Below are 127,739 nucleotides of genomic sequence, written 5' to 3' on the forward strand. Positions count from 1 at the left end.
CTCCCTGATTCTAGAAGCTGATTTGCAGGTGTGCCTAATCACTGTATGTGGTGTAGCAGCCAGATTGAATAGGTCTGTCCATTAATCACTCTGCTCCTCCCACCTCAACAACCGGCTCTGTAACAGCACAGCTGGCTGCACACAGAACACCTCAACAACCTGCTCTGTAACAGCACAGCTGGCTGCACACAGAACACCCCAACAACCTGCTCTGTAACAGCACAGCTGGCTGCACACAGAACACCCCAACAACCTGCTCTGTAACACCACAGCTGGCTGCACACAGAACACACCAACAACCTGCTCTGTAACACCACAGCTGGCTGCACACAGAACACCACCAACAACCTGCTCTGTAACAGCAGAGGTGTTCCACAACACTGGCCTCAGACTAGTTTGTGGAGCTGGTATGTTGACCAGAACACTTCACATCCGTCCCTGTGAGAGGGTTGTGCTCCAGCCCTGAGATCAGCAGCATTGGACTTAGTGGCCTGTTTTCCCTCTTTCAGATCCGTTTCCCTTCGGGAGGCAGGGATGGCTGTGTGTGTGTGTCTGTCTGTCTGTGTGTGTTTTTGTATGAGCCCAAAACATGTTTTCATGCTCCACATCTGCAGCCCCTTGTTTATCAGGAGATCCGTCATTATTCTCTCACGCCACAGAGCAGGTCTGCTCTCTGAGCCCACCTCCCTGCCCTTCATTGAGTCAATATAAAAACATACTTATTGGACCAACAAAAGGGGTCAAAGGTAACAACATGTAATGTTTTTAAATGAGCAGAACAATCTGTGCTGCTAGTAACACTATGCTTAGCCTCGATTGGGGGACTGTTGAAAACAGAGGTGTCGTGCCCAGATTCGCTTCATATTATGTGGACTGGTGGTCTGTGCATGCACGATACTCCTGATTCAAAAGTACAAACAGGAGAATTCTGCAGATATACAGTTGGGAAGTTTTGGTCATTGGGCACTCAAGGATGTTTTAGTTAATGTGTTAGAGGATCAGTGTGGGTGACATATTTTGGCCAGGTCTAACTTAGTGGAACCCAGGGGTGGTGCCTCCTCTAGTTTGAGCCTGGGAGCACTCGACTGGCCTTGAGATTTTCTTTACCAGTCAGGTCTAATGTATTTTTTTCTGCTGTGCCCTGATGTCTCTCGTCTTGTAATGCTGCCAGCAATGGGACTTATTTATGTATTTTGCATGTTGAATTATATCTGCAGAAGTCCCCAGGCCGGCTGTGATGTGGCCAGATTTTTGTTTTTTTACCTTTCAGTGTTGTGTGTGTGTGTGTGTGTGTGTGTGTGTGTGTGTGTGTGTGTGTGTGTGTGTGTGTGAGAGAGAGAGAGAGAGAGAGAGAGAGAGAGAGAGAGAGAGAGAGAGAGAGAGAGAGAGAGAGAGAGAGAGAGAGAGAGAGAGAGAGAGAGAGAGAGAGAGAGAGACAGAGAGAGAGAGAGAGAGAGAGATTTGATTTGATTTGGATCTCTTTTAGTCCCCATTTGGACTAATCTTCCAAGAGTCCTTAAACATTAAAATACAATTTATAATACAAACACACTTTCACATATAACACACTATTACAAACATACATAATATACTAGCATAATGACCCAATAAATACTCAATCTAAAGAATATTGATTCTTCATCTACTATAGTCCCACAACATTTCTATATACTATATTTAAATTGTTTTAACATAATGTTTACATTTATATATTGAAAGGTTTCTAGTTTGCTCAGTTAATTTATTAAATTTCTTTATTGCTCTAAATCGAAATGTTCTTTTGCCTATTTCTCTTTTCTGTCTGGATAACGCATAGATGGTGGACAATCTATTCCTAGTATTTACAGAATGTCTGTCTCTTACCAACTGAATACCGTTGTGAATAGAACTTGTCCGTTTTAAATGATGTATATTATAAAATAAAATAAGCATGTTTTTTTCAATTATCTTGTCGATTGATGACCAACCAAGAACACCGCGCATGACTGCAACAGAAGGACCATATCTCCACCTTAAAACAATCCTTGCTGCTTTATTCTGTGCATTCTGCAGCCTCCTAACTTCACTTGATGATGCATTTCCCCAGACCACCGAACAGCAGTTCACCTGACTCTCAATTAATGCTTGTGTTATTTTCTGAATAATTTTTCCTGGTAAATATTTAGCTATCCTTCTGATTATGCATGCTGTTTTAATATATATACATTTTTTTTTTTTACATAGATTAGTTATTTGAGACGACCATGATAAGCAGTTGTCTAGCTGCACTCCCAATAGTTTGGTTTCTGCCACTTCTTCAATTTGTACTCCTCCCATTCTTAATTGTATCCCATGCTGTTTTGGCCTTTTCCGAGTTGAACAGACCAACATAACTTTGGTTTTCTTGGTGTTTAAAACAAGTTTGTTTTGGCAAACCCACTTCCTGATATTCTCCAAATCTCCTTGTAAAGCCTGCTGTACCTGTTGAACTGATTGTCTTGCTGCATAAATTGTAGTATCATCTGCAAATATAGTAGCTTGAGTTTCAACCAAGGCATAGGGAAGGTCGTTGGTATATATTAAGTAAAGAAGTGGCCCAAGGCAGTTGCCCTGCGGTATTCCACAGTTTAACACATTAGGGAAAGAAAATGAACCAAATGAACCAGAGAGAGAGAGGAAAGATGGCGCACCATGGCCCTTTCTCAGGCAAAGGCAGTTTATCCAATATCCAGTCATGTGCAATGTCACAGCAGGGGGGAATGGTTGTTGGGAACGCTGTAATCCTGGCATTTCCCTTTGGTGGCCCTGGGCAGAACCCAGCAATGCCTTATGTGCAGGCTTAGCCTCTCTCTGAACCGCAAGTAACAGTGAGTAGAGAGTGGGATTACCTCTACAGCCGAACGTGTGTGTGTGCGTGTGTGTGTGTGTGTGTGTGTGTGTAGGCACTCACACGCTTGCAAGTCCATGTGTCACACTCTTTACCCCTGAGAGATACAGAGTGAGGTAAAGCCAGTTCAGTACACATGGATCAAAATAGCTGCAGTTAAAAGAGATGGTATAATTATGATAATGCTGAATGCTGAATGTGGTTAATAGGTACTGTATATCAGTTTGTACCACAATAGGAAAACACATTATTTCATTGTTGTAATGGAAAATAAACCATTTTTGGTGTATCCTATCATCAGGTGACTACTTTAGGAGACAAAATATGTTACCTCATGTTTTTAAGTTTCAACTCTCCAATGGGTTAAAATGTGCCAGTTTTGTCCATCAGTTGCTAAGGAAGTGGAGCCTCGTTGTGCAGGAAACAGGGAGTGCAATTTCCTGTTATGCAGAAACGTTTTAAGGGACTTCTGTCCTCCAATCAGACTTCAGATGTATGGGCAGGAAATCATGTCCAAATAGCAGCAGTCTCTGGGATCCCACACATTCTGTTTTTAGCTGGATGTCTCTGAGCTGCCAGGATTCAATAAATACTTTATAATTGTAAGTTAGCTTACAGTCACACTAGTCTGGCTAACACATAACTCAAAGTCCTCCTGACTTCAGAGTCTGGAAAGAATATTTATACGTTGTCTGCATGATGAGTCGATAATGAAGGGATGTGCTTTTTTACTGATTGGTTCGGCTCTGTGTCTTTCTCACTCAATCACCCACATAGACAACCACACACAGCCCTCGATTGCTAACCACTTCCAATACAACTGTTGCATTTCAAAATCCAAATAATGTGAGGCCTTAACCTCCCAGGAAACCAGAAAACGTTTGAGAGGACCAATCAAAGCTCAGCACATTCACACACGGACAGTGTGGTGAAGAAGGCACGGCAGCAACTATTCAACCTCAGGATGCTGAAGAAATTCAGCCTGTCACCGAGGGCCCTCACAGTGTTCTACAGGAGCACCATCGAGAGCATACTGTCGGGCTGCATCACAACCTGGTACAGCAACTCCACTGCTGCAGACCGCAAGGCACTACAGAGGGTGGTACGCTCAGCCAAATGCACCATTGGATGCACACTGCCTGCCCTCCAGGACAAATACAATACCAGGTGTTGCAGGAAGGCCAAGAAGATCATCAGGGACCCCGTAGTAGGGATGAGCCATCCAAGCCATGGCCTGTTTTCCTTGTTTGCATCAATCAGATGCAGGCAGTATAGGGAAAAAAAATGTAAATCTGGCCAATAGATTATAGATTAGATTCTACTCCCAGACCATCAGGCTGCTGAATACACCACTAGTCAGCTACCTGCTGACTATCTCCCCAAGACTGGTGGAGAACTCTCAACAATCATTTTTATGATATCACATTGGTAATATCATAGCTAAACAGGGATTGTTTAAAACCCTGGATGGGAGACCAAAGTGGAGCTGCACATAGATAAATTCTCCAGTCGGAGGTGCTGTCCAATTGATTGTTTATTTTTATGATTGTGGATATAATGTTAAAGATTTGATGTTGTTTTAAAGGTACACATTCAACAATTTATACAAGGTTTGTCTATGTTAAAATTAGGTTACCATGATGAAATTTCACCCTCAAAACAACAGTTGCCATTAAAATCCAATGCATTTTCCACGTAGATTCCATGTCACAATACGTTGACAAATTACGTTGAAACAACGTTGATTCAACCAGTTTGTGACCAGTGGGTTCCTCCTCAGGAAACGCCAGGGAACTCCTCCTGCGCTCAGTTCCCAGTCTCCAGCATATGTTCAGTCGCGACTCTCACCACATATGCACGCGCCACCAATCGAGGACCGCTACAGCTGGAAAGTAACTTGACACAATAAAAATGACATAAAACTGAGGTTATTGTTTTTCCCTTTCTGGTCTTTGAATAGCTTTTCTTTCTGTTTCTCGGAATACGTGTGGTCTGGAATATAGCCTACGGGATGTTGCTTTCTCACAAGGATTAATGAACGATAAATGGTTTGGATGCTCGCGCGGATGGTTCCTGAAAATGGATACAGGTATGAGAGCATTTCGATTTGAACAAATGTAGCCTACTAATCAAATAGGCCCTAGGTCTTGACAACATTTGTTCATTTGTCTGAGTTGTTTTATCCCGATAAAAAAAGGACTGTAAGAATGTGTCCTACCCATAACAAAACGGGAACGGGACTCTGTGTGAAGGGAGGGGGACATACTTGTGCTGCCTACAATTTGTGGAAGTTGACAAGACCTGGGATCAAAATGCCACAGACTGGGATAGCCTATAGGCGTGGTTGGCTAGCCAAATAGAGGTCAAATTGTTGTTTAGATATAGAACTGGTAATGCAATTCCAATCTTATCATTTCAATCATTGAAATCCCAAGTGTGAAAAGAGTCACTAGGTCTTTAGTCTATATCTGAAACTGTGAACAACCACAGTGCAGTAGTTAGGCTTTCTATGATGTAGTGTTAAGGGAAATGACTGTTGGTGGTCTAAAAATATATCTAATATATAGGATAATCGATTTATCTAATATCGAAACACATGAGTGATTATGAATTTATAGACACCAGATATTCTTTTGATAATGCGCATTATAGATTTTTGACAAGTTTGTCAATGGCATTGTTCTGTTGTAATTATGGGGACAGTTTACAAGGACTAAGTAAGCCTGTATGATGCTTGTCACATTGCTGCTTTGTTGAGAATCTGATTGGTTCTTCAAGGTACAGCCAGGGGTGCTGTTTTCCTCAGGTTATGTTGAGGAGATCTTATCACAGGAGGCTGGTGGCACCTGAATTGGGGAGGATGGGCTCATGGTAATGGCTGGTGCGGAGTTGGTGGAATGGTTTCAAATACATCAAACACATGGTTTCCATGTGTTTCCATGATGCCATTCCATTTACGTCGTTCCAGCCATTATGAGCCGTCCTTCCCTCAGCTGCCTCCACTGGATCATATAAATGTAATATAATGTCCTTATGTAATGCCCTTCTGTGTCCTGTTTGACCATATATATATATCATATGACCATATGTTTTATTTTGTCTTTAGTTTTTTTGTCCCTTGAAACTCACAACTTCAAAGGAGCAAAAACAGTCTATGAGAGGGGCTTCTCTCCGGTGAATTGCAGAAAGTGACTTGGGGAAATCCTTGAGTAAATCCTTTAGTGTTAACTTGTGTCCCTCTGAGCAAAGTGTCCACTGCCAATACGCTTCCCAGGTGCCCTAGTCCAGCGGATAGGGGAAATAATCATGCATTTTATGATAAAATTATCAAACTTGGTACACTAATTCTAGATACCTTAAGGGGACAATCCGCAGTTGAAATGATAACGCAGGGTCCTCTCTGCCCCTGTTTCGGGTTAAAAGCTGAGGGATGGGGCTGGAAAAATATAACCACTCTCAAATTCATAGACTGAGCTATGGATGAAGGGCTGAACATCCATGCGATGAAAATGATAGTTTTAACTATGTTTGAGCCTATACAGTGCTTGTTTATATTTACTTTGTTTACAAACATTTGGAGTAAACCAAGCGTATATTTTGGGTTCTGATGGGGTACGACTGTTGAACTTAGCTTATGAGGCATTTATTAATTAATTTAGAAAACAAAAAATGGATGTAGCAACTGCAGATTGCCCCTTTAAGTAAGGAACATTTTAATGATTGGAAGCAGTCTGGGAAGCGAAATTTAAATTCGTAGGATAGCCGGAGGCAAAGTAATTAATATTCATAAGTTATTTTGGGTGATTGGTTGAGACAGTAAGAACCGAATGACTTGAGAAACCTACCTTCAGCTTAATTCATTGGGAAATAAATGAAAGCCTCACCAATCTATTTAAGTTTCACTGTTCGATCATTCATAAGAGGAGTCCACTAATCCTTATTTTTACATTTACACAAACTTTCTGTGGCTTGATGTTATCCCAAATGTATCAAAGAATACAAAATCCACAATTTATTGGATAGTAATGGCTACTGCCTGGCCAGTGAGCTAGCTAGCTACATTTAAGTCATTTAGGTATCCTAAATGTGGTGGTCAGTCGATAAACTAACTATGACTTGAACATATTTGTCTGAAAACAAACTAGCCAATTATTGTTTCCCATGGTGTTATCTTTAACTAGTTTACTATTGTAGCCTGTACTGTAGCCTGTGTGCCCATGAGCTCCCAAGTCTAGCTAGTGCTGTCGTTTGGTGTCCACGATAAGCTAACTATTAGCTAGCTGTAACAGTTCTCTTGTGGTGAAGGAGAGTCGGACCAAAATGCAGCGTGTAGATTTCGATCCATGTTTAATAAACAAACGTAAAACACGAATCAATTATAAACACTACAAAACAAAGAACGTAATGAACGTAATGAAAACCGAAACAGCCTATACTTGTGTAAACTAACACAGAGACAGGAACAAGGACACTAAGGACAATCACCCACCAAACACTCAAAGAATATGGCTGCCTAAATATGGTTCCCAATCAGAGACAACAATAAACACCTGCCTCTGATTGAGAACCACTTCAGACAGCCATAGACTTAACTAGAACACCCCACTAAGCTACAATCCCAATACATACACACCACATACAAAAACCCATGCCACACCCTGGCCTGACCAAATAAATGAAGATAAACACAAAATACTTCAACCAGGGCGTGACAGAACCCCCCCCTAAGGTGCGGACTCCCGGACGCACCTCAAAACAATAGGGAGGGTCCGGGTGGGCGTCTGTCCATGGTGGCGGCTCTGGCGTGGGACGTGGACCCCACTTCACCGTAGTCTTCCTCCACCTTGTCCGCTTCCGTGACCTCCTAGCCACGGCAACCCTACTTAATAACACGGGACAGAGGGGCAGCTCGGGACAGAGGGGCAGCTCGGGACAGAGGGGCAGCTCGGGACAAAGGGGCTCTTCAGACTCCGACAGCACAGGAGAGGAGGAAGGCTCTGGCAGATCCTGGCTGACTGGCGGATCTGGAAGAGTCTGGCAGACTGGCGGATCTGGAAGAGTCTGGCAGACTGGCGGATCTGGAAGAGTCTGGCAGACTGGCGGATCTAGAAGAGTCTGGCTGACTGGCGGATCCTGGCTGACTGGCAGATCTGGAAGAGTCTGGCTGACTGGCGGATCCTGGCTGACTGGCAGATCTGGAAGAGTCTGGCTGACTGTTGGATCTGGAAGAGTCTGGCTGACTGTCGGATCTGGAAGAGTCTGGCTGACTGGCGGATCTGGAAGAGTCTGGCTGACTGGCTGGAAGAGTCTGGAAGAGTCTGGCTGACTGGCGGATCTGGAAGAGTCTGGCAGACTGGCGGATCTAGAAGAGTCTGGCTGACTGGCGGATCCTGGCTGACTGGCAGATCTGGAAGAGTCTGGCTGACTGGCGGATCTGGAAGAGTCTGGCTGACTGGCGGATCTGGAAGAGTCTGGCTGACTGGCGGATCTGGAAGAGTCTGGCTGACTGGCGGATCTGGAAGAGTCTGGCAGACTGGCGGATCTGAAGAGTCTGGCAGACTGGCGGATCTGGAAGAGTCTGGCAGACTGGCGGATCTGGAAGAGTCTGGCAGACTGGCGGATCTGGAAGAGTCTGGCAGACTGGCGGATCTGGAAGAGTCTGGCAGACTGGCGGATCTGGAAGAGTCTGGATCTGGAAGAGTCTGGCAGACTGGTGGATCTAGAAGAGTCTGGCTGACTGGCGGATCCTGGCTGACTGGCAGATCTGGAAGAGTCTGGCTGACTGGCGGATCCTGGCTGACTGGCAGATCTGGAAGAGTCTGGCAGACTGGCGGATCTAGAAGAGTCTGGCTGACTGGCGGATCCTGGCTGACTGGCAGATCTGGCGGATCCTGGCTGACTGGCAGATCTGGAAGAGTCTGGCTGACTGTTGGATCTGGAAGAGTCTGGCTGACTGTCGGATCTGGAAGAGTCTGGCTGACTGGCGGATCTGGAAGAGTCTGGCTGACTGGCGGATCTGGAAGAGTCTGGCAGACTGGCGGATCTGGAAGAGTCTGGCAGACTGGTGGATCTGGAAGAGTCTGGCAGACTGGCGGATCTGGAAGAGTCTGGCAGACTGGCGGATCTGGAAGAGTCTGGCAGACTGGTGGATCTAGAAGAGTCTGGCTGACTGGCGGATCCTGGCTGACTGGCAGATCTGGAAGAGTCTGGCTGACTGGCGGATCCTGGCTGACTGGCAGATCTGGAAGAGTCTGGCTGACTGGCGGATCCTGGCTGACTGGCAGATCTGGAAGAGTCTGGCTGACTGTTGGATCTGGAAGAGTCTGGCTGACTGTCGGATCTGGAAGAGTCTGGCTGACTGGCGGATCTGGAAGAGTCTGGCTGACTGGCGGATCTGGAAGAGTCTGGCAGACTGGCGGATCTAGAAGAGTCTGGCTGACTGGCGGATCCTGGCTGACTGGCGGATCTGGAAGAGTCTGGCTGACTGGTGGATCTGGAAGAGTCTGGCTGACTGGCGGATCTGGAAGAGTCTGGCTGACTGGCGGATCTGGAAGAGTCTGGCTGACTGGCAGATCTGGAAGAGTCTGGCAGACTGGCGGATCTGGAAGAGTCTGGCTGACTGGCAGATCTGGAAGAGTCTGGCTGACTGGCAGATCTGGAAGAGTCTGGCTGACTGGCGGATCTGGAAGAGTCTGGCTGACTGGCGGATCTGGCAGACTGAGGCTCTGGCTCCATGCTGACTGGCGGCTCTGGCTGCTCCATGCTGACTGGCGGCTCTGGCTGCTCCATGCTGACTGCTCCATGCTGACTGGCGGCTCTGGCTGCTCCATGCTGACTGGCGGCTCTGGCTGCTCCATGCTGACTGGCGGCTCTGGCTGCCCATGCTGACTGGCGGCTCTGGCTGCTCCATGCTGACTGGCGGCTCTGGCTGCTCCATGCTGACTGGCGGCTCTGGCTGCTCCATGCTGGCGGCTCTGGCAGCTCCATGCAGCTGGCAGCTCTGGCATGGCAGCTCCTTGCAGACTGGCATCTCCGGCTGCTCTCCATGCAGAGACTGACAGCTCTGGCAGCTCCATGCAGACTGACAGCTCTGGCTGCTCCATGCAGACTGGCAAGCTCTGGCTGCTCCATGCAGACTGGCAAGCTCTGGCTGCTCCATGCAGACTGGCAAGCTCTGGCTGCTCCATGCAGACTGGCAGGCTCTGGCTGCTCCATGCAGACTGGCAAGCTCTGGCTGCTCCATGCAGACTGGCAAGCTCTGGCTGCTCCATGCAGACTGGCGAGCTCTGGCTGCCCCATGCAGACTGGCAAGCTCTGGCTGCTCCATGCAGACTGGCAAGCTCTGGCTGCTCCATGCAGACTGGCAGCTCTGGCTGCTCCATGCAGACTGGCAGCTCTGGCTGCGCTAAACAGGCAGGAGACTCCGGCAACGCTGTAGAGGCGGAAGGCTCTGGTAGCGCTGAACAGACGGGAGACTCCGACAGCGCAGGAGAGGAGGAAGGCTCTGGCAGCGCTGGAGAGGCGAGGCGCACTGTAGGCCTGATGCGTGGTGCTGGCACTGGTGGTACTGGACCGAGAACACGCACAGGAAGCCTGGTGCGGGGAGCTGCTACCGGAGGGCTGGGGTGTGGAGGTGGTACTGGATAGAACGGACCGTGCAGGCGCACTGGAGCTCTTGAGCACCGAGCCTGCCCAACCTTACCTGGTTGAATACGCTCGGTCGCCCTGCCAGTGTGGCGAGGTGGAATAGCCCGCACTGGGCTATGCAGGCGAACCGGAGACACCGAGCGCAAGGCTGGTGCCATGTAAGCTGGCCCAAGGAGACGCACTGGGGACCAGATGCGTAGAGCCGGCTTCATGGCATTTGGCTCGACGCTCAATCTAGCCCGGCCGATACGCGGAGCTGGAATATACCGCACCGGGCTATGCACCCGCACTGGGGACACCGTGCGCACCACTGCATAACACGGTGCCTGCCCGGTCTCTCTAGCCCCCTGGTAGCACAGGGAGTTTGCGCAGGTCTCCTACCTGGCGTAGCCCTACTCCCTGTGAGCCCCCAATACATTTTTGGGGCTGACTCTCCGGCTTCCTTGCCAACCGTGTTCCCTCATATCGCCGGCTCCTCTCTCCGGCTGCCTCTGGTTAGCTAGCTGCACTGTTTCATAAGAAAACAGCTGAGATAACTCAAACCTTGTAGCTAGCTAGCAAGCCCTCCTTTGCGACAATGTTATTGGCATGCGGGAATATTAGATATGTATTTTCATTTTAGGATAACTGTCCTTAAAGTTGTTGGTTACTACTGGTTTTAGATTCGAAGCAAGATAAAATGTCTGCAATGTCTTTTGTGTTTTGGTAAGGGCTCGGAGTGATGTCACACACCCAAGAAGGCTCACCCAATCACCGGGCAGATAATGACTTTGCCTCTGGCTATCCTACAAAAGCATATTTGCGTCTGGGAAGCCAGTGTGGGGTGGTTAAGATTTTTGTTTTGTCGAACATGCTCTATTTTGGTAGTCTCTGGTACATTCGAATACTAGATTGTATTTTCAACCAGCAACTATCAAGAAATACCACTGATCACATTTTTTCACACTTTCACAGTGTTAGTGTTATACAATTAAGCAATAAGGCCAGATGTGTGGTATATGGCCAATATACCATGGCTAATGGTCCTGCAACAGTCTTCTTCTGGATATTCAGTGGTCCTCACCCTGGCTTGTCCTTTGTTGGTCATCTTGGTTTTTGGTTAAGAGGGTTAAAAAAGTCCTTTAAAGCTCTAGTGCCCTCTACTGGCCATCCCACCGCTGCCGCCATATGAAGGGGATGAACAAGGAGGCAACGAAAGACAACTTGGTAGGGGTGAAAATATTAGCGGTTTTATTTTCCCAAACTTTAAGTTGTATACAAAGTAAGAGAATTCAAAAACCATAGTGCATAAAAACAGTACTTTAGGGTATGTAAAATATCAACGTAAAACTGTTCTAAATGTATAACTGCGGTCTACATCGCTGAACAGGCGCAACTCTCAGGGTTAACTGAAGCCATAAGGTTAGCACATAGAATATAAAGTGAATGGCCAGTTCCAAATTTCTCAGGCAGGTAGGCTACAAAGATACACGTAAATGATTAAGGATCTATTCCTTACATTTTTAGCATTAACATGATTTTAAGCATTAACATGATTAGTTGTAAATACAGTATATCAATTTTAAATAGAAAATTCTAGCATATTTTAAACTGGGGAAATCCGTTTTCCCTATGCTGGATGTAGGGGGAATCTCCCTGACGCACCCTTCCATGTCAGGATAATAGAATGTGCCAATTAGCAGCACGCCCTCTAACAAGCACACCTGGCCACCAAGCTGTAGACAAGGCACCAGAAAAGAGCTGAAATGGTAAAAAAAATGAAAACAGATTGTTAATAAAGTTGCAAATATAAATCAACGAGCATGCACTCAACTTAGAATTAATATACGCAAACATGCAACAATTCAATAAAGGTGTGTCTTTGATATTTTAAATTAAAAACATGTGTTGGGTCATTATTTCATTTGACATTAAATATTTAGTGCAAATTAATGTTACCATGCAAAGGATAGGGATATTTAGTTCCGCGGCTACATGTATCCAACAGTTTCCATGTGTTTGATGCAATTCTATTTGCTCCGTTCCAGACATTTATATGAGCCATCCTCCCCTCAGCAGCTTTCTGTGCCAATGCAGATTTAACCTATTATACTGGACCAATTTTCCAAAATGACCGCCAACCAGCTGCATTGGTTCTAATTGGACAGGATTCACATTGCCATATTGCCATAAATAACTGGTACATACAACCCAATGATATCTTTAAATGTTTTAAGTGGTGAGGAGAGCACAATAAAATAACCCAACTATGCCATATACTGTATATCTGTCCTTAAACTTTTTGCAAAAATATGGTAGAAATGTGCCCTCAAATTACTGTTCAGTAATTTGAATTGGCCATAACTTCAGTAGTAAATGATATATTAAGCCTAATGATGGCTTAAAATGTTCCAGGTAGTGTGGAAAACACAATCAAATGGATCATGTATGTTTTTGAATGTTTAAAAATGCTGTCTAAATCACAGATTGTTGTTGATATTTTGATCCCTCCATTGAGATGATAACATTTCAGCATGCTCATAATGATTTCAAAATATTGTATGATATCTGTGGATTAGAATGATAGCACGAACTAGAACAGTGCTTGCATAATAAGTAATCGTAGCCTAAGTATTACGTACTATACATCCTATTAAAAATGGTAGAGTTCTATTGGAATGGTTTCATGTCCATGGTTCAATTTTCAACATTCTAAGTACATGGAATTAAGTAAGGTTTCTTGTCACATTGCTTGAAATGGACAAAATACAGAATGTCATATTATTTATCATTGTAATCAGTAGACTTTAGGGAATCCCCATTTGAAGCCCCTCTGGAAACTTCTTTCTCAAGTTACGGATCCGGATTATGTTCTGCGCATATGTTATTTTATGCACAAACTTTTATACGTACAGTTTATCTTTATGGGGCATTGTGTGTATTGTGCGCTTTGAAATATAAAGTTAAAGTTGGAAGTTTACATACACTTAGGTTGGAGTCATTAAAACTCATTTTTCAACCACACCACACATTTCTTGTAAACAAACTATAGTTTTGGCAAGTCGGTTAGGACATCTACTTTGTACATGACACAATTCATTTTTCCAACAATTGTTTACAGACAGATTATTTCACTTATAATTCACTGTATCACAGATCCAGTGGGTCAGAAGTTAACATACACTAAGTCGACTGTGCCTTTAAACAGCTTGGAAAATTCCAGAAAATGATGTCATGGCTTTAGAAGCTTCTGATAGGCTAATTGACATAATTTGAGTCAATTGGAGGTGTACCTGCGGATGTATTTCAAGGCCTACCTTCAAACCTAGTGCCTCTTTGCTTGAAATCATGGGAAAATCAAAAGAAATCAGCCAAGACCTCAGATACAAAATTGTTGACCTTCACAAGTCTGGTTCATCCTTGGGAGCAATTTCCAAACGCCTGAAGGTACAATGTTCATCTGTACAAACAATAGTACGCAAGTATAAACACCATGGGACCACGCAGCCGTCATACCGCTCAGGAAGGAGATGCGTTCTGTCTCCTAGAGATGAACGTACTTTGGTGGAAAAGTGCAAATCAATCCCAGAATAACAGCAAAGGACCTTGTGAAGATGCTGGAGGAAACAGGTACAACAGTATCTATCTAGTATCTATAGAGTCCTATATCGACATAACCTGAAAGGCCGCTCAGCAAGGAAGAAGTCACTGCTCCAAAACCGCAATAAAAAGCCAGACTACGGTTTGCAACTGCACATGGGGACAAAGATCGTACTTTGGAGAAATGTTCTCTGGTCTGATGAAACAAAAATAGAACTGTTTGGCCATAATGAACATCGTTATGTTTGGAGGAACGTTATGTTTGGGTATGCTTGCAAGCCAAAGCACATCATCCCAACCGTGAATCAGGGGGGTGGCAGAATCATGTTGTGGGGGTGCTTTGCTGCAGGAGGGACTGATGCACTTCACAAAATAGATGGTGTCATGAGGAAGTGTAATTATGTGGATATATTGAAGCAACATCTCAAGACATCAGTCAGGAAGTTAAAGCTTGGTCGCAAATGGGTCTTCCAAATGGACAATGACCCCAAGCATACATCCAAAGTCCAAAATGGCTTAAGGACAACAAAGTCAAGGTATTGGAGTGGCCATCACAAAGCCCTGACATCAAACCTTCAGAAAATGTGTGGGCAGAACTGAAATAGCGTGTGCGAGCAAGGAGGCCTACAAACCTGACTCAGGTACACCAGCTCTGTGAGGAGGAATGTGCCAAAATTCACCCAACTTATTGTGGGAAGCTTGTAGAAGGCTACCTGAAACATTTGACCCAAGTTAAACAATTAAAGGCAATGCTACCAAATACTAATTGAGTGTATGTACACTTCTGACCCACTGGGAATGTGATGAAAGAAATAAAAACTGAAATAAATCATTCTCTCTACTATCATTCTGACATTTCACATTCTTAAAATTAAGTGGTGATCCTAACTGACCTAAGACAGGGAATTTTTACTAGGATTAAAGGAATTGTGAAAAACTGAGTTTAAATGTATTTGGCTAAGGTGTATGTAAACTTCCGACTTCAACTGTATATAGCATTCTTTTGGTGGCAAGAATTTTATATAATAATTTAAATTGACAAACTGTAATTGTTGAGTCAAGGGTATATTTTTGTACCGGTTCAAAACCATGTGCCATGGAATTGGTACATCAAAAACCTCCCATTTACTTTGCAACCTGTATGGCTCAGCTGTCAACATTGTTGTCCTCAGATGAAACTGGTATATTTTTCTATTTATGCCAGTACCTTTCAGCCAATTTGTATCTGTAATATATGGCAGGCAGATAAGTTCCTTACCTTCTCCCTTATCCACTTGCCTCCTCCATTTTTTGTGGTAGTGCTGCAATCAATTGGTTGTAAATTTAGATTGAGGAGATATTCCCATATATTTTTGCTAACTGCATATGTGACATAACTCCTCCATTTATATTCATAATATCATTAATACATATAATACCATTTAAAAAACAAAATCCATGAAGAATGTTTTTTTAAGAATCAATATATTTGAGTTTAACCATAACATTTGTTTTTTTGTGCAGACCGCTAACCTCACAATTTTTCTGCTCTGTAAGTTTTGAATAATCCATTATCTTGTTTGGATATATCTAGTAGTAGCTCATGATGATGTCTTTTGTTTTCTTTTCAGATTTTAAGAAGCCTCCTCTTGCTCCTAAACCAAAACTTGTGAGTCATCTTACCTTCAAGCTTCCTTCCCCCCTCATGTCCCGGCCCTGCTCCTTAGCCAGGGGCCCCAAACCTCCCATCGCCCCCAAACCCACAGTACGACATGACCCTGAGGAGCGCGACTCCTCCCCGCTCTGCAACAACGCCCAGGAGGGGTGCACCAACGGGGACCTGCTGTCCTCAGATGAGGACCTGGACCAGGAGAACGAGCCAGAGGACTGTCTGAGTGGAGGGAAGGGGCTAGAGGAGGAGGAGCCAGTGGAACCTCAGTATGACTCATACTCTCTCAGTTCAGGGGTCAACGATCCTGAGAATGGTTATGAAGAGCAGATGGAACCGGAGGAGGAGGAGGAGGAGATGATGCAGGAGAAAGAGGAGGACTGGAGGTTAACTGACAGTGTTCAGGCAGAGGAGGTGGATTCTCTGGACACACTGGGGGTCAGTGATGCTGGCTTCACAATTTATTCAGTGGACTCGGTGGAGGTAATCGACACGGACATCACTGATGAGATTGACACAGAGGGCTGCTATGCTGGCGAGGCGCTGGCCGACACAGATGGCTTCTCTATCACCAGCATTGAGGAGGAGGAGGCAGCATGCTACTTCCGTGAAACTTGGCCTGGGAAAGAAAAAAAGGAGAATGTGGAGGCAGAGCACCAAATAGAGGAAGAAGAAGCAGAAGAAGAAGCAGCTGATACCACAGCAGATACAGAAACAGAATCTCTCTCTGAGGAACACATAGATCTCCTCGTCAAAGACAATGTAGAGGAGGACCTTGTTACCCAAGAGCCTTCATCCTTCAAGGAGGAGGATGAAGGGGAAGTAGAGGAATCCTCACCTTACCCTGGTACTCCTACCAATGTCCTACAGGAGGACTTTGGATATGATGTCATTGGTCCCTCAGAGGAGAGAGCACAAAGGTATCAACCATATTCCATAATTGATGAAGAGCCCATGACTGTTCAGTACAGTATGGAAGAGGGTGAGCGCCAACACAGCAAACATAAAGCAAAACAACTTTTCAACACAGAGGAGGAAGCAGTTGACCCTAACCTGGAACCCTACTACATCTCAACTGAGGACATTGTGGATCCAGAGCAGAGCCCTGCAGAGGGCAAAGGTGACGGATCAGCAGAGAGTGAGAGCACACTGGAAGAATCTTCACTGGTCACAACAGAGACCACGGAGCCCAGTGAGTACGCAGCCATAGGTGATGATGACTCCCTGTGTGAGGACATGGGTCATATTGAGTGTGTCTCTTCTGAGGACTACGTCGAGATAGGAGATGATGATGATGACGATGATGACGACAGGGAGAACATGACAGGTTCATGTCAGAGAAGGATGCCTGTAGTCCAGAGGGTGGAGGCTTTCTTGGACCAGAGTAACAACCAGCCCCGTTTCAGGCTGGTGTCCATCTCTGTGCCAGCGGACACAGACACCTCCCAGGCCTCATCGTTCTCTGACAGCCAGCTGCGCTCCCCAGATGACTCTGATGTGTTCAGGGATGAGGAGGACCTTGAGGGCCACATCATTCCCTACCTGGATGAGACAACCGACATAGAAGGTAACCTTAGTGATGAGCATGTCTACGAAGAGGCAGGCCTGGACTCAGAGGGGGAGAATTTCCTGCCTTTTGACAGAAAATCCATTGTGACCAGGTCCCGGTCGTTGTCAGGGAAAGTGCCTGGTTACGTGCCTGATACGGTTCCTGAGGAGGCGGGCTCCGAGTTCCACCTTCAGAACTACTGCGAGGTGGAATTGGACCGGAGCGGACCCACGCTGAGCAGCAGTCCCATGTTAAACTCAACCTGGGCCAAGAGCTCATCCAAACAACATCGCTTTCTCCTGTACCCCCGCTCCTTCTCCATGGAGGGACGGGACCTGCCCCTGTGTGTGTACAGGGAGGGCCAGGGTTCCCCAGGGGAGAGGAGGGAGGACAGCCTCTCCCTGCCCTGTGTTATGGGCTCTTCTGGAAGCTTCACCCAGCAAAGTCCCCTGCCCTCCAGCGGCCTGTCCACCCCTACTTCAATGGTGGACATCCCTCCTCCCTTTGAGCTAGCATACATCACCAAGAAGCCCATCACCAAGAGCTCTCCATCCCTGTTCATCGAGGGGGACTCCCCAGACAGGCAGAAAAAGAAGAAGTCCTCCTTCAAGCGCTTCCTGATGCTGAAGTTCAGGAGGAAGACAGAGAGCAAGCTGCTGGTGGACGTCAATGTGTCCTCCTCCAGGTCCTCCCCTGAGTCCAGCCACCACGGCCCTGCCAGGGTCCTTGATTTAGAGAGGCGCAGCACAGGCAGCTCCCCGCAACTCAAGTCCCGGATGGTCAGTAAGCCCCAGCGGTCTCCGGACTCCCCCTCCACCTTCCTGTTCTATAAGGATGGGAAGAGAAAAGGGGGTTCCGTGGCCTTCCTCAACCGCAGTGTGGCACGGGTGGAGTCCTTTGAGGACCGCTCCCGCGCCCCCTACACCCCCCTCCCTCTGACCAAGCCCCGCTCCATCTCCTTTCCCAACACTGACATGTCAGACTACGAGAATATCCCTGCCCAGACCCTCAGCTCTGACTATGAGAACATCCAGATCCCTTCCCGGAGGCCTGTACGACCTGGGACCTTTGCAGAGTTCTTTGACCACACGAGTCGGGTGCTGTCCTCTGCCAATGACACTGATGGTTACGTGGATATGAGTAGCTTCCCTGGGTTTGAGAGAAAAGCTCAGTCGCCTGAGCAAGAGCCTGAAAGGTATGGGTAAATTTGAGTTAACTTATACATCTGCCTTAGATCTCAAGGTGTATAGTTTGCACTGGTAACACACTTGTAATATTCATGTAACATACAACACACTTGTAACATTCATTTTTTGAATGTGTGGTGGGTTATGTGTGTACTGTATGAGAGTGAACCACTGAAGTAGATAGATGCTCCCGGTTGTAATATTAGGGATCCCTGCCACCTCTTATACAGAGCACTAGTCTTTTTGATTACTGTGTCCCCGTTGTGTGTGTTTACTACTCCCTAGGGATGAGGGATTTAGAACTGTTCCTAAGGGAGGGTCCCTTGCTGCCTTGACCACACAGTGGTCAGTCACACACACACACACACACACACACACACACACACACACACACACCCTATCCCTATAATCATCATTAAGCATTATAGTCATCATATTGCACATGCCATAAAGGAGACCGTGGGGCCGCAGGACTGGTGGAGACTGCTTGGAAGTTGTGCTTACATGTTCAGTCACATACAGTAGGAATTAGTTCATCATTGAGGAATGCATATATCAATTCATTTTGGCAGGTCATAGTTTGCTTTGGATGGCTACCTAAGGTATTATACAGACCTCCCCGGATGATTAATTTTCAGAACATTTTGGACTCATCACTCTTCCTTCCAGGCAGGTAATCAGAAAGAAGATTGGGAGATGCAATCTCAGTATTCCGTTAGCTCTATGATGTGTTGCCCTCAGCAATGCAGTATAGTAGCCATGTTTACTATTCTGGAGGTGTATGGGAGTTAAACACAAGTGTGTTTTGATACACAGGTCTCTGGGAATCCTCTAAATTAGTGATGCTGTTGCATGTTGTTGCATCACAAGCATCCAAAAGATGTTCAGTTCACATTAACGCAGGGGTGTCAAACATACGATCTGGTCAAGGGGGTCCAATCCGGCCTGCAGGTGGTTTGAGTAAAAAAATCAATATACTTAAAAATGACTAAAACCAAATGGAAACTGTGTAGAAATTATAATGGACCTATATTCATACAGTTTCTTGACAGTGTCCAGCTGTCATATAGTTTCTTGACAGTGTCCAAAAATCAGTGCAGCCCTCTGTACCTCGTTGAAGACTGGATGCGGCCCCTGGTGCAAAATTTGTTTGACACCCCAGCATTAAGGTGACATATTGGTGCACTGCAAATTTTAGATTACAATTTTAATACCCACATTGTTCAATTGAACACTTTCTTAGTGTGTATAATATGACCCACCGAAATAGTGTTAAACTAACACTTTCAGTGTTGATAAACTAACACCCCAAGAGTGTTGAGTCCCTAACATCAAGGGTGTTGCAAATTCAGACTTAAATGAACACTTTCTTAGAGCTGATGCTGTTCATAGTGTTAGGGAATTAACACCTGTGGTCTTACAGTGACTTGTTTTGAGGTGTTGTTTTAACACTGTAGGACAGGGATCATCAACTAGATTCAGCCATTCAGCCAACTAGATTCTTTCTTGAGTGGATGGTCGGGGGGCCGGACCATAATGACAAATCATTTGTAGGCTGCAAATTGACTGCAAGAAGCCAAATATAATGTTTTGACTAAAACATAATCATTTCAAACCTTGCTTACATTTGTATACGGTCGCCTCTTGCCCCTTTATTATGCGTGGGAATACTTTGGAACAGATTTCTTATATTTCATTCACTTGGAGCTGATTTCCTGGTTTAAAAAAAAAGTTTTTTTATGTCCTTCAGAAAGTATTCAGGCCCCTTGACATTTTCCACAGTTTGTTACATTACAGCCTAATTCTAAAATGGATTAAGTTGTTTTTTTCCCTTCAGCAATCTACACACAATTCCCCATAATAACCAAGCGAAAACAGTAACTTTTTTATTTTAGCAAATGTATTAAATATAAAAAACAAAAACATCTTATTTACATAAGTATTCAGACCCTTTCCTATGAGACTCAAAATTGAGCTCAGGTGCATCCTGTTTCCATTGATCATCATTGAGATGTTACTGCAACTTGATTGGAGTCCACCTGTGATAAATTCAATTGATTGGACATGATTTGGAAAGGCACACACCTGTCTATATAAGATCCCACAGTTGACAGGTCATGTCAGAGCAAAAACAAAGCCATGAGGTCGAAGGAATTTTCCGTATAACTCAGAGAGGATTGTGTGGAGGCACAGATCTGTGGAAGGGCACCAAAACATTTCTGCAGCATTGAAGGTCCCCAACAACACAGTGGCCTCCATCATTCTTAAATTGAAGAAGTTTGGAACCACCAAGACTCTTCCTACAGCTGGTCGCCCAGCCAAACTGAGCAATCGGGGGAGAAGGACCTTGGTCAGGGAGGTGACCAAGAACCCGATGGTCACTCTGAGAAAGCTCCTTTGTGGAGATGGGAGAAACTTCTAGAAGGACAACCATCTCTGCAGGACTCCACCAATCAGTTCTTTATGGTAGACTGGCCAGACGGAAGCCACTCCTCAGTAAAAGGCACATGACAGCCAGCTTGGAGTTTGCCAAAAGGCACCTTAAGACTCTCAGACCATGAAAAACAATATACTCTGGTCTGATGAAACCAAGATTGAACTCTTTGGCCTGAATGCCAAGCATCACATCTGGAGGAAACCTGGCACAATCCCTACGGTGAAACATGGTGGTGGCAGCATCATGCTGTGGGGGATGTTTTTCAGCGGCAGGGACTGGGAGACTAGTCAGGATCGAGGCAAAGAAGAACAGAGCAGAGTAGAGAGAGATCCTTGATGAAATCCTGCTCCATTGCGCTCAGGACCTCAGACCGGGGCGAAGGTTCACCTTCCAACAAGAGAGCGATCCTAAGCACACAGCGAAGACAATGCAGGAGTGGCTTTGGGGCAAGTCTCTGAATGTCCTTGAGTGGCCCAGCAAGAGCCCGGACTTGAACGCAATCGAACAGCTCTGGAGAAACCTGAAAATAGCGGTGCAGCAATGCTCCCCATCCAACCTGACAGAGCTTGAGAGGATCTGCAGAGAAGAATGGGAGAAACTCCCCAAATACGGGTGTGCCAAGCTTGTAGTGTCATACCCAAGAAGACTCGATGCAGTAATCGCTGCCAAATGTGCTTCAACCAAGTACTGAGTAAAGGGTGTCAATACATAAATGTTTAAATTATGTAAATGTGATATTTCCATTTTTTTATTTGTAATACATTTCTATAAAATGTATAATTTATAAAATCCTGTTTTTGCTTTGTCATAATGGGATATTGGGTGAAGAGGGAAAATGAGGGATGAGGGAAAAAACTATTTCATCAATTTTAGAATAAGGCTCCAGTTGGGGAATCCTGCGGATTAAAGCATTATTTTCATATCTTTTTCCAAGGTTGCCTTTTGAGTGAATTTTAGAAGTAACAGTACCACCCATGACTGTGTTTGCTAGTGACAGAGACATGATTGTTAAAATACTTTGACAGCCTTATTTTACCTTAACACAGTGGTCTGAAACTCCCGGTTTGCAAGCCATAATATGATGGCTTGCAAATTGTATAGTTCCTATTGGAATCCAGCCAGTATTAGAATATCCAACAATTGAAACTTTTAATCACTGCAGTTAGAATGACTGCCAAGGTAGGGAAGAATGATAAATGAGACTACTTAAACCATCTAAAATGGTACAGCCATCTCAATAATGGGAAAATTGTATTTATCTTTGTATAGTAAAAGATCAATTACTCAATCAATGTGCATGCAGAAACATAGATATTAAAACAAGCTATTTCTAAAAAGCAACCTGCAATAAATCATACTGGGAAATATGATACTATGGCCCCTTCCCATGTCTTTTTCACTCTGAGAGAGCTAACGGAAATTGAACTCAACGCAGTCGAGTAGCACCTGGTTAACACTTCATTTATTCACCGCAGGTGGCGTCAATTTCAATCCCACTGGTGTTAACATCACTAGAATCAACACTCAGATATAACACTCACAACACTTGTTACCTCAACACAGAGATTTTAATACCATTTGTTGTGTGCTTTTAAGAAATTTCAAATGAAATTGTTTTCAAATAAAGGGTCAGAGATCCACTGCCTGTACCAAACACATAGGGTCACATGTTTTCTACTCTCTCATTTGAACTGATATGGTTTTAGACTGCACATATTGACTGTCTTTACTTTCCATAGCAGGCTTTTGGCTATTAATCAGTTTGTCATGGTCAGGGGAATTACACTGTATGTTGTAGCTGAAGGTTGGTGAGCAGTGGTCAGGGGATCTGCCCGTAGGTGTTGGTTAAAGACAATACAGACTCAAACTTGAATTGATGTTCGACAACTCACACATTTGTGAGGACTACAGACTATCTGGACACCACCCTGGGTCTGGGCACCACCCTCTACAACTGGATCCCAGACTTTTTGACGAGCAGTCCACAGGCAGTGAAGATTGGCATCAACTTCTCCTTCACACTGATTCTTAACACAGGGGCTCCCAGGGATGTGTCCTCAGCCCTCTGCTGTACTCCATGTTCACCCACGACTGTGTGACTTTGCATGACACCAACTCCGTCATCAAGTGTGCTGATGACACCACGGTTGTAGGCCTGATAATCAACAACAATGAGTCCGCTGGTAGGGAGGAGGTAAGTGAACTGGCATTGTGGTGCCAGGACAACAATCTCTCCCTCAATGTCAGCAAAACAAAGGAGTTGATGGTTGATTTCAGAAAGCAGAGGAGGGAACATGCCCCAATCCACATCAACAGGACTGCAGTAGAGCAGTTTTAAGTTTCTCGCCATCCAGCCCTATCGTTTCATTCTGAACAGAACCATAATTTGTTTTCGTTGCATTCCACTGTTCCGACCAGCAAAATAATGTTCTACACAGGTTTGAATTTTAAAAAAGCATTTTTTGTGGGACTAAAAAAATGCCTGGAACGTGAAAGTACATTAATAATCGGTTCCCATGCTTTAAAAAAAAAATCTGTTCCGAAACAGTACATAATATTTGCATTTTTGGTTCAGGTTCTGTTCCTCAAATAATGTGTTATTTTACAGTTTTCTGTTCTGTTCCCCGAGGACTTGACATGGACCAACAACACAACCACACTTGTCAAGAGGGTGCAACAGCATCTCTACTTCCTAAGGTGGCTGAATAATTCCTCTCCAAATACTACTGCTGCACCATTGAGAGCATCCTCCTGACCAGTTGCATCACGGCCTGGTACAGGAATTGCTCCGTCCATGACAGCAAGGGCCTCTAGCGGGTGGTGAAGACAGCCCAGTACATGGACCGTGCTCCCACCCATCCAGGACATCTACTCCAAACGGTGCCCAAGGAAAGCCCGCAGCTTCGTCAAGTACACCACACCCCAGCCACGAGCTGTTCACTCCCTTACCACTTGAACTGGGCTGACCACACATGTACTGTATTTCTTATTGTTGTTGCATTTATCGAGAAGGAACCAGCAAGTAAGCATTTCTTTGGACGGTGTAAACCATGTGTATCCCGTACATACCACTAATAAAACTTGAATTTGAAACTTGAGGTTGGTCAACAGTGGTCAGGGGCTCTGCCTGTAGGTGTTGGCTAGAGGTTGGTCAGCAGTGGTCAGGAGCCCTGCCCATAGGCTAGGTGTTGGCTACAGGAAGGCCTGGGTGTGGGGCCTGTGAGGTCATTGTCAGGTCATCCCTGGGGAGGAAGTGTCCTGCCTTTGAGCGTCCATTTCTCTGTTTACGGGAAATGCCGGAGAAGGGGTGGAGGACTTTAAAGGGCTTTACAGTACATACAGGTCTTGACTTGTTTGTGGTGTTGAACGCAGAAACAGTCAAGCACCGGTAACACCTCTTGTGATAGCATTAGTAGCACATCACTTAACATACTGAGGCACAATTATTTGTTACTCCAGCCTTCTTTACAGGTATCTTTACTAATTTTGCCACTAGAATAATTACTATCCAACAAACCAAGTCCTTCAGTATATTTGAGGTCACTGACCAGTGGATACTCACCCTTCCACTATCAGCAGGACAAACAAATAAGCTCTCAAAGAGCCTGGGGAAGAGGGGAAGTATAATTTGTTATCCCCTTTTGTAATTCGCCACTGTAGATTTGTTCTTTGGCTGTAATAAAACATTATAGCACAGAGGCTGCAGAGACCGGATGCTATTGCCATGGTTAAGGGACAAAGTTGTAACATGCAGAGATTAAGATGTGTTTTTGGTTGGAAATTATTTGGAAGCTGAAAACTGGGAACTGACTCAATTAGGTTCCTTTGTTCTGATTTAGTCGAGGACACCACTATTAACTGCATCCCATCCCATTGATGCTGGTCCATGGCCTGGGTATGGCTGTGTCGCTGGAGGCACTCTAGGTTTATTGGTGGTCTTTCCCCACACTAAAAAGACCTCTCATCTCTTCTCATAATATCACGTTGTTGCTCTCCATATGTCTGATGTTCCTCCATATGACCTGCTATTATTACAGCAGTCTTGCCCACTCACCCTCTGAATGGCACATATACACAATCCGTGTCTCAATTGTCTCAAGGCTTCAAAATACTTCTTTAACCTGTCTGATCCCTTCATCTACACTGATTGAAGTGGATTTAACAAGTGACATCAATAAGGGATCATAGCTTTCACCTGGATTCACCTGGTCAGTCTATGTAATGGAAATAGCAGGGAGTCCTTATGTTTTGTACACTCAGTGTAAATGTACTGTCAATGCTGTATAAAGATAATACTTCATGTTGTGGTCTGGAGATAAAGACATTCATGATGGAAATGCCATACTGTACATTGGAATGGGCAGATAGAATCTTGAAAAATGTCTCTAACAATGTCATTGTTCTCTTCCTGAACAAATAGTTTTTAATTTGTTTCCCTGAGAAACTTTGAGTTGTATTAGCCATTCATCATGGCAGAAGGCCTGACACCGTGACCTATGAGAGATCACTCTGGGGTTGATTAATCCTCCTTTCCATTGATCAGACGTGTTCCTCTTCATTTCCTATAAAGAAGCTTTACCAGCCCTCTCTGTGTTGGTTTGAAAATGGATCCTAGCTGAAGACAAGCTGTCTCACTCTGTCTCCCACCTTCATATTAATCTCAGGATGGTTTTTATGTTGTTTTTTATTTATTTTTTGCTAATGATCAGAGTTTGGGATTTTATGAATTCGATCCACTGCCCATCAGAGGAGTTACAGCTTCATAATGCCTCTCTGTAAATGTCCTTTGGTTTATTAATATATTTGGTGGGTTTATTGTCTCTCCTCTCTCTCCTCTCCTTCCTTCCTTCACTGGCTCACCCTCATCATTTGCCAGATTTCAGAAAACTGCACTGATAAAACTGTCACTGTATGGTGTGTGTGTTTGTTAACATACCTATTTTAATGTTTGAATGTGTATTTGTTGACATGTATGTGTGAACTACACTACAGTAGGATCTTAATTTGAGCCAGATTGCTACAGCAGGAAAATAATCCTGCAGCAACAGGAAATGTGGATTATTATGTGGATTATAACTGATGATACATTTTTCGTAAGAGAAAATCAAGTCTGAAATTTAGAGTGGAAATTACAGACTTCAGAAGCCTTTTTTTAACCTCAAATACACTACATGTTTTACATGTAGGAAAGTTCACCTGCAACAGGGTGATCAAATTAAGATCCTACATCTCTATACGGATGCTCTTATCTGGTCCTGTCCTCTCAGTGCCTATACAGAAGCCTACACCGTGTGCGCCATAGCTGTTGGTTCACCTGGCGGGTCAGAGGTTGAGGCTGGGGGCGGGACAGTGGAGGAGGAGGACCAAGAACAAACCTCTGAGGAGGAGGAGGGAGGAGCAGATAACACATATGACAGACGGGTAAATTTTCAAAACCAAGATATTGTTATTGTATTATGTTTGCTATTCCATAGAGATTTGTTACTGATAATGTTGTTCTTTACAGACCGACGGTCGATCCAGAGCCTTCTACATTGCCAAAGAGCTGGTGGACACTGAGAGATTGTGAGTGACCTGAGGATCACATATAACACTACTAATCAGCATCATTGTAACTCTTTTACTCTGTAACATTGTTGTGTCCTTTTCACCTTGTTGTTTCACCTTAACAACCTGTAAATTAACGCATTTTTACATTCATCTGCACATGTAAACCTGACAGTGCATCAATTCTCTCTCTGCAGACATGTGAAAGCCCTCAAGCTTCTCCAGGAGGTAGGTATGAAGACGTCTCTGAACCAGACATGTATTTCTAGATGGATTAGATTTCCTCTCACCTTCATGTAGCAAACTCTCTTCCAGGAAAGCTGTCTGTCATTGGGCATTTGGTGCCCCTATGAGTTGGTAGGAAAAAGATACAGGAGATGGATCAGAGAGGCAGACAACAAGGTTTATACAAATCTCCTCTGTTGCAATCCCAATGCTAGGCTATAAGCAAGGGGAAATAATGTCTAGATGCTTTTTACAGTGGAGATCAAGTTTATGAATTGCCTGGCTGGGCTGATGGGACAGGGGATGTGCAGTGATTTCTCAGATAGAACAGTAAACAGGCATTTCACCGTCATAGACGTGGGTTGTTGTGTATAGATAACAGTTGGAAACTTGGCTTGGGAGAGAGGGAAGGAAGGATGTATCTATAATACAATGTAATTGTATTTATTTTTGTGACTTGCAAACCTGCTGTAAAATGAATAAGAGTTCTGGACAAATTAGGAGAGGGTGTCGAGTCATTATTATTCCTTGTTTGCCATTATAGCCAATGGTGGTCATTGGTGAGAGTGGAGATGGGGCTCTATCTGAGGGCCAAGGTGGCTGAGAGGGCATCAGACACTTCCCTGAAGTATGTGTGGTGCATCCACTCATCTCACTTTTGTCTCTCTGTGAACCACTTTCCCCAAGTAGAGCCCCACCAACCACTGTACTTTAATTCAATTTTGAAGGTATTACAAACTAATGTGACTTTACTTTCATTAATCTGATTACTTTTATTTATCGAATCAACTATGTTTAATTGTTACCCGATTAAATTAATAATGTAACATTTAACTCATTAGGAATTTGGGGCACCATGAGATAAGTTGTTTAAAGAGTTACCATCTCCCGAATTAAACTCTAAAGGTCATTACCTATCACATCCATAAAGCAGTCAACGTATTAATGATAACCTCTTATCAGTCATAACCTTCTTGGATCTGCAAAAACCCCAGCCGTACTTATGAATTCAATACTACAGAAATTGGTTTAATTATTTATTTTATAGCTAACTAAATAATAACACAATAAACTTACACACTCAATACAAGAGAAAAAGGTACCTAGTGGACTGACATAATATGGTGGCTTTTTACAAAACGACATGGCGAGGGAGAGAGAGAGAAAAAGAAAGTGAGACACATCATTTATACATTTTAGAAACTATTCTCACAGTAATCATGTACTTTGCACAAGAACCGCCACCTCTTTAGAATTAGAAATCATGAACTTATTTGTGTGTATGCCTTCGCTCGCCGTTTATCACTGTCACAACCAGCCCTCCTCAGCAAGGTTGTTGGCCTTTCAGCGGCACGCTTGTATAGCTCTGATTGTCTGAAAGTGGTCTCCCCTTTCCCATCTTCTACTGTTGTTCACTCTGGAAGATGCTCCATGGAAGATAGGGTAGCCAGCTGTGTCGACAGTTCCCATTGGTGATGAGAGTAGTAGGATACAATGATTTGACAAGAGTAGTAGGATGGTAGGATGGCTAAACAGCCGTACCAGTGATTGTCTGGAAGGTGAGCTTCTCTCCGCTTCCGGGTGTTGATATTGAAGGTTCAAACCCCTCTGGACGTGAGCTGCAGCTCTATACACACCTTTCTGGTCTGGGAGGTGAGTTTATTTTCTTCACCTCGTGTTGAGGTTCAAAGTTCCAACCATTTCAAAAGTTTAACTACCACTTCACATTTCCTGGTCTACTGTTAATTTCTCCACCAATCCTTTTATGCACTCTGGCTGAAGGGGATGGCTCCGTCTGGCTGACACACTCTCTGACCACACTCAGGATGTGGCTACATGCTATTCAAAGATTTAGGAGACAAATTATCTTATGGCTCCTAAAATCACATTCCTATCGTAACAGAAGTATTTTCATAATTGTTCATATTTCCTATACAACGTTAAGTATGGAGACTTCATACATGTAGGGTATATAATTTAAGTTACAGTATTTCCTTTATAACCTTTTGAATAACATGACAAAATACATAACAATTTGACATTAGTTTTCTATAGATCATCTCTGACCATTCCCCACGTTCTTTTGTTAGAAATATTGTTTAGTGGGAAAAAGTCTGTTAACAAAGCACATTCCTTGGTGGATTTTGGAGGGAGATCTCTCTGGATCTCCTCTCCTTTAATTTATGACAGAGTGTGAGCTGTCAAACTGGCCCAGTTACCCCCCCCTCTTTTGTGGGTGAGAGAAGGACTGGTTACTGTCATCCATTGCCAAGCTGATCTGACCCATTTGAATCCTCACAGGACAGTCATGACACTGAACACAGTGTTTAAGTGGCAGTCTTTCTCCAATGTATTTACAATGACATAACCCACAGACTGTTGGTACATTAGGAGAGGAGTTGGAGCCTAAAAGCCCTAAAAAGGCACAACACCTCAAAGTACAAAGTACTTGCTTTATGTGTGTTCATCTATTAAATGTTTTCTCAGCCTACATGTTCACACATTCTATATATGTAATGTATACAATAACTATGTATTCATACTATGACTCTCCCATATCCATGAGATGTCCACCACCCTCATATGACATGTCTGCTAAAATGTTTTATCTGGTTCTTCAATGAAAGGATTAGACCCACCCGTTGTATAAAGTGATATGGTTGGTACAGTAATAGGTACACAAGCAGAAGCATGTTCAGATCTTGGCAGACATAACATTTTTTGTCTGTGGTGACGTCAAATCGTGTGAATCACTCAGACAAGATAGAATCATTGGGATGGCTTTGAATTATGTAACGGAGGGGTACCTACAGACTGGAGAACAGCACTGTCTGCATTAGCTGTGTAGAAGGGTTTTCAGCAGCAGAGAAGCCTATCCTATGTTGGGGGAGAGTAAGTGGTTCATTACACATTTCAGAGAGAAGGCAAGGGAAGGCAACCCTTCTGTGGTCAAAGTTCATCTCGGTTCACTTCTCGCTGCATTACATCACAAGGCCTTGTCTGTCACCTCTTTCCTGAGAAACCAGGCTTGGATTGGTATGGCGCTTTAAAAAGTGGGTCAGCTCTTGCCTTGGGACTGATTCAACATTCTAACGTGGTTAATGGAATGACACAGCAATTTTACACTGTATTATTTCTAAAATACTGGTTGAGAACAATTGTTGTGATCAATGAGACGTAATTGTAAGATGTAATGAAAATTCCATCACAGAATGTGGTAATGCCCCTCTACCAGTGATTGACAGGGTGCTGTACTATACTGTACATAGGGAAGCTGGTAAAGATACCGTAGAAATCCTACTTACTTCTCATGGCGTATGGAGATAATCTAATGTTCTGTGCTCTGTACATTATATGCTAACTGGCTACTTCATGCAGTCATTTATAGTCAGTCTAAAAATAGACATCATAACACAGACAGACAGAATGCTCACTGAATTGGAAGTTATCATTTTAGTTATGTGATTGGAGGAATCGTCCAGCCGTAGGACTCGAATTCGAATTCATACGTTGAATGTGAATGTGTATCATGTACATTTTATTAATAACCCATATGATGAAATCATCTTTGTCTCTGTGTCAGGACTTCAGGGAGGCGGTGGGGGCTGCAGTAGGGGATGAGGGGGATCCTGTGCTGGAGGAGGAGCGGCTGAGAGAGATCCTCAATGAGCTGCCCGATGTTTACACTCTGCACCGCAGAATCCTCACCGAGTTAGAGAATCGCATCCGACAGTGGTGAGACATTGACTGCACACCATACACACAAATCAAATCAAATTGTATTGCTCAAAATCAAATCAAATCAAATCAAATTTTATTTGTCACATACACATGGTTAGCAGATGTTAATGCGAGTGTAGCGAAATGCTTGTGCTTCTAGTTCCGACAATGCAGTAATAACGAGCAAGTAATCTAACTAACAATTCAAAAAAAAAAAAAAAAAACTACTGTCTTATACACAGTGTAAGGGGATAAAGAATATGTACATAAGGATATATGAATGAGTGATGGTACAGAGCAGCATAGGCAAGATACAGTAGATGATATCGAGTACAGTATATACATATGAGATAAGTATGTAAACCAAGTGGCATAGTTAAAGTGGCTAGTGATACATGTATTACATAAGGATGCAGTCGATGATATAGAGTACAGTATCAACGTATGCATATGAGATGAACAATGTAGGGTAAGTAACATTATATAAGGTAGCATTGTTTAAAGTGGCTAGTGATATATTTACATAATTTCCCATCAATTCCCATGATTAAAGTGGCTGGAGTAGAGTCAGTGTCATTGACAGTGTGTTGGCAGTAGCCACTCAATGTTAGTGGTGGCTGTTTAACAGTCTGATGGCCTTGAGATAGAAGCTGTTTTTCAGTCTCTCGGTCCCAGCTTTGATGCACCTGTACTGACCTCGCCTTCTGGATGGCAGCGGGTGAACAGGCAGTGGCTCGGGTGGTTGATGTCCTTGATGATCTTTATGGCCTTCCTGTAGCATCGGGTGGTGTAGGTGTCCTGGAGGGCAGGTAGTTTGCCCCGGTGATGCGTTGTGCAGACCTCACTACCCTCTGGAGAGCCTTACGGTTGAGGGCGGTGCAGTTGCCATACCAGGCGGTGATACAGCCCGCCAGGATGCTCTCGATTGTGCATCTGTAGAAGTTTGTGAGTGCTTTTGGTGACAAGCCGAATTTCTTCAGCCTCCTGAGGTTGAAGAGGCGCTGCTGCGCCTTCCTCACGATGCTGTCTGTGTGAGTGGACCAATTCAGTTTGTCTGTGATGTGTATGCCGAGGAACTTAAAACTTGCTACCCTCTCCACTACTGTTCCATCGATGTGGATGGGGGGTGTTCCCTCTGCTGTTTCCTGAAGTCCACAATCATCTCCTTAGTTTTGTTGACGTTGAGTGTGAGGTTATTTTCCTGACACCACACTCCGAGGGCCCTCACCTCCTCCCTGTAGGCCGTCTCGTCGTTGTTGGTAATCAAGCCTACCACTGTTGCTCACATACATGTGTTCAGCAGATGTTATTGCGGATGTAGCAAAATGCTTTGGCTTTTAGTTCCGACAGTGCAGCAATATCTTAGAAGTAATATCTAACAATTTTGCAACAAATACCTAATACACACAAATCTAAGTAAAGTAATGGAATTAAGAGGATTTAACCTGTCTAGGACTGGGGTTCCCGCAACAGCCAGTGAAAGTGCAGGGCGCCAAATAAAAAAATAAAAAATCTCATAATTAAAATTCCTCAAGTATACAAGTATCTTACACGATTTTAAAGATACAATTCTCATTAATCCAGCCAGTGTCTGATTTCAAAAAGGATTTACAGTGAAAGCACCACAAAAGAATATGTTAGGTCACCACCAAGCCACAGAAAAACACAGCCATTTTCCAGCCAAAGAGAGGAGTCACTAAAAGCAGAAATAGAGATAAAATGAATCACTAACCTTTGATGATCTTGATGTCATCAGATGACACTCATAGGACTTCATGTTACATAATACATGTATGTTTTGTTTGATAAAGTTCATATTTATATAAAAAAATCTGAGTTTACATTGGCGCGTTACGTTCAGTAGTTCTAAAACATGCGGTGATTTAGCTTAGTGTAACGCTTCTCATTGGTGGAAGGAGAGGAGGACCAAAATGCAGCGTGGTAAGTGTTCGTCATGTTTTAATTGAACAAACTGAACACTACACAAAATAATAACGAAGAGAAAACGAAACAGTTCTGCCAGGTGAACAGACACTAAACAGAAATTAAACACCCACAACCAAAATGGGGAAAACAGGCTACCTAAGTATGATTCTCAATCAGAGACAACGAACGACACCTGCCTCTGATTGAGAACCATACTAGGCCAAACACATAGAAATATAACAACCTAGAAAAAAGAACATAGGCTACCCACCCCAACTCACGCCCTGACCAACCTAACACAAAGACATAAAAAAGGAACTAAGGTCAGAACATGACACTTAGAGCCCCATCAAATTACAGAAAAACTCATAATAAACATTGATACGATAACAAGATACGACTATTATACATGGAACTTTAGATACATTTCTCCTTTATTTTTAACTTTACGGAGAAAGCAAACCATGCAATAATCTGAGTACAGCCTTTAGACAACAAAGCAGCCAAAAAGATACCCGCCATATTGGGTAGTGAACATTACTCAGAAATAGCATTTTAAATATTCACTTACCTTTGATGATCTTCATCAGAATGCACTCCCAGGAATCCCAGTTCCACCATAAATGTTTGATTTGTTCGATAATGTCCATCAGTTATGTCCAAATATCTTCTTTTGTTCGGGTATTTGGTAAACAAATCCAAAAGCGCATTCAGGTCGCGCCGAACGTCGGACGAAAAGTTCAAAATGTTCCGTTACAGCCCGTAGAAACATGCCAAACTAAGTATGGAATCAATCTTTAGGATGTTTTTAACATAAAACTTCATTAATGCTTCAACCGGACAATTCCTTTGTCTGTACAAATGAAGTGGAAAGTAGCTACCTTTCACGTGAGCGCGCCAGACCGAGGCTGTGGCACTCTGCCAGACCACTCACTCAATGCCTTCCTTTATAGTAGAATCCTCAAAATGGTTTCTAAATACTGTTGACATCTAGTGGAAGCCTTGGGAAGTGAAACATAACTAATATCCCACGGTCTCTTCAATAGGGGCTGAGTTCAAAAGCTACAAACCTCAGATTTCCCACTTCTGGGTTGGATTTTTTCTCAGGTTTTTGCCTGCCATATGAGTTCTGTTATACTCACAGACATCATTCAAACAGTTTTAGAAACTTCAGAGTGTTTTCTATCCGAATGTACTAATTATATGCATATTCTAGCTTTTACGGCTGAGTAGCAGGCAGCTTAATTTGGGCACGTTTTTCATCCAAGCTACCCAATACTGCCCCCTACCCCAAAGAAGTTAAACAAATATAAACAATATAATTATAGAGATAAACTCAAAATACCAACATGTGAGAAATACGATACTTTATTAATGTTTCAATGGAATCAACCAAAATAATTTATTGATTTAATTAAAAATCAATGTCCTCCAAATCAAGGTTTCACAATTAATGGCACACTTAAAGATGATTGGAAATAACATCTACCAAAATTAAAATACAAATTAATTTCCACTTATTTAAGTTTATCTAAGTCTTAAGGAACTATATTGAGCTATTACATCACTTCCTGTTTCACTAGGGTATAAAAATGAGGTAACACACACGCAATATCCCACTGTCATCCAACACCATGAAGAAAACAAAAGAACTGGCATTTCAAAAAAGACAGATGGTCGTAGACCTTCATAAATCTGGTAATGGCTACAAGAAGATCCACAACCGATTGAATATACCACAGAGCACTGTCAGTGCAAATATAAAAAAATGCAAAAGATATGAAACAGTTGAAAACCTCACGGGTAGAGGACGCAAATGCATTTTGTCCCCCAGGATAGGGAGGAGGATGGTGAGAGAAGCAACAAAATCGCCAAGAATCACTGTGAAAGAATTGCAGGCCTTGGTGGCGTCTTGGGGTCACCAGGTTTCAAAAAGCACCATCAGATGCCACCTCCACAACCACAGGCTCTTTGGAAGGGTTGCCAGAAGAAAGCTCTTTCTGACCACAAGACACAGACGCAAGTGCTTGGAGTTTGCCAAACGTAATTGAAAATATGACTGGAAGAAGGTGTTCTGGTCAGATGAGACCAAAATTAAAGGTTTTGGTCAGATACAGCATCGGCATGTTTGGTGTCGAAACTGAGATGCATACAAGGAGAGGCACCTCATACCCACGGTGAAATATGGAGGGTGGTCAGTGATGTTTTGGGGCTGTTTTAATTCCAGAGGTCCAGGGGCACTGGTTAAGATTGATGGCATAATGAATTCCACCAAGTATCAGGCAATTTTGGCTGACAATCTGGTTGCCTCTGCCAGAAGGCTGGGACTTGGCCGTAGGTGGACTTTCCAACAAGACAATGACCCGAAACATACGTCAAGATCCACACAGATGGTTGCACTCGGTACTAAATGAGGAGTGCCAATAATTATGAAACCTTGATTTTGGTTCAATTTTGTATGAAATAATTGTATGATTTTTGTTGGTTTCATTGAAACATTACAGTACAGCATTTCTCACATGTTGGTATTTTGTGTTTATCTCTATAATTATATATATATATTTTTTTTAAAGTATTGTTTGTGCATTGCCAGTCAGGGGTATCGGTAATTTTTGAGCCCACTGTATATGAAATGAGTAATGTAAGATATGTAAATATTATTAAAGTGACATTATTAAAGTGACTAGTGTTATATTTATTAAAGTAGTATGCTGGCTACTTTAGTCCACCTCCACTAGAGGAGCCTCAGCTGACATATACTCAACTCAAGGGCTGACAAATCAAATTTTGTATGTCACATCCGTAAACTAACAGTGAAATGCTTACTTATGGGCCTTCGCAACAATGCAGAGACAAAAATATAGAAAAATATTAGGAAGGAATAAATACACAATAAGTAACGATAACTTGGCTATATACACAGGATACCAGTACAGAGTCGATTTGCGTGGGTACAAGGTAATTGAGGTAGATATGTAAACTGTACATGTAGGTAGGGGTAAAGTGACTAGGCAACAGGATAGACAATAAACAGTAGCAGCAGCATATATGATGAGTCAAAAGAGTTATGGCAACGAGGGTCAATGCAGATAGTCCAGGTAACTATTTGGTTAACAATTTATTAACAATTTAGTAATGTGTCTGCTGCATACTGAGCCCAGTGTCTAGTGTGCACTCCATCATTTCACTCCCTGTTTTTTGTCTTCATCCCATTCTTTCTCTTCCTTCAGGGAGGAGAGCCAGAGGATTGCGGATGTCATCCTATCCAGGAAGTCAGAGTTTGTGGTCTTTACGACTTACATCGGTCACTACGACCGCAGCATGAGCCTGCTGGACGAAAGCTGCCGGACCTCGCCCGCCTTCTCAGCAATCGTCCGCCAATATGAGGTCAGATGTCAAAGTCAAGTCAAAACTGTTTATAGCAGATAGATTGTGTTGAATAAGATAATAGATGACAAGAGTGTGTTTCTCCAAGTCTGGCTGTATGTACAGTGGGGTTTGAAATGATTGACACCCTTGATAAAGATTAGCAATAATTAATGTATAAAATAAATAATTGAAACTCAAGATCATACCCCCAAGACATGCTAACCTCTCAACATCACCAATAACAAGGAAGGGTCGCATGTAGTGACCCTCTGTAACTTTCTCACTCATCATTATTCACTATTCAACCAGGATTATCCATAATCATGGTAGCATCCACATGAATGTAGAAGTGTTTTTATTTATATTTACAATAAAGGTGACTCCAAAATGACACAATACATTATTTACCATTTATTTTTGAGAAAAAAAAGTATTTTACTTGTTCAACAAATCTCTTTCTCTGAGCAATTGTGTTAGCATAAAATAATATAATTTCCTAATTTGTTGAGCATACAATATACACTACCATTCAAAAGTTTGGGGTCACTTAGAAATGTCCTTGTTTTTGAAAGAAAAGCACATTTTTCAGCCATTAAAATAACATCAAATTGATCAGAAATACAGTGTAGAAATGGTTAATGTTGTAAATGACTATTGTAGCTGGAAACGACGGATTTTTGTTGGAATATCTACATAGGCGTACAGAGGCCCATTATCAGCAACCATCACTCCTGTGTTTCAATGGCACGTTGTTAGCTAATCCAAGTTTATCATTTTAAAAGGCTAATTGATCATTAGAAAACCCTTTTGCAATTATGTTAGCACAGCTGAAAACTGTTGATCTGATTAAAGAAGCAATAAAACTGGTCTTCTTTAGACTAGTTGAGTATCTGGAGCATTAGCATTTGTGGGTTCGATTACAGGCTCAAAATGGCCAGAAACAAAGGACTTTCTACTGAAACTCGTCAGTCTATTCTTGTTCTGAGAAATGAAGGCTATCCACAAGAGAAATTGCCCATAAACGCTGTGTACTACTCCCTTCACAGAACATTACAAACTGGCCCTAACCAGAATAGAAAGAGGACTGGGAGGCCCGGTGCACAACTGAGCAAAAGGACAAGTATATTAATGTCTAGTTTGAGAAACAGACGCCTCACAAGTCCTCAACTGGCAGCTTCATTAAATAGTACCCGCAAAACACACAGTCTCAACGTCACCAGTGAAGAGGCGACTCTGGGATGCTGGCCTTCTAGGCAGAGTTCCTCTGTCCAGTGTCTGTGTTCTTTTGCCCATCTTAATCTTTCTTTTTATTGGCTAGTCTGAGATATGGCTTTTTCTTTGCAACTCTGCCTAGAAGGCCAGTTTTGATGCTCCAGATTAGTCTAAAGAAGGTCCGTTTTATTGCTTCTTTACTTAGAACAACAGTTATCAGCTGTGCTAACATAATTGCAAAAGGGTTTTCTAATGATCAATTAGCCTTTTAAAATGATAAACTTGGATTAGCTAACACAACGTGCCATTGGAACACAGGAGTGATGGTTGCTGATAATGGACCACTGTACGCCTATGTAGATATTCCATTAAAAATCAGCCCTTTCCAGCAACAATAGTCATTTACAACACTAACAATGTCTACGCTGTATTCCTAATAAATTTGATGTTATTTTAATGGACAAAAAATGTGCTTTTCTTTCAAAAACAAGGACATGTCTAAGTGACCCCAAACTTTTGAATGGTAGTGTAGCTCAGTATTTGAATTATTAAATTTTATACAGTCGTTATTGCTTTATCAAGGGTGTCAATCATTTCAGAACCAACTGTATGTATGCAGGCCCCGAAGCTACTGTGAATTATTTGTTAGCCAGTATTAGTTTTCCGTGCACAGTGTTAGATGAGTGTGAGAATGTCATGCCACTTTAACCACATCCTGTGGCAGAGGACTGTAGGCCAAAATGTTGTCTCAACACTGGATAGAATATCATTATTACTTTTAATCAGGTGTATGTTGATTAAATTATTTAATTTCCTTCTATTATTCTATGCACCCATACCCATGGTACAGCCGGCTATAATGAAAAACAACCCAGTCTTAGACATAGCCTAGTGTTTACATAATTTACTTGTTTCAGAAGAGCACACAATACAATAAAAGCCATATGTTTAGAGAAAGTTGATGACACCCACATAACTTGGGTGTCACGGTTTTCTTCCTGGGAAGGAGAGGCGGACCAAAACGCAGCGTGGTTATAGTTCATGGTTCTTTAATAAGAAAACTCAAACATGAACAAACTACAAAACAATAAACGAGAAAACCGTAACAGTCCTAACTGGTGCATAAAACACAAAGACAGGAAACAAAGATAACTAAAGCCAGGGCGTGACAGTACCCCCCACCCCCAAAGGTGCGGACTCCCGGCCGCACACCTAAACCCATAGGGGAGGGTTTGGGTGGGCGTCTGTCCACGGTGGCGGCTCTGGCGCGGGACGTGGACCCCACTCCACCATAGTCTTAGTCCGCTTTTTTAGCGTCCTTTGAGTGGCGACCCTCGCCGCAGACCTTGGCCTAGTAACCCTAACAAAGGGCCCACCTGGACTGAGGGGTGCCTCATTACTGAGGAAGCTCAGGACTAAGAGGTAGCTCAGGCAGGTTGACGGCTCTGGCAGATCCTGGCTGAATGGCGGCTCTGGCGGATCCTGGCTGAATGGCGGCTCTGGCGGATCCTGGCTGAATGGCGGCTCTGGCGGATCCTGGCTGAATGGCGGCTCTGGTGGATCCTGGCTGAATGGCGGCTCTGGCGGATCCTGGCTGAATGGCGGCTCTGGAAGATCCTGGCTGACTGGCGGCTCTGGCTGATCCTGGCTGACTGGTGGCTCTGGAAGATCCTGGTTGACTGGCGGCTCTGGAAGATCCTGGCTGACTGGCGGCTCTGGAAGATCCTGGCTGACTGGCAGCTCTGGAAGATCCTGGCTGACTGGCGGCTCTGGAAGATCCTGGATGACTGGCGGCTCCATGCTGACTGGCGACTCTGGCAGCTCCATGCTGACGGGAGACTCTGGCGGCTCATGACAGACGGGAGACTCTGGCGGCTCATGACAGACGGGAGACTCTGGCGGCTCATGACAGACGGGAGACTCTGGCGGCTCATGACAGACGGGAGAGTCTGGCGGCTCATGACAGACGGGAGACTCTGGCGGCTCATGACAGACGGGAGACTCTGGCGGCTCATGACAGACGGGAGACTCTGGCGGCTCATGACAGACGGGAGACTCTGGCGGCTCTGGACAGACGGGAGACTCTAGCGGCTCTGGACAGACGGGAGACTCTAGCGGCTCTGGACAGACGGGAGACTCTAGCAGCTCTGGACAGAGGAGCTCTGGCGCCTCTGGACTGAGGGGCGGAAGGCTCTGGCAGCGCTGGACAGGCGCACTGTAGGCCTGGTGCGTGGTGCTGGCACTGGTGGTACTGGGCCAAGGACACGCACCGGACCGTGCAGGCGCACTGGAGCTCTTGAGCACCGAGCCTGCCCAACCTTACCCGGTTGAATGCTCCCGGTCGCCCTGCCAGTGCGGCGAGGTGGAATAGCCCGCACTGGGCTGTGCAGGCGAACCGGGGACACCATGCGTAACGCTGGTGCCATGTACGCCGGCCCAAGGAGACGCACTGGAGACCAGATGCGTAGAGCCGGCTTCATGGCACCTGGCTCGATGCCCACTCTAGCCCGGCCGATACGAGGAGCTGGTATGTACCGCACCGGGCTATGCACCCACACTGGGGACACCGTACGCTCCACAGCATACCACGGTGCCTGCCCGGTCTCTCTCGCCCCCCGGTAAGCACAGGAAGTTGGCGCAGGTCTCCTACCTGGCTTCGCCATACTCCCTGTGTGCCCCCTCCAAGACATTTTTGGGGCTGAGTCTCGGGCTTCCATCCACGCCGCCGTGCTGCCTCCTCATACCAGCGCCTCTCCGCCTTCGCTGCTTCCAGCTCTTCTTTGGGGCGGCGATATTCTCCTGGCTGTGCCCAGGGTCCTTTACCGTCCAATTCGTCCTCCCATGTCCATTCCTCTTTGCTCTGCTCCTGCTGCCGCTTCTCCTGCTGCACCTTGGGGTGGCAACACTCCCCTGGCTTAGCCCAGGGTCCTCTCCCGTCGAGGATTTCCTCCCATGTCCAAGAGTCCTGTGTCTTTGGCCGCTGTTGCTGTTGCCTGTCACCACGCTGCTTGGGGCGGCAGGGTAGCCTAGTGGTTAGAGCGTTGGACTAGTAACCGAAAGGTTTCATGTTCAAATCCCCAAGCTGACAAGGTACAAATCTGTCGTTCTGCCCCTGAACAGGCAGTTAACCCACTGTTCCTAGGCCGTCATTGAAAATAAGAATTTGTTCTTAACTGACTTGCCTAGTTAAATAAAGGTAAAATTGAAATTAAATTGGTCCTGTTTTGGTGGGTGATTCTGTCACGGCTTTCTTCCTGGGAAGGAGAGGTGGACCAAAACGCAGCGTGGTTATAGTTCATGGTTCTTTAATAAGAAAACTCAAACATGAACAAACTACAAAACAATAAACGTGAAAAACGTAACAGTCCTAACTGGTGCATAAAACACAAAGATAGGAAACAAAGATAACTAAGGCCAGGGCGTGACATTGGGTTAAAAAGGACACATATCATTAAGTAATCTAGAAGTACAGAACTAAAGATAGATAAAATCGTGGAATACAGTATTATAGAACAAATATAAACATCTCATTTAAGACAGCTTTTCCCCATAAATCTAAAGAAGCATAAAAAACAACTAAATATGCCAAATGTAGGCATATTTTAAAGCTATCCACATTTGTGTAAAAGAGTTCCTTCTTAAATTGTTCTTATGGAGTGGCTATATCATAATGAGTATGAAATGATGTACTAGCACTTACAGTGCCTTCAGAAAGTATTCATCCCCCTTGACTTATTCCATATTTTGTTGTGTGACAGCCTGACAGCCTCGTACCTATCTACACATAATACCCCATAATGAGAAAGTGTAAACGTGTTTTTAGTCATTTTTGCAAATGTATTGAAATAAATACAGAAATATATCATTTACATACAGTGTCTTCAAAAGGTATTCACACCCCTTGACACAATGCCCCATAATGTCAAAGTGGAATTATGTTTTTAGATTTTTCTTTACATATTAATAAAAAATGAAAAGTGGAAATGTCAATAAGTGTCAATCCATGTTTACTCCTGAATTTATTTAGGCTTGCCATAACAAATACTTATTGACTCAAGACATTTCAGATTAATTAGTAAAAAATTCAAAAACATAATTCCACTTTGACATTATGGGGTTTTGTGTGTAGGCCAGTGACACAAAATCTAAATGTAATCAATTTAAATTCAGGCTGTAACACAACAAAATGTGGAAAAAGGCATTGTACCTTCGGTTGATGTTGGTGGTTGGAGTTTGGTGGCTGGGGTCCTTTTGGTAAAGTTGTTGTTGTTTTTTGTTGTTGTTGTTGGTGGTTGTTATTGATTTGGGTTGGTCAATTCCTGTGAGAAGAGATGAAATAAATAAAATAAAATGATCCGCCATGTTGGAGTCAACAGAAATCAGAAATCACATTATAAATATTCCCTTACCTTTGACGATCTTCATCAGAATGCACTTCCAGGAATCCTAGTTCCACAATAAATGCTGGATTTGTTCGATAATGTCCAGTATTTATGTCCAAGTAGCTACCTTTTTTCGCACATTTAGTACACAAATCCAAACGCTCGTGCAGGTCAATCTGAACGTCGGACGAAAACTTCAAAAAGTTATATTACAGGTCGAAGAAACTTGTCAAACTAAGTATATAATCAATCTTTAGGGTGTTGTTATCATAAATATTCAATAAAGTTCCAACCGGAGAATTCCTACGCAGGTCGCTATCATGTGAAATGCGCATGACCAGGACCAGGCTCTCTGCCAGACCACTGACTCAAAGAGCTCCCATCCGGCTCCACAACACAGTAGAAGCCTCTTTCAAGTTTCTAAAGACGGTTGACATCTAGTGGAAGCCCTAGGAAGTGCAACTTTATCCATATCCCACTGTGTATTCAATAGGGGCTGGGTTGAAAATCGACCAACCTCAGATTTTCCACTTCCTGTTTGGATTTCTTCTCAGGTTTTTGCCTGCCATCTGAGTTCTGTTATACTCACAGACATCATTCAAACAGTTTTAGAAACTTCACAGTGCGTTCTATCCAATACTAATAATAATATGCATTTATTAGCAACTGAGACTGAGGAGCAGGCCGTTGACTCTGGGCACCGCTGGGCACCTTTCATCCAAGATACTCCATACTGCACCTGCAGCCATAAGACGTTAACACCCCCACTGACACTGAATGAGGCTCTTCCCCATTTCTGTCTTTCGTAAAATCCATTGTACAGTTCCAGTCCCCGCCGACTACCAGCGTCTCCTCAGGTGCTAACTGTGAGAGTTCCTGTATAAGACACCCAAATAGAAACCCCCTCTCCCTGTGTTAGGCTCATACACATTTATAAAGACAAAACCCATGTTGTTAATTTCTGCTTTTTCAACAAGCAGCCTACCCCTACACACCACCTTTGAGGAGCAAATTTTTACAGACAGACACGGTACAAAAAGGACTGCCACCCCTGCACTAAAATTTGTCCCATGGCTCAACACACTTGCCCCTTTCCACTAGAGCCCCTAATTGACTTTATTCAATACATGCGTCTCCTGCAGAAACAACCTGCTTATTTTTGTTTTAAATATATACCCAACACACTCCTCTTTCCCGCATCTCTGGCGCCATTTATATTAAGCGAGCCTACCCGAAGAGTCTCCATAATAAGTGGGAGAAAAGCCAGCAAAGAAAGAGACCAATAGCAAAGCTCAAAAAGCCCCCGTGCCAGAAAGAAACTATACATCTAAACAGTGTCTGAAGGTAGACCCTTATGCACTGTTGTGACCCACTTCCTCAACCTAAATCATTTCCTGGGTGAGAGGACACCATGCCCCTCATTTTTCATAGCATGTTGTGCTGATCTTACAAACTTTCTCGGATCCAAAAAAAAGCCTCAAGATTAACTTTTTTCCCCCTTGGTCTCATTCAAGAACCTTGTCAGTTCCTTCAATGTGAACTTTGACCCTTCTGCTTGACTGGCTGTCAGTTCCGGACCCATTGAAGAGGAGTCTGAAAAAAATAACTCCTCATCATCCTCTTCCTTAGACTCACTTTCCTCCTCATCTCCATCTCCCATCCTGACCACCTGCCCTTCCTCTCTGGTCAGGGGCTCCCCCCCAGCACCAGGCAAAGGTTCCATGGTGCCTTAGACCACTTCCTTTTTCCTTTTCCGCTTGACACCCTCCTCCTCCCCCCTAGTCTCTTACACTTCTCCACTATACTCTCCTCATCCACTAGCATAACCTGACTAGACCCAGCCTCATCTACACAACCCTCCATAGCATGACTAGACCCAGCCTCATCTACACCACCATCCATAGCATGACTAGACCCAGCCTCATCTACACCACCATCCATAGCATGACTAGACCCAGCCTCATCTACACCACCATCCATAGCATGGCTAGACCCAGCCTCAGCTACCCCACCATCTCTAGCCTGACTAGGCCCAGCTTCCATCTACACCACCATCCCTGGCATGACTAGGCCCAGCCTCTGCTGTCCGCATCTCATTGCCCCCTGCACGTTGACCTTGATTTCCCCCACTGGCGCTTGTGCCCTCACCTTGTCTATGGCCTTTATGTGGGCACGCAAAGCTCTTATGCCCAAAATCCCCACACTCAAAACACCGTAGACTATCTGTGCTAGCAAACCCTGCGTAGAGCCACACCCCATGCCTCACTTTAAAATGCACATTTAGCTGTTGCTCATTGTTGTTCAGAAAAATAAACACTTGCCTCACTGAACAAAACCATGTGCTTAACGGCATCTGCCTGAAAACCTGCCGACACGAAAACCGCTAGCAAACTTACCGAACGACTCAACTCTTTCCTGATTTGATCATCCTTAATAAACTGAGGCAAATTTGCAACTACCACCCTTGTCGAAGGGGTAGAAAGAGGTCAAATTGGCACCAACACACCCCTTACAAATATTCCACTAGCAATTAGCCTACCAACCAAATGTGCTCTTTTCATGAACACAACCACAGCTTTGTTCATTCTAGAAGCGGAATGTATAAAATCAGCTCCTACCTGTTCACCAACTGCAAGCAGAACCTCCTGCACTTTAACTCCATTCTCAGGAACCCTCCTGAATCCATGCCGTATCGACAGCGTCTCCTCCACGCCCGCGTGAGAAGCCATCGCGCACACCACACCTTTCAAACCTCAGGAAACGAACTCTGTCCTCGTCCACCCTAACTTCGAAAAGACTGTGGATACCGCTAAAACAAATCATGCATTAGCCCTCCACCATATAAAATAATATTGAAAGAAAAGACCAAGGACAGAATCAAGAAAGATAGTTAGGACAGAGCCCTCCACACCAAACACTCAAACTCCAAAACTCCCAGCATGCACAGAGACAGAGAGAGACAGAGAGACAGAGAGAGAGAGAGCTGATATGGTCTATGTTACTGTACAGTAGGGTGTTTGTCTTTGGTTGCATTGCTGTTGTCTAGCTGCTGGTGAAGAAGATGAGAAAAGCTAATTAGCAGATGGTCAGTCTTTAAAACACCCCTATCAAATCAACATATTGCTCTGCCAGGACTTTGGCATTGATTTGTGACCCATGCTGTATGTGGGGGGAAGTGTGATCATGGATGTGTGTAGGGGTGTGTGCATGCTTGTTTGTGTGTGTAAAAGTGCAAGTGTATAGGGATGTTTCTGGAGGGCACTGTAGGGACTATAAGTGCTGACCAGCACTATGTTGAGATATTGGCCCTGGCTCGTCACATAAGTGACTTGTAATTCTTCTGAAACTCTTAGAATTAGTGGTGACTTGAGGAAACCTGGAGATCATCAAGGAATCCCTAGAGTTCCTCAAGGAACCAACTGAACATGTACCAACTGAACATGATAAACAGGAATGAACAAAAATAACTCTGCCACACCTCCCGTCTGATAGGCTGCCACCTCTACAATATATTATTAAAGGTCCCGAACAGTTGAAGTTGGAAGTTTACTTACACTTATGTTGGAGTCATTAAAACTAGTTTTTCAACCACTCCACACATTTCTTGTAAACAAACTATAGTTTTGGCAAGTCGGTTAGGACATCTACTTTGTGCATGACACAAGTCATTTTTCCAACAATTGTTTACAGACAGATTATTTCACTTATAATTCACTGTATCACAATTCCAGTGGGTCGGAAGTTAACATACACTAAGTTGACTGTGCCTTTAAACAGCTTGGAAAATTCCAGAAAATTATGTCATGGCTGTAGAAGCTTCTTATAGGCTAATTGACATAATTTGAGTCAATTGGAGGTGTACCTGTGGATGTATTTCAAGACCTACTTTCAAACTCAGTGCCTCTTTGCTTGACATCATGGGAAAATCAAAAGAAATCAGCAAAGACCTCAGGAAAAAAATATTGTAGACCCCCACAAGTCTGGTTCATCCTTGGGGCAATTTTCAAATGCCTGAAGGTACCGCGTTCATCTGTACAAGCAATAGTACGCACATATAAACACCATGGGACCATGCAGCCGTCATACCGCTCAGCAAGGAGACGCATTCTGTCTCCTAGAGGTGAATACCAGAACAACAGCAAAGGACCATGTGAAGATGCGGGAGGAAACAGGTACAAAGTATCTATATCCACAGTAAACAAATCCTATATCGACATAACCTTAAAGGCCACTCAGCAAGGAAGAAGCCACTGCTCCAAAACCGCCATAAAAAAGCCAGATTACGGTTTGCAACTGCACATGGGGACAAAGATTGTTCTTTTTTGAGAAATATCCTCTGGTTTGATGAAACAAAAATAGAACTGTTGGCCATAATGACAAACGTAATGTTTGGAGGAAAAAGGGGGAGGCTTGCAAGCCAAAGAACACCATCCCAACCGTGAAGTACAGGGGTGGCAGCATCATGTTGTGGGGGTGCTTTGCTGCAGGAGGGACTGGTGCACTTCACAAAATAGATGGCATCATGAGGGAGGAAAATTATGTGGATATGTTGAAGCAACATCTCAAGACATCAGTCAGGAAGTTAAAGGTTGGTCACAAATCGGTCTTCCAAATGGACAATGACCCCAAGCATACTTCCAAAGTTGTGGAAAATGGCTTAAGGACAACAAAGTCAAGGTATTGGAGTGGCCATCACAAAGCCCTGACCTCATCCTATAAAACATTTGCACAGAACTGAAAAAGCATGTGCGAGCAAGGAGGCCTACAAACCTGACTCAGTTACACCAGCTCTGTCAGGAGGAATGGGCCAAACTTCACCCAACATATTGTCGGAAGCTTGTGGAAGGCTACCCAAAATGTTTGACCCAAGTTAAACAATTTAAAGGCAATGCTACCAAATACTAATTGAGTGTATGTAAACTTCTGACCCACTGGGAATGTGATGACAGAAATAAAAGCTGAAATAAATCATTCTCTCTACTATTATTCGGACATTTCACATTCTTAAAATAACGTGGTGATCCTAACTGACCTAAGACAGGGAATTTCTACTACGATTAAATGTCAGGAATTGTGAAAAACTGAGTTTAAATGTATTTGGATAAGGTGTATGTAAACTTCCGACTTCAACTGTAAATAGCCTTTTGACTGACTAAAATATCACCCATTATGTTTTTGTGAAAAGTACTTTTTCTCTCATTGCTAAGTGCCAGGAAGTTTGAAAAGACAGGCTTAGTGGGCAGGGAGCTTTTATTCATGAACTCACCTTGACTGACAGCACTTTGAAATGCCTATGTCAATAAACTTGGATGCAGTGTTGCAGTAAAATCATCTCAAGCAAGTTTGGCAATACACAAAGCAACTCAAAGAACATTGAAATTTCATCAATTATGTATTTAAAAAAAATATATCTATCTCCTGTTTGGTATGTGTCTTCGGATGTGGTTTACATCACTGACGGTTGTGTTGACATGACAACTCCGTCAGAGTTTTGAATGACCCTCCTCCCCTTTTGTTCCATGCTGGCTGGAGATCTAGCTAGCCTGTAACTAGCTAACACCAAACACAGATGAAAGGGGAAATATATGTATCTTTGCCATATATGAATAGGGTAAACTTTTTATTATATTTTCTGACACCCTACAGAAATATTTTGGCACCAGTAGAGTAGCGATCTAGCTATATAAGCCCCACCCCTCTGCAAACATGCCTTCTCTGATCTTGGTTACAAGGTGGTACTTATTTGAATTGGGTAAGAGAATATCATGTTACCATTGGTGTATTCACATTTTTGAGTTAGGGTTACGTCACCCTATCCCCTTAACAATCCCGCCTCCTGAATCCACGTGTTTGACATGCGGAAGGGGACCAGAAACATTATGTAGAAGCAACAGTCAGTCATTTTTCATACTTTGATCTGGTTTCATCCAAATATCATTACATTTCATGATTTGACTGTTCATGCCTGTAAAAAGGTTCAACATTGAACACCTCCCATCACAGAAAGGTTTGAACCTTTACACAGTGTTTCCTCAAGCGTTCTTTTCAGAGGGGTTGTACAAGGAACCTTTTTAAAATGGAAAGGTTCCGCCGGTATGGCAACCCAAAAGGTTCTTCCAGGCACCTTTACTTTTAAGAGTGTGGAGTGCAATTTACACAGGTCTATCCTCCTCCCATCCGCTCATTTTCTCCCTTTCTTTTTATTTTCTCTGTCTGTCTACTCATCTGTCGGTGCAAAAGCTCATAATTTGGTCAACCTTTCTCTTACTGTAACAGTGAAGAATTTTTGGAAAGGTATGGATATAGGAAATAGCTTTGTGTTATGTGTAGGCTATCAGTAACATGTCTGTCTGTTTTTCCCAGCAGCAGAGTCCGGCAGGAGACAATGTCTCTCTCAAACACCAGCTTCTGCAGGTCATCGTACGGGTGGCTCAATACTGCATGCTCCTCAACGGTAAGTGTGTGCGTGCACGTGTGAATCATTTTTGATTATGTACTGTACCAGTCAAAAGTTTGGACACACCTACTCATTCCAGGGTTTTTCTTTATTTTTCACTATTTTCTACATTGTAGAATAATAGTGAAGACATCAAAACTATAAAATAACACATATGGAATTATGTAGTAACCAAAAAAGTGTTAAACAAATCAAAGTAAATGTTATAATTGAGATTAAATATGCAAAGATAAATTACAGTCCATCATTGCTTTAAGATGTGAAGGTCAGTCAATCCGGAAAATTTCAATAACTTTTCAAGTTTCTTCAAGTGAAGTCGCAAAAACCATCAAGCGCTATGATGAAACTGGCTCTCAGGAGGACCGCCACAGGAAAGGAAGACCCAGAGTTACCTCTGCTGCAGAGGATAAGGTCAATAGAGTTAACTGCACCTCAGATTGCAGCCCAAATAAATGCTTCACAGAGTTAAAGTAACAGACACATCTCAACATCAACTGTTCAGAGGAGACTGCGTGAATCAGATCTTCATGGTCTAAAGGACACCAATAAGAAGAAGATACTTGCTTGTGCCAAGAAACACGAGCAATGGACATTAGACTGTTGAAAATCTGTCCTTTGGTCTGATGTTTCTAAATTTGAGATTTTTGGTTCCAACCGCCATGTCTTTGTGAGACACAGAGTAGGTTAACGGATGATCTCTGCATGTGTGGCTCCCACTGTCAAGCATGGTGGAGGAGGTGTGATGGTGTGGGGGTGCTTTGCTGGTGACACTGTCTGTGATTTAATTAGAATTCAAGGCACACTTAACCAGCATGGCACCACAGCATTCTGCAGCGATACGCCATCCCATCTGGTTTGAGCTTAGTGAGACTATCATTTGTTTTTCAACAGGACAATGACCCAAAACACACCTCCAGACTGTGTAAAGGCTATGTGACCGAGAAGGTTAGTGATGGAGTACTGCATCAGATGACCTGGCCTCCATAATCACCCGACCTCAACCCAATTGAGATAGTTTGGGATGAGTTGGATCGCAGAGTGAAGAAAAAGCAACCAACAAGTGCTCAGCATACGTGGGAACTCCTTCAAGATTGTTGGAAAAGCATTCCAGGTGAAGCTGGATAAAAGAATGCCAAGAGTGTGCAAAGCTGTCATCAAGGCAAAGGGTGGCTGCTTTGAAGAATCTCAAATATAAAATGTATTTTGATTTGTTTAACCCTTTTATTGGTTACTACATGATTCCATATGTGTTATTTCATAGTTTATGTCTTCCCTATTATTCTGCAATGAAGAAAATATAAAAAAATAAGAAAAACCCTTGAATAAGTAGGCGTGTCCAAACTTTTGACCGGTACTGTATATCAAAACATTTATACATAAAAATTGTATATGATGAAAATGATCTCTTTCTGTCTCATATTACTGTGGTTTAAGCAATGGCCATGTATCTTTTCTCAATTGCTGCTGTTTGTTTTCCTCATCCTCCAGATTACCTGAACAACCTCTCCCCAGACTCCAAAGAATACGAAGATACACAAGGTACAGTGGAGCTCTGCTATAAGCACTAGCCATGGTATAGTTAAGCAATACGTCCCGAGGAGGTGTGGTATATGGCCAATATACCATGGCATGTTATTATGCATGACGCAACGCAGAGTACATGGACACAGCCATTAGCTGTGGTATATTGGCCATAAACCACAAACCCTGAGGTGCTTTTTTTGCTATTATAAACTGGTTACAAAAGTAATTAGAGCAGTAAAAATACATGTTTTGTCATACCCGTGGTATACGGTCTGATATACCACGGCTGTCAGCCAATCACCATCGAGGGCTTGAACCACCCAGTTTATAATACCTCCTTAGTCTGTATTGCATTATTCACAAGAGGGCCATGTCGGCTCTGTTTGTATGTGTTTATAAGGGATTTATTTGGGCTCATTTGGCATTGTGAGTAATTCACAGGGGAGCCATTTTACCCTATGTTTTTCTTTGTGTGTGGGTAAGTCACTAGGGAGACATTTTGGCTGTCTTGTCTCTGTGTACTGCATATGTCATTCACGAGTGGGTAGCTACTGTGCTATCTCTGGCCCCTCTGGTCTGTGTGTGTCTGTGCACAGCAAATTCTCCAGTGTTAAATCAGGTCCACACTTTTAAGTGTTTAATAACACTGTGCTTAGTGCTGATGCTGTTACACTTTATCAGTGTTAGGGAATTAACACTTTCAGTGTTGTGCAGTAATATCTCATGTAGTATTTTTTATTATTACACCCCAAGGTCAGTATTGGAATAAGGACAACACAACAATATTTAGTTTGCCGTTTGCAAATGAGTTTTTATGAAAGCATTTACTAAGGCATCATAATTAGCAGCAGACATACTCAGTATTTAATTAACACAACCATAGACCACATAAACTGCTACAACACTTCCACTCACGGGTGGCCAAAAATAATTAGTTGAAAGCCACGCCCCCAGTAAGCCACGCCCCCAATCGAATTGCCTTTTAAAGTGAATTGTAAAGTTACCACCCATGACTGTATTTGTTAGTGACAGAGACATGGTTGTTTAATTCATTACTTTTCAATTCTGTGGACTTTCTCAAGTGTGTTACTACCGTAGGTGAATGTTATCAGTAAACTGTTTTTAGAGTTTTATGTTCCTTGTTGTCCACATCACCAACAAATGATCATGGTCCGAACACACCAAGCCAGTTGTGAAGAGGGCACAACAACACCTTTTTCCCCTGAGGAGACTGAAAAGATTTGCCATGGGTCCCCAGATCCTCAAAAAGTTCTACAGCTGCAACATCGAGATCATCCTGACCGGTTGTATTACTGCCTGGTATGGCGGCGCTACAGATGGTAGTGCGTATGGCCCAATACATCACTGGGGCCAAGCTTCCTGACATCCAGGACCTATATAAGTTGGTGTCAGAGGAAGGCCCAAAAAAGTGTCAAAGACTCCAGTCAGCTAAGTCATAGACTGTTCTCTCTGCTACTGCACGGCAGGCAGTACTGGAGTGCCAAGTCTAGGACCAAAAGACTCCTTAACAGCTTCTACCCCCAAGCTATAAGACTGCTGAACAATTAAACTAATCAAATGGCCACCCTGACTATTTACATTGAACCCCCCTTTTTTACACTGCTGCTACTCGCTGTTTATTATCTATGCATAGTCACTTTACAAATTACCTTGATTAACCTGTACCCCCGCATATTGACTCGGTACCGGTACCCCCTGTATATAGCCTTGTTATGTACATTTCTTTTGTTACCTTGTGATTTTTATGTTTTACTATAGTTTATTTAGTAAATATTGTATTAACTCTATTGCTTGAACTGCATTATTAAGAGCTTGTAAGTAAGCATTTTACAACAATATATTCTGCAAAACCTGCAATTTAGCATTAGATTATAAACGGAAAGACAGGATAGACAGCCATCTGAAATAATAACAAATTACATTACGGTGTCTCAGAAGAAGGCCCAAGACAATTTTGATTTTCTAAGGAATACGTTGTGAAAAAATATTTCACAATAATACACACAAATCTAAAGTAAAGGAATGGAATTAAAAATATATAAATATTTGGATGAGCAATGTCAGAGCGGCATAGACTAAGATACAGTAGAATGGAAAAGAATACAGTATATACATATGAGATGAGTAATGAAAAATATGTCAACATTATTAAATTGACAAGTCTTCCATTATTAAAGTGGCCAGTGATTTCAAGTCTATGTATATAGGGCAGCAGCCTCTAATGTACTAATGATGGCTATTTAACAGTCTAGTCTGATGGCCTTGAGATAGAACCTGTTTTTCCATCTCTCGGTCCCAGCTTTGATTCACCTGTACTGACCTCCACTTATGGATGATACCGGGGTGAACAGGCAGTGGCTCAGATGGTTGTTGTCCTTGATGATCTTTTTGGCCTTTCTGTGACATCGGGTGCTATAGTTGTCATGGAGGGCAGGTAGTTTCCCCACAGTGATGCTTTAGGCAGACCGCACCACCCACTGGAGAGCCCTGCGGTTGCAGGCGGTGCAGTTGCCGTACCAGGCGGTGATACAGCCTGACAGAATGCTCTCAATTGTGCATCTGTAAAAGAGTTTGAGGGTTTTAGCTGCCAATCTAAATTTCTTCAGCCTCCTGAGGTTGAAGAGGCGCTGTTGCACCTTCTTCACCACACTGTCTGTGTGGGTGGACCATTTCAGTGCGTCAGTGATGTGTACGCCGAGGAACTTGAAGCTTTCCACCTTCTCCACTGCCGTCCCCTCGATGTGGATAGGGGAGTGCTCCCCCTGCCATTTCCTGAAGTCCCTGATAAGCTCCTTTGTTTTGTTGACGTTGGGTGAGAGGTTATTTTCCTGGCTCTCACCTCCCCCTGTAGGCTGTCTCGTCATTGTTGTTAATGAGGCCTACTACTGTTGTATGGTCTGCAAACTTGATGATTGAGTTGAAGGCGTGTGTTGCCATGCAGTCATAGGTGAACATGGAGTACAGGAGTGGGCTGTTCTGTTAACAATTCTGTTAAGACCACAGTATTTGGAGAGAAATGCTTCTCCACCTTCACAAAGCATTTGTAAAAGCACAGGTACTCGCATAGGCGAAATTGCCACGGAGGATATATTCAGAACAGGTCGATTCATCCCCCTCAATACTTTCTTTAAAAATATGCCCCCCCCCAGATAGCATATGAACACATCATAAGCAATGGCAAAATGTGTAGAATTGCAGGAAATTAGCTTTAACGGTCGACATTGGGCACAAAAAAGGGTCCATCTTATCCTCTTTCTCAATTTTCATACAAAAATGGGGTGTGCCTTTGGTGGTTCATCGATGTGTCATTCTGGTCATGCGCGCCATGACTGACGTAGCTAGTTTGTTAACTAAACTAGCCACTTGTAGCTAGCCAGTAACTCCTCCAGTATGTGTTGACGTCATTTCACATGATTTGTTTTTGGACAGAAGCTGTAGAGATTGGTAGGAAATGGTACTTCTGTAGTCAAGTATCTTATTCATAATTTTTTTTAACATTAAATGACCTGGTATGATGGTGCATTGAACAGTTATACAGTTGAAAGTTATTGTTGCGTTTTTGGCCAAAGTTTAACTTTAAAGTATGTGTCCAATGCCTCCCAAGTGGCGCAGTGGTCTAAGGCGTCACTAGACAACCGGGTTCGATCCCTGGCTCTGTCGCTGCTGTTCGCGACCAGGAGACCCATGAGACGGCACACAATTGGCCCAGCATCGTCCGGGTTAGGGGAGGGTTTGGCCAGCCGGGATGTCCTTGTCCCATCGTGCTCTAGCAACGCATGCACGCTGACATGGTCGCCAGTTGTAAGGTGTTTCGTCCGAGACATTGGTGCGGCTGGCTTCAAGGTTAAGCGAGCAGGGTGTCAAGAAGCAGTGGGGCATGGCAGGATCGTGTTTCGGAGGACACATGGCTCTCAACCTTCACCCCTCCCGAGTCCATACAGGAGTTGCAGCGAGGGGACAAGACTGTAACTACCAATTGGATATCATGAAAAAGGGGTAAAAAATCTATGAAAATGTATTAAGTGTCCAGTGTTTCCAGATTTCTATTAAATATGACCGATAATTAATTACAATATGAGTGAAATAGTTTTCCTTCATTATTTTAAAAAGCAGCTTTTGTGTGTTGGAATGGTGTGGGCGTACCCCAACATCAGAATGGTGTGGGTATATACCGGTCATAAAAAATATTAATGTGAGTAGAACACTGATTGGCCAGCTCATCCTCCTCAGGAGGATGACATAATCCTCTATGAGGAAATATCAAGCATTTTTTAAATGGTCTGTTCGAGATACAAGTTTGAGGTGATTGTTTTGTTGTTTTTTTCTCCAATTTATGCTTTGGCCATAAATACCAGTATAGGATGAGTCAACAACATTATTTGGATGAGTTAACAGAATATGAACTTTTAAAAGTGAGATTTTCACTGGACAGTTACTTTAAAACAAAATGTTCTCTCAGCCTCATGGAACAATTTGTAGAGTAACAGGAAATTAGCTTTGAAACTGCTAAATGTTTTCTCATCCTCATGGCAAAATATGAAGAATAGCATGACATGAATTGCACATTTTTCTCTCTGCCCCATGGCAAAATGTGTAGAATTGCAGAAAATAAATTCTGACTCATTTTTTTATAAAGCAAATGTTGTGAAATCAAGGAAGTTAGCTGTCCCCCCCATCCCCCCTAATAATAATAATACAAAATATTTTTTGTCAAAATACCCCTCCATATATTCCTGAAAACACCCCTCGTCCCCCCAAATATCTACATCACAATTTCCCCCTTGTTGTACTGACATTGTTGAATAATACACTGCCTGCAAATACACTGTATCAACCAGAACAATTTGTCTCCACCCAGCTCTCCTACAAAATATAGTCTTGTGTGTCAGTGGATTCGTCCGTTATTATGGAGATTCTTTCAGTTTTCTTTTACCAGACTGCACCTCCGTTCTATAGGCTACATTTGTGTTAATGAATGAGTGCATTTTGTCAACGTTTTCAAAAGGGATGTTGGAGCTTGCAAAATAAATGTACGTTTTAATGTATTGCTATAGCGAATGAAAATGGCTACTTTGTTCCGAAATAGGCTACATTTTCTTAGATAAAAGGGTGGAACATGTACACGTCATGAAAGATGAGAATAGTCTCTGTCCGTCTCTAGTTCTCTGTATGTTTTGATTTTTGTTTTAACACCCCTTTACTTCTCTATTTTCACTGTCTCCTCTCTCTCAGCCGCACTGGTGATAGTATCAGACATTGCGGATCAAGCCAATGACAGTTTGAAACATGGGGTGAGTTTCAAGTGCGAAGACGAGTGTTTGTGACAGTTCCTCCAACATGGTGTGTGTACATTATGTGTGCGTGAGTGCGTGCGTACATTCCTGCCTGTCTGTCTGTCTGTCTGTCTGTCTGTCTGTCTGTCTGTCTGTCTGTCTGTCTGTCTGTCTGTCTGTCTATCTGCCTATATGCCTGCCTGTCTGTCTGTCTGTCTATCTGCCTATATGCCTGCCTGTCTATCTGCCTATATGCCTGCCTGTCTATCTGCCTATATGCCTGCCTGTCTGTCTGTCTATCTGCCTATATGCCTGCCTGTCTGTCTGTCTGTCTGTCTGTCTGTCTATCTGCCTATATGCCTGTCTGTCTGTCTGTCTATCTGCCTATATGCCTGCCTGTCTGTGTGTCTATCTGCCTATATGCCTGCCTGTCTGTGTGTTAGCGTATACAGTCAGTGTTGTGGGATGCACAACGTTTTATCTTTTAGTTATTGTTATTGTTTAACATGTAATGTTGGCATTATCTCTCATACAAGCTCTCTCTCCCTTCCTTCCCCCCTCTCTCCCTCTCTCTCAGGAGAACCTGTTGCGTCTGGTCAACATAGAGTACAGTGTTCGAGGCCAGAGGGATCTGCTCCAGCCTGGCAGGGTGAGCTCCGTCCTGCCTGATAACACCATTGTTTCTACCCAGGGCTCCGGGCACCCTCCACCTCTCCATCCCACCCGTGTCGCCCTTTATATAACCAGTCAGCTGGGAATCCCCTGGCCCTCTCTTTGTGTCGAGGTGGGGTGGAGTAGAGCAGGCACACACTCTTTTAAAGGACTCTTTAAAAGCCCTCTCTCCAACTTTCTTGATTCAATGTTAAAACTGCCGAATACTTCCCACTGACTGCCCCCAATTGCTATGTAATCTACTTTGTCTAACTAGGGTTATAAAATTCTCTAAAAATAAATAAATAAATGTTTATTAAATTCCTGGGTTTTCCAGAAATTCTGGTTGGAGGATTCTGGATTTCCTGCTTATTTTCTATGAGTTCCGGGATTCCTTCGACCAGGAATTTTGTAACCCTATGTCTGACCCTGTGTGTGTGTGTGTGTGTGTGTGTGTGTTCTCAGGTGTTTGTGAAGGAGGGCACTCTGATGAAGGTCAGCAGGAAGTTCAGACAGCCACGCCACCTGTTTCTGGTAAATGTCACTTCCTTTTGGTGGGAGGGTAGGACACTCACCAGCACAAACCTATAGATATACAACTGACAGAACAAGCAATGGGGTTTTTAGGCTAAAAATACCATTGTTTAACAGAATTGTCAATCACAATTTGCTCTAATTTTAACATGGTCATCGCACTTGTCATTATGACTACACAACTATGCACCATCTTCTGCCATGTAAATGTGAAAGGGAGAAGCAGCAGTTCTGTTCTGTTTGCACTATATCTATGGCCTGGTCCTCCCAGACCCTGCTATTGAGAGAGCAGTTTCCTGGCAGGATGTTTCTGAATGGGCGCTTCCTGAACTGCTCTTTACTGAGGGGACAGGGAACCTCAGGAACACTCCTCATACACCCACACACACACATACCCCCTAGACCAGATACTTGTTCATTTGAACAATGCTGATACAGCCATACAAACTAAACCTGGTAGTTTTTCTGTTCAACACTGCTGATACAGCCACACACACTAAACCTGGAGAAAACTCCACTATTTAAACCTCTTTTTGTTTGTTCGTCCAATCATAACTGTCTTTAAGAAATAGAGCAAGATAGAAATGTGTAATACTTAGTATGTAGATCAGTAGATGTTCACATGGATGTCCTACTATTGTTTTACCACACCATGTTAATCAAAATGTGTATCATTACTCATTACTGCCCCCACCTAGATACTGTCATCTTTCTAAAAAAAGAACACGCGCATCCTAAGCAACCCTACATCTACACTCATGATAGGGTAGTATGGGTCACCTATCTGGGGTAGGAGAGGAGGATGAGGAGGGAGAGGAGGAGGATAGGGAGGGTGTCATTTATAAAGACATAACTCTAAATAGAGTAACGACTTCAGACAGGCTATTCTTTAGCAGCCTGGCAGCGCAAGCTCCCTTTGTAACCATGCCAACAGAACACTCTGACTGTGCCTTCTCAAAGTGAGAGAGAGGGATGTGAGCAGAAGAGAAAGAGCATAAAACAAGGAATGGTTTACTATGACATATAATTACAGGATAAAAGGGGATTTCGATCTTTTTTCAAATGTCCAGCCCTCTCAGTGGCGGTAAACAAAGATAGAAAGAATAGTTACAGAGTTAAAGGGTCAATCTGCAGTTGCTACATCCATTTTGGACATATAAATGAATGTTATATACCTATTGATTCATGAAGAATATATCACTTATATATAAATGCCTCATGAGCTTAGTTCAACTGTCAACGCCACCAGAACCCAAAATATACACTTGTTTTACTCCAATGTTTGTAAACAAAGTAAATGTAAACAAACATTATATCCTCAAATTATTTTGATATCATGGATGGTCAGTCCTTGCACCCACAGCTCTGTCTATGAATTTGAGAGTGGGCACATTTCCCCAGGCTGATGACCTTTTAACAACAGAGGCGTGGTGTTGGCTTTGTTGTTGTTTAAACTGCGGATTCGAGCTGTAAAGAAAGACAAACATAATCTGAAAATGAAAAGCTAATCCAAAAATGATGCCTATCCTCGAATGACCAATGACCTTTATTCACATCTATTTATACCCCAGTATTAGTCAACTTTTATGTTTTATAAGTCACTGTTGTCAAACTAGAGGGATTTAAGGCGATTTACTCAATCATATTTGGAAATATTATCCAACAGGATAAAACTTGATTTCAAATCTTATAGGAAAAGCTGTAGGAACTGCTTGTGGGAAATCCCTTAAAAACATGTAAGAATAAACACTGAAGCTATAGGCTGTCAATCCACTCATGATGACACACACAACTATAATCGTCCATTTAATGTTTTTCTACAACAGAGTACTCTCACTTTGTCAAGGAAGTGGAGTTATGGTGTGCTCAGGGTCTTAGTGAAATGATGAGTACGGCACATGTCATGCGATCAGAAAAACGTACAGTTCTGAATATAACTACACTTCTCTGAATGAGGGAACGAGGTATAACGTACTATGGGGAGTCAACTGCCAATCATATTCACTTGAAGTGTCCAGGTCGGTGCCATAGGCTTAGACACTGTTCTGAGCTGACTCACACCTTTCAGGAGCCGCACCAGCAGAGGATGACACCTCGGGGTAGAGCCGTCAATCCCTACATGACACCTACCACCCCACCCCACCTTGCTCTCAGAGCAGCCGCAATTCATCGAGGCATGGACTCTACAAGGTGTCGAAAGCATTCTACAGGGATGCTGGCCCATGTTGACTCCAATGCTTCACATAGTTGTGTCAAGTTGGCTGGATGTCCTTTGGGTGGAGGACCATTCTTGATACACACAGGAAACTGTTGAGTGTGAAAAACCCAGCAGTGTTGCATTTCTTGATACAAACTGGTGCAACTGGCACTTACTACCATACCCCATTCGGAGGCACTTACATTTCTGGTCTTGCCCATTCACCCTCTGGATGTCACACATACACAATCCATGTCTCAATCTCCTCAAGGCTTGAAAATACTTCTTTAACCTGTCTCCTCCCCTTCATCTACACTGATTGAAGTGGATTTAATAAGTGACATCAATAAGGGATCATAGCTTTCACCTGGATTCACCTTGTCAGTCAATATTATGGAAAGAGAAGGTGTTCTTATGTTTTGTATAGACTTTTGTAGAGGGTGCACGTGACGACTGTATAGTTGTATTCACGTTCGAAGGTAAACCCCTAGCCGTCAAATTCAACCTTCAGGGGCCAAAACCACAGATCCCATATCTGCGTTTGTGGGTGCCAAACTTTCCCGTGTGCCTGGGACAATAGATTCCGATGACACGGAACCCTCCATGGGTTCCCGCCCAACAGACGTATGATCTCTGGGAACCAGGGCTGTCTGTACCAACGGGGTGCCACCAGAATCAACAACAGACCCTCCTAACGGACCCTCTGCACGGTGGCCTGAATCAGGTCCCCTGGAGGAAACACATAGAGCAGGGTCCCAGGCCCCTGATAAGGGGCCGAGGCCACCAAAGCATTTGTTCCTAACGGAGTGCCCAGATCCCTCATTGAGAAGAATAGACAACAATGCGCATTTTCTCGTGATGCGTAAAGATCTACGTCGGGCCTGCCGAACTGACCCCATATCTGGGCAACCACCCAGGGGTGCAGTCTCCTCTCTGTAGAGATAGGACATCCTGGAAAGTAGAACCGCACCCACGTTGAGAAATCCAGAAAGATACTTGTCCTGCCCGAGAGGAAATGTGCGCTGCTCCATACGAGCAGATAATAGGCCAGGTTGCCCGTTGATGTACACCACCGCTGTCCTGTTGCCGGACCTTATCAACACATGCTGGCCCTCCAACATCGGGAGGACACGCCTCAGCGCTAGCAAACCTGTCAGTAGCTTTAGGCAATTGATATGCAGAGCCCTTTGTGCTGTTGACCAAAACCCCTTTCCCGAGTAAACCACACATGGTGCTCCACATCCCAGTAAGGGTGCGTCTGTCATGATCATCCTTCGGGACGCTATCCGGCCTATAAGAACTCCCTGCAATAGCAGTCGATGGTCCGTCCCAGGAGTCAATGCCCTTAGGCACGAGGAGGATACCTTGAGCAACCAATGGCAGTGGCGCGATGCATCCAGATGTGTAGCAATCACCCAGAGCTGAAACAGACGTATCAACAGAAGTCCAAGAGGCACCACAGCTATCATAGGGGCCATCAGACCCAATAAACACAGGCACAAGCGAAACGGCACTGAGTGCCCCAGTTGAAACCGTGGCAGACGGAGCCAGATGCATGATACAGAACCGAGTCCACAACATGACCCAGAAACTGAACGCACTGAGCTGGAGTCAAACTCATTTTCTTTTGGCTCATTATGAACCCCAGAATATGAGAAAGCAGCGTGGCAGTGTGGAGCTCCACCTGTTCCCTCGACTCCGCTATGACCAGCCAATCATCCAGAAAGGTCAATACTCTGATCACCTGGCACCGCATCAGTGCCAAAGTCGCCTCCACCACCATACAAAAGGTGTGAAGCAATAGGGAGAGCATGAAAAGCAGGACCAGAAACACATAGGCCACACCCTAGAAATGAAACCTCCAAAATTTTCTGTGGGGAGGATGTATAGCCACATGACAATACGCATCCTTCAGATCTATGGACATGAACCAATTACTGGGATGCACCGACTGCAATAGCCGGTGAAACTTTTGAGGTGCTTGTTTAAAACAAAAACAAAAAGAAAACCGCCGTTCTGATACCCAACCCACACCAGGTTTGGGGACTTCCGCAACCAGTAACTTTTCCCGAAACCCAGGACAGGACAGCGGGACAAACGCAGCACAAAATCAACCGTAGCATGGATTTTCTCGAAAAGCAATGAAACCGGCTTCGCCATATCTACAGTCCTATTCAGCTGCAGCAGCAAATCGATATGATACATCTGCATCATTGTGACCACATTCAACAACCGGGCTGCCACACCCTCAGTGTGCAAACAAGCCCTGCCTCCTTCATACCTTCTACGTTCATGAACTTGCCATAACCTGGTAGCACCAGCCTGGCTGAATGAGGGGAATCCCAGGTTACCTTTAGCTCATCAGCTAAATCTTTAAACAGGGGTAAGCAACTCTTCACCGTTGCAGAGACAGGAGGTAAATACCTTACGCCAAACCCGGAGGAACTCCACTGTGAGGGAGAAGACGACTCCCAGGTGATCTGCCGCCCTACAACACAGGCGCATTAACCAACAATGGTTCACTCTCCCCGACAAATCCAAAGCCATGGCTTTAGGCTGCCCAGGACTGATGTCATTCAATTCACACACTGGAAACCCTCCAGATACAAGGGATAGTACATCCGGAATCCGGATTCTGAACACTGCCTGAGAAACTGGAATGAGCCTCACTCGGCTGGGATGACACCCCTATCAACACTGACCACTGCTGTTGCTCTCTCCCAGCCTCAGACAACCCCATTCCCGAGGTCGCTTCACTGGAAGAGCCTTCGCCAGCAGCCCCAATCTTTCTCACAAAGTCAACTTGACCCCCAATGGAAGTTGAACCCAGCCAGAGACAATAGTCACTCAAACTGCTCTGAGCCTTCCACCCCAAGGCAAACAGGACATCACTCGTGAGTATGTTTCATTTTCATTGTGAAACCACATGCCCGGTACAGTTGGAGGTTCAAACTCAGCTGGTTAACCTTTTTGAACTTACTCTTACCACTGACCATCCTACCGAAGCAAGGAAGTGTTAGCTACACAAGCAGAGCAGAAAGTAGTTCACTTTTAGCAAACTCAAAAACTGAGACCAAGACCCAAAACTCACAACATCTAGGGCTCTCAAACTCAAATCTGGACCTGAAAGCCATTTCCACTGCATTTTCCCATTGTTCCTCTCTAATCAGGGAATGATTTAAACTTGGGACACTTGGGTGCAATTCATTATCAAGTAGAACAGAAAACCAGAAGGCTCCGGACCTCGCAATAGTTGAATACCCCTGATCTAGAGGGACGAGTACTCTCTCCCCACTAACAGACACCTAAGTCAGAGCCGAATCTTGTCGTCTTTGTGTGCTTGAAAAGTTTGTAAACTGCGTGACACATTCTTCCTCCAGGCGAGCTGAAGAATTGAGGAAATTAATGCGAGACCCCAGTATTATAGCCAGGAAGGCGGTGCTTCCGACGGCAGGCTCGGCATCCATTGGCCTGTTGGGCGTGATTTCATTTTTCTTAAGGTGAATGTGATTGGTCGCTTACTCCCCAGAGTATGTTATACCAAGTGACTGAGTTGAGACCTTGGGCGCGTTTGAGTGGTAAACCCAAAGTAGCCGACTGTAGACGGAAGTCGACAAGTAATGTTGGAGGACGTACATATGCACAGACAACTAGTCAGACAACTTCTGCTGTAACCAAAAGTATGCTGGATCGAATCCCTGAGCTGACAATGTACAAACGTCGTTCTGTCCCTGAGCAAGGCAGTTAACCCTATGTTCCCCAGGCACAGAAGACGTGGATGTTGATTAAGGCAGCCCCCCGCACCTCTCTGATTCAGAGGGGTTGGGTTAAATGTGGAAGAGACATTTCAGTTGAAGGCATTCAGCTGTACAACTGACTAGGTATCACCCTTTCCCCTAATTCTCAACCTGTATGTTGCTTTTGTCATTAAGCATGTAAATAACAGAATTTGATTAAATCACATGAAGGACAAAACACTCACTGTACAGAAAAATATAACACAATACATATATACCAGTTCACATAAATTACTGGGTAAACACTATGAAAAGGATTAGACTACATGTACATCAGTTCACATAAATTACTGGGTAAACACTATGAAAAGGATTAGACTACATGTACATCGGTTCACATAAATTACTGGGTAAACACTATGAAAAGTGATAAGCCAAGCAGTCTAATGCACTTGGTATTAACCCCACGACTGGTGTCTGGGTTACTTGCTCATTAATATTTCATTTATTTATGTTAGAAATGTGGATCACATGTAGGCCTATGTACATAGATTGTAAGGATGAAGATGTATTTAAGCTCTAAATAGTCATCCAACCAAAACAGTAAACATGCATTGCTAATAACCAATGACAGGTGGCGACATCAACCATTTATGAGCATGTAGTGCCTTTTGAGTCCAAAAAAACAGAAGAAGGTTGTGTCCCACAATGCTTCAGTTCCTACTTCAAGTTGCAGTTGGTGAGGAGAAACTGCAGAAATGTCCAGTTGACTGCAGTTGAAAGATTATGAACTTTGATCACATTGTTGTTGTAAAGGTCATGCAGTCGACATGTGGAAAAATGTATATACCCTTAATGCAACACATTTTGAAAGGCGGTAACCAACATTGGTCAACGTCTTGACAAAAGTGATCAAATCTGATGAAATGATGATCACTAAAACAGCCCAATTCCTCCTTAAAGAGGAGTTTAGACCGCCATCGTGTGGTCAGTTAGCATGCAGGCATAATGTCAAAAGGATTTTAGTACTGAGAATAAGTCCATGTATGCATTTCACATTGTTTAATTTCTCCGTGCACTTGTTCTATCCAACAGCTGAATCAGTGGAATGTTTGTAACAGTATTATCTTGTTCATTGGCTTTGAGAATAAAACATGAAAGTATGCTTGATTCTGAGGCTTGTCAGTGAATAATGAGTGTGTTTGTGTGTTAATAGATGAATGATGTGCTGCTGTACACCTACCCTCAGCAGGATGGGAAATACAGACTGAAGAACACCCTCCTACTGACTGGGATGAAGGTCAGAGTCCCCCTCCCCATCACTCATTCCCCTCTCTCACATTTTTTCCCCTCTCGCCCCCATCTCTCAAACTTTGTCTCTATCTTTTTCACTCCCTCTCACTTATTTTTTGTCCCTCCCTAACATCTCACTTTGCCACTCACCATCCCCTCTCTCTCTCTCTCTCTCTCTCTCTCACCATCCCCCTCTCTCTCCCTCTCTCTCACCCCCCTCTCTCTCTCTCTCTCACACTCTTGCCATCCTCTCAATGTCGCTTCCTTTTTAAACCTATCTGTCCTCTCTCTCACTGATTCCTCATCAGTCTATGTCATGTGCTTTTGATGATTGATGTTCCAGGTCAGTAAACCCATCATAGAGGATGTGCAGAACGCTCTGAGGATCGAGGGAGCAGACATCTCCATCACCTTGGCAGCCAGGTGCGTCACACTAATACATACACCTTGGTCGGTATAATGATTGGGGTTCACAGTTCTCGTGGTCACCAATTTTATCGTCTCAACAGTGAATTAACTATAGTGATGCCTCTTGTGCCAGGCTTCTAGGCTCTTTTACAAGTAGTGTCAGTGTTATTTTCCTGACCACGTATCTAGACCACCCCGGGCCATTTATACCTCTAAAAGTAAACACTGGGTAACATAGTCAAACACCCCACTGGACACACACTGGTTGAATCAAAGTTTCCACGTCATTTCAGTAACATTACATTGAATCAACGTACTGTAGAATAGATGTTGAATTGACGTCTGTGCCCAGTGGGACATTACTGGTAAATGAGAATGCGTACAGTAAGAGGGCTTAATGACCTGTGCTCTGTGTGTCCCTGTGCAGCTCCTGTAGTGAGAGAGAGGACTGGTTCCACACTCTGAGTCGGACAGTGTCTGACCACGCCAGAGGACCTGGAACTTTCAGCAGCTGCTCTGGAGAGGTGAGGAGGACTTTGACTGGGAGACGGTGCCTACATAAAAGTCATGTTAGCAATTTTAGCAATAACATGGTTATGCTCCCCACTCAATGACAATAGCAAACCAATTTTCATACATTTTCTAAAGTTACATAGCATTGCAGGTGTCTGTAGGCTACATTGCAGCCTGTCTCCTCAGTGTGACTGTGAAGTCTAGTGTGGTAGCCGCATGTTGAAACTATATTGTCCGTTCTCTTTCCCAGGCCAGAGAGCGTCTGTGGCTGTCCCTGGGGGAGAAGGCTCCTACTCTGGTGCCTGTATCCCATGTGATGATGTGTATGAACTGCACCTCAGACTTCAGCCTCACACTGCGCAGACACCACTGCCACGCCTGCGGGAGGGTGAGTCTCTCTCACACACACACATGGAATGAAAATCTTTAAAGGAATGGCTGTGTTACCTAGAAGCATAGTTTTGTGCAGTATGATGTGGCTGGAGTGTATGGTAGTCTATGGTCTGACCTGTGTGTGTTTAGTGTTCTGACGTGTCCTGGTCTTGGTCTTGCTCTACTCAGATTGTGTGTCGGAGCTGCTCCAGGAACAGATACCCTCTGAAGTACCTGAAGGACCACATGGCCAAAGTGTGTGACCACTGTTACAGCGAGCTCAAGAAGAGAGGTACACTACGCCTCCTGCCTTTTACTGTTTTGTATTGTACTAAACTGTACTGTACTATACTATAATGTGTTGTACTATACCATATTGTATTGTACTATACTGTTCTGTACCATACTGTACAATACTGTACTATACCGTACTGTACTGTACTGTACTGTACTGCACTGTACTGCAGTACTGCACTGTACTGTACTATACTGTACTGTACTGCACTGTACTGCACTGCACTGTACTGTACTGTACTATACCGTACTGTACTGCACTGTACTGCACTGCACTATACTGCACTGTACCGTACTGTACTGTACTGCACTGCACTATACTGTACTGTACTATACTGTACTGTACTATACTGTACTATACTGTACTGTACTATACATGCCCCCCTTGACTACTGGAGCACATTGAATGTGTGTGAGTCCAGTATTAAGGTGATCTCTGCCGCCATAGGAGGAGATGTGTCTGGGGCGAGTGGTAGTGACAGTCCTCGTTCTAACCGTCGCTCCAGCCGCCCACTCTCTGCCGTCTTCCAGAACATTCACCCTCCCAGCCTGTGGAGACACCGCAAGGGCACCGCATCTCTGAGCCAGGTATCCACACACACACACCACTCCTATTCTACCAAATGAGCAGGGAATTGGTTGAGGTTGACATTGACATTGCGAAAGCAATTGTCCACATCCTGCTGTAGCTACATTACTCAGTCCTGTACTGTTATTCATTTGAAAAGTACTCCTTTATTATTGGACCCAAATTACGATGTTAGAATTATAAGATAATTGTAAGAATCGATAATTGTAGAAATTATTATAGAAAATTCAGCAAAAATATCAATAATTTTGTCTTCAATTCATGCACCTTGTTTGTACTGATTAAGTGGCAGTATACTTTTCGCTGTGCACTGTTATGTATGTAACTAATGGCTGTTCCTGTGTTGTCTCCAGGCGAGTGTGTCAGAGGAGGGCTCTATGAGTGGTACTCTACAGCGCAGTAAGAGGAGCAAGAGGAACTGGAAGAGGCTGTGGTTCCAACTCAAAGACAAGGTGCTTTACACCTACCAGGCCCGCGAGGTGAGGGGGAACACACGCTCCCCTTAAACCTGAACCCTCACACACACCTCACCCCTACAACACCTCTCCCTGTAAATCTGTAACTTACACATACCCAACTCAGATGGAGAAAGAGCATTGAGTTTCTCTAGTATAGCTCCACTTTCTTAGTTTCTGAATGCCCACAAAACTAGGGGACTATGGTAAATGTATTCACAAAACTAGGGGACTATGGTACATCTATTCACAAAACTAGGGGTGTAACTGTAATTGTATTTGTAATGAACTGTTCGGTATGGGGACGTCAGTTCGGTCCGCACTGTGAACCCGAATGAATACATAAAACAATATATTTTAAAAATAAAACCCTAGGCTAAACTGCTGTAAATCTCATCTGAAAAAAATCATTAGAGCCTATGTGCACTTTGTAATCAAAATTCTAATATTTATTGCCGCATTTCAAACGATCCTTTTGTGAGGTGGAGCCGGGAACTAGTTCTGTACGATGGAGAGTGGTGGGGTTAATAAACCAGGAGGATACATCATTGTTTAAATCTCCAGTTTGGGAACATTTTGGCCTCCCAGTAAATTACAACAGCGATGAACAGAGAGATGATGTTGCCACTGCTCAACGAGAATAGCCTATGCAGCTACCAACACCTGAAAGATGTGGACACATTTATGCCGACATCACCCCAGTATTCCTACCACCGGATCCAGACGGAAACGCAAAAAACCCATCAACATAAGATTTTCTCTCCACTCTGCATTCAAGCAGCCCCTCTCAACTGATTCTGACCAGGCCAAAGAAATTACAAGAGAGATAGGTATGGGCCCCACCCCTGAGGGGCCCATGCGCCTATCATTGGTCATAATGCTTCTTAGGTAGTTCTCTCACTTTAACTGAGCCTCTCATTCTCCTTAATTTCCGGCCTCAGCATGTTACGGAAAGAGATGAACTGTAATAGAAGCTCTGGGGACATACGTAGGCAGATGCAAACAGATGATCATCTTTAGCGGGCAACAGTTCTTGAGGGCTCAAACAAAAAAAATCACAATTTCGTTCATACTGGTGAACCAGCGTTTGAGTTGTGTGGTTGCAATATCAGCAGTCCCTTATCTCAGGGTATAGTTTAAATTGTGTGCAGCACAATGGACATTTAATATACAATTTCTCAGGAAAGACTGTCTGGGTTGTCAATACTTAGTATAGAAAATAGTCGGGCTGCAACCTACGCCTACAGGCAGTGGTTTGCACACGAACATTCAAGGCAATGCAGTAGCATACGGTAGCTACTTTCTCTTTTCAAGAAAGAAAGAGAAAAATAGACAGATACAGAGAGAGGCAGGTAGGAATACTTCAGGAGAATTGTTAGGCTATTTGTATTTTTTATAAAAGGTGTATAAATACCAGTTAAATACTGTATAGCTATAGGATACACTGCATAATGAAACAATCCCTAGTAAGCTAGTGTTTTGAGGGTGGACTGACTGTACTATTTGGCATTAATAGACTGGTTTTATTCACAACAACTTTCTTTCCAAGTGTTACCGATGTGAAATGGCTAGCTAGTTAGTGGTGGTGCGTGCTAATAGCGTTTCAATCGGTGACGTCACTCGCTCTGAGACCTTGAAGTAGTTGTTCCCCTTGCTCTGCAAGGGCTGCGGCTTTTGTGGTGTGATGGTTAATTGATGCTTCGTGTCCGTTGTTGATGTTTTTATTTTACCTTTATTTAACTAGGCAAGTCAGTTAAGAACAAATTCTTATTTTCAATGACGGCCTAGGAACAGTGTTCAGGGGCAGAACGACAGTTTTGTACCTTATCAATTCGGGGATTTGAACTTGCAACCTTTCGGCTGCTAGTCCAACGGTCAAACCACTAGGCTACCCTGCCGCCCCAAGTGTGTGCAGAGGGTCCCTGGTTCGAGCCCTGGCACAAAAGAAAGCCTATCGTCGATTCGATAAGCAGCTACATAGACATGTCGCAATTTCAGCACCATGGACAGCGATCGGTAGTCTATACTTTGTGAGTAGCTGTCTGGCTGACACATTCAATTTTGTATTTTAGGAAAAGGGTAGGGTCCAGAGAAATTGCGTTACGCCAGTGTCCAGCGCCTCATGAAAGTATTCGAGCCACATTACAAAATTAGCTCTCTCGCACCAATTTCAGCAAACAGGTAGTACCCGCTCTATATAAGCAAGCTAAAGCCGAAGTTGCCAGTGAATTGGCCAATGCACCATGTGTTGCGCTTGCTACAGATAGATGAACCTCCAGGACTATAGAGAGCTACTTAATTAAAACATCTTCTTATGAAGTTAAGGATCGGCCCCTTTTTTTAAATTTTCGCTTAAATGACATACCCAAATCTAACAGGCTGTTCCTCAGGCCCTGAAGCAAGGAATGCATATTCTTGGTCAAATTTGAAAGGAAACACTTTGAATTTTGTGGAAATGTGAAAGGAATGTAGGAGAATAAAACACATTAGATCTGGTAAAAGTTCTAAGAGAAAAAAACGTTTTTTTGTATTTTTTTTGTACCATCATCTTTGAAATGCAAGAGAAAGACCTTTATGTATTATTCCAGCCCAGGTGAAATGTATATGTTGGCCACTAGATGGCAGCAGTGTATGTGCAAAGTTTCAGACTGATCCAATGAAACATTGCATTTCTGTTAAAAATGTTGTTTCAAGACTGCCTAATTTGTGTAATTAATAACTTTTCATGTTCAAAACTGTGCACTCTCCTCAAACAATAGCATGGTATTATTTCACTGTAATAGCTACTGTAAATTTGACAGTGCAGTTAGATTAACAAGAATTTAAGCTTTCTGCCAATATCAGAAATGTCTATGTCCTGGGAAATGTTCTTGTTACTTACAACCTCATGCTAATCTCATTAGCCTACGTTAGCTCAACCGTCCTGCAGGAGACCCACCAATCCTGAAGAAGTTACAGTGACAGCCCATCACATTACCCCGGAGTGGTAAATGAGAATTACCGCGCTAGAGACACGCACCCTTTATGAGAGTCACACAAGTGCCAATCTTTTTCTCTTTGTAAGAAAACATTATAGCATAGGCCTATACAATGTCTGAGCCATGTTTACATATTGATTTCACATGCATATTTTTTTTTTGTGTGTGTTGTTGAGTAATCTTGTGTTTTCATTTAAGAAAATACAAAGTGTTGATGTTCCTGATTGTACTCTCATCAGACATTATATGACTCATGATCATATATGGAATCAGGAATAACAACATTAACTACAGTAACTGTTGGCATTTAATTTTGTACCAAAACCATGACCCCAAAACCGCAATACGTACCGAACCATGGATTTGGCAAGCCGTTACTTACACCCCTACATAAAAACCCCACAAACTACACCCTGAAGACTATGTTGGTCTCTTTCTGTCTGTATTACTCTCTGTCTCTCTCTCTCCACCTCTCTCTCTCTCTCTCCCTCTCTCTCTCTCTCTCTCTCTCCAGGAGAAGGTGGCGTCTGAGAGTTTGCCTCTGTTGGGCTTCACAGTGAAGCTGCCTGACAGGCCAGGTGGAGAGGAGACAACCAACGTCTTTGAGCTGTACCACAAGAAGACCCTGTACTACACCTTTAAGGCCGAGAACAACCACACTGCTGAGAGGTGAGCTCTGCACTGCACCTTTTATGACCACATGATCTGACCAGGAGAAACTATGGGCCCAAGTTATAGCCTTTATCCTTTTACTTAGTGAGGTAGAACTCCTGACCCCAGTTACAGGCCTCATTCAGTAACCTCATAGGTGTGACTCACATTGACAACAGCATCAACACAACAATCATATTGTTATTACAATGTTATTACAGTCAGCACTTTCTTCTCTATCCAGATGGGTGAATGCCATGGAGGAAGCCACAGTTTTATAGCAGTGGCCATCTTGGGTGGTTTGTCGAGACTGTGGTTGCGTTCCACTGCTCAGACGTTGCATGTATCAACCAATGATTGCGTGCCACGTCATTGACTGTGTCATCGACTGACAGATTACTATAACATATGATGTGGTTGGCTGATATGTAAAATACCTATCCAGGCGTTATAAGATCTGGCAGGCGTCAGTAACGCCTGGACAGAGGAACGCGCCCTATAACTCACCTTTCAGACTTACCCTGGAGTCCTCGCTGCCACTCTCCTACGACACATAGCCATCCCTCAGAATGCCTGAATGTAAAACAAAAAGGGAAGAGGAGGAAGATGCTCATTTTGCCTTTAGTCAGCTGTGACGGTTGTGTCTTACTGTGTGGACTGGGAGAGGAGAGAACAAGACATGGTGTTCTTAAAGGAGGGGACACGCTCACCTACTTTGTCATCTTCCAACGTCCCCATCCCGCTGCTACAGCAGGTGTGATGCCTAGAGCCAAGAGAGAAGCTGTCCCAGATACGTACCCTTCTGGAAAATTCCACCAAGGCTACCTATGACTCTCCCTCCAGTTTTTCAAGGCATTAACCACTCTGGATTACTTATACAAATGGAATGGGGATATCTTATTTTATTTTAATTAAGAACACTGTAAAACAATGTAGTTGTTTCAACTAGTTATTATTAAATAACAGTTTCCACAGACTTTTCGGGCAGTGTTACCTGAACCCAATTTTTTGGGGGGCACAAACTTGATTACATTTTGCATGTTCATATATACAGGAATTCATATCAAATAAAATAACACTTATTGATCACATACACATGGTTAGCAGATGTTAATGTGAGTGTAGCGAAATGCTTGTGCTTCTAGTTCCAACAGTGCAGTAATATCTAACAAGTAATCTAACAATTCCCAACAACTACCTAATACACACAAATCTAAAGGGGTGAATGAGAATATGTACATATACTGTAAGAATATGGATGAGAGATGGCCGAGTGGCATAGGCAAGGTGCAGTAGATGGTATAAAATACAGTATATACATGTGATATGAGTCATGTAAGATATGTAAACATTATTAAAGTGGCATTATTTAAAGTGACTAGTGATTGATTATTAAAGTGTCCAGTGATTGGGTCTCAATGTGGGCAGCAGCCTCTCTGAGTTAGTTATTGCTGTTTAGCAGTCTGATGGCCTTGAGATAGAAGCTGTTTTTCAGTCTCTCGGTCCCACCCAGCTTTGATGCACCTGTACTGACCTCACCTTCTGGATGATAGCGGTGTGAACAGGCAGTGGCTCGGTGGTTGATGTCCTTGATGATCTTGTTGGCCTTCCTGTGACATCGGGTGCTGTAGGTGTCATGGAGCGCAGGTAGTTTGCCCCCGGTGATGCGTTGTGCAGACCACACCACCCTCTAGAGAGCCCTTGCAGTATTGAAAATGTCCTCACCTGTGATTTGAAGACACAACCTCTTAGTGCACGCTGAGCCACCATGTCTGTGTCAATGACTGATTTCACCTGCATTGCTACACTTTGCACCTCAAAGTAAATCTCAGCTCTATTAAAAGTACACTCAAGAAAAAATATTTGATTTATCATAGTGATTAAGTCAGGGTTTTCCTAAACTCACTCCTCAGGACCCCAAGGGGTGCACGTTTTGGCTTTCACCCAGGCACTACACAGCTGATTCAAGTAATCAACTAATCATCAAGCTTTGATCATTTGAATCAGCTGTGTAGTGTTAGGACAAAAAACAAAACATGCACCCCTTGGGGTCCAGAGGATCGAGTTTGGGAAATGCTGGATTAAGGAGTAACATTAAAAGTAATATAGAGTAATATACCCCACCAACATTAAACAACCAGACAGAAAACCATCAAATGAAACAAGTAAATCAAATCAATGATGAGAGAATAGTCAGATTAACTGAGGACTGACACAGACATGGTGGTGTAGCAGGAAGATTGGAATGCCATGAGCCAAAAGGTTGTGCGTTCAAATCCCAGGTGAGCACATGTTGAATAATGGGGACGTGGGGATGGCAGGTAGCCTAGCAGTTGAGAGCATTGGGCCGAAAGGTCACTGGTTTAAATCACAGAGCCTACATTGACAGAAAAATCTGTCAATGTGCCCTAAAGCAAGGCACTTAACCATAATTGCTCTGGATAAGAGCATCTGCTATATGAATAATTTCTGTATAAATGAACATGCATGGTAGGTAATCATGTCAACGTGTCAAATTTGTAAGTTGAAAACATTGCATGTTAAAAGCACTGTGTGTGTGTGTGTGTAACCAGTTGCCCAGCTTTTTTTAGTTAAGTAATAATAATAAAAATAATAATTTACATTTAAATTGACTGAATTTTTGCCTAAGTTTTCACAAGTTGGAGCTAAGTTTGGGCCAACAATTTTTGTTGCTGTTCAGATAACACGAAAAGTTGAGTAAACAGAAAAAAAGTCTGTTACTTAATAATAATTAGTTGAAACTAGATTTTTTTCAGTGAACAATAACAGTAAATGTTATTAAACTGCATGTACTACTAGGGTGTAACCTACATCCAGAGGTTATGAAAATGCTGAATCTGTTATTAATACACGTTGACCACATGCCAACGTGACCGTTGTTTTAATGTGATGTCAGAAGCATAAAGGTTGTGTGCCATATTGGTTTAGAAAGGCTGTCTTGCACTGTGAACATGACAGCACATATGTATTATTACGTCATCCACCAAGGTTTGAGATGGTGGGTTCATTCACCCCCCTCCCATTAGACCCAATATGTGCTGTCATGTTCACAGTGCAAGACAGCCTTTCTAAACCAATATGGCACTATGGCACTACTTACTGAATGAATTCTCAATTTCTTTATTTTATCAGAACACTTTCCTGCACTCGACTTAGCCAGCTTCACGTACCTTAATGAATGCCTGACATTTTAAAGCACAGGTTCTGCTCAAAGGATGACTATTCATGGATTGCACCTCATTCGGTTGTTGCCGATCTAACCAACGTTGTTAGATCTCGCAGCATATTGATGTCCGACTGATGGTTTATGGTCTTTCTGAACGAGGGCTAATGACTGTTTCATGAAAATGACGCTATAGAAGCCTGGAAATACGATGACATTGCTAAAGTATACAAATAATTAATAGAAAACAACTTTGCCATCATTATGATGTCGTCAAGTTTACTTTAGAGAGATGGCAATGTTGCCTTGAGCTAGAAAAGTTTGTTCCCTCAGCCCTATGTTCCCTGGGCCCTATGATCCCTCAACCTATGTTCCCAGAGCCCTATATTCCCCCAGCCCTATGTTTCCTCAGCCCTATGTTCCCTGGGCCCTATGATCCCTCAACCTATGTTCCCAGAGCCCTATATTCCCCCAGCCCTATGTTCCCTGGGCCCTGTGTTCCCTCAGCCCTATGTTCCCTCAGTACCCACTAAACCAATTTCAATCAAAATTGGCATAAATGCTTATTGTCCAAATCATTTGTATTTTAATCAAATACCCAGTGTGCTTTGTAAGTGTTCATTTTCACATAACATTTTGGTCATTTAGCAGACATTTTTATCACACCATAGTGCCATCACACTTCTGATACAAATGCAGTACATTTGGGGTGATAGGAGCCCACAGAAGTGCGAGTCGCTATAAGAAATGGTGTAGAAAAGTATTTTGTATTTTGAAATTGTGTAACTTGTTGCAAAATACATTTCTTTGTAGTGGAATACAAATTACACTAAATACTCAAAAGTAACTGAAATGCACTACTGTTCAAAAGTTTAGGGTCACTTAGAAATGTCCTTGGTTTTTTAAAAGAAAAGCACAGTTTTTGTCCATTGAAATAACATCAAATTGATCAGAAATACAGTGTAGACCTTACTAATGTTGTAAATAACTATTGAGCTAGAAACGGCTGATTTTTTGTGTAATATCTACATTACCCATTATCAGCAACCATCACTCCTGTGTTTCAATGGCACGTTGTTAGCTAATCCAAGTTTATCAATTTAAAAGGCTAATTGATCATTAGAAAACCCTTATGCAATTATGTTAGCACAGCTGAAAACTGTTGTTCTGATTAAAGAAGCAATAAAACTGACCTTCTTTCGACTAGTTGAGTTGCAAAGAAAAAGCCATATTGCAGACTGGCCAATAAAAATCAAATATTAAGATGGGCAAAAAAACACAGACACTGGACAGAGGAACTCTGCCTAGAAGGCCAGCATCCTGGAGTCGCCTCTTCACTGTTGACGTTGAGACTGGTGTTTTGCAGGTGCTATTTAATGAAGCTGCCAGTTGAGGACTTGTGATTAGTCTGTTTCTCAAACTAGACACTAATGTACTTCTCCTTTTGCTCAGTTGTGCACCAGTGGCTAGATGTGCCAAGATTTTTTGTGTTATTTCTTGTTAGTTTCACAAGAAAAAATATTTTGCATCTTCAAAGTGGTAGGCATGTTGTGTAAATCAAATGATACAACCCCCCCCCCATTTAAAAAAAACATCCAGGTTGTAGGGCAACGAAATAGAAAAAATGCCAAGGGGGTGAATACTTTCGCAAGCCACTGTATGTGTACATCAAGGCTGTGAAAAATATAAGCTATGTCAAATATTTGTAATCACTCCCTTCCTCTGAGGGAACATAGGGCCCAGGGAACATAGGGCTGTGGGAACATAGGTTGATAGAGCATAGGGCCGAGGGAACACAGGGCTGATGTAACATGGACATGGTTCCTCAGAAATAGCTAGAAATGCTAATGTTAGCTAGCAAAAATGTCAGTGCTCTCCCCCCAACTTTACCTAGCTAGCTAAAGTTATACTGCACCTCAAGTCAATCTGGTGACATCACAATGATGACAAAAGCTTATCCTACTAATTATTTGCCTCCTTTTGAAATGTTGTTTCCAAGCCACAGTAATGCACTTCAGACAAAATCCTAATCAGCACCTACACTCTTAGAAAAAAAGGGTTCTAAAAGGGTTCTTTGGCTGTCCCTATAGGATAACCCTTTTTGGTTCCAGGTTTAACCTTTTTGGGCTCCAAGTAGAACCCTCTTGGGTTACATGAAGAACTCTCTGTGGAAAGGGTCCTACATGGAACCGAAAGGGTTCTGCCTGGAACCAAAAAGGGTTCTTCAAAGTGTTCTCCTATGGGGACAGTCGAAGAACCCTTTTAGGTTCTAGATAGCACCTTTTTTTATACGTGTGTATTTAGACTGCATTGCATAGAATGCTCAGCTGGGCTTCAGTCCTGAAACGAACAGTCCTGAAACGAACGTTAAAAACACAATTGTGATTAAATGATATGTCTTGTTTTTTTTGCATTTAGTGTGTTTCTTTGCTCTGCATTTTTGTCATGTACTGTATTTTCTGAAATGGCCTTGCATACAGCAACTAGTTCATGTAAATACATATAGATTTTGATAGGCAAATATTGTTTTGCTTTATTTGCACTGATAAAATGAGAATGGAACTGAAAGTGGAATGTAAGTGCACTCTTCTCCTAAATGTTATTCTTTAATCCTGTGTCTTGGTCGACCTGTGCCAAACTCACTAAGCCCAGTGCCTGGAGTTAGCTAACCATGGATATATCAGTTATATCAGATCAATGACAAAAAAGAGACTTCAACATTAAGTTACATAACATGTCAAATTCCTATTTGTATCAAGCCACAGCTCAGCTTTATAATGAGAGTGGTTTCCCTGATGTGAAACCCTGCTATTAGCCATAACTACTGTAGTGGACTTTGTACTGGATGAGTTATTTATTTCAAACCGTGGGGGTTTCTCAGACAAGTAAAGTGACTAAGGTCGGATATCCTTTGCATGTGTCAGTTTGTGTGATTTCTTCTAATTACCCTGTGCTAGGGTTGCAAAGCTACTGGTAATTTACCAAAGTTCCCAAAATCTTCAGTGATTTTTTTAATGTATTTTTATTTTTATTTTACCCCTTTTTCTCCCCAATTTCGTGGTATCCAATTGTTTAGTAGCTACTATCTTGTCTCTTCGCTACAACTCCCGTACGGGCTCGGGAGAGACATTGACATTACAGTAGTAAAATAACAAAAAACACAAAGTGCGCAATCTGACTTTGAACTTAAGCATGAGAATAGTGTGCTGTTCACCTGAATGTACTGTACATGTGCTCAGGGAGACGGCAACCTTACTGTGGTCCAGGACCAGCACTGTCTCTCTTCAACTCTTGGTTGTCCAAGTGGATTATTATTTGTTTAGATGATGATGAGAACATAAATATGTACAAAAAGGAAAAATACAAAAGGCATGCCCAAACAAAAGACTCAAAAATAAACTAAAGTCTCTGTGGGCTATTTATACTCCCACACGTATTTCAACTGTGTCTGTGTATAACTGTAACTGCACTAATAAAGCAGAAGTGCAATGTATCTGGTTTCAGATCACTGTGAGGGCTTCAGCAGAGCGAGCAGCGGGGCCTGAGCGATACAGACAGACAGACAGACAGCAGTATGCAGTATAGGAGAGTAGGGCAGGAGAAATGGCAGCACTGCTCTGTTCCTTACCTCTCCCTTGAGGCTTCCTGACCCAGAATAGTGAGGGGGGAAAGTTTGTTTTCTGGGGTAACTGAAAGTTGCAGACACCTTGTTCTATATAGGCTGGATCCTTCATCATCCAGTGCTCTCCTTCTTTCCCTCTCCCAGGGTCCCTCTCTTTCTCGTTACTTTCTTCAACAGTATCCCCCATTATTTCAACTCTTCCTCATTCTTTTTTGTCTATCTCTCTTTCTGTTTCACAACGTATCCTGTTTCTCAGTTGTAAGGCTGTTGGTTAGGTCATCTTTAGTTCATGCACGTTTCATCATACATACTCATACCTATTACATAGGGCCAGGGGTTTTTCCAGATCTGAGCAAGAAAAACTCCATGCTCTACTCATACTGCATACCACTCCAGTGATTCCTACTCTTTTTGACTAATGACCATTCATTTGCTCCAGTTCTTCCCTCTCTAGATACAAACCCCTCCCCTGGTACCTGCTGCTCCTGTTCCTATTATCCGACTTGGGGGTTTTGTAAACACTTCATTAGCAACTAGGTTGTGCTAATAGCTACTGTTGATGCTGTTACTGTACTTCAGTTATTATTTACAGTACTGATCATTTGCTCAGCAGATGTATCAATCATGAGGCAGGCATATACATGATCAAAGAGGGAAGTGCCAGGTAATAATATGACATTTATCTGACCATCCTTGACTGTTTTTCTTTTCTTTATCAGCCTATAATACCTTCAGTATTCTAATTCTGGCCCCTATTGGCCATCTGTTCTTTAGTCTATATTGTATCAATACCAAAAATGCCATTTTTGTATTCCATGCGCCCAAACTGTCTCAAAGGAAACACTGAATGTGAGAGATTAGTGATCATCACAATAGAGACGGGACAGGACAATAATAAACAAGGCGATATAACAATTGTGATGTCTGTACAAGTAAGAAGTAGTGGGGTGGAGAAGTGAGACCTAAAAAGAGAGAAGAGGGAGGTCAGTTCTAATACAGATGTAGGCTCTTAATTTGTATTGTCACAGCAAAATAATATTAAATATTGCCTGCAGAAACAGGATTTGAACATTTAGTCCATAATGTTGCTTGATTGATGGTTAGCTGGCTAAAATTAGGTTACATGAAAAGTGCAATATTGTTAAAAGTGCATTTATCTGACCATCCTTGACTGTTAACCATCAATCAAGCAACATTATGGACTAAATGTTCAAATCCTGTTTCTGCAGGCAATATTTTTGAGTTAGTGAGGGTTTTTTGTGAATTTATGTAAGGCGCAGGAAAATTCTCAGTAACAAAAGAGTGATCAAATTAAGATTCTACATCTGTAGTCATCTTAGTTTTTCTCTGTGTCCTCATTACTGACACTGACTGAGTGTTGAGTACACTGCTTGTTTTAGGATGGAGGTCGAGGGTGGGAGGATACGCTGTTATAGTGGGATGGTACTGTAGCAGCGTCATAACCCAAACACACACACACACATGCCCCAGGCATGAGGCACAGAGAGCGAAGCATGCGACTCATCAATGCCACAGAATAGAACAGCTCAATAAGGTCAGCTGCCCTCAGCTCTAATTGTCTCTCAGGCTATTGTCTCTCAAATGCACAGCAAACTGTTAAAGATTGCTCAAATATCTATAAGGAAGTAAACATATTCCTTCTGACCTTAGAGGATGACAAAGTGAGAGCTGCCTTGTGTGAACTCATGGTCAAATTCACGTTGACACACACATGATAGCAAGGATAAGCTTTCTAAGGCACTCACCAGAGAGGCGAAAGAGCCATGTGTGTCTGTGCACTAGCTTCAAATGCAGTTCTGAAACTCATATTGCCATTGGTTACCGAATACACCCTCATCTTCCTGTGTGTCAAGTATTACCCAAATGTGTTTTTTCTGCTGCTTTATGTTCAAAAAGAGAAAGCATCATCAGTAGGGATGTAGGAGGTGGTTTAACCCATTTACAGAGACTTAAAGAGTCATAGAACTGGAGCTGTGAAAGAGAAAGAGAGGAAAGAAAGAGATTGAGAAAAAAAGAGCAAATACATCCTCATGACATTAGCTTGACATTTCTGGGTCTGCACCTCCGCAATGCAGTGGAGAGAGAGAGGAGAACAGGAGAGGGGAGGAGAGGTAGAGGAGGGTAGAAGAAGAGAGGGACAAGCTGTATGTCCCACTTTAGTGACTCTACATGCAGCCCACACTGACAAGTCACACCTCTTCCTCTCCCTCCATTCCGCCATCCTTTCACCAGTCCACTTTTAGAATCCTCCCTCTCTCCCTCCCTGAAACAAACAGACAAATAGGAAGAAAATAAGCCCCTCAACCCCCCGGCCCTGTGTTATCTATACATGGAGTGTGTTATGGTTTCCATACTCTGTTTCAGCAATGTTGGTCTGCAGAGAGAGAAACCTAAACATGCGAGCAGCGCTGATGGACGCCACTAAAGATCAGATAAGTTAGATCAAATATACTTGTCTTCAGCTTTCATCTAACACCCCCGATATGCACACAAACACACATTAAGTTTAAAGCCCAGCTCTGAGGACAGGCGCCTGTGTCTATGGTTGTGACCCAGATGGCACCCTATTCCCGAGTGCACTACTTTTGACCAGGGCCCATAGGGATCTGTTCAAAAGTAGTCCACTATATAGAGAATTGATTGTCATTTGAGACTCATGCTATGTCTGTCTGTAGTGGTGCTGGGTGGTATTAACTGTCCCTGTGGGGATTTACGTAAGTATCCTATTGGCTGGGGGTCATTAGCATTAGGAATTGAATGGCTGGGCTTTCATAACAACGCAAAGGGTCATTACGCGCACCACTATGACAGGGTTTCCTCTCCAGTCAATTTAATCAAACAATGAATCACTGATCACATTACCACAGAGCGACTCTCATTAACTTACCCAAGAAACTTGGTATAAACACTATAGAAGAGATAGTAGTGCCACGAGTCAGAGGCAGAGAAGTCAGAAAGTACATCATGGAACCTCTGGGTGTGATTGTTCCCAGTAACCATGCTTATGTCCCAAATGCACCCTAGTCCCTGTATAGTGCACTACCTTTGAACAGAGCTCTATGGGCTCTGGTCAAAAGAAGTGCCCTAAAAAGGAATATGGTGCCATTTACCTCTGCCTCTGTGACCTCGAGCTAGCTGTGGCCTATTAGAGAATTAGAGCCATGTATGTCAGTGCAGAGCTGGGGGAGTCAGCTGTGTGGAGCCAGATCCATCAGGAAGCCATCGCTCAATGTAATCTCCACATGCTAAATTTACCTCCATGTTCTGCACCCCAGAGTCAGAGTCAGAAGCTGAGTTCTACACACCCACAGAGTTGTATAAGGTGAGGAATTCCCCAGTTCTGTCATGAGTCAGGATCTCCCTGTTATGTAATCATGATTGGAGTAGAGCAGTGACACATACCTGTACCTCCCTGTCCCACAGAGGTCTCATCTTACAGCAGGGGACCTCCCCCACACACACACACACACACACATACACACAGTTTAATTAATCCATCTATAATTAAGCCTCTATGTAGGGATAATAGACATATTTATACTGCCGAAATACTGCGCGCTAATCTCTGTGATGGTCTTTAGTAGTTAATGATGTGTGTGTGTGTGTCTACGTGTGTGCACTTGCTACTGCATTGCGTGTGCGCATATGAATGTGGGGAGTATCTGCACTTGAAGCCTAAACATTGGATGATGTTCAACAATTTACAGTTTTGGTGCCAGTTTAGCCTGAGGTACAGTCGTAGCCTCAGCAGCAGCCAAATCTACCACCTCCACATCCTCAGAGTTCTGCCCAAACCAGACTACCCCCGCAGCCGAGCCGCGTGATCCAAACCCACACACACCAGGACTTTATGTAAAACTCAGCCCAGGTCTTTTTCCCACACAGAAAAAACACACGAATTTCAGATTATCTACACGTGATCTTGTGTGATCTCATGTGATTCAATGTGAAGTAAATGTGATAACATAACACTACACGTGACATGTTAGCACATGTAAGCACATGATCTCATGTGAAATTAATGTGAAATACATGTGACAACATGGGGATGCAAAATCTCAACATGTGATACCGTGAAACTACATGTGACAACAGGTGAACATGTGAAAACACGATCTCGTGTGAAATACATGTGACAACATGGAGATGCAAAATCTCAACATGTGATACCATGACACTGTATTTTTACAACTAAATGAAGGTGTTAATGTGAAAGGACAGTATGATGCTGTATGTTGATTACTCAACCTCACTTGGGATTTGAACTCACAACCTCTTGGTTGCTAGCTACCTGAAGTTCCTGCCACCAGTGCATTTGGAAAGTATTCAGACACCTTCACTTTTTCCATATTTTGTTGTTACAGCCTTATTCTAAAATTGATTAAATCGTTTTTCTCCCCTCATCAATCTACATATAATACCCCATTGAGACAAAGCAAAAACAGTTTTTTTTTAATGTTTGCAAATGTATTAAAAATAACAAACATAAATACCTTATTTACGAACAGTAAGTTTTCAAACCCTTTGCTATGAGACTCAAAATTGAGCTCAGGTGCATCCTGTTTCCATTGATCATCATTGAGATGTTTCTGCAACTTGGAGTCCACCTGTGGTAAATTCAATTGATTAGACATGATTTGGAAAGGCACACACCTGTCCATATAACATCCCACAGTTGACAGTGCATGTCAGAGTAAAAACCAAGCCATGCGGTTAAAGGAATTGTCCATAGAGCTCCGAGACAGGATTGTGTCGAGGGACATGTTTGCAGCATTGAAAGTCCCCAAGAATGCAGTGGTCTCCATCATTCTTAAATGGAAGAAGTTTGGAACCACCAAGACTCTTCCTAGAGCTGGCCGTCCAGCCAAACTGAGCAAATGGGTGAGAAGGGTCTTGGTCAGGGAGGTGCTGTGGGGATGTTTTTCAGTGACAGGGACACGGCAAAGACAACGCAGGAGTGGCTTCGGGAAAAGTCCCTGAATGTCCTTAAGTGGCCCAGCCAGAGCCTGGACTTGAACCCGATCTCTGGAGAGACCTGAAAATAGCTGTGCAGCAACGCTCCCCATCCAAACTGACAGAGCTGAAGAGGATCTGCAGAGAATAATGGGATAAACTCCCCAAATACAGGTGTTCCAAGCTTGTAGCGTCATACCCAATAAGACTCGAGGCTGTAATAACTGCCAAAGGGGCTTCAACAAAGGGTCTGAATACTTATGTAAATGTGATATTGAAGTTTATTTTATTTTAATATATTTGCAAAAATAAATGAAAAATGTTTTTGCTTTATCTTTATGGGGCATTGTGTGCATAGTGCGCTTTGAAATATACATTTGAAGTCGAAAGTTTAGGTTAGAGTCATTAAAACTAGTTTTTCAACCACTTCACAATTAGATGTTAACAAACTATAATTTTGGCAAGTCGGTTAGGGCATCTACTTTGTGCATGACACAAGTAATTTTTCCAACAATTGTTTACGGACATACAGTATTATTTCACTTATAGTTTACTGTATCACCATTCCAGTGTGATGCATACACTAAGTTGACTGTGCCTTTAAACAGCTTGGAAAATTCCAGAAAATGATGTCATGGCTTTAGAAGCTTCTGATAGGCTAATTGACATCATTTGACTCAATTGGAGGTGTACCTGTAGATGTATTTCAAGGCCTACTATCAAACTCAGTGCCTCTTTGCTTGACATCATGGGAAAATCAAAATAAATCAGCCAAGACCTCAGAAAAAAAATGTAGACCTCCACAAGTCTGGTTCATCCTTGGGAGCAATTTCCAAACGACTGAAGGTACCATGTTCATCTGTACAAACAATAGTATGCAAGTATAAACACCATGGGACCACACAGCCGTCATACCGCTCAGGAAGGAGACGCGTTCTGTCTACTAGAGATTAACATACTTTGGTGCGAAAACTGCAAATCAATCCCAGAACAACAGCAAAGGACCTTGTGAAGATGCTGGAGGAAACAGCGACAAAAGTATCTGTATCCACAGTAAAACAAGTCCTGTATTGACATAACCTGAAAGGCCGCTCAGCAAGGAAGAAGCCACTGCTCCAAAACTGCCATAAAAAAGCCAGACTAAGGTTTGCAACTGCACATGGGGACAAAGATCGTACTTTTTGGAGAAATGTCCTCTGGTCTGATGAAACAAAAATAGAACTAGTTGGCCATAATGACCATCGTTATGTTTGGAGGAAAAGGAGGAGGCTTGCAAGCCAGAGAACACCATCCCAACCGTGAAGCACGGGGGTGACAGCATCATGTTGTGGGGGTGCTTTGCTGAAGGAGGGACTGGTGCACTTCACAAAATAGATGGCATCATGAGGTAGGAAAATTATGATGATATATTGAAGCAACATCTCAAGACATCAGTTAAAGTTAAAGCTTGGTCACAAATGGATCTTCCAAATGGACAATGACCCCAAGCATACTTCCAAATTTGTGGCAAAATGGCTTAAGGACAGCAAAGTCAAGGTATTGATGTGGTCATCACAAAGCCCTGACCTCAATCCTATAGAAAATGTGTGGGCAGAACTGAAAAAGTGTGTGCGAGCAAGGAGGCCTACAAACCTGACTCAGTTACACCAGCTCTGTCAGGAGGAATGGGCCAAAATTCACCCAACTTATTGTGGGAAGCTTGTGGAATGCTACCCAAAACGTTTGACCCAAGTTAAACAATTTAAAAGCAATGCTACCAAATACTAATTGAGTGTATGTCAACTTCTGACCCACTGGGAATGTGATGAAAGAAATGAAAGCTGAAATAAATAATTCTCTACTATTATTCTGACATTTCACATTCTTAAAATAAAGTGGTGATCCTAACTGACCTAAGACAGGGAATTTTTACTAGGATTAAATGTCAGGAATTGTGAAAGACTGAGTTTAAATGTATTTGGCTAAGGTGTATGTACATTTCTGACTTTAACTGTAAGTGGGGGAAATATACTAGTAGGGAACATTAGCATATTTTGGGGCATGGTCAAATAAATGTGCATTTGTGCCAACCGTCAGTGGAAGTGTTGTAGCAGTTGGTTATGGCGATGCAAATTATGCACTTCTTTTGATACTGCCTCTTCTGCCAACTTTGTAAGTAAATTAATGGCAATTCTTTTTTTGTGAATTTGTCATTTCTTACCTAGTAAGTCATTGTAAAATTCACATTAATACTGACAAAACATTGCCAGTAACCTACAAGACACACACTGCTACTAACAATACTTGCCAGTAACCTACTGTACCTTCACTGGCTCTTCTGTTGACAACATGCACATCACCTGCTGATTGGCAGCATACTGTAGCAGCGGCAGAAGATTGCAGGTGTAGCTTTTTGGAGATGTAGCTTTTAGCTAACACTTTTTGTCTCCCATTAATAAGGTGTGTCATCCAAGTTAATGTACTCTGCTGCATTATTTTCATAAACACAAAACTGTCAGTTCTGGAGCCTTGTTAAAGGCTGACATAAGTACTACAAAACAGCCATACAATATTTAGTTTGTCATTGTAATACTCAGCAATTCATTGTTTTCCTCTCTAGTGGACATCAGTTCTTGGTCCGTACCTCAGAGGCCATACAAGCCACTGTAATAAGTCATGTTGTTCTGGGCTTTTCATTGATATCACATGTGTGGGGGAGAGACCTTGGCCACGTTATCTTCCTGGTTCTTAACGAAATGGCTGTCAAACTTAGCACATTCTATGGAAATTTGAAAAGAAGTGTGTGTACAGTAATTATTGTAATGTTTGTATTTGGTATTGGGTAGTTTGGTATTAAAATTGTTTCTAGTAAGTGAAAATCTCAGGCATAGTTAAGTGAGTTGTCAGGACTGTGCAATACCTTTTTCACATTCAATAAGACACCTGGTGTAGCGTGGTGCGTAATTGGTGGCAGAGAAGTCCGATGCAGGAGAGCAGAACTGGGTGATAACCGGAGATTTATTTAGCAAAACCAACGGCATCCAGAACAACAAGATACATGGGCACAAAAATAACCCGTTGTGCGCTCACAGGGAACTTGTACAAGCACTACAATAAACAATCCCACACAAAGACATGGGGGGAACAGAGGGTTAAGTACACAACAAGTAATTGAGGGAATTGAAACCAGGTGTGAGGAAAAACAAGACAAAACACATGGAAAATGAAAAGTGGATCGATGATGGCTAGAAGACCGGCGACACCGACCTCCAAGTGCCGCCGAACAAGGAGAGGCCCCGACTTCGGCGGAAGTCGTGACAGTACCCCTCCTTGGAGCTGCGCGCCAACGCAGGCCTCGGGGACGACCCGGAGGGCGAGGCGCAGGGCGATCCGGACGGAGACGATGGAACTCCCGCAGCATTGACGGGTCCAACACATCCTCCACCGGAACCCAGCACCTGTCCTCCGGACCATACCCCTCCCACTCCACGAGGTACTGAAGGCCCCTTGCACGACGCTTCGAATCCAGAATAGAGCGAACAGAGTACGCCGGGGCGCCCTCGATGTCCAGAGTGGGCGTAGGAACCTCCCGCACCTCAGACTCCTGGAGCAGGCCAACCACCACCGGCCTGAGGAGCGACACATGGAACAAGGGGTTAATACGGTAATCAGGGGGAAGCTATAACCTATAACAAACCTCATTCACTCTCCTCAGGACTGCTTCCGGCAGGGTAAGCTAAGGGCAGGTTCCGGGTCGAGAGCCAGACCCGGTCCCCCGGTGCCGAACACCGGGACCTCACTGAGGTGACGGTCTGCGCTGGCTTTCTGCGATGTCCCATATCTCCTCCCCGCGCCTGAACCAGTCATTCACCACAGGAGCCTCGGTCTGACTCTGATGCCAAGGCGCCAGAACCGGCTTTACCCCAGTACGCACTGGAAGGGGGAGAGGTTAGTGGAAGAGTGGCGGAGCGAGTTCTGAGCCATCTCGGCCCAGGGCACGAACGCTGCCCACTCCCCCGGCCGATCCTGGCAATATGACCGCAGAAACCTGCCCACATCCTGGTTCACTCTCTCCACCTGCCCATTACTCTCGGGATGAAACCCAGAGGTAAGGCTGATCGAGACCCCCAAGCCTTCCATGAACGCCTTCCAGACCTTCGAAGTGAACTGGGGACCTTGACAGGCATTATATCCTCAGGCACCCCGTAGTGCCGGAAGACGTGCGTAAACAAGGCCTCCGCAATCCGTAGGGCCATAGGGAGACAGAGTAGAGGGAGGAGATGGCCGGACTTAGAGAACCGATCCACAACGACCAGGATCGTGGTGTTTTCCTGTGAGGGGCGAGCTCGGTAAGAAAATGCACCGACAGGTGCGACCAAGGCCGCTGTGGAACGGGTAATGGGTGTAGCTTCCCTCTGGGCAGGTGCCTAGGAGCCTTACACTGGGTGCACACCGAGCAGGAGGAAACATATACCCTCACGTCCTTGGCCAAGGTAGGCCACCAGTACTTCCCAACCAAACAGCGCACCGTCCGAAACAATCCCAGGATAACCAGAGGAGGGTGACGTGTGGGCCCAATAGATCAACCGGTCATGGATAGCAGACGGAACGTACAGACGTCCAGCAAGACACTGGATGGGAGCTGGCTCTGCACGTAACGCCTGCTCAATGTCCGCGTCCAGGGCTGTGCTTCTTCAAGAAGAAGGCACAGGGGCGGAACTTCGGTGGCGTACCTGAGCACTGAGAGAGCATGGCTCCTATCCCAGCCTCGGACGCGTCCACCTCCACTATGAACGCCAAAGAGGGATCCGGATGGGCCAGCACGGGAGCCAAGGTACACAGAGCCCTCAGGTGACCAAAAGCCCTGTCCACCTCAGTCGACCACTACAAACGTACCGGGCCCCCCTTCAGCAGTGAGGTAATGGAAGCCGCTACCTGACCAAAACCCCGGATAAACCTCCGGTAGTAATTGGCAAACCCCAGGAACCGCTGCACTTCCTTTTTCTGTGGGGGGAGTTGGCCAATTACGCACGGCTGAAATGCGGTCACTCTCCATCTCCATCTCCGAGGTGACGGACTGCTGGAAGAACAGGCATATCTCAGCCTTGACATACAGGTCATGCTCCAACAGTCGACCAAGCACCCTGCGCACCAGGGACACACGCTCGGCGCATGTAGCGGAGTATATCAGAATGTCATCAATATACACCACTACACCCTGCCCGTGCAGGTCCCTGAAAATCTCGTCTACAAAGGCTTGGAAGACTGATGGAGCCTTCATCAACCCGTACGGCATGACGAGGTACTCATAATGCCCTGAGGGAGTACTGAACGCTGTCTTCCACTCGTCTCCCTCCCGGATACGCATCAGGTTGTAAGCAGTCCTGAGATCTAGATTGGTGAAGAAGCGAGGTAGATAAGAGGTAGCGGGTAACTGTACCTCACAGTGATCTGATTTAGGCCTCGGTAGTCAATACACGGGCGCAGACCTCCCTCCTTCTTCACAAAAAAGAAACTTGAGGAGGCGGGTGAAGTGGAGGACAGAATGTACCCCTGACGCAGGGATTCGGAGACATATGTCTCCGCCTGTGAGAGGGGATACACGTGGGGGGAACAGTGGGTTAAGTACACAACAAGTAATTGAGGGAATTGAAACCAGGTGTGAGGAAAAACAAGACAAAACACATGGAAAATTAAAAGTGGATCGATGATGGCTAGAAGCCCGGCGACGCCGACCGCCGAGCGCCGCCCGAATAGGGAGAGGACCCGACTTCGGCGGAAGTCGTGACACCTGGATTCCGCAACTATGTTTTTCACCTACTGTACCCATTGACTGTAATGTACAATTTTTCATATTTACATCCTAATGACCACTACGGAGGACAATTTTGCACATAAAATCAAATCTTGGTAACATGTTTTTTCACCCCAAATAATTGCAGGTCTCAGGAGTATACGTGCCTACCAGACCCTCAGGTCAGTGAGTGTAATGGGTTAGCTACAGGTAAGTTACTGTGAATTTTACAAGAACCCGCTTGCAACTTGTTTACAGTAAGTTATTGAAAATGAACTTCTTGTCAACCAGCTGCCATTAAGCTACTGGAAAATGCACAGCAACCTTGTCACACTGCAGCTCTTTATTGTCACAAGTTCTTACAACAATTGCAGAACTGACAGCGTATGACGGAAAGTTTATAACGTAGGTGCACACAGGTCGAGAGACAAATTTGAGTGTGAAATTCCATACCGCCTTGCACACTTGCCTGCATCTTGCTGATATAGGATGTAATCATTAGTCCAACAGTTGCAAACAAGGGTTTCTATTGGATAAATTCAAGTATGTTTATCGCCGTTTTGTTCTGATTGCTTCCATATAAGAAAAGTTTTTTTTAACCTCTGACATGCGCTCTCTTCCTCTCACCTCTTGCACAACACACAGCCTACAACATTGTTGTCACCATATTAGCTAAAGTAACGTCATAGTCAGCATAGCTAATAGAACTAACGGGTTAGTAAATGTGCTACAATCATGAAGTAACATTACAGTGTAAGCAGTTGCACCGGTGGGCTTGGTGGCAATACATTTGTAAAACCAAAAGCTTACCTTGACTTGGACGTCTTAGCCAGCTAGCTAACATAGCATCCCTCTGTTTGAGCAGGGTGTTTCAGTAGGCTAAACTCGCAAGCTGCATTTGCTAGCTAAGTAAGTAAAACTTAAAGTGAAAAAGAAATACAATTTCTCTCTTTATATATTTCTCTCTTGCTTCTCCTTCATTTTGGACAAAATGTATATGTTCAAAACTGATCAACTTTTATCTTTCTCTCTCTTTAAGTCAAATATTCACCACATTTTATACACTGCAGTGCTAGCTAGCTGTAGCTTATGCTGTCAGTACTAGATTAATTTTCTGATCCTTTGATTGGGTGGATAATATGTCAGTTCATGCTGCAAGAGCTCTGATAGATTGCAGGACGTCCTCCGGAAGTTGTCATAATTACTGTGTAAGTCTATGGAAGGGCCTGAGAACCATGAGCCTCCTAGGTTTTGTATAGAAGTCAATGTACCCAGAGGAGGACTGACGCCAGCTGTCCTCCGGTTGAGGCTACTGTTGACCTTCTTTGAAAAATAGTGCGTTTTAATAAATAATTTGGTGACGTTTAGTATAGTTTTATCTGAAAAGGATAACTTCTTAAATGTTTTACCATTTTAATGTTTTATAAAATTCACTGAGGAAGATGGTCCTCCCCTTCCTCCTCTGAGGAGCCTCTACTGACATGAACGCAGCATGTGTTCTTAACCAAGTGGGAAGTGGGAATTTATACCCTGATGAAGACAGCTTGTCTGTCGAAACGTTGGTTATTAGTTTATAAAATTATTGTATCTGGGTGTGCGGCTCTCCTTTTCTTTTGGAAGTGGGAATTAACACATGAAACTGGGAGAAATCCACTTGAACAGCCCTCCAACTGGTAATTACTACTGTCAAACTTGTCTATCATCCTGAGCTCCCACTTCTCCCACATGCTGACCTCTGACGTCAGCTACTAAGGAAATTACATTTATAACATTATTTTCGGAAGGAAAAATGCAACAACATTATTAATAAAAAGCAATATATTAATATGAATTTTGAACACAGTAATTTGCTTACAAGCATGATAGCTGTACTTTTAGTTTATGGTTAATGCAGCTTGTTGGCCATTAGGCAATCAGCATTTCTCAACAAGTTCAAAGCACATGAATGCATCCAACTGGTATTTACGACTTCACAACTGGTAAATTCCCACCTCCCAAATTGTTACGAATCGAGCATTAAATTGAATGTATTGGGTAGAACATTTTACTATTATGCTAGATTCTCCGCACATGTACAGTACCAGTTAAAAGTTTGGACACACCTACTCATTCCAGGGGTTTTCTTTATTTTCACAATTTTCTACATTAATAGTGAAGACATCAAAACTATGAAATAATACATATGGAATCATGTAGTAACCAAAAAAGGGTTAAACAAAACAAAAAAATATAATATTTCAGATTCTTCGAAGTAGCTACCCTTTGCATTGATGACAGCTTTGCACACTCTTGGCTTTCTCTCAACCAGCTTCACCTGGAATGCTTTTCCAGCCGTCTTGAAGGAGTTCCCATATATGCCGAGCACTTGTTGGCTGCTTTTCTTTCACTCTGCAGTCCCACTCATCCCAAACCATCTGAATTGGGTTGAGGTCGGGTGATTGTGGTGCCCAGGTCATCTGATGCAGCACTCCATCACTCTCCTTCTTGGTCAAATAGCCCTTACACAGCCTGGAGGTTACTTTTTTTTTACATGGGCAATGTCATGTGTTATCGCTATTCAGCTAAAGCATGACCCCACCTGGAATTTGAACTCACATCTTCTGGATGTGAGGTACACTGACCTTTCTGCTGTGCCACAAAGTATGTATATGCATTCAATACATCTCTGCACTTACATTGATTTATTTCCTCAATTTGAGTGTTTTCTGTCTAGTTGTATAATGTTGGTGGTGCATATTAGTCTGCTTTAATGTTTCACCTGAATCCCTATGATAAATAATACTTTTTCTTGAGTGTATTTTTTTAATCAAAGCTGGGATGTACTTTGAAGTCCAAAGGTGTAGGAATAAAGGTGAAATCAGTAATATACATGGTGGGATAGCAGGATGATTGGAATGCAGTGTTCCAAGCATTTGTGAGTTCAAATCCCAGGTAAGGACATGTTAAATAGTTATTACTGTAAACATATTCAAAGTGTGTCAAATATGTAAAAAAAAAAAAAATTAAAAAGCACTGTGTGTGTATCATAACAACTATATTTGATGTCAAGGCATCACATGTGAAACTTCATGTGAAATATCATCACAAAGTTTTCGAAAAACACATTGTTTTAGATGATTTCACCTGTGCAAAACATGTGGAAATGTCACATGTTAAAAGTGTTTTTTTCCCCATAACGTTCCCCCATACAGCGATCTGGAACAGACATACTCATCCCGCATACAGCGATCTGGAACAGACATACTCATCCCGCACACAGCGATCTAGGACAGACATACTCACAGCGCTGCCAATATTGAGAAAGGCTTTAAAAAAGTCACGGTATAAAAAACTGTAGAATTCCATAGGGAAGTGGAGGCATACTTGACTAAGCACTGTTGTAAAGCTAAGAGTTGAAGAACTTGGAGTTAAAAGAGGGCAATTCATTATTATCACCAATTGGCATAAATGTTTTATGATGCCTATACAATGGATCAATGTCACACAGGAGTCAGGAGATGACCAATAATCAGTGAAACCAAAAGAGGACATGGATCTGTGTATTCTGGGTTGCCGCAAAGACTTCTGCATCCGCAGTGCAGTGCAGTATAGTGCGTGTGTGCGTGTGTGTGTACGGTCGACGTCACTTCGCTACAGTCTGCGGAGAAGCCTGAGAGCAAGCGAGCAGTAGCTTACTTCCTCGATCGACGGAATCACAGACGAGAAACTGAAGGGAAGACACGAACAAGAAAACTCACGAAACAAGAAATAATCCACACGTTTGCAAGACGAGGTAAGTCAACGGAAAATGACTTTCGGTCATTCGGCTAATTGAGGAAATATATTTTTAACTTTTTTCGGTTTTGTTGCGTTTTGCAACCTAGTTTGAGAAGTTTTTCAGGGTTGATTATTGAATGCTTAAATAGCCTTTATACTTTTTACTAGTAGTTGCGCTTGCGCGAATAGCGTACTAGTATTTCGAGTACTAGTATTTCGAGTACTAGCCTACAACTGTAATGTTATCTGTTGTTTATGGCGGGCACTGACATGCGCCACATACCAGATTAAAAAAATTGCACAGTAACCTACAGTTTCATGACGTGCAAGAGACGAATGAATCCTTCAAGAGAACGTTGGCCTTGACGAATACTTCAAATGTTTCTAAACTGTAGACGCCGAGGTCTTTTTATGAACAGACTGTCATATAAATCCAGACTTTTCTCAATTATGAGACATCAAGAAACTATTATTTTATATTTGTAGAAAAGAGTGATGATACTGTACATAATAGCCTACCTTGCTTCCAAAGCGCTCTGGGGTTTCTCAAGATCACGACACGTTGAATTGACGACTGTGCCCAGTGAGAAGGCATTGATGGAGAAACCGTTTTAAAGGCATCCACTTATCAACACTATTCAGTTCATTTCCCAATTACTTTACATTTCATGACCAATTCTGCATGTTTGTTGTTGGCTAATAACTGTGTTGAAAAGAAAGGTACTTGACTGTGAAACTTTGGTCCCCGGGCCCTTTTGTATGCAGGTTTGCTTGCTAAGGGAATCCCCCTTTCATGTTGCATTGCATTGTGAGTCACCACTGGGCCCAATCACAATGCCTACTGGAGTTGGTGAAGCACATTCACATCCAACTAACAGTGCAAAGATGAAACAAGAAGAAGACATGATCTCTGCACACCCAGCTGTTGGCCAACTTGAACTGATCAGATGATGATGTTGAAGACACTGATCTCATTCTTCTCAAAAGGAAGTGTGTGTGTGCTCGTGTGTGTGTGTGTGTTCCGGCGCATGGAGTAAATTGACTCTTTAATATCTTATTCCGTTGTGTCCCACTATAAAGACTGGACTGATCATCGTGTTGCAGCCTCCATCACAGAGAGTGATCAGCTTTATCCATACGCTTCACTTTCATTGCCTGGAGTGTAGCCCATTGTGTGAGTGTGCGTGCGTGTTTATTTGCGCTGCTCAACAATCAGAAGATCATACCCCGACTGGAACATTGTTCAGCTCACTGGCTGCATGGCTTTGGCTGTGACTGCACTGGAGATGTTATGTCATAGATTAACAGGCTGAATAGTGGTCACTTTGAATGGCCCCATTAGAGTTTGAATTATGAGTCTGTGTAAGAAGGCCTGTAGTCATTACCGCTCGCTCTCCGTTCATCCATCTTTCCCTCTCTCCCTTCATCTCGGTCTCTCTGTTAGATCATAAGTATTTGTTCTCGCCCGTTGGTTTGGTGACAGACTTCAACTTTATAGGATAAATTGCACTATAGATGGTGACACAAAAGGTGGACGGGGACATATATATATTTTTATCAGGTCAGATGAACACTCCAAACAGCCTACCAGACCGCTCTGAGGCGTCCGCATGGTCCTAAAGCACACCCTGGCTTCGTTTTGGATCACATTTTAATGATAAAACTGGGGGGGGGGACAAATGCAATTTCAGAATGTGGGGGGACATGTACCAAGTGAAAATTGTACAGTTCACTACTGGCCCAGTAGCCTTGAGTTACGAAGGAGGAGATTAGAGTTCAGGTCCTCTACAGTCTACTACAGGTCATGTCTCCTGTAGAGTCTACTAGAAGTGGTCTGCTGTGAAAGAAATAACCATGACTGCCATAGATCGTATGAGCTTGTTCCAGGACTGCTGTCTCACTAGTGTGTGTGTTTGTCAGAGGGGTTCTTTAAGCTTGCACTTGTGTGACGGTCTCTCAGCTATAATAAGTGTTTGTCTCTGTGTATGGTGTGTGTGCTTGCATGTCTACTAGCGTGAGTCTACCGTTGTTGCGTTGTTTGTTCTCCACAGGGTGATGATGCAATGATGCTTCACTTCCCTGTCCAGATCTGTATTCTCTACATAAAAGTTTGGACTAACACACAGTTTCACACTCCGCCCACACATGCGCTCACGCACGCACACACACACGCACGCAGACACACTATTAGTGTTCGGTTTAAAGCTGGAATCCACATTAGGTGAAACAGCGCCAATGGTCGCCCCAGGTGCATTTGTTACTGTTTTTGTTTTGTTTATGGAAGGAGGGTAGGAGCATCCAGCATACTGGTAAAACAAAAATGGAATATAAACTCTGCTGTTTTACCACATGTGCAATGATGTCCAACGGGGAAGAACTGTCTTTGTTGTGACATCGCAAATGGACATGGCAGTTTCACTGCTAATGAGTCCAGCTTTAAGACCCACGTGATTTGATAGGATGTGTGATGCTTATTTGTCACAGTTTTGTTGTGTGCTGTAATAGAATCATCTACAGCCTTGTAAATACACCTGGCTACCCATGGCTGACTAGTAACTAACACGTTTCCAGTCTGCGCTAGTCATTTACCAAAAAGCTCTGCCACAGTTTGCCAGGCTAATGATGGCCAGTGTACTGTAGCACAGCTGTGTGATGTCATTGTCTGAGGTGCTGTCAGTCAGCTGTCTGTGAGTCAGAAGGGGATGATGTGTGAATGCATGACTGCATTGGGACAATATGCATATGTTTATTCAACACAGTTGCTGTGATTCACTATATTGTCATACTATAAACAAACAAAGTGTTTGGAGAGGGAGGTGGACAGTGGACACAAGCGATGGGAGAGGAGGAAGAAAGAAAGCGATATGGAAAGGAGTATGAGCTCACAGCCAGGCTCATTGCCACTACATACAGAGAGAGAGAGAACCGGCTGGTGGACAAGATTATAGTGCTGAGCGATTAACTGAAATATATGTTTTTTAAACAACTAATTGACCAACCTATTTGAATTCCATTGAGTTTTTCTTTTTAATGTGAGCTCAATGTGCACACTGTGCTGCACCTTTTCTGGAGATAAATTAGATCATGCCAGAACTGTGTGATATAATAGTGAGTTGTAGTTTCCAACGGGCCAATGTTTTACATAGTTTAGCGCAGAAAACATGATAATTAACTACAATGACCATAATCCATTTTGCGTCTACTTGTACGGTCTGTGTTTATTTTACTCTTGCTACGTAAGAGACAGAAGGATGTGCGATCAAGAGGATACATAGCAGAGCAGTTTACACACGCTCACCCATCACTCACATGCTACTGATGTACAGAGCAGTTTACACACGCTCACCCATCACTCACATGCTACTGATGTACAGAGCAGTTTACACACGCTCACCCATCACTCACATGCTACTGATGTACAGAGCAGTTTACACACGCTCACCCATCACTCACATGCTACTGATGTACAGAGCAGTTTACACACGCTCACCCATCACTCACATGCTACTGATGTACAGAGCAGTTTACACACGCTCACCCATCACTCACATGCTACTGATGTACAGAGCAGTTTCTTCGTGAGGTATCTCTACCTGAAAATACATGATCTAAGTGATTGCTGGTAGGTTTTCAGCAGTCATAAATGTAGGCTTTATTTACTTTGAAGAACTACTAAAATAGTGATTTTTGTCAGACCGCATAGACAGCAGGTGTATAGAGATGATGACTTGGAATGAAATAATACATTCAGCAAATAAAACAAATGTAATATACACAACAACTGAAATATTTTATTAAAATAAAGTAATGTCAATAAGTGATGGTTAATAAGTGATAAGCAGTAATGGTCACTACCATCATGGGACTTTTATTCATTGTTTTATTCTGTGTTGTTGCAGCATTCAATCCACATAATGCATAGAGCATTTCATGTTTAAAAAAATGATCGGGCCTTCTGAGTGACACAGCGGTCTAAGGCACTGCATCACAGTGCTAGAGGTGTCACTACAGACCTGGGTTTGATCCCAGGCTGTATCATAACTGGCCGTGATCGGGAGTCATATAGGGCGGTGCACAATTGGCCCAGTGTCGTCCAGGTTAGGGGAGGGTTTGGCCGGGGAGGGGGGGCTTTACTTGGCTCATCGCGCTCTAGTGACTCCTTGTGGCAGGCCGGGCACTTGCAGGTTGACCTTGGTCGTCAGTTGAACGGTGTTTCCTTCCGATACATTGGTGCGGCTGGCACCAATCTCTGATTTGCCTGGTAACACACACACACACACACAGTTTATTATTGATCAACACCCGGAATCATCACAGCTCAAAGCTTGAACACATCGACTCCTGCTTTAATACATGCTGAATGTCATTCCTCTGTCTGTCATTTTTCTGTCCTCTCTTACTTTTTCTCTTTTTTCTTTCCTTGTTTTTGCCATAATTTCTTTGTCTTCTGACATTTTTGACGTGTATGGGTGGTGGTGTAAAGCTGGGGAACAGAAACACAGGAATGTTGTTGAGGAGCCCTCTTTAGACTTTGGACTTGTTGAGACTTGCTCCCTCCCAGGATGCAGGGAAATACCTTCAGTACCAGAGCTACAGTACACTCAGAGAGAATCACAGAGATCACACACACACATTCTTCAACACCTGCTACTAACATTTCACACCATACACACATTCTCACTGACAAAATTATAAATGAAGCTGTTCTTGACAGAAGTGCTTAAATGCCATGTTTTCTGTGTTCCTATTGTAGACTATGTGTGTGTGTTGGTTTGGATTAGGGTTCTTCTAATGTGAGATTGAACCATCAGAGTTCAAGTTGAACCTTTGGTTTACAGTGTCAGTAAGGTTAAAGTCACATGTGGATGTGAGATATGTGAGAAGGGTGTTGACTCGGCTCCGTTTCTCATTAGTAGGTTTAGGCCTATGTCACAGAAAGAGTTTCTGTTTGTTAAGGTGACTCAGAATATCTTTATTTCTCATACACACCCATACTCTCACTCGCTAACTAGAGTCACTCACTCACACGCACACTCACTAACACACGCACGCACACACACACTCTCCCACATACGCACTCACACACACACACACACACACACACACAAATATACTCACTCACATAAATAGTGGCTGGTTGCACCTTAATTGGGGAGGACGGGCTCATAGTGATGGCTGGAATGGAATTAATGGAATGGTATCAAACACATAAGAGTAAATACATAGTTTTAACCTTCGCTAAGAACACAAAATCTACTTAAGATTTTCCCATCCTAGATAAAGCAGATACATTTTCTTTCCATAGTTGAGTTAAATGAACTGTTATTCACTATTAACCATTTATAACTTGTTAACTGTTACAACATAGAGCTATTCATTTTACAGTAATGGTTCTATGTGTTTGATGCCATTCCATTGACTCCATTCCATACATTACTATGTGCTGTCCTCCCCTCACCAGCCACCTGTAATATACACACATATGGATACATACAGTACCAGTCAAAAGTTTGGGCACACCTACTCATTCAAGGGTTGTTCTTTATTTTTGATTATTTTCTACATTGCAGAATAATAGTGAATAGATCAAACTTTGAAATATCACATATGGAATCATGTAGTAACCAAAAGATTGTTCAACAAATCAACTTCTTCAAAGTAGCCACCCTTTGCCTTGATGACAGCTTTGCACACTCTTGGCATTCTCTCAACCAGCTTCACCTGGAATGCTTTTCCAACTGTCTTGAAGGAGTTCCCACATATCCTCAGCACTTGTTGGCTATTTTTCTTTCACTCTGCGGTCCAACTCATCCCAAACCATCTCAATTGGGTTGAGGTCAGATGATTGTGGAGGCCAGGTCATATGATGCAGCACTCCATCACTCTACTTGGTCAAATAGCCCTTACACAGCCTGTAGGTGTGTTTTGGGTCATTGTCCTGTTGAAAAACAAATGATAGTTCCACTAAGCGCAAACCAGATGGGATGGCGTATCGCTGTAGAATGCTCTGATAGCCATGCTGGTTAAGTGTGCCGTGAATTCTAAATAAGTCACTGACGGTGTCACCAGCAAAGCACCCCCAACCATCACACCTCCTCCTCCATGCTTCACAGTGGGAACCACACATGAGGCGATCATCCATTCACCTACTCTGTGTCTCACAGAGACACGATAGTTGGAACAAAAAATCTCCAATTTGGTCTCATCAGACCAAAGGACAGATCTCCACCGGTCTAATGTCCATTGCTTGTGTTTCTTGGCCCAAGCAAGTCTCTTCTTATTGATGGCCTTGAGTAGTGGTTTCTATGCAGCAATTTGACCATGAAGGCCTGATTCACGCAGTCTCCTTTGAACAGTTGATGTTGAGATGTGTCTGTTACTTGAACTCTGATGCATTTATTTGGGCTGCAATTTCTGAGGCTGGTAACTCTAATGACTTATCCTCTGCAGCAGAGGTAACTCTGGGTCTTCCTTTCCTGTGGTGGTCCTCATGAGAGCCAGTTTCTCCATAGCGCTTTGGTGGTTTTTGCAACTGCACTTGAAGAAACTTTCAAAGTTCTTGAAATTTTCCAGATTTTTTTACCTTCATGTCTTAAAGTAATGATGGACTGTCATTTTCCTTTGCTTATTTTAGCTTGCCATCATATGGACTTGGTCTTTTATAACGACACAAGGCGAGACCCAGATGTAGACACGGGAGGCAGATGGTTTGAGCTCTGATATTTATTATAATCCAAGGCAAAATAGGCAAAAGGCAGGTCGGGGACAGGCAAGAGTTCATAACCAGGTCAGAGTCCAAAACGATACAGGGCAGCAGGCAGGCTCGAGGTCAAGGGCAGGCAGAATGGTCAGGCAGGCGGGCTCAGAGCCAGGACAGGCAAGGGTCAGAACCATGAGGACGAGAAAAACAGACTGGAATAAAACAGGAGCTAGGAGAAAAACCGCTGGTTGACTTGACAAACTGGCACAGACAGACAGAAAACACAGGTATAAATACACAGGGATAATGGGGAAGATGGGCGAGACCTGGGGGGGTGGAGACAAGCACAAGGACGGTTGAAACGGAACAGGTTGTGACACTTTTACCAAATAGGGCTATATTCTGTATACCACCCCTACCTTGTCAAAACACAATTGATTAGCTCAATCGCATTAAGAAGGAAAGAAATTCCACAAATGAACTTTTATCAAAGCACACCACATGAAGCTGGTTGAGAGAATGCCAAGAGTGTGCAAAGCTGTCATCAAGGCAAAAGGTGGTTACTTTGAAGAATCTCAAATATAAAATATATTTTGATTTGTTTAACACTTTTTTTGGTTACTACATGATTCCATATGTGTTATTTCATAGTTTTGATGTCTTCACTATTATTCTACAATGTAGAAAAATAGTAAAAATAAAGAAAAACCCTCAAATGAGTAGGTGTGTCCAAACTTTTGACTCATGAAACAATGAATTAAACAATTATCCACATTAGTAGCATGTGACTGATGCTGGTGGATGTGTGCGTTTGCATGCGTGTGCGTGTGTGCATACCCCTCATAACAGATGGTGAAGTTACTGAATCACGGCTGTCATGTGCGTATGAACAGGAGGCTGAGTGACGGACATGTCACTGCAAATATGTTGCCGTGGTTACATTCTGCTTGGCCATGTCTTTGAACAGGTGGCCCAGTGACACATCACCATGGCGCCCTTCTTGCGGATTGCCTTCAACTCCTACGACCTGGGTGTGCTGTCTCCACTGGCCCCTTCTGATCCCCCCTTCTGTGCCATCAAGATGAAGGAGGCCCTCACCACCGGTGATAATCTGACTATTACTGTAGTTATTACTGTGTTATAGTAGGACTATTTTAGTCCCATTGTCCCATAGAATCACATTGTAACCTGTAACCAGTGTGGTACAGATGTGCACATTTTTTCATTGTTACACAAGAATATGAAAAATCAGTCTTATCTTATCTTTGAACCTTTATCTAACCTTTCTCTCCCTTTCCCTCTCTCCCTCCTTCTCTCCAGAGCGTGGTAAGACCCTGGTTCAGAGGAAGCCCACCATGTTCCCAGCCTGGAAGGCCAGCTTCGACGCCCACATCTACGAGGGGCGTGTCCTGCAGGTGCTGCTTATGAAGACTGCCGAGGAGCCATTGGCTGAGGTCACAGTGGGCGTGTCCGTCCTCGCCGAGCGCTGCAAAAAGGGCAACGGCCGTGCTGAATTTTGGGTAGGAGGTCTGCAGTCGGATTCTCTACCTTCCTGCCTGAATTATGTGTCTAATTTACAGATGATTGTTTGTGTTCAGGTGGACCTACAGCCCTCAGGGAAGGTGATGATGGCAGTGCAGTTCTTCTTGGAGGGAGCAACTGATACAGGTGAGAGGCAGGAGACAAAGCCCACCTCTCTTCTTCTCATCCTCCACTTTTCCCTCCCTACCTGGCCTGTTTTGAATGTATCTTTTATGTGATGTTTGTCACACTGAAGCCTTCTGTCTGTTCCCTTGGTTCTCATCTGTTCACTGCACTTACTTCTTGAATACAGACAGAGTAGACAGCACAGCACACACATTCTTGCAGTCATGTACAGGTCTTGTATATGAATCCCGATTTTCTAAACATAGTTCTCTATTCTTGGCTTTCCTATATAAGGTTTTGGCTGTTTTCTCATACTAACAGTGGACAAAGCACTCCAAATGTTGTCCCTACTGTTCCTAACGCTACATTCATGTTTCTAAATTGTAGCGCTCCACTGACGCTTCTCTCCCTGTCACCCATAGAGGGCAAGCTGCCCACGAAGGAGGAGGAAGGGGGGCCCACCATAAACCGCAGACGAGGAGCCATCAAACAGGCCAAGATCCACGAGGTCAAATGTCACGAGTTCATCGCCACCTTCTTCAGACAGCCCACCTTCTGCTCCGTCTGCAGAGAGTTTGTCTGGTCAGTTATTCAGTCTGTCCAGCCATCTGGCTCTTTACTCCTAGCTCTATTATCTGTTCGCTTGTTGCTAACAGAAGTGATTCAATATTTACAAGTTTTATTATCGGTTCCATTCATCTAATTTAAGTGGCAACGTCTTGGTCGGTCTACTTCATGCTGAGAGACTGAGTGGGGAGATAAGATTAGACAATGTCTTAGTAATCTCCTCCTATCTATCTAACTTTAGACATAGGGTTGGTGGCTAAGGAAGTGGGTCAGAAATCCTGCATTGTGTGGAAATACCAGCACAACATGTAGCAGTGTATTTGCAAAACCAGCACCTCTTCCACTGCTAGTCATTTATTTTCAAGTGCTGTAGTGTTGTGTTCTACTAGAATAGGTGGTGTCTGTAGAGACGGTGACAGAGTCTCCGTTTGCTGCTGTATAAACAGTGCTCAACTGTCAGCTGATTGTGGTCACAACCACAATTATTGGCAACCTTGATAAAGATTAGCAAAGAATACTGTACACTCTTAGAAAAAAAGGGTTCCAAAAGAGTTCTTGTCTCCATAGGAGAACCCTTTTTGGTTCCAAGTAGAACCCTTTTGGGTTTCATGTGGAACCCTATGTGGAAAGGGTTCTATGTAGAAACCAAAAGGGCACTTCAAAGGGTTCACTCTTTTACAATAGGTTGTAGACAGCACCTTTTTTTTCTAAGAGTGTATAAAATCAACAGCATACAAATACTGAGCTATATTGTATGCTCAAAAAAATACTAATACAACTGCTCTGAGAAAAAGATGGCAATCAAAATGATTGGCACCCCTGTTTTCAATACTTTGTGCACCCTCCCCTAGCAAAAATAGCGTCACTTAGCCTTGTTCTATAATGTTTTATGGGATTGAAGAACACATTGGGAGGGATGTTAGACCATTCCTCTATACAGCATCTTTCCAGATCCTTGATATTCTTCGGTCTGCGCATATGGATTGCCCAACAATGCCCCATGACCAGTGGAAGCAAAACAGCCCCATAACATCAATATACCATATTTTACAGTAGGCATGCGGGTATTTTCTGCATATGCATCCTTCTTTCAAGGCCAAACCCACCGCTGGTGTGTGTGGCCAAAGAGCTCTATTTGTGTCTCATCTGACCATAGCACCTGGTTCTAATCCAAGTGCCAATGCCGTTTACCAAACTCTAGGCATTTACATTTGTTGGTTTCTCTCAATAAAGGCTTTTCTATGGCAACCCTTCCAAATAGTCTATTGGCATGGAGGTGGTGTCTAATTGTAGATTTGGAGACTTGGCAACCCCAGGATGTGACCAAGTTCTGTAATTCTCCAACTGTTGCCATTGCTCTTTTCTTTGCCTCCCAAACCATCTTCCTCACTGTGCGTGGGGACGAGATACACGTGGGTCCACTTCCAGGCAAGTTTACCACTGTTTCAGTGGTTATAAACTTCTTCATTGCTTCCCTAATAGTGGTAGCTGTATACATATATATTTTTTTTCAGTCTGTTTTTTGTACACATTGCCTGATTTATGAAAGTCAAAAACCATTTGTCTCTTTTCATTAGCGAGTTCTTTGCCTATCCCCATGGTGATGGGTGACAAATGGACCAACTCCTTTAACCCCAGTGAAACAGGAAGCCCTGAAAGGCCACAATACAGTTCCTTAAGCAGAAATGAACTTAAAACAAAGCTGAATGTTAATGCAGATTAAATTTTGTTAGATTTTATTCATAAGTATCGTTAGGGCTGCCAATTCTGCCAAGTATCTTTTTTAGATTTTATTTTATGACAAAAAAAAAGTTTTTTCTCCGAGCAATTGTATTAGTATGAAATAATATAATTTCCCCATATTTTTTTGCATACAAAATAGCTCAGTATTTATGTTCTTTATTTTATACAGTCTTCTTTGCTCGTCTTTATCAAGGGTGCCAATCATTTTGATCGTGACTGTACAGTATGTACTCCATTCTCACTTTATCTCCTTTCATCATCAGCACAACACCTAATCATTAGGTGATCATCATCTTCACTGGCCCTCCATAATCTCTCACTCCTATACCTTTGTATTCTACAGGGGCCTCAACAAGCAAGGCTACAAGTGCAGACGTAAGTGTACAATAACATGGACTGCTCTGCTATACAAACCAATGCACACATCATCATAGATACACATTATAAACACTGTAGTTATGAACACTCCCACACTGCAGGGCAGACTATACAGCACTACCAGTGACTTTCATATCTGCCTGTATGAACGGTGCTCACCTGCCATCAATATACTCCATATCCCTTCTCTCCCAGAATGCAATGCAGCCATCCACAAGAAATGCATCGACAAGATCATTGGCAGGTGTACGGGCACGGCTGCCAACAGCCGGGACACTGTGGTACGTTGGGACTACTTATTCATTCATTGATTAGGACATTTCCTTATTTACTTGTCCTGTGTCAGCCCAACGTGGAGTTTTCTCCCTCTCCCTGCAACCGTGAGTGTGAGTGTCATTCCAGTTTATCTAATCTGTTTAGTTAGGCTATTACATGTTATACACTGATTATACAAAACGTTAACTACACCTGCTCTTTCCATGACATAGACTGACCAGGTGAAAGCTATGATTCCTTATTGATGTCACTTGGTAAATCTATTTCAGTGTAGATGAAAGGGAGAAGACAGGTTAAAGATGGATTTTTAAGCCTTGAGACAGTTGAGACATGGATTGCGTATGTGTGCCATTCAGAGAGTGAATGGGGGGAAAAAAATGTAATCAAATTTTAATCAATCAGTATTTATGAAGCCCTTTTTACATCAGCCGATGTCACAAAGAGCTATACAGACACCCAGCTTAAACCCCAAGCAGCAGCAATGCAGGTGTAGAAGCATGGTGGCTAGGAAAAACTCCCTAGAAAGGCCAGAACCTAAGAAGAAACCTAGAGAGGAACCAGGATCTGAGGGGTGGCCAGTCCTCTTGTGGCTGTGCCGGGTGGAGATTATAACAGAACATGGCCAAGATGTTCATATGTTCATAGATGACCAGCATGGTCAAATAATAATAATAACAGTGGTTGTAGAGGGTGCAACAGGTCAGCACCTCAGTGGTAAATATCAGTTGGCTTTTCATAGCCGATCATTCAGAGTTAGAGACAGCAGGTGCGGTAGAGGGAGAGAGTCCAAATCAGCAGGTCCGGGACAAGGTAGCACATCCGGTGAACAGGTCAGGGTTCCATAGCCGCAGGCAGAACAGTTGAAACTGGAGCAGCAGCATGACCAGGTGGACTGGAGACAGCAATGAGTCATCATGCCAGGTAGTCCTGAGGCATGGTCCTAGGGCTCAGGTCCTCTGAGAGGAGAGAGAGAATTAGAGGGAGCATACTTAAATTTACACAGGACACCGGATAAGACATGAGAAATACTCAAGATATAACAGACTAATCCTAGCCCCCCGACACACACCATTGCAGCATAAATACTGGAGGCTGAGACAGGAGGGGTCGGTGCCAGGTGCACAGGTTTGTGTCAAGAACTGCAACGCGGCTGGGGTTTTCATGCTCGACATTTTCCTGTGTGTATCAAGAATGGTCCACCACCTAAAGGACATCCAGCCAACATCCCTTTGGAATGCTTTCGACACCATGAGGGTGTTCAGAGGGAAAAGGGGGGGATGCAACTCAATATTAGGGAGGTGTTCCTAATGTTTGATATACTCAGTGTATATGACTATGGCCAGTTACTGTGTCTTGTAAAAGACTCATGTATGGCCTTGTGTCAATTGAGAAGTCAGTAGTTCTCAATGATCTCCTCAGGGACCCCCAGCCATTCCAGAGTTAGTATACCTGATTCAATTTGTTAATAAACACTAATTAAATCTATGGATTTTTTACAATATGATATGGCTATTACACCAAAATAAATAAATAAACTCTCTGGTTCTACAAATAATCTTTGCGATTGAGAAAAAAAGGGTTCTATATAGCCCCAAAAAGGGTTGTAACCATAGCGGGGTTTCCTAAACTCGGTCCTGGGCCCCTCCTTGGTGCTCTTTTAGGTTTTTGCCCTCTCATTACACAGCTGATTCAAATAATCAAAGCTTGATGATTAGTTAATTATTTGAATCAGCTGTGTAGTGCACAGGCAAAAACAAAAATGTGCACCAAGGGGGGGCCCAGGACCGAGTTTAGGAAACCCTGTTTTATAGAACATTAGGGAAGGGTTCTTTATAGCTCCATACAGATTATATTTAGAAACTTAAACATGGTTCTTTATAGAACCTTCAACAAAAAGTTCCATATAGCACCAAAATGTGTTCCGCTATGGTTACAGCCACATAACCCTTATTTGGAACTATATAGAACCATTTGTTTTTAGTGTGTAGCTGTGATGCCATTAGCTGTCGAAGTGTCAAAGGGTCAGAGTCCAAACTAGCAGGCATCAATCAGACCTGCAACCAATCGGATGAGGTCCCCTCACATTCCAGTCAATATTAATCAATAGAGTGGACAAAAGAGCACAGATAACTGAGCTTAGTTACATTCAAAAGTGAGGGATTCTGCATTCACTCACACCTGAGGAGTGGTGAGAAGGGGCATGTTCTGAGTGAGAGAGGGGCTTAAATAAGGCCATCTGTAGACGAGAGATAGAGCAGGAGAGAAGACCAACAGAAAGTGTGTCTGTCAATCTGTGGCCTTCTAAGGAACCCCACGGACACTACTACAGGAAGCATCACACCACGGGATGCAAAACAAAAGGAGAGGGGGAGAGAGCATGGCAGGAGAGAGAGAGACAGAGAGAGAGAGAGGAAGAGAAATGGGGATGATGAGACAGGTGCGCAGGGCCATGAGGTACCCTCCCAGGCGGGTGTTTTGCCCCCAGTTGGTACCGATGGATCTGGGTGTTGATGAGTTGTGTGTGTGTCCGTCACAGTTCCAGAAGGAGCGCTTTAAGATTGACATGCCACACCGCTTCAAGAACCACAACTACATGAGTCCTACCTTCTGTGACCACTGTGGCAGTCTGCTGTGGGGCCTGGTCAAACAGGGCCTCAAGTGTGAAGGTAGGGAGCTGTGTTCGTGCTGTGTCTGTTGTGTTTGTGTTGTCATTGTATTTACCTATACAGTGTACTGTAACTCTTTCTATTCTCTTGTAGATTGTGCCATGAATGTGCATCATAAGTGTCAGGATAAAGTGGCCAACCTTTGTGGAATCAACCAGAAACTACTAGCTGAAGCACTTACTCAAGTCAGCCAGGTAAGTGAGAGAGTTTGTTGTGTGTATGTGCAAGCGTGCAGGAATGTGGTCTGTGTGTCCCGTGTATGTGGACGTACGTTCTTGCAAGCGATTGCAGCAAAAGCAGTCATCTCGCTGTGATGTTCTCAGATGGATTAAGAGCTCTCAACATGTAAAAATACCAAATCATTTCGTGGAATTGAACAAGACCACTTTCTCTTGGTTACAGACAGCCAAAATCAATGTGTGCTTAAAGCTGAAGTTGCAATGAGTCAGCAGGCATTTGAATGGCGTCTCTGCGTTGCTCAGAGGACGATGGACAGAAAATGCGCTGTCGTCAGTTATATGAAATGGTGCCAATTTTGTACTGTCACTAAGTATGATCATATTTATTATACAGTTATAAGACAGGTGAAATATTATAGTAAGTCATTTAGAATTAGATTGTTAGTATATTTAGAAAGAATTTCAATCATTTCAAGCCCTATTCCCCTACTTTTTTTCAATAGGAAAAAAATCATACATGATTTTTCATATTTTCATATTTTTATCATGTTAGTACTGTGTCTTGAGCTTGTGTCCTCAAAAGTGACTGCACATCACCGATGTATACATTTTTTTTTACCAGAAAGGTGAGATTTGAATCTTTCTGGCAGTATAAGAATTGTTTGTGTTTATTATCAATCCCCTCTTTCTGGGGTCCAGCAACATTGGGGCAGTTATACATTTTAAAAACATTACAATGCATTCATAACAGATTTCACAATATATTAAGTGTGTGCCCTCGGGCCTCTACTCTACTACCACTTATCTATAACACAAAATCTATGTGTAAGTGTGTGTATATTGCGTATGTTATCGTTTGTATGCATGTGTCTATGTTTGTGTTGATTCACATTCCCCGCTGTTCCGTAAAACTGTATTTTTATTTGTTTTTTATCTGATTTTACTGCTGGCATGAGTTACTTTATGTGGAATAAAGTTCCATGTCGTCATGGCTCTGTGTAGTACTGTGCGCCTCCCATAGTCTGTTCTGGACTTGGAGACTGTGAAGAGACCTCTTGTGGCATGTCTTGTGGGGTATGCATGGGTGTCTGAGCTGTGTGCCAGTAGTTTAAACAGATAGCTTGGTGCATTCAACATGTCAATACCACTCACAAATACAAGTAGTAAGGAAGTAATTCTCTCCTCCACTTTGAGCCAGGAGAGATTGACATGCATATTATTAATGTTAGCTCTGTGTGTACATCCAAAGGCCAGCCATGCTGCCCTGTTCTGAGCCAAATGCAATTAACCTAAAGTCACTCTTTGTTGCACCTGACCACACGACTGAACAGTAGTCCAAGTGTGACAAAACTAGGGCATGTAGGACCTGCCTTGCTGATAGTGCTGTTAAGAAGGCAGAGCAGCGCTTTATTATGGACAGACTTATCCACATCTTAGCTACTGTTGAATCAATATGTTTTGACCATGACAGTTTACAATCCAGGGTTACTCCAAGCAGTTTAGTCACCTCAACTTGCTCAATTTCCACATTATTCATTACAAGATTTAGTCGAGGTTTAAGGTTTAGTGAATGATTTGTCCCAAATACAATGCCTTTAGTTAGTACAGATTGAAAAAAGTAACGGGCCTAGACAGCTGCCCTGGGGAATTCCTGATTCCCCTGGATTATGTTGGAGAGGCTTCCATTAAAGAACACCCTCTGTGTTCAGTTAGGCAGGTAACTCTTTATCCACAATATAGCAGGGGGTGTAAAGCCATAACATATACGTTATGGCTTCCTTAAAGGCCCCCCCCCCAGTCCGGCTTAAAACTTACTCTTGAGAGTTGAAATAGTAGAATGCACAAGGTGCAATTTCGAAATTGGTTAGCGCATCATCAGTTCCTCTTGTCATGTTAGTCATTGCATACCATAAGAGAGCTATTACTTGTCAGAAATGTCCAGATCAAGTTTGGTACAGCAAATTGGCCAGTGTTACCTAGTGTTGATTTTTCAGTGTAACATTTCTAGTGTTGATTCAGGAATTGTTGTCTAGTGGACGGGTGGGGTGTTGGTTGAGATTTGGGTTGGGGTTGGTGGTGATGGCCCTTTCCCTGCCGGTGTAGGAAGTGGCCCCTTTTCCAGCACAGGTTGCAGCGGTGTGTTGAGATGCAGTCTGAGGTGGGATGGATGTCTTTACAGATCTTACAGATGATGGCTGTGCAGGTTGCGGCCAGATGGGCCAGTTGGCCGCAGTTCCTGCATAGTTTGGGCATGCTGTAGTAGTGGACGGAGCACCTGTTGTTCCCAAGTTTGATGGTGCTGGGGAGGTGTTGGTCTCCGCCCACTCCATTTGATCCGGTCTTAACTGGACCAGCCATTTTCGTGCCCCAGTCCAGACATTGTTACCTTTCCTTCAAATCAAATCAAATGTATTTATATAGCCCTTCGTACATCAGCTGATATCTCAGTGCTGTACGGAAACCCAGCCTAAAACCCCAAACAGCAAGCAATGCAGGTGTAGAAGCAAGGTGGCTAGGAAAAACTCCCTAGAAAGGCCGAAACCTAGGAAGAAACCTAGAGAGGAACCAGGCTATGAGGGGTGGCCAGTCCTCCTCAGGCTGTGCCGGGTGGAGATTATAACAGAACATGGCCAAGATGTTCAAATGTTCATAAATGACCAGCATGGTCAAATAATAATAATCACAGGCAGAACAGTTGAAACTGGAGCAGCAGCACGGTCAGGTGGACTGGGGACAGCAAGGAGTCATCATGCCAGGTAGTCCTGAGGCATGGTCATAGGGCTCAGGTTCTCCGAGAGAGAGAGAAAGAGAGAATTAGAGAGAGCATACTTAAATTCACACAGGGCACCGGATAAGACAGGAGAAACACACCAGATAGAACAAACTGACCCTAGCCCCCCAACACATAAACTACTGCAGCATAAATACTGGAGGCTGAGACAGGAGGGGTCAGGAGACACTGTGGCCCCGTCCGATGATACCCCCGGACAGGGCCAAACTGGAAGGATATAACCCCACCCACTTTGCCAAAGCACAGCCCCCACACCACTAGAGGGATATCTTCAACCACCAACTTACCATCCTGAGACACGGCCGAGTATAGCCTACAAAGATCTCCGCCACGGCACAACCCAAGGGGGGGGCGCCAACCCAGACAGGAAGATCACATCAGTGACTCAACCCACTCAATCACGGATTACAAAAAGAAAACCAGCCCAGTCACGGACCAGGATGCCTTGCTCCCAGGCAGACTAAATAACTTTTTTGCCCGCTTTGAGGACAATACAGTGCCACTGACACGGCCCGCAACCAAAACATGCGGACTCTCCTTCACTGCAGCCGAGGTGAGTAAAACATTTAAACGTGTTAACCCTCGCAAGGCTGCAGGCCCAGACGGCATCCCCAGCCGCGCCCTCAGAGCATGCGCAGACCAGCTGGCTGGTGTGTTTACGGACATATTCAATCAATCCCTATCCCAGTCTGCTGTTCCAACATGCTTCAAGAGGGCCAACATTGTTCTTGTTCCCAAGAAAGCTAAGGTAACTGAGCTAAACGACTACCACCCCGTAGCACTCACTTCAGTCATCATGAAGTGCTTTGAGAGACTAGTCAAGGACCATATCACCTCCACCCTACCTGACACCATAGACCCACTCCAATTTGCTTACCCCCCAAATAGGTCCACAGACGATGCAATCTCAACCACACTGCACACTGCCTTAACCCATCTGGACAAGAGGAATACCTATGTGAGAATGCTGTTCATCGACTACAGCTCAGCATTTAACACCATAGTACCCTCCAAACTCATCATCAAGCTCGAGACCCTGGGTCTCGACCCCGCCCTGTGCAACTGGGTACTGGACTTCCTGACGGGCCGCCCCCAGGTGGTGAGGGTAGGTAACAACATCTCCACCCCGCTGATCCTCAACACTGGGGCCCCACAAGGGTGCGTTCTGAGCCCTCTCCTGTACTCCCTGTTCACCCACGACTGCGTGGCCACGCACGCCTCCAACTCAATCATCAAGTTTGCGGACGACACAACAGTGGTAGGCTTGATTACCAACAACGACGAGACTGCCTACAGGGAGGAGGTGAAGGCCCTCGGAGTGTGGTGTCAGGAAAATAACCTCACACTCAACGTCAACAAAACTAAGGAGATGATTGTGGACTTCAGGAAACAGCAGAGGGAACACACCCCTATCCACATCGATGGAACAGTAGTGGAGAGGGTAGTAAGTTTTAAGTCCCTCGGCATACACATCACAGACAAACTGAATTGGTCCACCCACACAGACCGCATCGTGAAGAAGGCGCAGCAGCGCCTCTTCAACCTCAGGAGGCTGAAGAAATTCGGCTTGTCACCAAAAGCACTCACAATCTTCTACAGATGCACAATCGAGAGCATCCTGTCGGGCTGTATCACCGCCTGGTACGGCAACTGCTCCGCCCACAACCGTAAGGCTCTCCAGAGGGTAGTGAGGTCTGCACAACGCATCACCGGGGGCAAACTACCTGCCCTCCAGGACACCTACGCCACCCGATGTCACAGGAAGGCCATAAAGATCATCAAGGACAACAACCACCCGAGCCACTGCCTGTTCACCCCGCTATCATCCAGAAGGCGAGGTCAGTACAGGTGCATCAAAGCTGGGACCGAGAAGCTGTTTTTCAGTCTCTATCTCAAGGCCATCAGACTGTTAAACAGCCACCACTAACATTGAGTGGCTGCTGCCAACACACTGACTCAACTCCAGCCACTTTAATAATGGGAATTGATGTAAAATATATCATATCACTAGCCACTTTAAACAATGCTACTTAATATAATGTTTACATACCCTACATTATTTATCTCATATGTATACGTATATACTGTACTCTATATCATCTACTGCATCTTTATGTAATACATGTATCACTAGCCACTTTAAACTATGCCACTTTGTTTACATACTCATCTCATATGTATATACTGTACTCGATACCATCTACTGCATCTTGCCTATGCCGCTCTGTACCATCACTCATTCATATATCTTTATTCTTTATCCCTTTACACTTGTGTGTGTATAAGGTAGTCGTTTTGGAATTGTTAGCTAGATTACTCGTTGGTTATTACTGCATTGTCGGAACTAGAAGCACAAGCATTTCGCTACACTCGCATTAACATCTGCTAACCATGTGTATGTGACAAACACAATTTGATTTGATGTTTAGCTACCCCCTCCTCCCTCTTGTGGTGGTGGCTGGTTCCTGGTTGTGGGCTGGTGCCGGTTCTGTGAGCGGTGGGAGGTAGGGGTAGAGAGACATGGAGAGAGAGAGAAGTAGAGATTGTGTCCATCGGCCTTGGCTGGCTTGGAAAGTTTACCGTTTCCATCAGACTTCACTCGCATAGAAAAATTGGATGGAAACATGGTTAGTGTTGATTTAAGACTGAAGAATTTGCTGTGTGGATATGTCAGTGGTGAAAATGAAAGTGTTTTTATTTGCTTCTCCCTCTCATCACCCTTTTGTAAACATTTTCTCTCTCCCTCTGTCGCCTGTATGTTTTTCAGAAATCCTCCTCTCGGCGCTCAGACCCAACCCTACCTGACCCAGATATAGGGGTCTATGAGGAAGTCATTAGGAACTCCATTGGTGGTCTGGATGGTCAGTGTGTGTTTTGATTTTATGAACATATTTGATGATGATGTGTGATGTTAAATTCACTGAAATCAAGTTGGTGTAAATTGTTTGAAGACAAATATGTTTTTATATATATACCCTTACAGAAGAAACATGATTTAACATGTGAAAACGTGTTTTTGGAACACTCCACATGATCACTTGTGAAATGTGTGTGTTTTTTCCATAAGGGTAATGTTAATTATAATGATGATGATAATGACGATTGGGATGATGACTTTATAATGACCTGTGTGGGTTCCCCAGACGGCCCCTCCTATGCCAGGCTGTGGGAGGGCTCAAGCCCTCACCCCCCATCTCGCCTCACCCACCTGACACGCATCAACGTAGACAACTTTGTTTTTCACAAGGTCCTGGGCAAGGGCAGCTTTGGCAAGGTAAGCCTGGTACAGCAGACAGTCAGGATCCTGGAGCAGCACAGTTCACATACTGGACACCAGTAGACACAACAGACTTTATGGGAGGATATTACCACCAATATAATATTTAAATCAGGTTCACCCCTCTTCTTTTGTTTTCTCTTGTCTTCTTCTCTTCTTTCCTTTATTCTGTTCTTTTTCTCTTATTTTATTCTCCTTACTGTCCCACACCCTTCTCTCCCCAGGTCCTGCTGGCAGAGTTGAAAGGTCAGGGGGAGTGGTTTGCGGTGAAGGCTCTGAAGAAAGATGTGGTTCTGATGGATGATGATGTGGAGTGTACCATGGTGGAGAAGAGAGTCCTGGCCCTGGCCTGGGACAACCCCTTCCTCACACACCTCTACTCCACCTTCCAGTCCAAGGTACGGACTCTAGCCCTACACACACTCCTTGGTCCTCTTACTGTGTGTCAATCTGGCTATTACAGCAACATATAGCAATGTGATGTGCTGAAGAGAAGCAAAAACACAACAGAAAGATTAGCCGTTGTTTTTTTTCTGATTAGCATTAGCAAAAGATAAGTGTCTACAAAAGCTGTCTCCAATAAGAAGTGATATAAACACATAACAAACTCGCTTTCATAGCTTATTACACTACTACTGTACTGGGGACTATACATTACGTGTTATGATGCCTGACGTTGAGCGTGTTGTCCACAGGAACACTTGTTCTTTGTCATGGAGTATCTGAATGGAGGAGACCTGATGTTCCATATTCAGGAGAAGGGACGCTTTGACCTCTACAGGGCAACGTGAGTTTCACCTGTCAGAAACACTGATAGTGTATAGATTCAGATAGTTTGAGTGAGGTCAAACACAGAGGAGGTACAGAGTCTCGTGTCTGTTGAGCTCTTCTGAGTGTGTATCTGAAACTGGATGTTAAACTAACTGGTGCTCAGTTTGGGATTATGGAGATGTTCAGTCCTCGGGAGCCTGTATAGCCTCTGTGCTCAGGACAGGTGAGATGAGGAGGCATTCACTTCGACACGGTTGCCAACGATACCTGATCCAGCATGGGCTAGACAGTTTCAGAGAGAGAGAGAGAGATATTCACCCTCTCGCTGTATTAATCATTAACCAATTGTGCATGTGTATGTTTGCACACCACACAAGCTGGCATCACAGAATGGAGTCTTGGTTTGGTTTCTTGGACAGATTGGTAAACTGCTGAGTTTCCAATGAGTTTCACTATCTCAGAACATAATGAACCTGTTTACCTATTCACTGACTGACCCTAACCTCTTAACCCAGTGGCACAGACACAGTGGGCCGTGACTAAATCACACTTAAGACATTACAGTAAATACACACTGTTTCTTAAAGAGTTGCCTCTTCACCATTTGGCATGTATTGTGCGGTTCCCTCAGACACAGTGTGTGTGTGCGTGTGTGTGTGCACGCGTGCGTGTCTACATGCATATGTATCACTGGCCACTTTAATAAATGGACCACTAGTCACTTTATACAATGCACTCTAAATAATGCCACTTTAATAATGTTTACATATCTTACATGACTCATATCACATGTAAACTCAGTAAAAAAAGAAACGTCCTCTCACTGTCAACTGCATTTATTTTCAGCAAACTTAATATGTTCATACAAATCTTTCCACATAACAAGATTCAACAACTGAGACATAAACTGAACAAGTTCCACAGACATGTGACTAACAGAAATGGAATCATGTGTCCCTGAACAAAGGGGGTGTCAAAATCAAAAGTAACAGTCAGTATCTGGTGTGGCCACCAGCTGCATTAAGTACTACAGTGCATCTCCTCCTCATGGACCACCAGATTTGCCAGTTCTTGCTGTGAGATGTTACCCCACTCTTCCACCAAGGCACCTGCAAGTTCCCAGATATTTCCGGGGGGAATGGCCCTAGCCCTCACCCTCCGTTCCAACAGGTCCCAGACCTGCTCAATGGAATTGAGATCCGGGCTCTTCACTGAATGTCAGAACACTGACATTCCTGTCTTGCAGGAAATCCTGCACAGAACGAGCAGTATGGCTGGTGGCATAGTCATGCTGGAGGGTCATGTCAGGATGAGCCTGCAGGAAGGGTACCACATGAGGGAGCAGGATGTCTTCCCTGTAACGCACAGCGTTGAGATTGCCTGCAATGGCAACAAGCTCAGTCCAATGATGCTGTGATACACCACCCCAGACCATGACGGACCCTCCACCTCCAAATCGATCCCGCTCCAGAGTACAGGCCTCGGTGTAACGCTCATTCCTTCGACGATAAACGCGAATCCGACCATCACCCCTGGTGAGACAGACAAAACCACGACTCGTCTGTGAAGAGCACTTTTTGCCAGTCCTGTCTGGTTCAGCGAGGGTCGGTTTGTGCCCATAGGCGACGTTGTTGCCGGTGATGTCTGGTGAGGACCTGCCTTACAACAGGCCTACAAGCCCTCAGTCCAGTCTATTGCGGACTGTTTGAGCACTGATGGAGGGATTGTGTGTTACTGGTGTAACTCGGGCAGTTGTTGCCATCCTGTACCTGTCCCACAGGTGTGATGTTCGGATGTACCGATCCTGTGCAGGTGTTGTTACACATGGTCTGCCACTGCGAGGACGATCAGCTGTCCATCCTGTCTCCCTGTAGCGCTGTCTTAGGCGTCTTGGAATTTATTGCTCTGGCCACATCTGCAGTCCTCATGCCTCCTTGCAGTATGCCTAAGGCACGTTCCCGCAGATGAGCAGGGACCCTGGGCATCTTTCTTTTGGTGTTTTTCAGAGTCAGTAGAAAGGCCTCTTTATTGTCCTAAGTTTTCATAACTGTGACCTTAATTGCCTACCGTCTGTAAGCAGTTAGTGTCTTAACGACCGTTCCACAGGTGCATGTTCATTAATTGTTTATGGTTCATTGAACAAGCATGGGAAATGGTGTTTAACCCCTTTACAATGAAGATCTGTGAGGTTATTTGGATTTTTACAAATTATCTTTGAAAGACAGGGTCCTGAAAAAGGGACGTTTCTTTTTTTGCTGAGTGTATATACTGTATTTTATACCATCTACTGCACCTTGCCTATGCCGCTTGGCCATCTTTCATCCATATTCTTACATGTACATATTCTCATTCACCCCTAGATTTGTGTGTATTAGGTAGTTGTTGGGGAATCGCTACAGTCGCATTAATATCTACTAACCATGTGTATGTGACAAATAAAGTTGGATTTGATTTAGTATACTATGGTATAAATACTATAGTATTCACTGTTGTGTTTTTTAAGACTTTATTGTAGTATTCACTGTATTTTTTGTGTGTTTTTAATATCCAATCTTTAACAAATTGAGCTGCTGTCACGCCCTGACCTTAGATATCTCTGTTTTCTATATATTTTGGTTAGGTCAGGGTGTGTACTCTAGGTTTTTGTATGTCTAGGGTTTTTTGTATGTCTATGTTGGCCTGATATGGTTCCCAATCAGAGACAGCTGTTTATCGTTGTCTCTGATTGGGGATCATATTTAGGCAGGCCTTTTTCCCACTTTCTGGTGTGGGATCTGTTCTATGTTTAGTTGCCTGTCTGCATTATTCGTATAGCGTCACGTTTCGTTTGTGCTTGTTTGTTTTGCTGAGTTTCGGTTTTATTAAAAACATGTGGAACTCATCTTTATAACGAACGTGACAGCTCTACTACAGTATGCTGGGAAATCTGAAAATGATGAGCATGGTTTTGATGGGAATGTTTTACTCTCCACAAAGTAAAACTGACTCAATCACAATCTCGCACTCAACACTTGTTATTAACACCAACACTGTTTTTTTTGTTTTTACCACTAGTGTTAATTTCACTCTTAGAGTTAATGTAACTCCTGAATCAACACTAGAATGTTACACTGAAAAATCAACACTAAGTAACACCTAGCTGTGGCTAGGCTGGGGCCACTGGGCCAATAGCATCTCTCAGGTTTCATTCATCCTTACAGTATGCAGCCATTGTTCAGCTGCCTCTGTGTACCACTCTATACAAATGGCATCTTCAGTAATGCAGCTAGCTACATACTGGACTGGAGTCCTCAGGGACAGACAGCATTGTTCAGGGGCCAACTCAATAGGGAGATGGATAGATAGAGTAGTACTCTGCTGCCAGCTAGCTGGACCTCTAGACTGTGTAGTGATGTTTATTTATTTTTCCTCCCTCCTTTCTTCTCTCCCTCCCTCCAGGTTCTACTCTGCTGAGATCATCTGTGGCCTTCAGTTTCTGCACTCCAAAGGGATAATTTACAGGTAAGTCACAAACACCATCTTCGGCACTCTAATGTACACTCACTAACCACTCACTCAATCACATTACCATACAGATAAAAGAGAATGGCCAGAGCCCCTCCACCAAGGATTGATATAGTGATAGTGTCACATTGTGGGACAGTGAGTATGTGATTATTAGCTGTCATAACTCTAGTCACCCTTTCCCCTCCACACCTTTCTTCCCATCCTATCTTTCCTCCTACTCTCCCTTACTTGTTTTGTCTCACTGCCCTCAGAGACCTGAAGTTGGACAATGTGATGTTGGATCATAGTGGTCACGTAAAGATAGCAGACTTTGGCATGTGTAAGGAGAACGTGTTTGGGGAGAACCAGGCTACAACCTTCTGTGGGACTCCTGACTACATCGCTCCAGAGGTATGGAACACAGACATATACATGGATGCATCATCTCAAATGACACCCTATTCCTTATTTAGTACCCTGCTTTTGACCAGAGCCAGGGTAGTGCACTTAATAGGGAATAGGGTATTATATGAAAAACTATCACTGTGAGGGTCTCACTATGATGATATCACTCACTGTGTCTTCCTGTCACTTTTAGATCCTGCTGGGTCAGAAGTACTCCTTCTCTGTGGACTGGTGGTCGTTTGGAGTGCTGCTATACGAGATGCTGATTGGCCAGTCCCCCTTCCATGGTGATGATGAGGACGAGCTGTTTGAGTCTATCCGTACAGACACGCCCCACTACCCTCGCTGGATCACCAAGGAGGCCAAGGACCTGATGGAGAGGGTCTGTATGCCCCCCCCCCCCATACAGTGTCCCAATTCTGCCGCTGAGTTTGTTTCTCTCCTCCTTCGTGTGTTTTTATCCCTTTCTCACTGTGTTTCTCTCCTCCGCCCCTGCAGCTGTTTGAGAGAGACTCCACTCGCAGGCTAGGCATCGTGGGTAACATCCGTGTTCACCCCTTCTTCAAAACCATCAGCTGGTCTGCCCTCGAGAAAAGGGAGGTGGAACCCCCCTTCAGACCCAAAGTGGTACGGTCTAGACATGAGGTTTTATAGTGACGATATAGGACAGTTGTAATAGGCCTACCACAATATAACATATTTGGGGTAGTTTCAAAGGGGAGAAGAGGCTGTCACTGACAGCCATTCGTGTATCAAGTCAAAGATCTACAGTAATTCAACTACTGAATGCTCTGTAGAAATCCGGCATTTGCTGTTTATTATTTGATTCATCACTTACTGTCTCCATCTATCATGTATCCTCTCTTCTGATTGGCATATCTCTTCTGCCAATCACAGAAAGCCCCAAATGACTGCAGCAACTTTGACAGGGAGTTCCTCAGTGAGAAGCCCCGCCTCTCCCATGGTGACAAGAACTTCATGGATTCCATGGACCAATCAGCTTTCGCCGGCTTCTCCTTCATCAACCCAGAGATGGAGCACCTCTTGGAAAAGTGACGGAAGGGTCTCTCAGCCAATCCCCATGCTTTTAGTTCTCAGTGACATCACTGGGGTCATAGGGGAAAGGTGAAGCCAGGATTACATTACTACTGTTTTAGGGTCACTTTGTCAAAGTGTCCTCATTCATGTGATCAAACCTTCAACTTGAGTGAGCTGTTCTACGTTCAGTATTTGTGACTGTAATAGAAACACAAGTTTCCTCTTCGGGTACTTACTTAGTGAAATGATAAGAGTTAAACTTAAACAGGAATTGGCCTCTGTTGTACAGATAGGTGTTATTGTGTGCATGCTAGAGTGTCCAGGTGTACTAGGGGCCTTATATTTTAATGGTCGTGTGTGTGTGTGTGTGTGTGTGTGTGTGTGTGTGTGTGTGTGTGTGTGTGAGGAAATGTAAATGTCAATGCAGAGGGTTTTGTGTGAATGAGCTGTTTGCATGCATAAAGACCTCATACCAACACCAACCACCTCTCAATCTCAACAACCTCTGAATGTGTGTCACGTACTCTTGAAAGATTAACTGAATCAAAGTTCAGTTTGTCACTGCATGGGGAGCCCTTGCATCTACTAGCCAAGTACGAGGGAGTTGTGGTCTGTGTTTGCCATAACAAGACCAAGTTCAGACTGAGCAACTACAGGTATCCCTGCCATTCCATGTAGCGTCATCTGGGACAGGGACAGATTTGGTGTAAGTGAATAAGTGCTTATTGTGTATGATGCTATATGAATGTCTTTATTTGAGTGGTACTTAGTGAGATTCTGTATATAGATCTATATGTATATTGTTGTTGCGAATATTATTGGTGCGCTAAGGATTAGCTTTTTTTACTGTCTCCATTTTACATCTTAATAAAAAATCATCAACTCCCAGTGTCTTTAGCCACTTGTCAAGTGTTACTCACTCTGTGAGTAACAAAACACAGTGATGTTTTATAAACCACACTCTCAGTGAACTCATCAAGAAATGGCCTATTAGCAAGATTAACCAATCAAATACCTTTGCTTTCTGCAAATTGTGAACTCTTTTTTTTATTGTATGTGATGTTGAATCTAAATTAAATTCCCATGAGAATTTACCTTAATTTCTGATTTAGTTCTTGTATCTAAAAATCAATATTGGAGTGACGATGCCTCCTAGCGGGCCACTTGCATAATGTACACAAATCGTTCTGGCGACGTAATGGGTCTTCACCATAGATATTGGTCGTTACTAGTTACCACAGCCACAAAGTCATAAACCCACCTAAATCTGAAAATAAACTCTTATCATTGGTTACAAAGGGATTTATCTCTGAATGGTAGAATATTGCTCACACAGGCTGAGGGTATTTCCAGGCTCACTTATGCTGCATGTCGAAAATCAGATAAGCAAGAACATTGATAATGTGCCTTTTAATCGTGTATGGAAGAACAGGACACATTATATCAAGACATCTGTGATTATGAAGAGGGTTGGTCTCAATTTTCTTGATTTTCCCACTTTGAATAGCACTCAAGATTAATTGGATTAAGCAATTCCTGAAGAATCCTAGCTGTATATGGAATTGTATCTCTCGATATGTTTTTTCTCATTTAGGTGTCCTCAAAATGTTCCTAATGTGTAATTACAATATTGAAAAAATCCCGACTAATTCATCTAATTTCCATAACAATCCCTTTTAGCTTGGTCTTTGATCTACAAGCACAATTTTTCTCCATGCAGATATTTTATCTGGAATAATAGATTTAGGCATTTTATACAAAGGCAAGTCCCTGTTTTTTGATAAATGGTTCCTAAACAATCTCCTATTGGTGAGTCAACTGTTTGTTCAATGATAAAGGTGTTTTCTTTTATGTCAAATTGTTTAGCTTTTCATAAGATACTGAAAACTCTAAAGGAATTTACTGTAGTTTTTTATGCAATCCCCTCTGTAGTTATTGAACTTTTTAAGGATGTATCCAAATCTACGCCCTCTTCTTTTCATCTCTTGATCTCTCTGACTCACCAGCAGGCAAGATATGTTTCTCTCCTACTGTTTTTAACAACGTTAGGAAAATACACGCCTTATTTTAATGTAATATTGTTTCAGTCCCATACGTCATGTCTTTCTGGAATGGGCTTTTATAAATATTAATTTAAAAAAATGTTGTCTCTCTCAGAAGTTTCTTTTAACTAATAAGATGACATACGTTTCATATAAATTAGTCCACAAGTGCTACCCTACTAAACATGATCTTGAAAAGTTAGAAAAATACATTAATATTTATTGTACCTTCAATAATTAACAACCGGAGACTTTTTTACATTTAGTTTGGCTTTGCTCTTATACCCAAAAGCTGTGGCAAGATACAGTATCTGTACATTTCTTTTAGATATATACATGTTCATTTTTCTCTTCTCCTTAAAAATTAGATATTTTGTTTTACAATGTAAAGCAAAGTCTATGCAAAGCCTTTCTTTTTAATCCAAGTCATTGTTATTTTAGCTAAATTCCATATTCACAAATGTAAATGTAAGCGTCAAAAGCCTCTGTTATTTTTGAGAATGAAATTGAACAATATATAAACACAATTTCTTCTTTCATAACATAAAATACATTTTTACAAGGTCTTTATATAATGTATTGACTTTATTCCCTTGACTGTTGTTTGTAATGTGTGTATACTCTGTTAAATACTCTGTTTGTTTTTCTATATTATATATTTGGAATTTCTTTATAATATACAAAATATATATATAAAATCCTAAACCTGCCTATTTCTAAAATGTATCTTCTTAAAATGTGATTTTAAACCTTAACTACACTTCTAACCTTATGCTTACCCCTATCCTTAAATGAAAAATAAATAAAAAATTCAATTGTTTTCATACATTTTGACGATATAAGTTAACTGCGCTATATAGTGAAATCGACGTAATGACGTTCCATGTATACGGATGTTGGGTGCATGAAGCAGAAATCTCTCTAACTAGCTGTTGTCAGATATGTTCAAACCAGCCACCAGAAAAGACCAATGGCACTAAAAATGCTACAGATTTTAACTGCCCATATCTTTGATTATGACCCTTTTCACGGTCCACTTTCAGGAGAAACCTCATCATACAGGCAAGTAAGGAGGAGGACTAGTTAACTGCAAGATGAGTTCCCAAGATGTGCTGGAAAATGCCTCTACTCTCGCATCATACAATGTCTTGCTTCAGGTAATGTAGTTATTATATTTAGCTATGATGTCAAACTAATTTTTGCACTTGATGACAGCTATCTAGTGTCCTTGCTGAAATTCCTTATATCCACTCCCTCAGAGTAATGAGGAAAGAGGAAAGATCCAGCTTGTGTAGCTACTTTTTCTGAATGCATAGATTGTGTAGCAGTTGTTGATTTGATTCAAGTGTGTGTGATGCCCTGAGGCATTGAGTCCGAAAATATTAAAGTGGCAGAAAGACATCTACAGAGCAATCTCGATTCCACAGTTCACTGATTACATTTATATATTTTGTATATCTATTTGTGTGTGACTGAATATGCTCCTGATGATTTTTAGGTCATGTTTCGTGTACTCACCTTTCTGCTGAACGTGTTCACGCTGCGCTTTATGTCCAAAGAGCTGATTGGCGTGGTTAACGTCAGGTAAGACTGGTTTACTACACCTGGGGTGTATTCATTACTCGGATTCCGTTGCAAAACGTTTGGCAAGGGAAACTGTTTACTCCAAACAGAACACATTTTACAACGAAAACGAGAGTTTCTATAGGACAAATTTCAGGGAGGTCCCTCCCCGTTTAGTTTGTTTGCTCTTTTTGCTTCCATTTGTTTCTTAAACAGTTGCCATGTTACCATGATGAATACACTCCTGCTGCAGTAATCCAGGATGGCACATCAATGCGAGCTGTGGCAAGAAGGTTTGCTGTGTCTGTCAGCGTAGTGTCCAGAGCATGGAGGCACTACCAGGAGACAGGCCAGTACATCAGGAGATGTGGAGGAGGCCGTAGGAGGGCAACAACCCAGCAGCAGGACCTCTACCTCCGCCTTTGTGCAAGGAGAAGCACTGCCAGAACCTTGCAAAATGACCTCCAGCAGGACACAAATGTGCATGTGTCTGCTCAAACGGTTAGAAACAGACTCCATGAGGGTGGTATGAGGGCCCGACGTCCACAGGTGGGGGTTGTGCTTACAGCCCAACACCGTGCAGGACGTTTGGCATTTGCCAGAGAACACCAAGATTGGCAAATTCGCCACTGGCGCCCTGTGCTCTTCACAGATGAAAGCAGGTTCACACTGAACACGTGACAGTCTGGAGACGCCGTGGAGAACGTTCTGCTGCCTGCAACATCCTCCAGCATGACCGGTTTGGCGGTGGGTCAGTCATGGTGTGGGGTGGCATTTCTTTGGGGGGCTGCACAGCCCTCTATGTGCTCGCCAGAGGTAGCCTGACTGCCATTAGGTACCGAGATGAGACCCTCAGACCCCTTGTAAGACGATATGCTGGTGCGGTTGGCCCTGGGCTCCTCCTAATGCAAGACAATGCTAGACCTCCTGTGGCTGAAGTGTGTCAGCAGTTCCTGCAAGAGGAAGGCATTGATGCTATGGACCGGCCCGCCCGTTCCCCAGACCTGAATCCAATTGAGCACATCTGGGACATCATGTCTCACTCCATCCACCAACGCCACGTTGCACCACAGACTGTCCAGGAGTTGGTGGATGCTTTAGTCCAGGTCTGGGAGAAGATCCCTCAGGAGACCATCCACCACCTCATCAGGAGCATGCCCAAGCGTTGTAGGGAGGTCATACAGGCACGTGGAGGCTACACACGCTACTGAGCCTCATTTTGACTTGTTTTAAGGACATTACATCAAAGTTGGATCAGCCTGTAGTGTGGTTTTCCACTTTAATTTTGAGTGTGACTCCAAATCCAGACCTCCATGGGTTGATAAATTTGATTTCCATTGTTAATTTTTGTGTTATTTTGTTGTCAGCCTGGAACGGCAGGGAAATGTATTCGTTTAAAAAAAGAAGGGAGCCCATATTGCATAGAATTTGTCTACAGACCCATTGAGTGTGCGTTTAATTTTTTACAACTTTATGCCATTCAAAACAGATTATAATTTTGGTGAAGATTATATTTTTGGTGAAGGAGGAGTAAGGGCCTGTAACGGAGGAGTGAGTGAGGGAAGACAAGTGATGCCAGTATAGACGAGGCAGCCTCCATCTCTAGCAAAATTGGGGGTGGGAATATCTCTCTGCTCTGCAACCAGTAGTGAATGATCCTAAGGTTAGGCCCAATAATAGATTCTGAAATCCGGTAGAGCTAGACCGCCGTCTGGTTTGGGCCTCTGCAAAATCTGTTTTCGCATCCTGGGAGGCTTTTTGTCCCATATAAACGGTAGTATTAGGCCGTCAATCTTTTTGAAAAATGTATTGGGAAGAAAAATCGGAAGGCACTGATAGAGATATAAGAATTTTGGGAGAGTATTCATTTTAATATAATTAATTATTGTGACTAAGGAGAGTTGTAGCAAAGACCAGTTTTCAAATCTGATTGTGACATGTACCCCGAGATAAATAAAACTACTGTGAGCAATTTTAAATGGCAAGTTATGTAAAGGGGAATTTTTTTGCGGCCATATTCAGCAGCATCAATTCGCTTTAACTGAGATTCAGTTAATACCCTGATAAGTGACCAAAGGATGTGAAAGTGGCAAGGGCAGCAGGAACAGAGACAGAAAGGTTGGATGTGTATAATAATAAATAATCTGCATGTAAAGACATTTGTGTTCGTGTCCGTATCTGACTATACCTTTGATGAGGGGGTTGGAGCGAAGTGTTATTGCAAGTGGTTCTATGGCGAAGGCAAACAGTAAGGGACTTAAAGGGCAACCCTGGCGTGTCAATCGTTGCAAAGGGAAGCAGTCTGAGTGTTATTAGTCCTGACAGAGGCTTGAGGGGATGAGTACAGAAGTCTTATCCAAGCCATGAATTTGGAACCAAAGCCGAATTTATTTAGAGTGTAAAAATGGTATTTCCATTCCACCCAATCAAACGCTTTCTCCGCATCCAGGGATATAATGGCTTCAGAGGTATTGACGACAAAAAGATTATATAAAATATTAAATAATCGTTGAGGATTGAAGAATGAGTGTCTATTTTTAATAAATCCTGTTTGATCCGGTAATTAATGGGAGGACTGTTTCCAGAAGCGTTGCCAGAAGTTTGGCTAGAATTTTATAGTCAACATTTAGCAGGCGTTAATTGGGTGGTATGATGCACAGTCAAGAGGGTCTTTGTTTTTTTAAAGAATAAGAAAAATGGTTGCCTGAGTGAGAGTCTGTCGGAGAGCACCATTTACAAATGCTTCATTGTACATTTCAACTAGAATAGGGGCTATTTTGGAGATAAACTCTGCCGAGTAGCCGTGAGGCCCTGAGCTTCTCCCAGATTGAAGGGATTTGACAGCATTAGACAATTCTTCAACAGTGATTGGCTGCTCTAATTTTTTAACCAAATCCCGGCTGACAGAAGACACAGGAAGTGAGTGGAAGAAATCATCCAATTCCAATGTATCCGCTTTACATTCTGAAGTATATAGAGACTGGTAAAATCTCTTGAACTCATCATTGATCCCTCTAGGATCTAATGATATCCCAGATGATGTACGAATTTTAGGAATCTGAAATAATGATGATAGTTGACGTAAGTTGTGAGCTAATAATTTACTGGCTTTTTCTCCTTGTTCATAGTAAGTGCTCCTAGACTTGACAAACAGTTCAGTAACCTGGTCTGTTAATGTGTCAAATTCTGCTTGCAGAGTTAAACGTTCCTTTATAAATATCCGGGGATGGTGAAATGTCATAAATGTCATCTAATTGGGCAATACAGTGTGTTAACATAGATAGCCTATCCCTTTTCAGTTTGTTCTCATGTGCGGTGTAGGAAATAATTTCACCTCTGATATAAGCTTTCAAAGTTTCCCAGAGAGTAGACGCAGAGATGTTCGGGGTTCTATTTGTAATCATGAAAAAGTTGATTTGACTCAAAACAAAATTGACAAAGTGTTCATTGCTGAGCAGTTGGGTATTTAGCCACCAAGGCCGTCGCAGATTGTCAACATTTTGAAAGCCTACTTCCATAGTAACAGGGGCGTGGTCAGATACAACAATTGGATCATATGATCATGAAGATATGGAATGGAGGAGTTTGTCATCTACAAGGAAGTAAAAGTGTGGTGAATTGCTGAGAAAAAAAGAGTGTGCTTTTCTAGCTGGATTAAACATTCTCCAAGGATCTGAAACTGCGAATTCAGACAAAGGTTCGGACAACTCTAGCTGAGGTTGATAAGGTGGTAGTTTTAGTGGAGGATCAATCCAAATGTGGGTCTAACCAACAGTTAGTCACCACCTAAGATCAACATATGGGAAGACATATCTGGGTGTGTAGAGAAAACCGATTTGGAAAAAAAATCACCATTGTCCCAATTAGGAGCATAAATATTAAGAAGTACCTTTGTATTGAGCAGCCTACCACTGACAATTATGTATCTACTATGGGGATCTGCGATCACATTGGGACATGTAAAAGGTATCGATCTGTGAAGTACAATAGCCACGCCTCTTGCCTTTGAAATGAGTAATGGAACACCTGACCCACCCATCTGCACCTAAGACTTGAGTGTTGTGATACCTTCAGATGAGTTTCTTGGAGAAAGATGTGAGCTTTCAATTGATGAAGGTGCTGTAGCACCTTAGTACATTTAACTGGGTTATTTATGCCCCTGCAGTTTCAAGTGAGAAAATTAAAGCCATTCCCTCCAGCTGGATGGGCTACACTAGGCTGTGTCATGTCTTAAGAGAGAAATGACGTGTAAAGGACAAGGTACAATGTAAACTGAAGATCTTAGTTGAACCTAAAAGCGCAAATTTAAAAAACAAAGACAAGCGACGAGGCACAAAAGACATAAACTAGATACGGTCACGATCGTCGTAATGAGTGGACCAAGGCGCAGCGTGATTGAAGTTCCACATCTTTATTTCGGTGAAATTTTAAACAAAAACAATAAACCAATAATGAAACATGAAGAAGTGGTGCACAAACACAAAACAATATCCCACAAACACAGGTGGGAAAAATGGCTACCTAAATATGATCCCCAATTAGAGGCAATGATTACCAGCTGCCTCTAATTGGGAACCATACAAAACACCAACATAGAAATTTTGAACTAGAACACCCCCTAGTCACGCCCTGACCTACTACACCATAGAGAAACAAGGGCTCTCTATGTTCAGGGCGTGGCAGTACACCCCCCGCCCCCAAAGGTGCAGACTCCGGCCGCAAAACCTGAAACCAAATGGGGTGGGTGACTAGACTCTTGTGCAGGTCATAACCCCCCCCAGACCCCGGATCCGACCATGGCGCCGGGCTGAACGCCGCCCTCTGCGCTGTGGACTGGGCACCGGGGCAGAGGGCTCCGGCCCTGGAGCTGGGTTGGACGCCGTGCCTGGATTGGGAATCGGCGCAGAGGAAGGCTCCGGCCTTGGAGCTGGACTGGACACTGTGCCTGGACTGTGCACCTGCGCAGAGGAAGGCTCCTGCCATGGAGCTGGACTGGACACCGTGCCTGGACTGGGCACTGGCGCAGAGGAAGACTCCGGCCTTGGAGCTGGTACCGGAAGTACCTGGCTGGGGAGATGCACTGGAGGCCTGGTGTGTGGAGCTGGCACAGGTGGCACCGGACTGGTGGCACGCACTTCAGGGAGAGTGCGGGGAGCTGGCACAGGACATAATGGACTGGGGAGACGCACTGGAGCCCTGGTGCGTGGAGGGGTGGGGAGAACTTTTTGGAAGGGTGGGGAGAACTGGCACAGGACTCACCAGACTGCTGACAGGCTCTTCAGGTCGGATGCCATGCAGAACACACCTACATAACATTTCTCTCATCTCTCTCCCAACTTCTCCATCGCCTCCCTGACGGTCTCTGGCTCTTCATGGTGAGTACGGGGAGCTGGCACAGTTGGCACCGGACTGATGACCCGCTCTTCCACTCCCCCTCCCCCTCCCAAAAACCTTGGTGTTTCTGTGGCCGCGGTCCCCGGCGTCGTCGCTGTCCTTCCACCTTCCTTGGTGTCTCACAACCTCCCATAATTTCTTCCCAGGTCCAAAACTCCTTTACCTCCATCACACGCTGCTTGGTCCTTGCTTGGTGGGATATTCTGTCATGATCGTTATGAGAGACGGACCATGTGTAGAGTTCCACGTCTTTATTTCGGTGAAACTTTAAACAATAAACCAATAACGAAACGTGAAGAAGTGATGCACAAACACAAAACAATATCCCACAAAGACAGGTGGGAAAAAATGGCTACCTAAATATGATCCCCAATTAGAGGCAACGATTACCAACTGCCTCTATTTGGGAACCATACAAAACACCAACATAAAAATGTTGAATTAGAACACCCCCTAGTCACGCCCTGACCTACTACACCATAGAGAAATAAGGGCTCTCTATGGTCAGGGCGTGACAGATACAAATAAAGAGGGAAAAAAACTTTCCCTCACACCCTCCCTTGCCTAAGCATCACCCCAACTGAGATGCAAGCCAACCCCTAAATACAATTTCTTTTAGAGCAAAGCAACTCTTACTCTGTGCTACCTGAGATTTGTGACCATTTAACTAGAGTAAACCAAACATACATATATTGGTCCCCAACAGAGTCTAAGGAAACCTAACCTCGGTTAAGAGAGGTTTAACAGCGATACAGATGGTAAAACTACGACTGAACCATGAAAACAGCCACTGGTGACAGATCATTTGTCTGATTATCTGTAATAATGGTAATAATGGTATGGGGGGCCTCCTGGGTGGCGCAGTGGTTAAGGGCGCTGTACTGCAGCACCAGCTGTGCCATCAGAGACTCTGGTTTCGCTCCTAGACTCTGTCGTAACCGGCCGCGACCGGGAGGTCTGTAGGGCGACGCACAATTGGCCTCGCGTCTTCCGGGTTAGGGAGGGCTTGGCCGGTAGGGATATCCTTGTCTCATTGCGCACCAGCGACTCCTGTGGCGGGCCGGGCACAGTGCGCGCTAACCAAGGTTGCCAGGTGCACGGTGTTTCCGACACATTGGTGCAGCTTGGCTTCCGGGTTGGATGTGCACTGTGTTAAGAAGCAGTGCGGCCTTCGTCTCTCCCGAGCCCGTACGGGAGTTGTAGTGATGAGACAAGATAGTAGCTACTAAAAACAATTGGATACCACGAAATTGGGGAGAAAAAGGGGTAAAAATTCAAAAAAATAAATAATAATGGTATGGGAATAACAATGCATTTTATTTTGTAATGGGGTTTCTTGCATCAAACAACACATTTTCAGTGACCTTGTCTGAAGGACATTTGGATAAACAGGTTAATGTCAAGTCCTGCATGTTTTTAAAAGTCTTGTAGACTGAATGACAGAAAAACAATTTCCATGTTCAAATGTTATGGTATGCATTTTATCCATTGTTTTTGATGGAAGGCAACTCTGATAGGCCTACAGTATGATCAAGTAGCCTACTTCACCACTGACTGACACTGTAACTTTAAGCTGGTACAGCCTGTGTTCACAGCAAACGTGCACTGGAAGTTGCACAGACCTGACATTTGATCAGTGGTAAAAACAATATGAGGGAACATTGGATGCGACCACATACTTCCACGAGAAGGTGGGAAACGCTGTCTCAGGCGCCGCTCCAGAATCTCCCATAAGTGTTCAATCGGGTTGAGATCTCATATACACACCCCCTTTTGAGACCCCTCTTTCAAAGTCACTGAGATCTGCTCTTTCAGCCATGGTAGCCAAAATATTCAGTAACTGGGCATTTTTATGCATGACCCTAAGCATGATGGGATTGCCACACCTGGAACCACACCTGTGTAGAAGCACCTGCTTTCAATATAATTTGTATCACTCATTTACTCAAGTGTTTCCTTTATTTTGGCAGTTACCTGTATGTGAGCAAGTCTACAGTCATTGGAGCAAGCACTAAAAACACTGTTTCACCTGCACGTTTTGTAATGCTTCAGAGGTATTTTTGTATTTAATTTACTTTTATTTAACTAGGCAGGTCAGTTAAGAACAAATTATTATTTACAATGACGGCCTACAGGTGGATTTTGGCTGATTGTTTTGTTGTAGCCTAGGCCAGATAAGATACTAGTGCATTACGGCATCTTGTCGTCCCATATTGTTGTTGAAAACATAGCAAAATAGTACATTTTTAGTTTTGTAGAACGCGCA

General features: G+C 43.5%; 2 protein-coding genes and 1 long non-coding RNA gene across 5 annotated transcripts; all 3 read left to right on the forward strand.

The window, feature by feature from the left end:
- The first annotated feature begins 4,713 nt into the window (after nt 1-4,713).
- On the forward strand, nt 4,714-70,418 carry LOC112262872 (FYVE, RhoGEF and PH domain-containing protein 5). 3 transcript variants are annotated; one of them, XM_042297080.1, is made up of 21 exons: nt 4,714-4,955; nt 15,703-18,484; nt 26,181-26,334; nt 26,420-26,478; nt 26,658-26,688; nt 30,269-30,420; nt 35,562-35,718; nt 47,658-47,748; nt 49,240-49,290; nt 54,529-54,587; nt 55,147-55,218; nt 55,686-55,754; nt 62,905-62,988; nt 63,325-63,404; nt 63,817-63,913; nt 64,153-64,290; nt 64,464-64,566; nt 65,017-65,156; nt 65,511-65,636; nt 69,105-69,259; nt 69,486-70,418. In XM_042297080.1, exons 1-21 carry the CDS (start codon nt 4,901-4,903, stop codon nt 69,520-69,522), a joined length of 4,692 nt encoding a protein of 1,563 aa, XP_042153014.1. In that variant the 5' UTR covers nt 4,714-4,900; the 3' UTR covers nt 69,523-70,418. The 3 variants fall into 3 exon arrangements, with proteins under 3 accessions (XP_042153014.1, XP_042153026.1, XP_042153021.1); XM_042297092.1 differs by having other exon boundaries at nt 65,511-65,609; XM_042297087.1 differs by having other exon boundaries at nt 47,661-47,748.
- Nucleotides 70,419-90,381: 19,963 nt separating this feature from the next.
- Nucleotides 90,382-117,360, forward strand: prkcda (protein kinase C, delta a). Its single transcript, XM_024377684.2, has 18 exons — nt 90,382-90,566; nt 98,218-98,353; nt 98,571-98,770; nt 98,849-98,918; nt 99,320-99,479; nt 101,551-101,582; nt 101,781-101,866; nt 104,398-104,527; nt 104,621-104,721; nt 110,265-110,358; nt 110,641-110,771; nt 110,999-111,172; nt 111,470-111,561; nt 114,984-115,046; nt 115,304-115,442; nt 115,630-115,818; nt 115,935-116,063; nt 116,334-117,360. The coding sequence occupies exons 2-18, from the start codon at nt 98,239-98,241 to the stop codon at nt 116,490-116,492; spliced, it is 2,064 nt and encodes a 687-aa protein (XP_024233452.1). The 5' UTR covers nt 90,382-90,566; nt 98,218-98,238; the 3' UTR covers nt 116,493-117,360.
- Nucleotides 117,361-119,238: 1,878 nt separating this feature from the next.
- On the forward strand, nt 119,239-120,404 carry LOC112217410. Its single transcript, XR_002948467.2, has 3 exons — nt 119,239-119,673; nt 120,015-120,100; nt 120,296-120,404. It is a non-coding gene; the product is annotated as an uncharacterized LOC112217410 (long non-coding RNA).
- Nucleotides 120,405-127,739: the final 7,335 nt, after the last annotated feature.

The sequence above is a fragment of the Oncorhynchus tshawytscha genome, linkage group LG02, assembly GCF_018296145.1.
Source record: "Oncorhynchus tshawytscha isolate Ot180627B linkage group LG02, Otsh_v2.0, whole genome shotgun sequence".
In the NCBI taxonomy this organism is placed as follows: domain Eukaryota; kingdom Metazoa; phylum Chordata; class Actinopteri; order Salmoniformes; family Salmonidae; genus Oncorhynchus; species Oncorhynchus tshawytscha.

Coding starts and splice junctions, on each gene's coding strand:
- prkcda (XM_024377684.2), top strand. CDS start 98,239: ATGGCGCCCTTCTTGCGGATTGCCTTCAACTCCTACGACCTGGGTGTG. Junction 111,173..111,469: donor ACTCCACCTTCCAGTCCAAG/GTACGGACTCTA, acceptor TGTTGTCCACAG/GAACACTTGTTCTTTGTCAT. Junction 115,819..115,934: donor CCAAGGACCTGATGGAGAGG/GTCTGTATGCCC, acceptor CCGCCCCTGCAG/CTGTTTGAGAGAGACTCCAC.
- LOC112262872 (XM_042297080.1), top strand. CDS start 4,901: ATGAACGATAAATGGTTTGGATGCTCGCGCGGATGGTTCCTGAAAATG. Junction 63,405..63,816: donor TCCATCACCTTGGCAGCCAG/GTGCGTCACACT, acceptor GTCCCTGTGCAG/CTCCTGTAGTGAGAGAGAGG. Junction 64,291..64,463: donor ACTGCCACGCCTGCGGGAGG/GTGAGTCTCTCT, acceptor TGCTCTACTCAG/ATTGTGTGTCGGAGCTGCTC.